This window comes from Rhipicephalus microplus, chromosome 10 (assembly GCF_043290135.1).
Source record: "Rhipicephalus microplus isolate Deutch F79 chromosome 10, USDA_Rmic, whole genome shotgun sequence".
Taxonomy (NCBI): Eukaryota; Metazoa; Arthropoda; class Arachnida; order Ixodida; family Ixodidae; genus Rhipicephalus; species Rhipicephalus microplus.
The window spans coordinates 41,726,243-41,870,421 of NC_134709.1; the positions used below are offsets into that span (position 1 = coordinate 41,726,243).

Consider the following 144,179-nt stretch of genomic DNA (forward strand, 5'->3'; position numbering starts at 1 on the left):
CTTGCTCGTGCACGAAAAAAAAAAAGTGTGCGCACGCTGAAATCCTGTGCGCTTTAGATAGCCACCTCATAAATTAATTTTCCTCAACTGATTACCTTTACGTGAGCATTACGTACCAGACCAGTCGATCGTCACCTCAGCGAGGCGAAGGTTGTTTAACTACTACTTGGGCAACATCGCTGCCATCGAAAATGTTCATTTCGACTTCCTGGCGTTTGTGTTGGAATCGTAGCTATCAGCCACGGAGAAAGGAAAAAGGTTTTCCTTCCTCCGAGCTATCAGCGGTGCTCCCATATGAATAGACCTCTACCAGGGTACGTCACAATGTGACGTCACCGGTGCACGTGCAAGGTGGTTTGGCAAAACCACTACGACCGGTGGCTGAGTGGGTTGCAGTGGCTCGGTGCTTTGGGCAAGTTTTTTTTTTTTTTTTTGAAAGCTTAATCATCTCATAGTGGCAAAACTAGCTGTGGTGTGTGTTAGGTGTGTGGTAAAGTGCGTGATGAAATATTTTTCTCGCTGGCTGGCTGTTTATCTCGGAGGAGTGAACACACGTGGTGGCCTGTCTGAGGAACAGCGGCATCGTCTTCGAAAATGTGCAGTGTTGGTTGTGGCGTGTAGTGTGCGTTGAAGGGCATCGACAATATTGGTTCACCTTTACGGACGGTGAAACTGGGAATATTGTGCGCGGTGTGTGCAGTGTGAATAACGCGGTGCGTCCTGTCTGCGAAAACACTGGTATTCGTTGTGGGCCAGTTAGAGTAACCGGTTGTCGATGGAATTTCACGATCTGACATTTTAGTCAAGGTAAAAATGCATTTGACGGGAGCATCTGCGAGTGGGTACATCTCAGCGTATGCTAGGCGTGCAGAAAAATAAAAGTGCATGATCTCCGGGTGATATATACGGAGGGTTGCACGTGACGTCATCCGCTTGAGGCGCTAGCGGCGTTTGCCTCTACCGCCATGTCAGCGGTCTGGGCGCGCCCTTTTTGAAGCGGCGAGCGGCAGTAAGAGGTTGTGTACGTGCCGCTACGTACTGAACCAACGTGGTGAAATTCGACTGCGTGCTGACGCGCGTGACTTCCGAAGTCCGGCGAAACTACGCTACGAACATAAGGTTCACATTTGCGGCGGGTATCGACCCGTTCGACTTCAGCAGCGATGAAGCTGTGTGTGATGAGAAGTTTTATTCGCGCATCGAGCTCACGGACATTAAGGACCACCTTGTTGGCGGCACAAGCTTCTCAACAAAGGACAAGCTTAAAGCCTGTAAATTGATGAACGCCCACAACTATGTGAATAGCGGATGAGTGCAACAGCACCGAGTGAGAGACCTCGGAGACGGCCGCCGCGTCATCGTCGGAAACGTGGCTGGTTCCACTTGCTCAGTGCTCGGACGAATAATTTTTTTTTCACCGCGGTGGTGCCGCTTCACGAATTCTTTGTGTGGAAAGGCTTCACCATTTGCAAAAGCATGTGAGGTGATACAATTGTCATAGTTCGTTCGTGGTTGAGCTTAAGCCGCTTGCGATCAAAAATGCTCTTTGCTGCAGGGTCCAACCACGCGCGTCGGGCAGTTGCGCACCCAGAAATCACATACAGTCTCGATTGTAACTGATCGACGTTAATGTGCTCGGCTCTTTAAAGCATGGGTAAACGAGAACGGACTGCGTCGCTGACTGTTTACTAACACACCGAAATCAGTAACACGCCACACCTACCTGAATTATACCGGTGATAAGCAGCGATCATGGTAGTAGTCCGCGCGCTCGTCTCTTGCTGCGTAAACAAAGCTTCATAGCGTACGTCGTGAAAACCTAAGTTTTTCACCACAAAATCGAGCCTCTATGATGTTGCATAGGTTCTGAACACTTACCGGAAATGAAATGTTTAACGCACACGTGGCATAGTGTGTGGCTGAGTAATCAAACCTTTTCGATTGGTTTACAATCATTTTAGGCATGAAAAAAAAAAAAGGCCGACATCAGACGCATTGTCATGACCAGCCTTCTTACTCGAGTGATTGTAGCAACCAAATAAGGCACAGTTCACCATTATGAGCACAGGAATCGTGCACAGGCACGCAGCCGTGAGTGTACCCCGTACTAGTGTACGTTCTGCGACAGCTTGCCCGCGGCGGCAGGGAGGGAGACCACAAAGATGGATGCGCTGCCTCTTCGACGCTGGCGCCATCTCGTGGGCCACGCCCCTGTGCAACCCTCCTATACGCATGAGCTAAAATCATGTAGCGTTGCCGAATCTGCATATACGCTTCACCACGGCTATAACTCGTATTATCGGATACCTGATATGTGTTCATGGAAACAGCGGAGATTTTCGTTTCTTATCTACTTCGTATTTTTACGCCTCGATTCTTATGAAGTGATAATGCGAATTAGAAGTTTGTGTATCAAGCCTAAAAGGTACGAAAACACGTGATAGGTGTCAAATGCAGCAAGGTAACTGTGCCATATAATTATATATTATTAAGTTGTCGGGTTTTACATCACATGATTTTTCACTGGGTTATTAAGAAACGCAGTGGCAGAATTACACTTTTCACTAGGATTTTCACTAGGATATGTTAACCTCTGCCCAACGCACGGCAAGAAGTGTTCCTTTTTTTTTTTTTTCATTCAGCTCTGACCAGACTTTTGTGCAATGAGTGAAAATCTTATCCGTGATGTCGCGCACAGCAGCTCAAAATGATGCTGCCGCTAATGCTGTACCTCGTTTAGAACTGCATTGCACATGCCACGATGGATTTGAATAAGTTTACATCCATGTCATGCAAATATTTCTCAAACTTTCAGTCACCGTGTACATTCAAAACGTTCGCATAAAAAAAAAAAGATAGGATTTTTTTATGGCTGCCATCTACGTGGATGAAGCCCACTGCATGCAGGTCGCGTCTCTCAGTAGTTTAAATAAAGTTTCTCCATCCATCCATCTGCGACGAGTAAACTTAAACACTATGAGCAGTGACCATTCTGTGACCCTCTTCTTTCAAAAGCTGTCACTTTAGAACATAGCAATCTAGAAATTTCTGTCGAAGGAATGCAGACACGCAGCTCTGCTATGCAGAAAAATGCCGCTGGCGAAACTTTCTTGCCAACCAGCATCTGTTCTGAGAGAGAGGGCATGGTGGGCGGGGGCGCCCGCAGTGACGTCACACTGTTTACAAACAGGGAGAGGTCTATTCAACATTACTGCTTGTGACGCGGTGGTAGGTCACCCCAGCATTTCACGCAAATCGGGGTATAAGACTACACAATCCCTGGTGACTGTTGAGAAGAAACATGTACTTGTGATCCGAGTAAACGGACATATCCTAAAATTTCCAAAATCTTTGTGCGTGGCAGTATAATATTGTTTATTTTCTGATTATGTGAAGTTTGTGCTTACGTATGACAGCCAGACTCATGTAAGGTCTCCCACTGGAGAAAGCTCAATGGCGAAAGCTATATTGGGCCAATCGAGAGCTCATTTCCTCATGATGTCACATAAACAGACATCTTGCGTCGACAGGTGCTTTTAAAGTATGTCGAGTAATTATAGCACACCACCGCCCTACCTTTCCTGGTCATTCGGCTGATAGGCGTTGATAGCAATGTTGCTAGTAAAATTACTCTTTATTGTTTCATTCAGCTTTTCGAAATGGACGGCGTGGCTTACTGGTACCCCTCAGCAAAATGATTCAACAACCTCTGGCACTGGCAAAAGGTCGATGCTAATGCAAGGCCTCGCTGAAAACGTTCCTTCGCGTTCAACTTTGACACTGCTGTGACCTCATAAGTGACGTTTCAGCTCAGCAGTGTGACTTTCCCACATCTGGCGTTGACCGGTAGTTCACTCGATTGACTTGGAATGCTCTGTTCTAACACAACATTAGAAGAATCAGCGAAGCTGGTTCAATGGGCTCGAGAGATGGCGAAGGCCTGCGGCTACCCCGAATAAGCAGGCTGCCCACCCTGGGCGCACAGTGCACTCACTCACAATAAAAGTTTATTCTCTCGCTTGAAAATATAACAGTTCGCCTTTTGTATTTCATTCTGGTCACCACGGCCGCAAAGGAGTATCAAAGGCGCACCTTTGTCGTAGCAACTGGATGTCAACCTTGTGCTGTTCTTACTCATTTACAACTTCAAGTGCACTGCTACCTATCTCGAAGCGCTGTTCTCTTCTAAGGTTGTTTTATGTTACTTTCGTTTTCTGCAGATTAATTATAAGACCTCCCTTTCTGCTCTTGTCTAGCTCAGTAAACATGAATTGCAATTCGTCCCCTGAGTTACTCAGCAACGCAATGTCATCGGCGAAGTGCAGGTTACTAAGGTACTCTCCATTAACTTGTATCCCTAACACTTCTCATTCTAGGCCTCTGAAAACCTCCTGTAAACATGTGGTAAATAGCATTGGAGAGATCGTGTCTTCCTGTTTTACACCCTTCTTTATTGGTATTATTCTGTCGCTTTCTTTATGGAGCACTATAGTGGCAGTTGATCCACTGAGTGGCTAGCGGGCGCTGGTTCGGCGGGCGCGGGACGCAGCAGCGGCTGTTGGAGCTCTGGACTGAGAGCCCCACCCAACATTTTTCTATGATTGAAATAAAAACTTTCTCTCCACTGTATAGATTTCTTCCAGGATGTTTATAGTATATGCTTCATCGACGCCCTCATTACGCAGTGTCTGCATGACTGCTTGTATCTCTACTGAATCAAATGCCTTCTCATATTCTATGAAGACTATGTATAGTGGTTGGCTGTATTCTGAGCATTTCTCTGTCACCTGATTGGTAGTATGAATGTGGTCAATTGTTGAGTAGCCTGTACAAAATCGTGCTTGATCTTTTGGTTGATTGAATTCTAATGTTGTCTTGATTCTGTTAGCAACTACCATTGCAAATAGTTTGTATACAACGGATAGCCAGCTAATCAGCCTGTTATTCTTCAAGTCCTCGTTGTCCCCTTTCTTATAGATTAACATCATGTTAGCATTTTTCCAAGATTCTGGTATCCTCCCCATCGGGAGACACTTTGTAAACAGCGTGGCCAGTTTTTCTAACACGATATGTCCTCCGTCTTTCAGCAGATCTAATGTTACCTGATCCTCAACAACATTCCTTCCAAGGCTTTACCGACTACTTCCATCATTACATGTAGGATGCCTTCTGGGGTACTGCTAGCTGTTACATTATGATAATATACTTTGAGCGGAATTATTAAACGGCAAAAGTCTATCAGCTGAAAAAGCTCCCGATGAAGTAATTCAGCCATGACTGGAACTTGTTCTTTTGACGAGATTCCTACTATTTTCTTTAGTTTTTATCTGCTATACAACACATACGTATAGTCCTTAGGTGATGTGATTAGTTTGAAAAATAATCGTGTTTGTTTTCATCTTAATTACTTTGATGAGAAATCGACAGGGCAGCTTTGACGAAGACAAGTACACTTCTCGAAAAGTTGGCTCCAGCAACGACCTATGTTCAGGTTTTTATTGTGATAGCAATTACATGAACAATCTCGGGTAACTTCTGCCTTCACCGCCATGTCCCAGGTATATATATAACCCGACCGGGGATTCAAACCAGCGACCCTTCACTCTGCAGCATGCGACATGTTAGACCATTCAACCCAGTGACATGCATGCCCCCACGGTTGTAATGGCGAGCTATTTACAAACACCATTTACTGCTGGCGGTACACAAACCTCGGAGGTGTTTAAGCGGGTTCGCTATCTTGTAACGATCCCGCATTTTCTTTCAATTTGAAAAATGCCCTTGAGACGTGCACAAAAAAAGGGCCCGTTTGTACGCCCACCCGTAGTACCGAATGAGAAATGAAAGACCGCACGCCTTGTGCCAGGGGCCTCCGTGTGGCAGGAGATGTAGAAGAGTTATTCCACAAGCTGCACTTTAACAAAAAAAGAACCAAGAGCGTCGGGTTCTGCGTTGCCAAAAATTGCAGCGCATTGCTTAATAACAAAGGCCTAACTACTTTGGCAGTTCATGCTTATCCTGTGTATACCAGTGCGCTCTTTTCAAGCGTCCACCTTTGTGCGCTAGCGGCACGTTGCAAGTATCGAGCTGCTTGTCGTTCTTCGTGTGATGTTTCAATTTCTTGCTTTCGCATTTATTGCTTCACCCTTGCGACAAAACTGTGACTTTTTTTTTTTTCATCACTCTAATTAAGCCTTCACGTCCCCCTCAACTTTCTTCTACTTCAAATTTTCCGTAGCCTTAAACGTCCCCCTTGCAGGTATTATCAGAGAGGCCGTGATGTGAAACACTCTTTTTCGGAGGCGAGTTTTCCCCACCATACAAATATCCTCTATACAGAGACGGTTCTGGGCAAGTGTGACGCTCAGCAAATGCTGATAAGACATTCCATTCAGATATTTGAATTTCTCGCGGCACACATACTGACATTGACACTAAGTTGACGTCAGGCTACAGTACTAATCCTGGTGACTTCATGCAGCAGTCCGGCTAGTTTTGATGACGTCAAGCACCAAGACACAAGAACCGGCAGCTGGCGCACCGCGTTCTCGATTGTCTGCTTGCGCCGGGCGGTCGTGCGGTCACTGTCATCTAGCGTACCTGTGAAACGAGCTAGCGGAGTCTTGGAGAGGTTACGTGCACGTTAATACAAGATAAACGCCTATCAGTGGGTAAAGAAGTTAACGAATGGTTTGATGTCGAATTTCACGTCATGGTGCCAATATTTTAGCTCGTGAAGTCTTGAACCAGTGAAGCAGGGGGCAATAGGTGGAAGTACCATCGATTCCCGTCCGATCTGGTGCTGAGACAAGCGTGCGTCGACTTGGTACGTCGCGGCTGGGGCGGAGACTGGTCGCGAACCAAGTGGAGTTTACTGTAATCGCCAGCATTTCACTCTGGACGCTCACACGCGCGACACGCAGTCGCTGACTGACTTCGAATTGTCGATGAAAAATGTTGCACCTCCCCTGCCACGATACCCAAGTAACCACGGATATCCATCGGCTGTCCGCTATGAATCCAAAGGTCGAAAAATTCGGATATCCAGAGCAGACACAGCACGGACATTCGCTGGACGTACAAGGAAGGTCCATTGACGGGACGTACTAGGTGGCTTTCTGGTGGATATCCGAACAGGATTTCAGTGGGACAGCCAGTTGCGAATGTCCACTGGCTATCCATCAAAGGGCCCCAAAGAACACATGGGAATTGAAATTAGTTTTGGAGTACTGCAGTGCATGAGCATATCCTATGCTCGCAGTCATCAGAAATTTTCTAAATCTTGTGATAATAGTGGGGCTTTAATTGTGTATGGTGATCCACAAGTGATCTGCTTTCAGATCTAGAGCTCATCTCTCCTTGTATAGCGGCCGGAGTAGTGGCGAATGTGTGTATCTGCGAGCAGACAGTTTCCGTGGATGGCATGAGCTGACTCGCATGCCGATGCCCTGGCCGCTGGGGAAAGCCCTTTAAGGATGAGGTATTGTTTTTTTAATTTTCACGGCATTCTGAACTGAATGCGACGGTTATTTGAAACGTAAAGGTCGCTGGATCAAACCCCGGCGGCGGCGACTGCATTTCCGATGGAGGCAGAAATGTCGGCCCGTGTGCTCAGATTTGGGTCACGTTAAAGAACCCCAGGCGGTAGAAATTTCCGGAACCCACCACTACGTAGACGTCTCTCATGATCATGTGGTGGTTTTGGGACGTTAAACCCCACATATCAATCCTATTTTGAAACGTAAAAAAATATAGCATCTAGTTCAGGGTTTTTTAAAGATATGTGCACTTTTTGTCAGGGTTAAAATTATATGTGCTCGTATAATTTATGTTGTATACTGTGCATTGCTTGTAGTATATCGTGCACTTATCTTACTAGTTTTTGTCAGTCGAAAGTGACCAACAGTTTTAAAAATAATTGTTCCATGAAATCAATTTAATTTTTTTATCCCGTTGACTACTATAGCAAAAGATATAAAATGAAACCATACACTCAATCTATCACTGAATAGACTAACTTTTTACTGCTGAACGTTTATTACAAATCACGTGTAAGAATACTTTAGGTAAATAAATGCCACGGAGCGAGCGCAACCAGAAAAATGTAATATTTACATGCGGTACACCACGGAGGAAGGTGATACACACGGTGCTAGCGATGACACTGCTGCCGCGTCGCAAATGTCTCTCTCAAAAACTGAAACAAGTCACAAAAATGGCGTTTCTAATTTAGGTTATTTGATAATAATTATCCTCAAAAACGGTTGTAATACACAGCCTAATTGTTAAATATTATAAAGCTACTTTAACGAGGTTGTTTATATTGACGGTGATCTATCCAAACAGCGGAGAAAAAAAAAGTTTCGTTTGGCGAGCCATCGCCCAGTCAAGCCAAGCCACTGGATTTGTTTTGTTAGTCCTGTGGATAATGGCGGCGTGCTTGTAGTGCCAGTGCAGATACGATTGTATTTTCTTGCCCAGCTACGGAGGTAAGACAGCTACATTTATTTATTTATTAAGAGTACAGTCAAAGTACTTTCGATTCTTCATCTCTGCCTAGGGACGCTCGTACTCTTCTCGCCACGCCTAGAGATACACAGCGTGCACCTGTTGTCAGTTCAATGGTACCGGGACATTACTGCCACTTTGGGCTACAGAAAAGCCTCGAGAATGCTTTGTCAAAGGCACGTTATGAAGGCAGTCATGTTTCTCTTGCCTTTAACATTGACGGGATGCCAATTTCCAAAAGCTCCACCATGCAGTTGTGGCCCATACAGTGCATGATCCGTGAAGATCGAAGAATACCACCCTTTGTAGTTGGAATTTTCGCAGGCCCAGGAAAGCCTGCTTCAGCCAATGAGTTTCTCAACAAACTTGTCAGTGACCTGCAACAGCTTCTTTCCCAAGGAATGATTTTTCATGGGCACCTAATTGATGTTTCTTTGAAGTGTTTTGTTTTGGATGCCCCATCACGATCATTTGTGTTTCAGATTAAAGGACATACAGGTTATTCTGGGTGTCCTAAGTGCACAGCTGAGGGTACATACAGAAACAGTCGACTCAGCTTCCCTACTACGTCATCCACTTTGCGTACAGATGATTCTTTCAGGCGTCAGATTGACTCTGACCATCACCGGGGCACATCAGTATTAACATCACTGCCCATAGACTGTGTGACCTCTGCACCACTGGACTATATGCACCCGTTGTGTTTGGGGATTACGAAAAAGCTGCTCAATGCTTGGCTAAGTGGTCCTTTAGACATAACGCCTTGAGCCTGCAAAGCGCAGACAATTCTCTCACCTTAATGTGTTGTTAGCACCATATGTGCCGAAAGAATTTGCTCGCAAGCCAAGAAGTTTATCTGAAGCTGACCGCTGGAAAGCTACAGAATTCAGGCTCCTCCTCCTGTATAGCGGGCCTCTAGTGCTCAGACCTGTTCTAGCTCCTTCTCTTTACAGGAGCTTCATGGCACTATATTGTGCAACTTATATTCTTTCAAATGCCAGTCTGTGCCAGCAGCATCTTGATTATGCAGAGTCCCTTCTACAGCACTTTGTAAAAGGTTTTGCAAAGTTGTATGGAAGTGACCAGGTTTCCTATAATATTCACTGCTTATTACATCTTGGAAATGATGTACGCAAGCACTGGACACTTTCAGTGCATTTCCATTCGAGAACATTATGCAGTTCCTCAAGCGGCTTCTGAAAAGCCACAAAACTCCACTTGCCCAACTATACAATCGCTTGAAGGAGCGAGATGGAGAGGTAGCTGATCTTCCATCTTTTGACAAAATTATATAAGTTTTCAAAAGAACATTCAGATGTACCCTTTCTACCCGCCTGTGAACCACCCTTGTACAAACAGGCTACATTTGATAGCTTCATGCTTAGTGTAGAGGTTCCTAACAACTGCTGCATGATAGATTCTTCTGTCATTATTGTAGAGAGTTTTGCAAGATTGAGAGGTATGCAGGTGCCCTGCATCATTGTCCGTGAATTCAAAGTAAAAGAAAACTTGTATGAGAAGCCATTTATTTCTGGCACCATTGATGTTTTTGTGGTTTCACAGCTTTCTGGTGTTAAATGTTGGCCATTAAGAAATGTACGCAAGGTTGCTAGGTTACCCTGGCACGGAAAATTTTTTACTATTCCACTGCTTCATCTGTCTTGAGGGCACTAAAAGAAGAATTGATTGCATTTAGGATAGATTACCCTTCAACAGTTTTTGACACACCGCTTTGCTATGAAGAGATGCTTTGTTTTCTTAAAGGGGAACTCCGGTGCATTTTCGACCATACTGAGATAATGCTGTTTTCGAATAGTATTGACAATCCTGCAAAGGCTAAGGTGGTTAATTTTGCCCAGACACTCGTCAGTAATTTTAATTAAGCAATAAGCGACAAGTCAAAACAAAGACCAAAACGGGAAGCTGCTCTGTCATCTATGGTGGGTATCAGATGACGTCTCGAGAATTCGTCGCTGATGACGTCACGAGATCAGCTACACCCCGCCACGGCTTGCCAGGGTGCACACATAGCTCACATTCCTCTTCTGATGCGCGAAAAGCAAGTTGGCGATATCGACGCAGAAGCAAGCTGTGCCAGAGCGTCTGAACTTACTAGTGACAAGTTCAGCAATGATTGCAGCTACTATCTCAGCGCAGAAGCATCGATTTTTGATTTCGAGCCGCCGGCGCGTGAAGCACCTGACATGCCCCGAATCGATTTCCTTGTTGCTCAATATTGTAAGACCGACATCAACGATGACGAACACGCTGTATACAGCTGACAAAACTGAACTGTGCTAGCGTTGTCACCTCGTAGAAGAAAGCGCACGTTGCATCTGTCTGCTGGGAAATTCAGCGTTTTCCAAAAAGAGTAGGCCCTTACGTCACATGCACAGGGTGGCCTGCGTTTACTAGTGCGATTGCAGAATCGGCTACTAATTTTAAAATTTGTTTTCCAAGAAACTGAATGACTTAGGGTGCATAATTTGGCACATATTATCATGGTACCAATGAAAACACATGTTTAAAGTTTTATTGAAATCAGTTAATATCGATAAAACATCGGAGTTCCCAGTTAAGTGGTTGTTACATGAAAGTTTTAATTTGTTGTTTTCTTGCGTTAAATGATATGTGGGGTTTAACATCCCGAAACCACCATATGATTATGAGAGACGCCGTAGTGAAGGGCTCCGGAAATTTCGATCACTTAGGATTCATTAACGTTCCCCCAAATCTGAGCACACGGGCGTACATTTCTGCTTCCATCGGAAATGCAGCAGCCACAGCCGGGATTTGATCCCGCAACCTGCGGGTCAGCAGCCGAGTACCTTAGACACTAGACCACCGTTGCGTTAAATGTTAAGCCAAACCCTGCTGATCCTAGAAAATAAGTGTAAGTGCTCCCTGAAAAAGTAATTACAACATGTTAATAAAAACTAGTCTTGGTTCCTACTGTACTCTCAAGTCGCGATATGAGCTCTTCACATGCTGGAGCAAGAAATTGTGACGTTCCCATGGCCAGGCGAGTATCCTGTATGAAGTCGCGAGAATTAGTACTGTAGCCTGACGTCAATCTAGTGTTGATGTCGCGAGGTGCACCTTGGGAAAATTGGCTTTACTAGTACTGAGGAAAAAATGGCACTAAATTGGGACGAAGAAAGAATGACCGCACAACACTGAGGAACAATGGAACTGAGGAACAACTGTGTGTGTGTTTATTACACGGGAAAATATAGAGCTGCAAAAACAAATAGGACTACAACACTTGCTCATAAAGATGAAAAGCAAGATGAATCTCTCACGAGTCAAAATATCCAAAGTTAACAGCTCAGAAACATGTTCTCTTTTTCGAAGAGGGCAAGTGGAGGCTCACTGACACACGTGTCCTTTCTTCCTAATATGGAAGGCTTCGTTGATTTCGCACTCGATCTTGTTAGGATATCGTGAAAGCATCTTTCAATTATGGAAGAGCTGGGTGCAGCTGCACGAGGAACAATGGGCTGCTAAGGTGCTGCTTGTTGAAGTCTTGAGATTGAACGGGTGCTCATTCAGGTGATCGTTCAAACATTGACTGGTCTGTCCAGCATAGGTGTAGCCACATGACAACGGAATGTCGTAATACATTGTTAATGCATTCCTCGTACTGTGTCCTGTGCTTCTTTATGCACGCATGCTCTTTGGGGTTACTTTACTTTTTCGCATAGGCTGCCGAGAAAGCCTTACGCTTGCTTTGCTAACGATCTTGAGTGCATGGCTCGCACTGCGTGCGTAAGGGATGGCGGAAATTTTTTGTCTTGTGCTGGGTGTTTCCTGGTGCTTTGCTCAGCACAGAAAGGACAATAAATTTTTGTCGTCTCTTAGGTACATAGTTTGAGTCATGCGCTCATGTAAATTGTGTATCAACTGGCCCTTCAAGACACCCTTCTGGCTTTAATTCCAAAATAATCTATGTCGGCATTTGCTGTACTTCACACTTGCTCCGAGCTATCTCTGTACACAGGAGATTTGTAGGGCAGAGTAAACTGTCCTTTAAAAAAAATGATGTCACTACCCCTTTAATATGACAGTTATTTGGTCACCATATTGTGCTAGCAGTGAAACGAAACAGCCACTATTGTGCAATAAACATTCACATTCTCCAAAGATAAAGAGGTGTATTGGTTGTGCTTGAATTAAAACTGATGTCTATGTGAGGACTGTTCATAGTGTTTAAGAGATATCCATGTCATAAGGGTATCTTAATTGTCCCATTGCATTGTTCTATGTAGAGCTCTAAAATGCTTCTGGGCGAATGACAGTTTTATGTATGATTAATGTTTATTGTACTTAATAAACAATAAAACAGTGTCATCCATTTTCAGCATGTGATGGAATTGAGCCCTGTGCTTTCCATGATGTGAATTTGTCTTATACATTTTTGGTATTTCCCATTTCATGTTTGTTTTTGTATTTTTGCAACAGTCATATTTGTCGCCTGTTCTGCAGTATTGTATTGGAATGGTGTTTTGCATCATACTGGATTTTGTAAGTTTTTAACTTAAACCTTTTTTTATTTCTTGCTAAATGTTCTTGACATTTTTTGTTTGTACCAAAGCTTGTGTCTTTTTGACCCTGTAAGTTTTAATTTTGATATTACAAAATGAAGTAATCACAGTTAACTTCTTTCATTGTATTACCTTCACTGCTAGAATTTCTTAAATGTGTGGAGCTGTGCTTCTATTCTCATCATTGTGTTCACACTTCAACTTGAACATCGTACTTGATTTAATTAGTGTTTGCTTAATTTATTTATTCATTATTACTAGAGTACATGATTTGACCTAATGATAATAAACGTTTTATTGCATCTGAGACCTTGTGTGAGCCCAATCTTCTTACGCTTTAGCACTTGTTCCTGGGCAAGTTGATGCCTAAGTTTGCCAAACATATGTTATTCTGTTTTATCGATGGTAAAAGCTTGAAAACAAGTAAGCTTTTAAGCATGCACAGTGGCATGAAAGTTCGCTGTACTCTTTCACGTCGCTGTGCATGATTGTACGTTTTTTTCTAGCTTATACCATCAATAAACAGTTGGTAATTGGCACTCCGGATCCCTAGTCGTCACCTTATTTGTGTCCATGAATCTTGTTCTAATTTAGCATTGCACCAGAAATAATTTTAGCACTTTGATATTTAATCTTCAGCAAAAGGGTTCTTGTGAAAGACGTTCAAGCATCAATTGCGAGAGTGCACAAAACCTGAAGGACCCTCGATATTACCACACACACACACATATATATATAGCTAGGTATTTATGCTCACTCAACATCAGCCTCGGACAGGCCGCATGGACATTCAAAGGACCATTAGGGGGTAGATTATTTATGCACAATGAATAAGAAATCAATATACATATGTATTATGAACATATATGTACCTGTGTATCTGTATAATATATCCCCTGATAATCCTTTTAATGTCCGTGTCGGCTGTCCAAGACGGATGACGAGCGAACGTACAAATTTGTTACCTTTGTACATTCACAGTATGTCCATTGGACGTACATTGTACGTCCGCGGATATCTGATGGATGTCCGGAATATCCGAGACGGACGTCCCGACGTATTCCTAACGGATATCCGTGGTTACTTGGGTAGTTATGTGCAGCAGACGAAGCAGACGATCGCAGAAGTGACGTGCGGACGAGAAACGTCACGAAAACTTGCGCTTGCACATACCTCGCTCTGTACCTCGCTCTGTACGGTATTTAACTGCTGATACCATGTCATGACGTCAGGGTGCACTAAACACCAAAATTAGCTTTCAAAAGCATACTATAATCAATTTTTCAGGACGCACTCATGCTTGCTGGTACATTTCCTAAGTTCTCAGGGGCTTGGCCTATTACTTGACACAAGAAAATGATAGGTGAAATATTCCATGTCAGTACCCCTAGAAGCCAAGAAAAATAAAGCAAGCAAGAGGCAGAGAGAGACCGAAGACACGAAGAAATATTTAAAAACATCCCTATACAGTTTATTAAATGCGAAAAAAATGCTGATTTCAGTCATCCCTCTCTAATGACCTCGAAGTAAATGCGATGTGAATGTTCAGTCTTCTGCTGTGTACAGCTGAAAAAGAAAGCAACCACGAGAAATCAAACAATCTGCATGTTAAATAACATCAATAACATCAGCTAGCCCTAACGTTGGCATCAAACCTGAGCCAGCAGCAACACATGATCAGACACATTATAGCATTGCCAATAGCATCAACAGTAACAGCAGTATTAGCATTACACGGTGCTTTCCTTCATCTTGTTTTAAAAAAGGCACTATTTTATATTTTTACCATGGAACCTCACCAACTTACCCAATTTGCCTGTCTTCTTCAGTATTAGCACAAGATCTATACAACCGTTCTACTTTTCGCACAGAAAATGTGGACTTTGAAAAAAGCTTAGAAGCTTCACACTCACTGCCGCTGCAGGAAAGATTGACTTGCTTGCGCTAGCTATAGCCGTTCCCCTTACAATACACATTTCTCCGTGAGATTTTGCGACCCTCGCGTACAGAATATATAAGATGGCATTAGCTTTTTGTGCTGCGAGACGATTTAAACCTCGCCATTATTGCCAGCTTGGCCACGCATCCACAGTGTTTTATGGGTCTTTGAATAGAACCTTTTGTTCAACCTGTTTTACCTAACCACTCGATTAGATTTTGAAAAAATCTACACTAGTTTAACATTAGCATCAAACTGGGCCAGCAGCAACGCATGATCAACAACATTAGAATTGCCAGTAACATTAACAGTAACTGCACTATCAGCATATAGCATCAGCAAGATCAATGCATGAACATACACATACTATACTCGGGTACACAAAGTGACCTTTAGAAGCCTACTGGCGCCATAGTTATCTTAAGTGATTAGGCTAATGTTTCTCTTTTGTTGGGCGCTAATGGCAATGAAGAGCCATCTCAGTGCTGTACGCATCAACAATATTTTTGGGCCATTTGGGGAGTTTCGGCGAGTCCCTACTTTGTCGAATATTGACTTGCACCTGGTGCAATGCGCTTGGGGCTGGGCCTTTTACTAACATGCGAGGAGACACAGTGACTGGCAGACTCGCAAATTGGTCGAGAGGTCTGACTCTCCAAACTGTACTTTGAAAGCCGATTGGCGACCTTTAATCAGGCCCGACAATTCGCAGTAGCCAGTGGGGCCTTCGACCAGAGCCCCGCCCACAGTAGCCAAGGGGATCTCTTTCTTTAGTTGTGTCTCTGTCACCAGTCCTTTTTTTTTTGTTTCTTCGCACCTACAGCAGTAGTAAGCATCATGTATTTTGTTTGAAGCACAATTGTACTTACTGCGAGCGGCACCTTGGGTTTCAGTGGCCTGCACGGCCTGCAAACGACTTGCGGTCGTACGTCCGAGCCGTGCGTGCACTCACAGCGCTCGCAGTAGTCTTCCGCACCTCCGTACTGCTTGGCGGGCTTCAGGGCTTTGGCGACTCGTCGCGCAAACACTGTCTTCCAGTTCTTGCCATCTGAGCGCAGCATAGCCGAGCTGAAGAAGCTGCCGTGAACCTCCTGGGCGAGTGCAATGCAGATGTCCTTGGCCACGGCCACTTGGGGCCTCAGATCAGGCTGTCCCAGGAGCATCTTCTGGCTCACGTCCTTGCTGCCGTAGACGGAGTCGGCGTCCACACCTGTCAGGCGACGGTGTCATTAGTATAGAAAGAGTGTTGCATGCAAGTAGTGTGAAAAAGGTGTAGAGGGTGTATAGGCGCAAAAGGTGTAGGGTACTGGCATAGGCCTCCGCAAGGTTCCCTGTTATAAAGGAGAGGGCAAACACTCGTCACATCACCTCCCGCTTTTCTTCCAGTCCCATTGATTTGTCCTAATGACTGGCTTCACATTGGATAAAAAACTTAAGACAAAACGACGATGACATGCTTCCACGCATTGTCCTCTCCCTTGGCTTTCCGAGGTAAAGGCGTAAACAGTTTTTGGAATTCAAGATGAGGGGTCTTCAGCTGCCATTATCATGCATAGCCATAATCCTGCTCTTTAAAGAATTATAGGACAGTTCCCCTGTGTATAAGTATAGTGAACTTTGTGCCCCACAAAGGTGATAAAGAGGGGGGACCCCCCTCTACCCGTGCACACGCCTATGGGTACAAGTTCCGACCATCTTTGAACTAAGCAATGACTTCAGGTCACATGCACACTCTTATGATCTCGCACTTACCGTAGATGCCCTTGCCCTTGATGATGCTCTTGCGCACTTCGATGCGCTTGTCGGAAACGAAGTGAAGGGTGATACCATGGTCAAGAAGTTGAGTCTGGATATCCGAGTACGACAGCTGAGAGGAAACAGAATGTGATTACTTGTTTGAATTTTCCGGGTCTCTATCTTTCTCATTTGCTTTATGCTAGAAATTAAGCATGTGCATTTACTGGTCATCTGCGAATGCACAAAAAAAAAAGGTTCCAGAGCTTTAAAGTTTATTAGTAGCCATAGAATACAAACCAAGAGCTATATCGTCATCATCATTTAGTTCTGTGCAGACAATGGTAAGTGAGTGGTCACTTTCAGCAATACTATCACTTTGGCGAGACTTCAAGAGACCAGTGTAGGGGACATTCGGTGCTATCGTGTGGGCTGCGTCAGGATTGCCAAAAAAAAAACTAGTTGCTGGGCGACTTGATGAATCTTAGAGGACGTCTTCATTTCGCCCTAAAAAAAGGTGAACACACGAGAGACGGCCGGTCCTGTTTTATTTCGTGGGTTCGCCTTTTTATTGCTAAATGAAGTTGTGTCGTCGTGTGCTTGGATAACATGCTGAAATCTTTGTGAAAGTGTCACAGAAAGTGATTGTCCAGGAGTGTTGCCTCAGAACGAAGGCCTCTATAATTTCTAATCACCTTTATGATCATATTTATTCCATCATGCAAGCCTCCCTTGTTTTAAGACTAATATGCCTTAGATGTGGCCTCCAATATTCGCCACGTGTATGTCCAATTTCGGAGGGCACACTTCACGTAACACGTCGGTTATGTAAAACTGTCCGTTATAAACCACTCGGGGTAGCATTTCTCACCTCGCTCTGTTCCTCTTTGCAGTCTGCGCAGGCGATGACGATGATGGCTTTGGCAACGTTGGCGCGGAACGGCAGCAGTGACGCGTAGCGGATGGCGTCAAACACGTCTTTGTTCACGGGTCGGCCATCAGAGTTTGCAGGTGCCTCGAGCCGCATCTTTTGCGTGGCCAGTGGCAGGTTGTGCGACTCAAAGAAGATGCTACCGCGGGCGGTGCGTACATGGGGCATGCTGTTGTGGCCGCTGCCATGGCCGAAGCCGATCAAGGCGAACCTGCGGAAGAGTAGAAAGGGACAGTGATGAGTGAGGTTATGGATAAACCCAAGTTGTACTTGCCATGACTGAATAGTCTAATAACTTTTAATGCAACTAGTGACTGTTAACCTTAAAGGGTATAGGATAGTTTGGCAAGTTGCTCGAATGATTCTACGTGAAGCTGGTAAACCAATTTGAAACTAACTTGGACACAATGCAGCACACCCAAAATGAAATGCTATAGTAAACATGCACAATGCAACGTACTTGTAGGAATGACACAGATGAAGAAAGTTTATGTATGCAATGATATAGTCAGACAATGCATGTTGATTTACACAGACGCATATCATCATTACTCGTTTTCAAAAGGAAAGCTGACTATCACTCGTGGTTAACGTTTCCTTTCATAATAAATAACCCTTCAACCTCCTTGTGGGCTTCTGCTGAACTCATTTGCAGTAGTCTATAATTGTGCAGCAACCAATTAGCACCATGGTGACCATCATTAATACTACATTAATATCTTGAACTGTTTCTGAGATACTGCATAATTAAAAAAAAGTAAATGCACACATTTTTTCATGGAGAAGCTGCACATGTCGCTTATGCAACTTATCATTCATAGACTATTGGCTGGTCTGCTCCTATTCCGGCCCTAAGTCACAGCTTCGCCGCAAAGGTGAAGCAATGAATGCGATAGCAACAAATTGGAAGGTCACGCACAGAATGGCAAGCAGATCAAAACATGGTACACGTTTCTCACACACAAATAACGCACAAAACATACTCACAGGTACAGATGAACGCGAATAAGCGTCTCAGTTGCTAGTTCGCTATGTCTGAAAAAGGCGCCCTTTTCGCAAACGGAGACTATGCTATGAGTGCAGTGAACATTGTGCGCCTGGTAACTATGACAGAATCGTTCCGGTGAAGGTTTAAGCGTACGATTGTCCACACCAGGAGTTAAGTGAGCGCTCGTGAGAGCGTCTTCTCTCCATGAGGCAAAGTACGCCTGACAGATAAGAGCGCATACCACTGTGTTGTGACAATCTGGCAACGTGTGCTTCTTGTGCCATCTCGCTAGTAATGCTGAAAACACGATAGTAGTTCTCCCCTAGATGCCCGTCATCAGCGGTAAGTGGTAGATATAAATAGCTTGCCGTTTGAGCATTGAAGGAGGTGCTGCTGCGTAGTTCAGTGGTTAACGCCTTGCACTCACAGCTTAGAGGTCCCAAGTTCCATTTCACGCGGCGGAGTTTTGTTCTGAATTATTTTTCTTTCTTGCGTTTAAACATATATAGATAGATATACATATACGGTGAGTTTCACCGATGCCAGCGGCAAAATCTAGCCAAGAGTATTCATATAATTGCTATCACAATAAGAGTATTTGATTCATCTTTATCTCCAGCAGCCATCAGATAAGACAAAGTTTATCCAATGAAGCTTAAGAAGAGATGATACCTTCCGCCTGATTTCTAATGAGGCCTTTCCCTTTAGTGCGAATGTCCCTGTCTACCAGTACTGGCCTAAGATGTTTATATGACAAAGTCGGCCTCAAAGTGGCCCACATGAAAGGTGTTTTTTTTTTTTTTTGTGAGAGATCACCTGTTGTTTGAGAATCCCGCGCTGAGCAGTTCCTTGTCGACAATCCTCATGGTGTTGTCCAGCTCGCGCACGACGTCCGCATGGCAGGCGTCCTCCTCGACGACCAGAACAATGTCCATGCTTGACGGACGACGCGGTGCGCTGTTGTCGCTGCCTAGGGTGAGGTAGTCGCCGAATTTCAGGGTCGCGCCTCCAGGTAGTGAACACGTGTCTGAGCGGATTCACGGAATGGAGAGAAAAACGGTGAGTGCGGTATGGTCTGTAACTGACATAAGTGGCAAGCCAGCGCCATTTTTCAAGCAGTACTGCACAGCAATTTACAGCCTTCCTATCCCCCACCACACCTGTACAACCCCCACCCTCTTTAGGTCTTTAGATTAACAATTGGCGCCCCTTTGATATCCACCCTTTCTATGTTCCTGTGTTGCCTTATGCCATTTTGGCAAGTGAAAGGGGAGAGGGACGAAGTTTCGGGGGACGATGCAGGATGATCGAGCCAGCCAGGTCAAAAGCCTCCAAGATCGATGAAAGGAAGGGCGTGTACACCGTGGCACCGTGAAGAAGGCGGTTGATAACTTCAACAGACACTTTTAATTGGGTGTAAGTAACAAGCCGACATACGTATCATGACTACGGGAGAGAAGTGCGCATGTGCAGGACGTAACGTACCTATTCCACGAATGCGTGCGTACGCCTGAAAAAAAAAAAAGAAAACCTGGCATATGCAAATGTAATAATACATAGTGCTAGCTACTTAACACCTGACGACACTCTCGCAAGATCTCGAATGAAAAATTGCGGATCCAATGATTCGGCTTGACTTGAATTCCTAAGGTCATTGTCACAGCCGCTACTACATGATGATGCCAAGAAGCCCTTGAAAGCTGTTTTATTTCCAATATGGCACGTCTAGTTGAACGAAACGTATCCCAGTATGGTCGACAAGGTAAATTAAATGTGTTGGCAAGTGCTTTGCTTGCAGCGTACGCAACGTATAGTGCTGCGGGTGTAGGATTGTTGCGTGTGCCCAACTAAAAGTGCCTAATGCTAGCACCTTCCAAGACATTGAGGCTCCCAGCTCTTGCGTAGTTTCATGTTCTCTCTCTGTGTGTCTATTCACCAGCTAAAGTAGAAAATAATGCAAAAGCTTGGGGCTCCAATAGTTAGGGGTCTTTAGCACCATTACTTACTCCGAGTTCCTCACATACGATCAGCTGATTTGCATCTATAGTGAGTGTGGTCGAAGTGCAACTACATCATACGTCACATGTGGACGCCTTTCAGCCCGAACACTTTCAACGTACAGAGTATGACGTTACAAAGGTACAGTGAAAGGGAGAGAGAGGTTTATTATGAGAGAAAAGCTGAGAGGTCAGCCTGAATCAATTTTCTGACTTGCTACTCAGTATTAGGTAAGGGAAGGGGCTGGTAAAGAAAGTAAATAAAAGGTGTTGATGATGAAGAGGATGAAGCCAATGATGGATCGAAAGGTACAGTAATATTTCAACGGAAGTCGAAGCAAACAAACAATGAAAAAGCGAATGAAGACAAATTGCATGGACATTGGTTTCAAAAGCAATGTTGCAGCAGATGCAACCAGATGTTCAAGCTGCTTAGCAAAATATTGAAGAATCCTTGAATAAGAAGATGTTGATAGACCCACTATTTCAACACAGCCTGTATTTTTCAACTAGCTCTCTTGATGAAAAAAACATCACTTGTTGAAATGCTCACTTCACCGATCCACCCCTGTCCAAGGCTTTTTTTTTGTCCCTTCAGATCTTCGTCTACTGCTGAACTTATACCTTGTTTAGCAAAATGTCATTGCCAAGGGCAGTGAAGAGCGTAATATATAGTCATCTGTCTACTTCATTTGCTTTATATTTCAACATGAAAGTTTTTTGTGCCGGGGCTCACCAAGACTTCAATGACGTATTCTCTTCACGGAAGTGACGTCAAAAAAATACGCACGGTCCGAAATGAAAGAAAAAAAATGTTTCGTCATAGGGAGTTGAACCCGTAAACTCTGGGTCCATGGCAACAAATGCCGAGCACGTTATCCCCTGTGCCATGGTCACATACTTATATGAGCCCTTAAAAAATACGCCTTTTATATCTACCACAGTCCTCTCAGCGTTCTTGGTAAAGTGCGGTAATGCATCATGATCATGGCATCCACCATTAGTTCCTTGAATGCATTATTGCTAGACATCTGTCTCATTCGGCGCGATTATGATAGGAATATGTGAAATTTTGTGAATGCCAAACACACCCCGCAGGTGGCGATCTTACCCCAAGCATAGGTGTCACCCATAGCATTCACCTACACCAAAAAACAGCTCTTCAGCGCATAAAGCAACGCGCCTGCTTCGTCTGGATGTCTAAACTCCGCGTTCGCCACTTACGCTTGCCGAAAAATCGTAGCCGGCCAACAGGCAAGACACGAGCATTGCGTTTCCATCTGGTCAAGCCGTGGTATTCAATAACTCTACTATGCCGCGAGTAGGTGACCCTAGCCCAAGTTCGGTGTCCAATTAGTCGCGTCTTTCTGGCTGTCATACCATTTTCTCTAGTTCCGCACCCACCAATGACTACAAGGGTTTGTTTAATAATTGTTGATGAATGGCAGTCATCGGGATGGACATGTATGACTAAGCGTTAACGTGGATGCATTCACATTAAATGATGTTATAGCTGTCAAACACCAATAGACATAGTGCAAGCTCTCTAATAGTAATGCGCAGTAAATAATAAACTACTTCTGTAAGACCACGTTTTACTTTCCTATTTTCCGATTTTATGATGAAGAGATCAAACATTTTTTTTTTGCATTAGTTTTCCTATGAAACTAAGATCCGTGTGTATAGCAACTCACAGCATTCGGAAGGAAGGTTTGCAGAAATGGAGTACTTCTCCAGCTGGAGCAGGTACGCCATTGAGATGTTGCAGATTGCGTGGCGCGGCTCGATTCCTGGCGTGGCCATGTGGCGGAGGCAAAGGTCGAAGTATGGCTCGGGAGACTCCTAGAGGGAAAGTGGGGGGAAAAAATGCGTCGAATTTTCGAAAAAGACATCACATGTAGTTTTGTAGTACTACTGCAACAAGTTTCCCTGAAGGAAACACTTGTCAGAAGAACTCTTTGCGAAACGTCAGCTTATAGGCCATAGCCACATGACGCCGATGTCGATGACTAAACCCTACAAAACTGAGATCCCAAGAGTGACAAGGCAACCTTTACAAAGATATGTTCACCTATCGAAACGATGGCCAGTTTGCCTGAAGCATTTTATCCCTGTTTGTACTACCTATGCAACGAATCACATCAGAGGTGAAGAAATTGATTGATTTGTGGGGTTTAACGTCCCAAAACCACCATATGATTATGAGAGACGCGGAGAGGTGAAGAAAAACCGCGATTGTTGTGGCTGCTTCAAATTACTCCGTTCAAATTACAGTGGTCCTTCGAGGTGGCGCCCCAGTTTCACCTGCCAGAATCCATCGGCGAGCGGAGAGTCGTCGTCCTTGAAGTATTTCTCGCACAGATTGTAGCCCTCGGAGTCGACGGCTACCTGTTCGCTTAGCACGCTCACGGGTCCCTTGCAGCCACGGCTGGTTTCCCATTTCTTCACAAACTGCGCCACGTTGCTGGTCACCTGCAGTAGCATGACAAGAAGCGCGAGGTTTATTTTTTTTGCGACAGCAATTACGATGCCTCTGTAATGGTTTTAACGGCAAAGCTATTTGAGCTGGCCGCAAATCGTGAGCCCGACAGGTGTGTGCTGTGGAGCCCAAGCGAGAATTGCCACCATCATAAATGGGTATGCAGCTAAGAAATTAGGTAGATTGCATTACTCATCACTGGTCTATTAAATATGAAGAAGCCAAGAATTAGGTCAAGAAATGGCTGCGACGGTGGCGAGCCGAAGACCCCGAGTGTGTAAAGTGAAAAAATGCAAGGAAACAAGGAAATCGGAAAGGCAACGGCAGCTGTGAAAGGCCCCAAAGCGATGGAAGGTCAGCGTAAACCACAATGTGCCATAAATCTACAAAAGGTGCGAGTTTTTGGTTTGAACACGTGGTTCTGTCCCTGGAGTTCGTGACATTAGTTTCATGTCTGTGACTGTCTGTGGTTTGATTCGACCTTCCTTCACAATAGGTTGGCAAAGTTGTGGAGCTCACTCAGACTCGCTCACAAAATATATTTCGAGCTTTGGGCTCACTTGGACTGAGTCTCGTGAAAATTTTCCTGAGCTTGACTCGCTCCTATTCACACTCACAGAAATTTTCTTTAACCAGACTTACTCCGACTCAATTTCATGAAAATATCACTCAACCGGAGTCACTTCGACTCCGACTCACGGCTCGATCTGAGTCGGAGTGAGTTCACCCACTTGCGCTCTGCACTAAGAACAACGTAGAAACAGCCTAGCTTCACCAAGCTAGAGCGTAGCAACGACCTAAAAGCGACCTAGACACAACCAAATTAATCTTCAGAATCGTCCATTTTCACCGTTTCAAGACTTGTGTGGTTTAATGCAAGCTTTGACAATTTCTCTTTTTGCCATCACTGTCATGTTCAGTAATAGGTACGGATTAATACTAACATCGTCCTGCACATCGCATGTTCTACACGCGAGTGAAAGTGCTCAAGCGAGGGGAACGAACGCTATTGAAGCAGAGGTTAAACGAACCGGCCAAAACCGTAGCACGATGGGTACATGCGATAACATAGCCCGACGTGTGAAGCCTGCAGTAGATAGCTCCTCAAGCACAGGAGAGACGCCCCGACCATTTTTCGTAGGGTGAAGGAGCGCCAGTAGAAAGTTGATGGGAGAGGTGGGTGGGTACATCGCTCAAGCAGCAATTGCAAACTTTGCTCATAACAGTAAGTTTATTGACAGCATAAAACCTCACTGCCCGCATTGCGATGAGAGACGATTCATGTTATCCCACATGCTCTGGCAATGCACTGCGCCGCTCGATGGCGAGCCTCTCAGCACAGAGGACGCCTCTAGGACGGCAATCACTAGCTCGCACCGGGAGGCCGCAATCTGGGCTGTCCAGAGGGCCCCCAGTATGGGGGTGGGGCATGTTCTTCCTTTTCTTGTTCCAATGTGGGTGCGGCCCACATTGGAACATCGAATGACTGACTGATAAGGGTGTAGTCGCACGCGCTACCTCGACACACATCAGCAGACTGCTCATGCACCCTACTGCCTTACTTCGTGTCGAGGAAATATGTACTCAGAAATCTGCCAGAATGCAGGAAAGACCTGCGACTGCACTAAATTCGCATGTTCATATCTTAATTCATTTCTGCCATACTCGAAACCACCAAATGACTTCGATAAATGAAGTGCGTTAAAACTTGAGAGAGAGCTGATTGATATGCATCAGACTAATGAAACATGCACGAGAGCTGCACTAACTAAAAGAAGTTCAATAAGTATAAGAAGTACAATACAAGTATATAAGTGCAATAAGAATATAAAAAGTTCAATGTAAGCACTACCAGCGGAAACACTCAAGTTCTGCGACGACGAGCATTTGATGACGCATTGAAGTATTGGTACTAGAGGAAAATAGCCCGTGGACTTGCCTGTCCCTTGGGCTTCATGAGGTCATCGCCGCGCTCGTTGTTGTAGGTGCCCAGCAGGCCCGCGGTGTTTCCGAAGTACCAGCCGTTGATCTTGACGGTGCACACATCATAGTAGAGGTGGCAGGAGACGCGCAGCGCCTTCTCGTCTTCGACGGTGATCACGTCGTCCACGCGGCGAGCGATCACCTCGCCTCCCTCGAGGATCAGGGGCAGTTCGACAGCCTGTCCATTCAGGAACATCTGCACACCGAAAGAAAGGGAAGAAATTCGTTCATTTGGTTCCCCGTCAGCCCACTTTCTGCAGCTTCCTTACAGTAAAATTTTCAGTACGAAGTCCAACAACTACACAAGCCTTTCCATATAGCAAGAAGAAACGCAAGGGCAACATCCAAATGAGGAGCCGGGTGTGCCATGGTGTAGGTTATAGTAAGAAACACAGTGAAATATCAGTCATTAGAAGACACAAAACAATGCGCATGTAGTAATCATTCATTCTCCCATACTAAGTGTAATTAGCAGTAAAATGTTATGCCAGTTAGCTTTTATTCCTGTTATCTTGTAGTTTATAGTTGTTTTAGTCTTGAAATAGTGTTAGTAACTTTTATTGTGCTTAGATGCTACAAACTTCTAAAGTTGTGGTTGTACGCCAATTTACCACGCTTCAGTGCGATGCGTTCCATTGCTAACACCTGTCGCAGGTTAGATTGAGTTCTGGCCATCTATGACAACCAATCTTCAAAAATATTTTCACAATCTGTGCGAGACATGGGTGTTGTTAGTTCACAGGTCAGTGTTGTCAGTTTACACGCAAGAAAATCATCTCCATACAGCACCACTTATTCATAGTCATGCTATTTGTTTTATACGTTCAATTGCATCCCACACAGCAGTAGCTCTAAGATAATCATCTAGGTCTGTACACTGTACTTCGCACGTAGTTCGCATGGCGCAACAGAATATGGGAAATGATTCTGATAGACATATAGACATACCTCCTCTAACTCGACGACATTACTGAATCGGTCGTACACAGCCTAAGCAAAGGGTAACTTATCAACTGTAAGGGGACAGCTAATCACCAGGTCCTCTTGCTCAGGTGCTGGCGTGTTTACCACGCTGCTGTCTCTTTTAACTATGCAGCAACAAGTTGAACTCGAACCACTAGTGAAGTTACTCACAGATCCATCGTCAGGGAAGATCTCGATGTAGCTTTGTCCGAGCTGCACGATGATGGACTTTGGCACGCGACCGTGGATGCGAGGGTTCTCTGGGTGGTACTTTAGGAGCACGGTGAAGTTGCCGTCGACGAAGTCCCTGGCCAGCAGGTACGTGCAGTCGCCGGTAGCCGAGTACATGGTGCCGTCAAAGGTCACAAAGTGCTGGTGTCCTATGATCATTGCCTGACCTGTGATTTGACAAAAGCGGAACGTACGTCACATGAATAATCTTGTTTCCATGAAGCATGCTCCAGCGTTCTCAGCAAAAGTTAAGTTTCTGAAGATTTTTTGCACGAGACAAATTAAAAGGACGTGAAAGAGGAAGACGATTGATTTTGTATCTGTAAATTACTCTTTCACGACTCTAGAAACACTACGCCTGCGGCGAGACGACCCTTCGCAAGCGAGAATACACACACAACAAAAAATGCAGGTGGCAATGCCACTTAGAAGTTCACGGACCAGTCACCATTAGTTCATCGATTTCGCCGGTGTCTGCTGGACTTGCGTAGTTCGTAGCCGGCAAAAACTGAATTATATTGTCTTCTGTGGAAGCTAGAGAGTTAACATATTACGTTTAAGGAAATGTATTCATAATTTGATCAAAATGCAAAGAAAAAAAAAACGTTGAAACTCGTGACAACAACATACATGGTTTCGTGGAGAAACTTAGACACTTATGGCATTGATTGTCTCATCTATTAAGATATGTTTAATAGTGAAATTAACAGCACTAGAAAATTCATAGAATAGTTTATCAATGTAAGCTCACTTATCGTTTCACTTCAGTGTCCGCTTTAGCAGCTGAGGGTTCAGACCGTACTGTGCAATGTTTAACTTCTATCTGAGGCACTGCTTCTTCATTTCTTTATGCAGCTTATGCGGCTGTGAGGAGACAACTAAGAAAATTCTATTCCACTGCTCATTCTACTACAAGGCTCAACAACGCATTCTAGAAGCCAGTATTGTGTTGTGCTCACGCTAGTGGTGCATTTCTTATTTTTCTGTCTCCTGTTTTTTCTTGTGTGTCCTATCTACTATTCCTCCTTTGCCCGGCCCCACGCTTAGGGCCGCCAACCGAGTCAAAGTTTGGTTAAACTCCCTGCCTTTTCTCTCATTTTCTTTCTCTATCTCTTTCTTTCTTCGCTTACTCTTTAGCAGTTCATCAGCAGCCAAAGTTGGAGTTCATTTACAGCTGCGATTAGCTTTAGCCGTGCGACCATTTCTGACTTGTGGACAAAAAACGACCCAAGGCGACCAATGTTCACACCTTAAATGCGATTTATACCCGTCCTGGCAGACAATTCACCGCTGCTCGCATTGCTATTGCCGCACAAAGTGAGCTCACGTCCTGTTCCTACGCACCTAATTGGTTGAGAGGTTTACAACTGCAGTCACGGGATTGACAAAAATCAAGCAGCAAGCGACTTAGCCAAAGTGGTCGAATTGTGACCAAAGCGGCCATTTGCAACCAGTCAGTTTACGACTAGGTCGCGCAACCTGTGCTAGTCGCAAGTGTAAATGAGCCCTTATACACAGGGTGTACCTCCCTTTCACTGATCAATCAAGTCCTCACATCATCTTGCCCTCACCGTCAAAGGGTGGCATCCACTTTCGCTGGAACATAGAGCTGATGTAGTCGATCATGTCGGGCGTCGATTCCGCGCTCTTCTTCGGCCGTCTCTCGGCAGCGTCGTCGTCCTCCTCGGCTAGCCATTCATGCCAGCTCTGGCGGATAGAGTCCAGGTCGGTAGGCAGGTTGAAGTCCACGATGTACTTGCCGTTCTTGTGGTCAGCCTCGCGCAGCACGGCCACGTCGCGAGCAGTGACCGACTCCCTCAGGTTCCTCTGAAGGTTCTGCCAGAATTCGGTGTTGGCTCCATATGTGCCCTGAGGTGTGCAATGGCGTGACATAGTTCATGAGATTCGGTACACAGACTGAACACTGTTATGTGGTTAAAAAGAAAGATTTGTAGCCGGTTCCACATGACGCATAGCAGTTGAACAAAGAAACTGTCATTTTTTTCGTGAGGCAATACATTTAGCATCCCCAGTTTCAGCACAGCTTTCATAAAAGATTAGTTCTTGAGGGTCAGATAGCCTTCCAGTGCTGTTATGGCCCATTCTACCTGTCCACTTCCTTAAACGTGTAGTACTATCTCGGCTGCACAATAACGCGAGCAGACAGCGAAACTGTAGGTACATCAGTCCATGTGATTGGCTTGTGAGGTCACATGCATCATAATCACCATAATTTCGCATAACCATTATCATCATACTTTTGTTTTATTTATTTTTTATTCACTCCTTGTACCCCAGGCCAAGTGGGGTACGGGAGTGAATAAGGCAACCTGCATGACGCCGGCTACTGCTACTACTGCTGCTGATACTGCTGCTACTACTATGATGACGACACGAGGTAGACTAAGGCAACTTCGCTGTAAAAGAAAATTGCTGCAGAACTCAAGTGCCGGTTGCCCTTGGGCCATTAGACACCACCATCATCATTATCTGCTAGCCGCGAAGCGCAAGAAAGAAACGAAAAAAGAAAGAGAGAAAGAAAGGGGCTCTCACTGGTTCGTAGAGCTCGCCAATGAGCGACTCCAGCGATCGATAGTCAGGGTTCTCCTTAATGGCTTCGACAGCATCCCAGACGGCCCGGCGTGCACGGTACAGCATCTCGGAGATCTTGTCTGTCACGTAATCAGCTGCATCCTCCACCTTGCGGGTGACCTGTCGCACGATAGGTGCATTGCGCACGTCGTCCACCATGCGGGACACGTAGTCACTCAGCTCGGTCCAACGCTGAGACACGTCGCGGCGACGCCTGCCGCGAACCCCGCTGAAGAAACCTGCAGTCGACTGCACGGTCCGGGAAAGCTCCTCGATGAACATCTTGATCTCTTCGCCGGCCATCTTGAAGAGGGATTCGACCCAGCGTTGGAAGTGAGCGATGAGCTCTCCGAACCTGCATGGGTGCATTGATAAGTGCGAGTCAGCTAGAGCCTGAAAGGGTGCCTTATAGCGATGTCAAGCGGTGGCTTTTGATCGTGATCAGAACCAATAGTGATTAACAATGTTCCATACTATACGATTCAAGCTAATCTGGATCGAAACAACTATACCCACACGCATTCGCACACATTAAAGTTCTTCATTAGATTTTTTAAGATGTTGGCCATAGTGGTCGATGAGGAGCTTTTCCGCAAATAAGGTTGAACAATAACATGGAATAGCAGGAGAACAAAGAAGGGAAATACGTCAACTGGAAAAGCATCCAGTTGGCTACTACACAAAAGCCGACGAGATGCTACACAAGAGTGTGCTAGGTAACATTTTTTTTTCTGTTGAATTACAGTCTGAACATTGACTTTTTATGTGTACGCCCCACCACGGTGGTCTAGTGGCTAAAGTACTTGACTGCTGACCCGCAGGTCGCGGGATTGAATCCCGGCTGCTGTGGCTATATTTCCGATGGAGGCGGAAATGTTGTAGGCCCGTGTGCTCAGATTTGGGTGCATGTTAAACAACCCCAGGTGGTCGAAATTTCCAGAGCCCTCCACTATGGCGTCCCTCATAATCATGTCGTGGTTTTGGGACGTTAAACTCCACAAACCATCATCACTTTTTAGGTGTAGTTAAAACCTCGGAGACACAGCCATGATCAATGAAGCTGTAAAGAGCTCTTGCAGGAATTTTACGGCATCAATGGCAGTCTTGGATCAATATTGACTGTTTGACTAGCAGAAGAACGAAGACCAAAGTTTTCATAGCCATGTATGTGTTTCTTTTTTAGCGCCACTGCCTTTCGTTCTGGGAAATATCAAATACCCGATACTTTATTCTGTTGCTTTCCGCTTCTATAACTCTCCCGTTTAAAGAACTTAGAGTCATACTTATCTAATTCGATTAAACTACTCTTCCTACTGAAGGCCTGTGGACCTGAGTGGCTGAAAACTAACGCGAACACTTACGGACTTTCGTAGAGAACGTCGCTGAGTGCAATCACCGCTTCACCCATAATCTCGCCGAATTCGTCCAACAGCAGGTTCGTCAGCGGAGAGAAGAAGTTCTTGTCCAAGTACTTGCCGGAGACGACAGCCATGTCGGACACGTCGCTGACAAAGTTGGAGATGTCGATCTCGGAAATATTTTCTCCTACCTCGTTCATTGCCGTCTGAGAAGCAAGGATGACGGATAAAGAAATGTCAGCCGGTAAATACGGTACTTTAGTTCAGGATTTTTGTTACGGAGTGCTAGGAAACATTAGAACTTTTGAGAGAAAAAAAAGTTATTGTGAACAGCTCAGTCAATAGATTCACACTGAACGAAGGCAGTGCAGAATGACGTCACTTCATGTTTCCGTCACGAAGTTTCGGCTCGTACCTGTCACTCACTGTCACTTCGAAGGGGTCACATTCCTACCGGGTGCACACTTTCGGTGTTGGTGACTTTGCGAGTTTTCCCTGTAGGCTTTAATAAGCACCCACGTTGACAGCTTCTGGTCGCAGTTCACATCTCCTACAACTGTACTTTGCCACCTTAATAAATAGTGCACTTATAGTTATAAACTAACCTATCTCTAGTCACAACAATTTGAATTCTGCCAGAAATTATCGTCACCATTACAGCCTGTCACATAAAGTGCATGGATGCATTTGGCCCTGAAATCCCTTTTGCTGTCCACTCCCTACAGAATGCTCTTTTAAGAGCAAAGCTGTTCACTAAATTGTTCCTTGCGAGTCGATTGCAGAAAACTATCATGGATATTACGGGCGTGTGCCACTGTGAGGCCTTCAAGAAAGTATCATCATCATAATCGAGTCTGTGCCACAGAAGTTAGGCAAATCCCAAAACTTCACCAGTGCTTCATTAAAATTGAAGAAAGCCACTGTTGGCCCAAGGCTGCGAAGCGACAGTGATGCTTCGAAAACCCCGAGTATGTACGACGAAAGAATACTAGAGAGGTGGAAAGGCAACGGCGACTGCGAGAAAACCCCATAGCAATGAAAGGCCTATGCCAATGACAACGTGCCCGTAGATCTATGAGAGATGCGAACGCTTGGTTTCGGTGCGAGTTTCTGTCTCTGTAGTTTAAGCAACCATGTCGTGTCTGTTTTTGTCCGTGGTTTCAGTCAAACCTCTCTACGCTGATAATCGACATGAAAGCAATCCACTCATTCTAAAAAGTCAGGGCATGCAGACACGAACACACGAAAGAAGTCAGTATAGGACAACATTAACGCCTACTAGCAACTGAAGGACATGCAGTCCTTCAGCTGTTAGTAGGCGTTAATGTTGTACTGACTTTCTTCATGCGCCTGCATCTGCGTGCCCTGTCTTTTTAGAGTGAATATGCACAAACTAACTCACCTTTTATTACTCGAAGCAATCTGAAATAATTTAGTGAAAACCTATCACCCTGGAAGCAACTTACAACCTGCAACACCTAGTTAGGGCTAGAAAGAACCTGAAAGCAAACAGATTTGTCTACAAAATCACCCACTTTTGCTGTTTCAAGCTTTGCACGGCTTAATGCAAGCTACGCCCTTTTTTTTACACGCTGTTCAAATCATCACAAATAGAAAATTCTTTTAGATATATATGTATATAAGCTGCAATTGTCGGGTGCTTTTGGGATCACAAGCGAGGCGCACTTCTCTTACCTGGATGGTTCTCATCTTCTCCGGTGGGAAGAACAGCTTGCTCCTGTAAGCCTTGTCCCCGCGCTTCTCGAAGGAGTAGCTGAAGTCGGTCATCTTGTTGTTGTCCTCGAAGTGGCTGAACTCAACCTTGAGCGCAGCGTTGCGGGTCGAGTTGGAAGCGGATATTTCCAGGCTCTTGGACGTCTTGCCTGAATTACACGGGGTAGAGGTGGCGATGGGGTTAAACATATATTTTGTAGTGAGTAAAGACCCACTTTCTATAGCACTAACATACGGGAGCGCTCGAACTCGTAACGCTCATATTAGTTCATTCAGGGTCTATAGAAAGTACTTTGAGGCATCGATATCAACATCATTCAATGTCTACATGCGGCCAGACATGACATTTTGTGACCTTAAAGCGTTTTATAACAACGCTATAAGGATTTTAGAGACCCTTAATTATGCGTATTACTTCATAGTAAACCTCGCACACAGTGACACTCACAGAAGAGCCGAAACCTATGGAATATCTCACTTTATAAGGTCCTTTCGTTGTAGAGGGTGCGGCGGCATATAGAATCAGTGCAGTAACAATGAATATCAGGTATAACCAATTCTTGTTGTCTATGTGTGTACCAGTGCATATAGAGCGTGACAAATTATGACACAGACTCTTTTCGCTAGCGAAAGTATTGTTCAATATTGCTGTTATAAGAGTGAATTGACAACACGTACCTTCATTCAGTAAAAGCAAGTCATGAGTAGCCAACTAAACCAGACTTTTCAGTCAGCATTCGCAGTCATTAGGCTAGCACGAAGCAGTGCTAGGCAGTGCTCATAGTATGTGAGTAAATGCGGTAGTCCAGGACACTACCTGGTCATCATTCATTTTTGTTCTCCTTTTGAAAATCAAGCAGAGGGGGATAGCCTAAGATATTCTTGTATATGATGGGCAAAGCCATTTACAATGCGCATGCCTGCAGTCTCACTCACCCTGTTCGTCGAATGTGAGGCCCTCGAATCGGTACCGTCTGAGGTTGTAGATGATGCGTCCGCGGAACTGCTCACGTTCCCCTTGGAACACGACGTCCACCGTCTCGTCCCCGTTGGGGGCCCTCTGGGACTGGCCGGTCGCCGTCCACTTTCCCAGAATGGAGTCGTACTACGTCACGAAAAGTGAGGAGAGAGAGGGGAAGTGAAAAAGATCAAGGAGCACGAAAGGTACAGAAGTTAACCAGAAGACAAGAGCCTCAAAAGCTACTCCATTTTTTTTTGTAAATGTCCCTGACAGCGACCTCTCACGGACAATGCCGTCGGTGCATGAAATTTCCACACTTCCACTGTGTGAAGATATAGACAATTTTCCACAGCGGCACCCACGTGCTGCCATGTTTGATCACGTGACCATAAACTGGCTTTCTCCTAGGTAGTTGCCCAGGCGAGCGCATCAGGCCAGAGAAGCGGCTGTGGTCGTAAGCGCTGGTAGCTCAGTTTAGAAGCCAACATGGCAGCACCTATGCAGACGCAACCATTTGCTTCGATCCAAACTCACTCTTGCTACTCACCCACTGTCGTCACAGCAATAAATAAGTGATGAAATCAGCTACTACTTCGTGTCATATCACACTGGGGACAAGACATCAGGTATGTACTGTCTTTATTAAGGAGCTTGGCTGTGCCTGCTAAGCCTTGTCTCCGAGAATTCGAGAATGAACCTAAAAAACACTGCAAAGTACTGAAGAATACTTTGCTCTCAAGGCTTCAGGACATAAATATAAAGCAAATAAGCACATGAGTTGAGAACTTGCGGGCCACACAGCCCAAGACGACATTATGAGATTGAGGCGGAAGGAAACTCCACCCATAGGTGCCACCATGTTGACTTTGCCTACCTAGCCATCTATTCGCCTTGGCCTTCTGAAGCACTGCTGAAAATCCGTGTCTTGTCACCTGCTCGACGTCCCCGTGGCATCTGCTTTGCTTTTACTCGCATGCACGCAGACGCTAAGAGGACGCAAAACAGTTGCTGAGCAGTGCTGCAGAAAGGGCACAGCAGAAATTCTGCCATGGTAAGAAACGTTCATGAGGTTGTGGTGCCATCTAGATTTGAGTGAGCAAACCAGCTTCGGAAAATTATCTATACATTATCATTTGGAGAAAGAAAGTGGAAATAACTAGTGGGTCAAAGGCAAAATCCCAAGATTCTGCTACTTTGCACTGAAAAAAAAGTCATAGTTAAAGTTTCCATTCTATATAAGGCCATTCCCATACAGATCTCCAGAATTACTGAAATCTGGGCATTGATTCCAAAATATAGAGCTTTTGTTCCTCGGTTATGTTTCAACACACAGTAACCATATGTGGTGCCTCAGAGAGAAAAATCGTTGAGAGCAGTCATGTTTTCAAAGCTGGCCCAAACAAGGCGTTATTAATAGCGATAGGCGAGAAAATAATGCGAGTACCATTTAGCAATGTTCAACGTTCATGAAAGCACTAATTAGTAAAATGTGTAACCAGGAAAGTCATGCGCATGCCATGACCCTAGCGTAATGTTCACGAGTCGTGAGTTTGAGACCCCTGACGTAGCAGACAGTTGCAGAGCAGAGGTTCACAAGATGGCGCTCACATTGAGTTCTGCAGCTCCGTTACGTCCAACGAAGAGGGTGGCATGTCCTCGCTTGGGCCCCTGCTTCTGAGTGTTCCACGACCAGTAGTAGCCGGCAAAGACGGGCCGCTCGGGTGTGATGGTGTGGTATACCGTCATGCTGGTGTCGAACAGACTGCGGTCTGCGCAGAGGAGGAAAAAAATCTAGTCGGCCTCATGCTGTCAAATCCTAATACTGCAAAGATGTTACCCTTTTATTTGGTCACTTCAAGTACCTTCTTTCATTTTGTACAATTACCTCGAAATAATTTCTTAGCTGTTTTTTTATTTAAGCTAAGTCATGTTTTTAGCTTCACTTGATGTTTCTGGTTGGCGTGTGTTCCCAGAGAATCTCTTCCTGCTAAGTTTATTTCCTGTCATATATATTGTCTGCCTCCTGCCATTTCAAGGGCAAGAGCTCCCCTCTCATTTCACTGTTTGCATTGCCCACCTTAACAATTAAAGATTCATCATGTGACCCCCTTTACCTCTTTTCCTCTCACCAGACCCACCTTCTTATCCTGGTCACATAACCTTTTTCAGCATGAACATATCGCATAGGCTTTGTTATAAGAGGAAATGGGCGCGAAATTTGGCATCGTAGTTTTTATTTCTCATAAGGACATTCATGTCGAACATAGATGAGTCTACAATAAACATACCACGCATCACATTGAACGTATGCATTAGGCCTGCATGTTCCCCCTACTTAAGTTACACTCAAAAGCGATTAGCTCTGCTTCGCCCACAAGAAATGTTCCCACACTTGTGCACACACTAACCTTCGTGATGGATGTGAATGTGAACCGATTTGTTGGTCGCCGTGATCTCATTCAGCTTCTCAACAAGGTTGAAGTACATCTTGTTCGAGGCATCTCCTGGCTGCAGTTGTGCGGACACAAGCAGAGGAGTGGATTCCGAGATGTCCTTCTGAATCTTCCCGTTGAAGGTAATGTCCTAAGGTAGAACCGACATCGTTACAAGTTTTAATTTCGCTCCGAATATCATTAAAAATGGGTTGCATAGCTACATCCCCAGCTGTAGGGAACGAAACGCACCTTGAATCTCCATGAACGACTAATCAAAAGGTGACAGCTGGACATCGAACTTTAAATGCTTGCTCTATCTCGTTATACTGCTGCAGGTATGTGAGGCTCTTAAAATAACAAACAAAGAATATTCTTGAATAGAATGTGTAACTGCAATCACACTTCAACAAGTGGCTTTGTTTTCTTCAAGGAAGTGTCTTGAGTGGCAGGCCTTGTTGCCCTATTCAAGAATATTCATCTCTCCAATCCTCCATGTTCCGCTGAACTCCTACCTTGTTCAGATTTTCGAAAGAAAAGGCTTATTACGCTTTATCTAGATGTCATTAATACCATGTCATTACTGAAAACATTATATAAAGGTGGTCTTTAAAATACAACACTTCTTATCAGAATGGTCACTCGGATTGTTGCCTGTTGCAATCTAAGTGCCAGCACTGCAACTTTTCTCTTGTGCTATTCAACAGTGAAAATAATTGCTGGGGCTTTACGAAAAAGAACAATGATATGATTGTAAGGTACTCTTGAACAATTGAACAATTTCTACCCCCTGGGGTTTTTGAACGTGCACCTAGGTCTGAGTATAGAAGTTTCAAGCATTTTGCCACAGTAAAAATGCGACTGCAGTTCCAGGGAGTTAATCCCCGTGCTCACGAGTCCAGAAGTGCGACACCTTACCAGCCAAGCTACCACGGCCATTCTTACCTATAGTGCTCTTCCGAGAGGACCGTCTTCCTGACTGTAAAGTTGCCGACCTTAATCCCACATCCCCACTACTACTCATGCTTCAGGTCCCACGTTTTGGGGCCTCTAAAAGAACAAAGCTAAATTAAAGGTGGCCCACGTGGTAGCGTATGAGTCAGATATATATATACAAGTTAGCAGAGACTAAACCCAGACCATTGAAGCGCAGTAGTTGATTACTACCACAACTAAAGAAATATAGTACCACTTATGTACCACTTATGCTTTCGGCAACCTTCTCTGAAGGCAGTGTCATTGGCCGTCTGGCTGATGACGTCAGTCAGAAGTGCATGCCCATTGGTGCAGCCTTGTGTGCATCCGTACTCAGCGAGAAAATGCCGCAGACATTTAAAGTTGTATCCGACAGGGATTATCACTTGACAGTAAGGAATGCACAGCGACAGCAGCATATCCAGCTTATTCCCCCCCCTCCGCCTCCCCGCCGCTCCCTCCTCTGATCATTTTAAACAAACCTCCACCACTCCACTTACATTGGAGAACGTTGGGTGCCTGATGACCGCCGTGGTCTCCCAGCCATTCTGGATCCTGTTGTGCCTGTAGGTCATCTCGAGAGCCCGGTCGGGCATCATGATGGCGTTGAGGAGAATCCTGGTGGAGAGCTCCATGGAGTCCGGCGTGCGAGCATAGTGGTTGTGCACGTCGATCTCGCGCCTTAGGTAGAGGATCTTGAGCAGCGAGTTGTACGCGTTGTCACCCTCAGCCTTGCTCTTGAGGTCATAGCCCAGCTTGAGGTCATCCAGAGTCCAGATGAATTTGCTCTTGAGGGAGCCCTTCGTGATGAGGTACAAGAAGTCAAATGTTGTCTTCAAGTTGGCCTTCGGCTCGACTGTGACCATCAGCATTTCGTGCTGGGGGTTCCAGTCGTTCTTCTCGATAGTCAAGGAGGCCCAGTCCTGAGGCTTGTCCCGCGGCTGATACTTGAACGTTGTGACGCGCACGTCGCCTCGTTTTGCGGTGTCTGCCAAGAGGACGACCTCGCTGTTCGCATCACCGACCTTCAAGGAGTACACCCGGTGTTCAGCTTCGGGAATCTTCCTCTCCACTTGGAGGTACGGCCGCCGTTCAAATAGCCAGCCAGAGAGGTCCAGTGTGCCGGTGAAATCGCGAGGCCTGTCGCTTAGTGTCAGAGTTGCGGTGATAGGATTGTTGGACTGGTCAATGATCTTCAGCTCGTAGACTCCATTGAGGAGTGCGCTCGAGCGACTCGACACCAGGATTTCGAAGTCTTCCACGGCTGGCGACCTGAGCGCGATCCTGCCATCGAAGTTGTTAGCAGACTGCGTGCGCACGTTGCCCGTGAGGTCGAGCTCGACACGATCGTTGTGCTCGACCAAGAGCTGACCTTCTGTGGTCTCGGGGCTGCGATTGAGCCTGAAAAAGAAAAATTTCCAAAATCAGTAAAGCACGGAAACTTTACTCACCCCACATACATGTCTCTGCATTGCCCCTGAGTACCAGATCTTTTACGAAGCCTCGCAATATTCCAACTAAATCAAGAGAGCCCAGTGCGTAGCCTATTGGAGCATTTTTGGCTTGCTGTAAAATGTCATTTGTGAATAGTTTCTTAAACGTGTGCACTACAGTGTCTTTCACTGTTTTGCTACAGTCTACAGTCCAATGTGCACTTCATCCCATCTTGCTGTTTTGATGTCTGTGTGATTCTTTTCTTTAGTGATGGCTTATTTCATAGGTGAGTGCAAGTTCCACCATTTTCAGCTGTTAACGATGCTAGTTTTGTATATGTAATAACTAAACAAACGGCCCTACAATACACTTATGCATACGGAGACAGCCGTACAGACAAATTCTGCATATGGACGAATTCTGCGTTTATTGACATTTTAAAATTATTTTCGCGAAATACAAGATTTTTGCAAATGATGCCCTCGAGTTGAGTTGTATGCTCTTAAGCCTCAAACTTAATTATTGCACTACAGCGTTGCACTCTACTGTCATTGTCTTACAGAAAATGGTGTGACGACGTACCTCAGAGAAACCTTTCCGTTGCGGAAGCTTCCTTTCGGGACCTCCATAGCAAGAGACGTCGCGAATGCGGTGTTGCCGGTGAGCTCGTAGTTAAAGGTGATCCGGAATTCCATCTCCGACTGAGTGTATGCCTCGAAGATGAGGTTCGTCCGAGCTGGAGAGTAGTCACCAGTAAGCGTGATCTCATTCGAAGCATAGCGCAGGTGAGGGCTGCGAATCTTCAAGTTTGTGTTGATGCGGTTGTTTCCCGAAGAGTCGGTCAGCTCGAGGCCATAGATCTCGTTCGCCGAGTGCTCGTACTGAATCTTGAAGTACCTGGGCCCACCCAGGTTGCGCACGATGTTCAAGCGCTTGCCATTCAGCTCGGGATGGACTGATGTGGCACTCACATCGAACTGCTGCACGGAGTTGGCTTCGTTGCGGTTGTACTCGATCCTCAACTGGTCGGCTCCGGCCCGGGTGTAGCCGAACATGACGTTTGCTGATGTCTCGCGGCGCGTGTAAGAAAGGGAGACAGTCCTTGGGGTAAGGTGGGTGCCACCCACACCGATTTCAATAGCGAAAGGACCTTGTGACAGGTCCACGCTGTAAGTGCCACTGGCGGTGATGCTCATGTCGTTGGCGTGCTGCAATGTGGCGCTGTAACGAAAAGCAGGGTGACCGTCGGTCGAGATCTTGACGTGGCTCGAGCTGAAGCGCACCTTCCTGTCGGGGTATCGGTCGGCGTCCCACAGGAGCTCGGCCTGCACTTCAGCGTTGTTCCTGGAGTTTCCCTTCACCTGCATGGTCGCTAAGAAAGCATTGATCATCGCGAACTTGGGCCTCAGCTCGGCCACGTAGATGGCACTCTGGCCCTTTGTGGCCTTGGAGAGCTTGGTTTGCAGGAGTGTACTCTCGAAGCGGAACTCCTTCAGCTTGAGTGTGTTCTGGACGGAGATGAGGATGTAGTTCTCGCCGTTCACCTCGGTCGAAGATGTGGCATCCAGCGTACCGCGGGTCGTCCTGATCTTGGTCCTGTGTACGGCAGGCATCCTCATGCCTGGGTAGCTAATCTTGTACTCGACGTCGTGAAGGCTATTGTCAGGCCCCTGGCGGCTCATGACGACATACTCGGTGGCGATGCTCTTGCCCTCACGTCCCCACTCAACGTTGGTGCGGCCCACGTACTGGTTGGGGTTACGCTCTTCCAGCTGATCTGAATACAGGAAGCGGAAGTGACGTGTCTCGACACGAGCGTTCAGGAAGAGTCGCAATGGGGAGCGTGACTCCAGGTTGTGGTTCATCTCGATCTGCATCACCCGCTCACCGTGGCTCTGGAACTCTCCATTGAAGGTGCCCTTGGAGACGTCCTGCAGTCGTCATGGTCGATGGGATCAGCCCGGAATGAAAAAGACATAGAAATTGAACCAGTAATGACTTTCGTTTTCTTTCACACATGCTTAGCATTCTGCCGCTAAGGGTTAATGCGCCAAAGGCAGTCAGCTGATAACTTGCAGTACAAGGGAAATCGCAGTACGTCTTATGTTGCATTATATGGGTGCAGATGATCCCAGCATTGCTGTTAACGTTAACTGATGGTAAAAAGAACTATGAGTGACCTCAAAGAATGACAAGTTCTCGCAAGTGAACTTTCTGCTCCACTTTTTTTTACACTTTACACCAATGTAAACAAATCGATGTGCCATTTCCGTACATTGTGCAAGTGTTCACGTATGTTCATGTATATTGTGTGCACGTATATAATTCACGAGGCATTATGAATGAGCATGCCATTGAAGACTATGCCACACCTTAAAATGTTGTCATGAGGATCACAAGCAGACAGTCAAGAAAGAGGCGAGTATATTGCAATGCATGTCTTATTTCAATGTATTTGGACTTCACCCGCAAAGATTGTTAACTATGCTGCGCGCAGACTGCACCAAAATATTCAAAAACTTCACAGTTTCAAACTTAAAGACTGCGTGCAAGATGCCAATAGTTTATTCGAGAACTTAGCGGCCACCAGCGATGACCCTGCTTTTTTGCTAACACATATATAAAAGCCAACGCACGGCAGATTGCCGACGGCCAGCGCTCTGTTCGCGCAGCATGAATTGCTTGTACCCTAACTTCCCGTTTCCTGGGAACAGGTTCACCCAAATAAAGGGCTTTGTATTTTTCAATCTTGTTGTGGCCCTCTTCACCGAAACAATCATGTCATGATATTACAATATTCACAAGGAGCTGTGCCACAGAATGACTGACAACAGATTGCGCGGTGTGCCACCTTTTCATTCTCTCTTCATTACTGGGCAGTCTTCAACGGCATGCTCACGTACAGCAATACCTCATATAACAATACATTCATCCTACCTTCACTTGCAAAAACATGATGTTATATGAGAAAGGCCGCAAGCCCCTTCACCTGTAGGTCGAGCATAGCGTTGAAGAAACCATTGAAATCGATGTCCCACACGGGCGCGAGGACGACGAGTCGGCCCTCGCTGCTTCCCTTGCTGCCCTGCCTGTACTCGCCATCCTGCTTGGAAATGGTCAGCACGTGGATGTGACGCTGGTCCTCGCCAAAGTCCTCACCCCACCAGAGCTTGATGTCGTGCTCCTTGTGCTGGGCTCCAGGAGCCTTCTGGAAATCAGTGATCAGCTGGAAGAGAAAGTGAAAAACAGACTTTAAGCACTGTGGTGTACACGCTATGCTCTATTAGACACCTTCTCTTCTTTTTTCTGGGCCACTGTTGGCCACTTAATAACAGCACCCGCTATGAAACCATGTCGAGGTTAGGTTTGAACTGGTGAGATTTAGATCAAGAGATAAGAGAAGCAGGGAGGTAAACAAGACTGGCTGGGTGGCAGATATTGATCATCCACCAATCGTAGATGTTTAAGATGAACTGAGGTGGTATACTGGGCAAGCTGGTATAGATTCAGCATGTGGAAAACAAGACAAACAGATAGTTAACTTCGTGAGGTATTTAGATAGTTAACTTCTTGTACATGGCATATCTCCCCACTTTCACAATTACCTACCACTTCACATCCCCACATCGTCCTCCCCTCCCATCCTACTATTGACCAGAGATCAAGGCTCAGAAGACTAGCTAGGCACCTACCTAAATTTCAATTATGTCATTACGTTGTGGTGGGCGTTAAATAAGCACCTAGTTGCCTAGCAACATTGTTTTGGTGATGATGTAGCTACAGGCGGAGAGCCTGCTTGGCACTGGCTTCACCTGAGCGATCTCCATTCTGTTTTTTGTTTGACAGCATTATAAAAATGAGAAATCTAGTCACATATCAAAGTTGAAGATGGGCCATCGTCCATTAGTCTATAGTCACATTAATACAAATTACGTCCATACGAAAGCACGTCAATAGAACGCTGATGACAGATGAGGCACAGTGAGCTCATCATATTTGACGTATTTATCATAATAAAGAAACTACAGGAGTAAACTAAGGCAAAGCGGAAAGGTCAACGAAACACGTGCCCGGATTGATACCCTACACTTGGAGGACGCTTGAGCATCGCGTTCAAGAGAAGAATGCGATAGGTTTGTCTTCTCGATGTACGACACTTCAACTGCGCCGAAAGGAAAGAAACGTTCGTGCAAAACTATACTACTACACATCAAAGTGTAAAGTAGGGCAAGTTGGTACGTATTCACGTGCAAATGAACGTGCTCCTCTGTTTTCAACATTACGGCCCAAAAATAAGTTGGCAGTGCCAGTACTGTGCAACTTCATCACAGTACAACACTGAAGTGGCCATATGATCTGGGTCTGCCAAATGAAACCAAAATAAGCCCCCATCCCCAACCCCACCAAACAGGACTGGGAGGTGACCCTGCTCAATAGCTCCGTACTAGAGGAACAGCAAACTCTGGTCCAGGGGGCTCGGTAGGTGGCTTCGACTAATGGCGCACCAGACTAGGAATGTCGACCAGCCCAGTGGAGATAAGGGCTGTCTGGCATTGCCGGTTTATACAAAGGTTTTTCCTCCTCCTCCATGTGCAAATGAAAAGCAGAAAAGACAAGGGACAGACTGAAAAGAGAAAAGTCACAGCTTTGCCGCAAAGGCGAAGCAATGAATGCAATAGCAACAAATTGGAAGCTCACCCGCCAAATGGCAAGCAGATCAAAACGTGCCCCGCCTTTCTCACGCAAAAACGACGCATGAAACGTACTCACAAGTACATATGAACGCGAATAAGCATCTCAGTTGTTACTTCGCTGTGTCTAAAACGCGCACCCTTTTCGCAAACGGAGACTGTGAAATGATTGCAGTGACCTTTGTGTGCCCGGTAACTACAACAGAATCGTTGCAGTGCAAGCCGAAGGCCAGCCAAAACGTACGATCCTCCCTACCGTGAGATAAGGGCACGCGAGCGAGCGTCCACCCTCCTCCTCTCCATGGAGCAAATACGCATGGAAAATGAGAGCGCATACCGCCGAGTCATGACGACGTGGCGACGCGTGCTCATTGCGCCAACTTGCTGGTGATGCTGAAAACACGATAGTTCCCCCCCCACCGAGATGCCCTACAGCAGTAGTAAGTGGTAGATATAAATAGCTCGCCATTTAAACCTTGAAGGAGGTGCTCTTCCGTGGTTCAGTGGTTAACACCTACCATTCACGATTCAGAGGTTGCACGTTCAATTCTGTGCGCCAGAGTCTTTTTCGCGATTATTTTTCTTTCTTGCGTTTACATATATATGGATACGTATACATATACGGTGAGTGACGGCAATGCCGACGTCGATGCCGGCGGCAGAATCCAGCAGAGAGTATCCATATAATTGCTATCACAATAAAAAAGGACAGGCACTGACTCGCACTTCAGTTTAATTTACTGTCGTGGTTGAGTGAACGTGTCTCCGAACGTTTGTTGTTTTCAATTTGCACCCTGTTTAACGTCACATATTGCTACAAGATGCAACTTTATCATACCTTCCAGTTGTACTCGGGAAACTCGCTGAACTGCATCTCGGCGTTGATAGCACTCTTGGCCATGTGCTCGGTGCTCAGGTTCTTGGTTTTGGCGTTCAGCTTGGCGGTGTGCTTCCTCAGTCCGCGCCACTGATACTCCAGCGTGGCGGCTGTCACGATCGTGCTCTCCTGGGGCTTGGTCGACAGCGAGTTGAAGTTGATCTCCAACATCGGGATCCTCGTGGACAGGTCCGCCTGGACTTTCTTATCATCGATGGAGACAGTAGCTGCATGGGCAAAGACAAAAAAGAAAGAAAAGAAACCTTCCCTAGAATATCCAGGAATGCCTGAAGACTTCGAGAACATGGCTTCTAAGAAAATCTATAGTAGTCAAGCCAACCACTTGTGTCACGATTACAAGAACTGTAACTACACTAGAACTGAAGTTGCAAAAACATTAGCTAACAAATTAGGTCTACAGAAATCCGCAAAGTATACCAAAGCCCATGAAACATTAAGGGTCATCTGTCTTTATGAAAAGTTCCTGAACATAGCCCCGCCGCGGTTGTCTAGTGGCTAAGGTACTCGGCTGCTGACCCGCAGGGCGCGGGTTCGAATCCCGGCTGCGGCGGCTGCATTTCCGATGGAGGCGGAAATGTTGTAGGCCCGTGTGCTCAGATTTGGGTGCACGTTAAAGAACCCCAGGAGGTCTAAATTTCCGGAGCCCTCCACTACGGCGTCTCTCATAATCATATAGTGGTTTTGGGACGTTAAAGCCCACATATCAATCAATCAATCAAAAGTTCCTGAACATAGGATGCCGGTGTAGCCGACGTTTCGGCAAGCGGACTTGTCATCTTCAAGATTGCAACTGCTTTCCTTGCAGTTTTGACTGTCCACAGAGAGTTTTGAGTGTAAAAGTAGGTTAACATAGCAAAAAATTAAAAGTAAAAGAAATAAACACGTACAATGCACTACAATAAAAAGCAGGCAGCCTTAAAAAAAAAGGTAAATTTTAACATGCAATGCATTCAAGATAGAAGGCGAAGTAAGGTTCCAAAGCCATATGACCACTATGGCACCGTTGATCTGCATGAGCAAGTTTTGAACGCAAGAGTGGGTTAACACAGCAGAAATATTAAGAACTAAAAATAAATAAATAAAATGCACAGAACCTGACCACCCGATAGACACAGAGTTCATGACCATTGGCTGATTTGAACATCATGAGCTGCCTAGTTACCATAGCTGCCACAGGATGGCACTACATGTCCAAACACATGCCTGTGATCGAACTGAAAGTAAGCAAAGCGAAGAAAAAGAATAAAATAAAGTGTTCAATATCTTCAATTGCGCTGACAAACAGACGTAACTTCCTGCACCCTTGCCGTCTCTTCCTCCCTGCATAGTTTTCAGTGCGCTTGCTAGGACGAAAGGAGAGAAAAACGCTTAAAGCATGCAACAGTTCCCTGTAACTCCGCTCGTACTTGACAATCTCTAAAAATTTTTGCGGTAGTCAATTCATGAAGCAATGAACTCCTTTAACCAGCTATTGGATGATTACTTTGAAAACACATCGCAGGGCCCCTTTAACAAGGATTCTTGTCTAATTTCTCTCGCTCACTGCTGCTGTATGACTTGCTGCGTACCTCTAAGGAAGACGGGCTTCTCTGCTGGCATGTTGGACTGCAGGTTCAAGGAGAGTTCCGAGGAGCTCCCATCGATCCTTCCCTGCAGCAGGAAGGGCTGCGTCGCGGGGCATCCCATCTCGAGCCTCGGCTCGAAGTACACCGCGTTCAAACTCTGTCCATAAGGCATGTCCAGCTTGACGAAGTAGCGCCGGTTGTCGTCCACTTTCGCCTCGAACATCACTTGTGCGGGGCTGCTGTGTGCCTTTAGCGCAGCTAGATAGCAGAGAGAGAGAAATTTGGTTTATCTATCTTTCATAAGAACCGGTCACAACACGAAGGTCAAATGTATCTCCATAGAAGTAGTTGCAGCTTTGCTGGACGTCGAAAAAAAAAAACTCACACGGTCCTTCATGTATTTGCCTACACTCGATCTTAATCAGCTCTCGCTTAAGGTGCTAGATATGGCAAGAAAACCAGGCATTTCTTTGCCTGATTTCCTGGATATAGCCGGCATTTAGCCAGGTTCGATTAAGAGTGGTCAATGACTCGAAGGCAAAATTCGTCATCTTCTTTTCAGTCGATTGTATTGATCATTCCTCTCCACCATCATGAAGAAGTACTGCCCCTCGCACAGTTCTGCGGGGCTGCCATGATCTGCCAACCTATGACCAAGCAACGATGTCGGGTGATGACATCAAATTGATGTCATATGGTGACTTGGCGAATTTGTACGATATGCGATGTGTCATTGCTAGGGCAAGGTCACGTAAGTATTTTGGCTGAACATTACGTGACGTTGCGAGTCCATTATGACGCTTCACAAGACCTCAAAACAGGGGTCTCAAATACACGGCCCGGCCTGCCATAATTATTTCCTTTGCATCAATTTTCAAAAATTTTCTTTGAAAATGTTTATGAGCTATCGGGTGCGACTGATCTTAAGCATCCTTTTTTTTCCTAGGCACTTTATCCGGCCTTCATTTATGAAAGGATAACCACCGAACAAAACGGCTGTGTTTCAGAATCGGTGTCCAGATTTCAGTCATCCTGGAAATCAATTTATATATGTTTATCAAAACCTGACGCAGAATTCCCTTCGTAAATCACCCATATACAGGATTTTGGAAAGGCTTTTATTTCAAATGGCATTGTTAGCTCACATTTTGCTCAAAGTGGGGTCCCACTCTACCCCTTGCACACTCTTTCTTTCTTTGCCTTCTCGTTCTATCGAGAGATCAAATTTTTTGACTGTGCCCCGCTAGCTGAAGTGTGTTCCAGACCCCTGTTTAAGGTATCTCGAAGTTTTGTGGGAATCTTGTGGATGGGAGTGCCAACTTTAGTATTTTGTCTTAACATTGCATTGACGTTTGCTCTGGCTCGATTTTCCAATTGGCCCACATAATGAACAGTGCCACGGAGGCAGCGTGATTGAATGCTGATTTCTCATGTAATCACTTGAGCCGAGTGCAAAAAACGAGACACGTGTTGTCACACTTACTTGACACTTCGATCTTCTTCATTGGGCAGTGGTACAGGAAGTGCATGGTGTTCTCTCCATCGGCTGGTTTGTTGATGGCCAACTCGATGATGTGCTTGCGCTGGATTGCGGATCCCGGAGTGTCAAAGATAAACTGGTAGAACAGGTTGGGGTTCTGCAAGAACATAATGATAGCAATAGTTAAATCAGCACTCTCTCCTTCTATCCAGCTATCGTGGAGACCAAGTGCCCTTATTTGCCTGCTTCATGAGACCGGCTGTATAGAGTGCCAATTGTTCAAAGCGGCCTCTTGTGCGACCTTCTCTAACCTTATGTCATTTAAATAATCCACCAATCTTCCTACGCATTTCAAGTAGAACAACTGCATTTAAGTCACCTGCTTTGCTGCGAGCTGTTATTCAGGGCAATAGCCTTCTGGAGTGCATTAACATCGATATATAGTCCAGTAGCACCTTCTTTTCTAATCACTAATGTGCTATTAACTATTCTATAAGCATGTTCATATTTTTACTATTCACCACCAAGAGTCAATAACCATTGTATAACTATGTTTTCATGTCTCTGATATTGACCCATCTCACACAATGCTCCGATGCAGAAGCCTGTAAGGTGATTTCTGCCGAATTTTGCCATGTATGTGGTCCAGAAAGACAGTGCAGGGACACAGACGCAAGAGCAAGAGATGTCGGTATCAGCCAGGTCGTGCATGGTCTACTCAGAGTTACGCTTGAACTTAGGTACTGAAAGTTTGTTTCGTGAAGCTACGCCAGTTGTGTAGCCTAAAGCATCGAGCACGAAATCAAAATAACTGTTCAAACTTCTCAAAAACACCGCAGGCACTATAAAGAAAACGAGTGAGTTGTGCGAGTAGAGATAGACAGGGAAATAGAAAAAGCAAAGGATGATAGTTTAATTTAACTTTATTCACTACCCTTGACGTGAAGAGGGAAACGGGATGGTGAGTGACAGAGAGATAGAGAAAATGAGATTAGATTATTTACAAAAAGCAAGCATAGTTCAGCGTAGCTACAGATAAACACTTAGGATAGTTGCCTTTAGGTATCGCAGGAGGGCCCATATAGCCTCCTGAGCTGAGGAACTCTGAGGCCAGGTTCCTAAATGTTTGTCTTCTGTATGACATCATTCAAGTTCAATGGCGGCCCACTGGAGAGTCTAGCGATATTTATCAAAACAAGAGCAATGGAACAAGAGATCGATAAAGCCTGAAACATATGCAGTGTTTTTACCAGCGTTTTCTCTGCCCCGCTTTCCCTGGCATCATCGCGTCAACGCCACCAGAGAGGGTGGCAAACCATATCAGGAGTGCCAGGGCCAGCATCAGCTCAGCATCGCAGTGTGTGTCAACGAGAATGAACCCAAGAACTTGCAATATAGTGTGCCGTGTCCTTCCATGCAGCAACAAGAAATAATCCTCAAAATCGGTTTCATGTCTTATTTGCAGTTCTGAGGTGAGAAAAACAAATAATTACCAAGGAAAAGTTTTTTTTTTTTCCTTCTAGCACCAGTTGTTGAGAATAAGAAGCACCAGAAACTTGATATATACGGCCCCTGAGCTTGGAAGTAGTTGAACATCTTTGAGGCCATGTATTCAGCCAATATACTCAGGCCTGCTAACCATACTGATGAACTTGAGTATGGCGCTCGAAAAGGGTTCGAAGAAATCCTGACCACTTCTTGTCGAAGCCTCTGAGGAACAAGCTAAGTCAAATACAAGCATCAGCTGAAAATTTTTGGATCACACAGAGCACGGCGATGACTTAAAAGATCCGAGGCAGGCAGCAGCCATTTTGGCAGCAGAAACGATACTGTTACGTAGCAGAAGTCACTGGCAGCCGTGCACTGATTGGTTCTCCATCAATCAACTTGAATACAGTGTCGGTGCCGACGCTGCAGATATCTAAATCATTCAGAAGTGGACGTTTCGGCCACCATCACCGGCAGCGTCGACACTGAGCGAAGCCGGCGTACGAAACACTGGGAACACTGAAAAAAAGCTGCATATGTTTTGGGCTTTAAAGAATGCGTCAGGATGGGAGGTCCGAGTGGCTCACCGAAATGTCCATCGGGTACTTCATCTTGATCTCGTATCCCTCCATGGTGAGGTCTTTCTTCTGAAGGATGATGCTGAAGTCGAAAGGAAGGTTGAGACCCTTGTAGTTGAAGAAGGGTTTGGGCACTTTGCCCCTCGCGCAAATGCTCAGTCCCAAGGCCTTGGACAGGGTCTGAGTGCAGCCGTTGAACTCCTTGACGGATGGCGCCATCAGGGGCGTCTCCGTCTCGGCTTCAACAGAGTAGATCTCGGTCCTGGAAGGAATGGATTCGATACAACTTTTCATGATGACCACACTTCCTTCGATTAAGCAATAGTCACTGCGTATTGTGTACGACTAATATTTTCTGTATCAAGATCACTCTCTGATGCACGAATAGAAACCAGCACAAAGAGTCACTCTAATACAGCAAATGGCTCTGCCCTATTGGCCAAACACCACAGCCCATCATCGCAGCTGAACTCTCATAGGGCGCATAGGGCTGCGTGAAGTTGGAGAACAGAGGATACATGCGGAATGACCTTGTTCCTGGTGTTGCAAAATCTTGTAACAGTAGGCCTGGCACATTGTCCCATTTAAGTGTAAAACAATAAATTATCTTGCTTTTGTTTGTTATTTATTTATTTAGTACCCACAGCGCCAAAGGCATTACAGTGGGGGAGGGGTTTACAGTCAGTCTGGACAGTTCAATATTTTGTCATATATAAAGCGTGGAAAACGGTAATAGCAACAACAACAGCTACAGCAGATCGACAACATAAGTTATTCACAGCAGTATGCAGTATATGTGAGAAACAAGAACACTACAAGGTTGAGTCACTTCAACAGGAAAAATAAGTGATTTGATATCGGAGTATAGCCACAATTCCCTTCTGCATACAGTGTGAGGACAAAAGAAAGAAGAACAAAAGATAAGAACAGTAATACATACAGTACGTCCTAAAAAGATCAAAGAAACTATCATTTCAGCAGGGCAAAAAACATCTCATTCGAAACTACGTTGACGATGTCAGCAGGTAACCTATTCCAGTCGTGGATTGTTTTTGGAAAGAAAGATTTCTTAAAAAGTTCCGTGCGGCATAGAACCTCTCTTACTTTTCGCTCATGGTCCACGCGTTGGGACCTATAGTTAGGCGGTATTATATATATGTCTCTCTGTATGTTAATCGTACCATAATAGCAATTAGTTGCAATAGCAATTAGTTGCAATAATGAGGCTGCTAATAAAAGGTCAAGTTCTTTCGGTCAACAAAACAGCGTTATATTGTGCGGAATGGTTTACCTCACTTTATTCTTTCAGAAGGCAGTCTTCCTCCCGTAGTCACTGTTTGACACTGATGATGCACTAAATTGCACACAGTCAGCATCTTATCTTATGCTCAACTACCACTCAATGTCCAGCAAGTGCCTCATAAGAAAGCTGTGCGTTTTATGCAGTGGCGAGCGAACGTGATACTTCAGCACGATATCTGGCACATCTTTTAGAGGCAGGTGAACAGGGCTAACCAAAAAAGGACATTGAAGGCAAAAAACTATAGAAACTCTCGTCTTAAATAACCCTTCAATGTCCCTTGTCATTAATGCTGTTGAAATTGCCTCTAATAAGGTGATTCTTTAACATACTTATTAGAGTTCAACCTCTTTATAAGAGGCATGCTCTGGGCAGCAATTTTTGTCTTTTATATGAGATGTCTCTTATAGGCAGGGTACCTCGTATGCATTTTCTAGTCAACCCGTATTCTACTGTAGGCACACCGGTGTCCTTTATACCCATTTGTCTCTTTTATCAGTGTCTCTTACAAAGGGGTATGGCTGTACTAATGCTCTGTGCACACTCGCCTACATACCTTTGTAGATGTAGCCTTGCCCCTAAGTACTGAAGGTTAAACCACATACCAGTGCTCCAATATCGCAAACACCCACGCAAACAACACGCTGTTGGAAGAGCCTCACTCACTTCATGTTCAGGATCTCCTGCTTGTCGTTGCGCATGTTGTACTTGAAGTTCATCTCGCCGGTGGGCTTGATCTCGATCTTGCCGTCTAGCGCTGTGGATGTGTGCATGGTCGACAGGATTCGAATTCCACGCTTGGCAACGCCGGCGTCGATGGACATCAGACCACTCATGTCGATTGAAGCACTGCGGAAGCAAACCCACAAGAACCAACGTTATAGCGTGGTGCATTTATTGACGCAGCGGCTTTGTATCAGTATTTAATCCCCTTGATCTAGACAACTAACATCTGGAACGTCAGTTGGTTGTGAGGGGGACTAATGGAAAACGGCTGTTGGAAGAGACAATGCCCTTGTGAATAATCTTGATTCGAGTGAAGCCCATAGGCATACATTTGAAGGGGGGGGGGGGGGTCGCTGCCTCTGATCATTTAAAATGGGGCGTAAATCCTGCCCATGCCTCTGGTAAAGCCTAATATTCATGTGGTGCTAACGCCACCACTTTCTGACTTGTACTAATACTATTACAGGGCCTAAACCTCAGCACTTCAGTTCTCTCATGTGTTAAATGTGCCCCATGAAGTAAAGGCCGGCCCAAGCCCGAAACTAAATTTCCAGTCCTAACTCGTGGCCCAAGCTTCTGGTAGCCAGCTTGCAGAGAACCCGTGAAGTGTCCCAAGTGCTGCGCTGCACATTGCTGACCCAATACTGGCCTCACCTATAGCACGACTTGCAAAAAAAGGCAAAAGGAAACTACTTCCAAAGCTAGGACATGTTTGTTTTAGATCTATTGATCACGTGGCGAGACCAGAAGCCACCACAGGCCGATCGCTGAAGAGATCTGCAATAGATTGCAAAACCACACGACGCGTTCAGCTAAAAGAGTTAATTCACCTGGGCTTGATGAAACCTTCGATGAGCATGTCGTTGGGAGCGTTGGCGAGGTTGATCTGGCCATCGGTCTTGAGACCGCCGGTCACTGTCGCCTTAAGGTCAACCCGGAATGGGAAGCCGGTGACTGTGGGCACCGTCACGGTGGTGTCAACAAGCATGGCGCTGCGGGCGATATCGTTCTGCTTCTTGCTCATAATCTGTGTCATAGAGGGACAAAATAAAATGCAAACAGTGTAATAGTCTGTGTAATAGTGTAGACAGTCACCCCTTGGAGGACCCGGAGCCTCATACTACTCTCAACAATAAGTTCAAATGGTTAATGTGTGCAAATAATTCAGACTCAGAGTCACTGGGCACAGACCTACTGGCTGTGCCCAGTGGGGCTGTCTATGGTACACTGTGTATCATTATGTAGCATTACGTACATGTAGCATTATGTACAGTAGCATTATGGTACAGTATGAGCTGTCTATGGTACATTGTGTACCATAGATGGAAATGAGGCCCGCCAGAACTTTTTTGTGCAGTTTTTGAAGTGCCCCTTTGTGCCCCTTGCGACAGGTCTTTTCGTGCAAGAAATATGGCGACATGATCACAGGTTGGAGCTCTCATGAGTCGGTGGGACGAGACCTGTGCAGCGTAATCACTCTTAGGACTATGGCGATGGCACGAACGGTATCAAACGGGGTAGTGTAGCGTGGCGGCACACAGGTCTGAACGTCTGATATGTCCACAGGTCTGATATGTCCCCCCCTTTTTTTTTGAGGGGGGGGGGAGGGGTAAACCATTGGTTTATACCTTGGAAAAAAAAATAACGTACTCTTTCTAAGCTCCTCATTTGAATATTCCGCAGGCATATTTTCTGTTATCATGAGAAAATACAGATGAACGCACAAAGGGTTAACTAACAGTTTTATAGCACAAGCGAGCCCTAGCCACATCATGAAGTGCTGGTATAGGCTATGCGAGTAGTATGATAGACTGCTCACAGACAGGCTTCAAACATACTAGTACACTTCCTTCTCTATATTATGCTCTTGCAATATTAACTTACTAAAGCGTTTTCCAAGTGTGCCGTAACTTGACAAAGTGCCAGCTGGGTATCGTCACTTGTAGAAGGAAACGTCTCGCTACTCTTATCCATGGTTACGGCAGCCCAGTTTGTCATAACAAGTAGTTCATTTACAGGGCAGGTAAAGGTCCCTAACCTGTCTAATGCAAGCAATACTTACCTTCTCGAGCCAGCTGTTCGTCTGTACGCCGTTCATGAAGTTTCCGATGTCTTCCATGGTGGGCAGTTCAAACCAGGACAGCTCGTTGCCGAACATGCGGAAGTAAAGTGATCCGCTAGGCTCGTTTGCCTTCCTGATGTTCACCTGGAAGAATTAAGTAAATTTTTTAAATTATGAGGGCGTAGAACAATTTTATTGCATTTTTTTGTCTTGGGAGTTACTTTTTCTCCCTGCGTACGCCAAAAAAAAAAAAGAAAAATAAACTGTAAAGAAGCTGTGTGCGTGTGTTCCGGTAGCCCAGTGGTTAGAGCGCCAAGCATGTATCATCGTGGCCCAAGAAGTTGTAGGTTCGATTCCCACATCGCAGAACATTTTTCGTAGCTTTTGTTTGGCATCCATTCGTGCTCATTTTGCTGACATTATTTCCGTCACGAAAATAACGTCAGTAAAATGGAGCCTTAGTGGTCCCCCGGCATAAAACACTTTCGTATTAATAAATAAATAATAAAGAAAGAACATAAGGCTGACAGCTCTGTAGAGTGTTTGCAAAAAAGCATACTTTAATCATAAGTATTTGTGCAACAGGTAGTTAACGTTAAACTAAGACGCTTCACACAATTTCGTCACAAACCCTAACTGAAAACCAAACAATATCAAACGTTATTGTAACCAGAAATAACGAGTTTTCAGCATCGTTGATGCTGAAAACTGTTCGAAAAAGAAGCGAACCTTGTCGTCGAAGATGTCGACCTTGGTGTTCTTCGCCGAGGCAGCCCGTCGAGATCGGCCAAGGCTGTTGCTGAAGCGGTTCCAGAACGAGTCGACTTCATTGGTCCTTTTCAGATGCGATTTGGGAGCGAGAAGACTCTCGAGCATGTGGTCGTATCCCTCGGCGCGACCGCCAATCTAAAGGACACGGAATGAGACGATAGAGTTAACACTTGTCTGACCTAAACTTACAGAAAAAGCTCGCATTGTAGCGAAAAGAAAAAAAAAAACCTACATGGACACTTTGCTGTCACATTCATTGATACAGAAGAGAGCCTAGAAACATCAGTGCATAGATTACGGCTGGGTGTCACTTGCACCTGCCAATACCTCCGCAACATCCGACAAGAACAAGACGTTACCTGTAGCGGGCGTCACCAAACCATGGGCTACACACCACATTCTCTGCGTGTTCCCTCAATATGTGATGGAGCGAACAACCCAAAGATGTAAGGCAGATTGCCTGGATTCTTGGCACGTCTTGGAAATGAAACCTTTTGGGCGCTAGAGAAGTGTTGAAATTTATCGTCGACTAGTTTGTACGGAATTCGTATGGATTTCCTCTATCGCGAAAGAAGGTAACAGAAATGAAAACAGGCAAACAAAAGAGAACCATACAAAAACCCAGGTGGTCACTGCTAGGCTCTATGAATGAACAAAACTTGGTCGTGTATGTTTAACATGTTTTACTTTACGATATCGTCAAGTTGTAGGAATGAATAAAAAAATAAAAATTTGTCAATTAAGTACATGTCAGGGTCTTGAGGTAATTAATTTCTTTTTTATGCAAGTTAATTGAAGGTTGATGTAGTTTTTTGCAACAGACGGCTGGCTGCCAACTTTGTTTCTAACAGAAGTTGAGCATATATCAAAAGTTGGTTCACTTCAGTATTTCAAGCGTTCATAACGTTATAAGCGTACCTCGAAGATGTTGATGGAATGCGAGAAGAGGTCCACGGTCAAGTTGAGATCGATGGAACGTGGGATGAATGACTTGGGACTGTAGACGACGTTGGCCTCGGCGGTACCTCCGACATTGTACTTCTCGGACAGCTCGGACCACTCAATGTTCTGCGAGGACTTGCGTGCGTCGCTGTCAAACTTGCCTGGCACGTAGATGCCGGAGACCAGGGAACGCACCGCCATCTTGGTGGGTGACTCCGTGTTCTGGAGATTCTTCAGGTGCGACCAGATGAAAGAGCCCACTGCAAAACGTGGAAACAATGTGGCGTCAGAGGATGTGCTAACTGCAAGCGTGCATTAGAGCGATAGACCAGGGTTGCATAGTGGGCTTATTAGTAAATTATTCAAACAGCTTTGCTTTTAGAATGAAGTATGGACACTAGGAGTGAAACGACGTACGGACACTAGGAGACACTTAAAGACGCCACAAAATGCTTTGTGGCGTCATTATGTGCTTTCTCCCGTGCGTGGGCCGTTTCGCGCTGCATCACAGCAGTTCAAGTGTGACTGTGTTATGATCTTACGTGCTCTCTCGTGTCTGCATGTCCAGCGCAAGAACCCATGACGAGCGGGTAAAAAAAGGAAACAAAATGGTGTCAGAGAAAACGCACACGACTAAGACCCTAGTCTACTGCTTGAGCACAAGAGGAAACTGGAAACAACATGGTGTCCAAAGACAGGCTAAAATTTTTTAAAAACAATACAGTTTAGGCAATGTGTATAATAGGCGTGCATCCCTTTTATTCTAATACTTTTGGTGATATGTGTACACCTGTCAAGGCATGATCAGAGTGTGAGTGCACTGTAGGCCGTCACTCTGAGCACAAGAATGAAGCAAGCTGACACCAAATTAAAAAATAAAAATTCGTTATGGCGACACGCTGAACAAATTATGTGACTTTTCGCTGAAAAAGTAATGGCCACTTATCAATGGAGAAGCTACATGGCCTATAGGTCTCTGTCACAGGTCTCTGACTCGGGCAAATAGTTGATGAATATCGATCAATTGATTCCCAATGAACTAACATATGCCTGTATGTTTTGAAACAACAGGTAGACGACAACATGTATACCCTTCTTAAGAAGTATATTAATGTAATAAAATAAAATTAGTCAACTGGCTCCTATTAATTGTGTAGTGATAATGAGGTTACGACAAACTCGGCAAGGTAAAAGACGCAACTTACCCTGATTGATCTCCTCCTTCTCGAGCATTTTCTTGATGTCCATTATATCTTGCATGGTGGGGCAGTTCATGACAGCGAGATAAGAGGCGATCCTAATTTCGACGTCCTCGCTCGGATTGCTCATCAGTTCCATGAGCTTGGGATGCATCTGCCATAAAGCGATAACCACCGATATATATTCGGGAAAAAAATTGCGCAAGTGAGTCGCAAATACAGCAAGGACGAATTGCCCATAATCAGCAGCAACACTACATCTTCTTCAATTCAATTTCTCCAATTATTGCCACGAGCGAATCTGGTTTGCTTCTTTCAGAACTGTGAAACTGCTAAATGCTATTGTTTCATTTGATCACAGTACACTTTAAAATAGGTTTCCTTTCTTTTGAAAAGAATTTTACAACATTCAAAGACAACAAATAATTTCTCCTGATGTTTTTTTTATGCTAATTTCAGCTCGCCTCAGCGCTAATCTATAGTTACGCCTTTGGAGCCATATTCATCATTTTTTTGTTGTATGTTATAGTGAAATCAGCTGCATCGCAGGAAACTAAACAAACAAGCAACAGGAAGCTGGCTAAAGCTACTGCTACTATATTACAGCTATAACAACAACAACAACAACTAATAATAATAATAATAATAATAATAATAATAATAATAATAATAATAATAATAATAATAACAACAACAACAACAACACTACCATCATCCATTCTATTATATTACTGCTGCTACTACTGCTACTACTGCTATTACTTCAAACTCGTTTCGTGAACTCTAACTATTTGCGCACCTCCGGAGCACAAGACCTCCTGGTTGCTTGGATGGCCGCAATTCGGACAGGCAGAGGACTGTTGCTGGAGATGGCGCATTCGATGATGGTGTTGATACCCTCGCCATAGTATCCAAGGTTACCGAAACCCTTCAGAGCCGTTATAACCTGGAAACAACAACAAAATGAATCGGCAATTTTATCGGACTGCACGCAATATTATTTCGTTTTCTTATGCACTTCATTTGGTATTATAATACTTTAAGTGACAGATGTCTTTACAAACGAACAGTGCTTTGTAAACATGGCATTGCAAGATTACATGAAACCATGCCTAAATTTTTCCATGATGTCTTTTGCACAATGAGTGAAAGTGTGAGTTCAGCGCTCAAGAGATTGAAAAAAAATTCAACCAGCTCCGCTTTGTGGACACCAATGAGACAGCGAAGCTGGTGCCCTTCCTTGCATCTGGCTAACACATCTTTATGGTTTGTAAGCCTTTCAGATGTGTTGTACAACTGCTCTTTATTGAACATTATTTATTGAACAAAGAGCAGCGGTTATCTCGCCTACGCGCTACGTGCCCTACCAATGTTCATTTCTTCTTCTTGATATCTTCTTCTCACAAGGTAGAGTCAGTTCTGAACAAATATTGCACAATTAAGCGTAATCAACAGCCACTACAAATTCTATCAATGCTCTGAATTCTTAATTATCTCTGTTCGTACCCTGTTCCTCGCAGTGGCATCATCGGCCCTGCACTTGAAGCCGAGCTGCTTGGTGAGGGCCGCCTGGACTTCACGGATGGCCGGCACGTCGTCGCAGTTGCCGTGGTAATCGCGGCAGAACACATGGGCCAGCGACGTCACAGCGAGGATGGCGCTGCGCGGTGCTCTCGCCTTCTTGATGAGAGGCTGCGAGAGGGAAAGAAGACAAACAGTTTGACAGCTCAATCACTGTAATGAGTTGAATGTAGTTTGCGATGCAACAGCAGATAGCTAACATTACTATAGCCATTGGTTGACGCTGGACAACAATTACTATCACTTAGCCAACACTGCCGTCGCTTCTATACACTAGCCAACACATGGCGATGGTTCACCAACACTAGGAATCATTGAGCGATCTTCAGCCAACATCGAACAATCGTTTAGCCAATGCCAGCCACCATTACATATCAATCAGCCAACGCTAGAAAAAGCTGTACATCCCTAATTTGTGCTGGTTCTTAACATTCCTTCATCGGGACACACAGCACACTGAAACGCTTTAGTGGACTTTATTGCTTTTCGAATCGGGTTGTACTTTTCATTAGAAAGTGTACACTGGTACTCATTATTGTTTGCAACACGGCGGCCACGGTTGAAGCGCCCCAAGCCGATAGTGTAACACTGGAAAACGTGAAATTCGCTCTGGAAATATATCAGTTGGCAAAACAGGGTTGACTAAACTGATTGCCTTCTAAGTTGGTGCAACCATGCAGTGTTGGCACTGCTTTGATGATGGGCAGTATGCTGAAACTCATACTGGATGCGATTGTGTTACCCGTTTACGAAATGCTGTTGGAACAAATTATATTAAAGAGCTTTTCTTTTTCTCTTTCAGCGTAAAAAAAAGTTATCAGCCATTTAGGACCAGGATGGCCGATTCAGCTCAAGGCAATGTATTAGACAACAGAAAATACTGTCATATTGTAAAATTTTGAAATTTTGCAATGGCAGCATTTCTAGCTGGTCGGAGGCCGTACCAGTCATCCACACCAAACAGAGCTGACAAGATGGCGAATTCGACCATAGGCATGATTCGCTGATCTTTCTAATAGTACTTTCGTTCTGGAGAAATCAAATCAGTGAAGTTCCAAGTACCCACCAGAAAGTAACGAAACTATTAGCATGCACTCATTTACTACCAGCTTAAGCTTACTGAAAGCTTCAGCTAGTGAGACACAAATATATGCACTACAGCCACTACATCATTCACTGTTCTTCATAAATCACTCACGTGATACGCTGAGAAAATGCTGTCGTATATTTACATATAAAAGATTTACACATAGACTTACGGCCAGAGTTGAGATCATTCCTTCGGTGGGGTAGCTGATGGAGCTGATTCCTGCGATCCATGCCGTCGAACGGTCTGCATGTTCAGCCTTGTTCATCAGTTCTACAGTCAGCTTGAGCGACGCTTCGGTTCCGACTAGAGGAAGTGCGTCCAAGAACAGATGCCTGCACAACACGTACGAAAAAAGAAGTTTTTTAAAAGTATAAGTTCACTGAATAACTTATGCTCCCGACAATTCGAATGAAATAGTGAAAGACTCACAGCCACTGAACTCATCAAGATAACGAACTCGATGGCATTGCAAAAAAACAAAAAAAAACGTTAACAAGAAGAAGGCAGTAGAGTATATGAAATCATTCCATCTGTCTTCTTTTTGAACAAGATGGCAGTGGATGATCCCAAGTAAAGGTAGTAGCAGGAAGGAAGGAAGAAAACAGAATGGAAGGAAGCAAGGAGCTTAACCGTAAAGATTCTGGTTGACTACTCTACACTGGAGTATTGATAAAGGGAAACAAAGAAGATGAGAGATAAAAAGAAAGAGAAAAAAAGAAGGAAGTATGAATTCACTGAAGCATGAGGGACTGCACCAAGATCATGAAAGTCGATTATGAAAAAGACAGCACAAAATGACAATAGAAAATAGCAGGAAATTGTGCGTTGACCAGGAGCATTCGGCGGATATCCTAGTCAAAGCTAGGCTTCGACCAGATGATGATACTAGGATATGGTAAAAGGGGATATCACAATGCGATAAGTCGACAGACGGAAGTAGTGCGGAGCTCACTCGATCTTTTTGTCGAAGCACAGTTCGCCGGTGGACACCTTGCTGTAGATCTGCCTCAACGCTTGAGGAGGAAGACCCCGGAGTGCAGCCACCAGGCGCGCGAAGATGCCGCTGGCTTCGGGCCGGATGTCCTCATGACTGCTGCGGCACAGGTCGCGCAGCAGGCCAATGACGTCCTTTGGCTCAGTCTTCTCAGTGCGGGTCACGCTGTGGTCGAACTTGAGCGTGGACCTGACGTTCACCGTTTCTGCGGAAAAGACATAGTACCCATGGTTCATAGCTACAGCAATGTTTCAAAGCAATGTAGGGGGGAAAAAAATAGACGTCCCTGAGTAGTGCATCGACTTTTGTGAACATGCAGTAAATATCTTTCTAAAACACTCCGCTCAAGTTTACTAGCCAAATGAAGCTGATGTGGAGGCCTTTCAGGCTTAATTTGTATGGAGAAATGATGCCTGCGTGACGCTTCATGCGACAATTCTCTTCCCACAGGGTTGAACAAATGACAGGTTTCTTTAACAGTTAGCACACTAGCTGTAATAGAAGGCCATACCATAAAATTCAGTGAAATGACATTAATCAAATGTGAAGGCTTTCACACCACAGCTGTTCTCTGCCTACTTTCACCACCAACACTGCCTGAAGATCCACGCAGTCTCTTATGCATGTGCTTAAGATGACTCAAAGGCATAAGCCGCCGCTTTCTTCTCAGCGTATTGTATCGATACAGAAGGCGATACAATAGGCTATCGAATAATATCGATACAATAGCCCCCCTCCCCACCTCTTAAAGCTATGTGCCCCCTACATGGTTTTGCACGGTGTTCAGGATCACAGACACTGCAAGTTTTCTGAATCTCGCAGCAGAGGCGTAGTGCAGGGGGTGGCACACAGAGCTCGTGCCTCCCCCTTACGAATTTTTTTCGCCATGGTATACATAGCGCAAAATGACCATTTGCCTGCCTGCCACCGGCCTGTTTTCAAATCAAAGAGATGACCCCTCTCCCCTCCACTGAAAAAATTTCTGCCTATGCCCGCACCTCGCAGGGTTTGGCAATGCCTCCACATTTTTGACCAAACGACTTTCTCACGTGATGACTTCATCTCGTTTTGGCGATATGTCATGTCTTGATTTCATACAGTGACTTCACCACATACTGTTGATCCTTTGCATCACTCGTGTTGACATCATGAACGCTGGCAGTCAATTTTCACATCAGATGAGGCATCTAACGCTCTGACTATAATAATGGGAAACATACTTTGCTGCTCAACAATGGAACGCTTCACAACCGAGCTGTGGCCAAATTTGAGTGAGTAGCTAACTCGCACCAGGAACGGGTTTGACCGACGGGAAGATCTGTTGCATGATGAGCACTCCCGTGGAAGTGACCGTGGTCTGTTCGCGTAGACCCCTGGCGGCGAGGTGGAGGTACTCCTGCTCCTTGCACTCGGCCTTGGTGATCCAGCGGTTGGCATCCACCGATTGCTGGCACACGAAGCTGCCGTTCGTCATTGGGATTGTCTGGAACGGCTGTGTGCGGACAAAAGAACCCGGATGTATAAAAGCACATTAATTTGCGTATCAACCACATACATCTCATTTACATGCACACGGAGCACCGAATCAATAGCTCTGCCTGCATGCACAGGGTCAAGCACATGTAACACCGAGCCCTCTTTAGTATTAGCCTGTGAAATGAGAAAGTACGTACTACTTCACAAGGGAAATATTATATGACACCTAATCATGGTTCAATAATCGTAACTATTTTAGAAATTACGTATTAAGCGTTAGTTTCTACGAGGTCTTGATCGCCGGTGAGATGTATATCTACTCGGGTCATTCAGTGTGCGCAATAACAGTGCTTATGATTGCCTCTCTTCTTGCACTCTTCTCCCCCTTTTTTTTAACACGAAAGTGTTTCATGCCGGGGTCCACCACGGCTCGGCTGACGTATTTCCGTCACAGATATGACGTTGTCAAATTTGTACTGAAATAGCGCAAATAAAAAAAAACACGAAGAAAATGTTCCGACGCGGGCCGTCAAACCAGCGAAATCTCGCTCCACAGGGTGCAGCGCAGACCACTAGGCTACGTAGCGTTTTGTTGTTGTTGTTGTTGTTTTATTGCAGGCCACGGGGCGTACGTTGTCAGGATATAAGGCGCCGAAGTTGTAGAGCTCTGAGGACCCCCCAAACTCGTTCCCTCTCGCGTTTCGATGAGCACCGGACTCCGTGGTCTCTCCTGCACGCGCGCTTATCAGGCTCGTGAATGGGGAGAGCACAAAGGTCACTTCGCTCAAGGCCTCGTTTAGGTAAGGAGCGCGCTGCTCCCACACGAAAGGCGTAATTATGACCGTTGTTCGCACTTGTCCTGTGTATTCTTGTTCATTCGTTTCTCTTTCTTTCTGTTTGAGAAGTGCGCTTTGTGTGTCCAGCTGTGACATTTGCTAGTCCACGCTCGTCCCGCGTATGCTCATTTCGTGCGTGCTTTCTGCTTGAGGTGCGCGCTGCAAGTTTCGAGCTGCTTGCCGTTCTTCGCGTGACTTTGGAATTTGTTGCTAAACGGGGAGCTCCGGTGCACTTTAGATTATACTGAGATAATGCGCGCTGTTTTCAAATAGTATTGACAGTCATGCAAAAGCTTAGGGTGGTTCATTTTGCCCAGGCACTCGTCAATAATTTTAATTAAGCAGAAACAGAAACGAGGAGCCGCTTCGTCATCCATGGTGGCTATCGAATGACGTCACGAGAATCCGTAGCCGATGACGTCACGAGATCAGCTGCACCCCGCCACGGCTGGCCAGGGTGTAAACATAGCTCAACGTGCCTCTTTAGACGCGCGAAAAGCAAGTTCCGACGAGGAATCAAGCTGTGCCAGCTTGTCAGCACTTACCAGTGACAAGTTCAGCGATGATTGCAGCTATCATGTGAGCGCGGAAGCATCTGACATGCCACGAATCGGAGAGAACGGGCGAGCAGCTTCACGTAGTCACATGCCCCCTCTCTCTGTAGGAAAATGGCGCGGCGCCGCGTCAGAAAGCACGCGCTGCAGCGGGGTGGGTGGTGGTAGTGGTTACAATGAAGAGGAAAAAGGCACCTAATTTCTGTCTGCCTTCAGGCGACACGGCGCATACATGTATTCAGGCCTTTCGCTGAGGCTTCTCCCCCTTACACTCTCTCAGCAATGACGTGATCCCGTCGCGAAACGAGATTCTGGAGACGCTCGATGAACCCACGAGCTGCCAGGTTGCAGGGCGATGAACCCACGTGGCGTGCTCCAACGAGAATTCGGGACGAGTAACAGAAACCGAAACTGCGGTGAATTCATGGTGTGCTCCATTTGCAAGGTCGCGTTAACTACGGGCAAAGCGCACGCGTGATGAACGGAACTTTGAAGTTCAACCATGCGCAGTTACGCACGCTACTCATGGTTCCCTTCAGTGACAGTGAGATATATATATTTTTTTTCGCGGTACTTGAATTCAATAACAACGCAAAATAATTAGGGAACCGAGAAAGTGAAGACACGAATAACAGTCCTGGTCCCTTCTTTCGCACTGCTGTTCAATTCAGCACCTTGGATTTCAAACGAACTCGCCTAGACTGCACCCAATTTCAGTTCTTTTCCATTGTTGTGGTCGACCTTTCAACGGGCCTTAAATAAAAACATAGCCGCATCTTCCGGAGTCACGAGCACATCTACCAAGCCAACTCGGCGAATCAAAACACTCCAGCGCAAAGAAGAAGAAGAATAACTTTATTTATGAAGTCCAGCGAAGTTGATTTGGGGCGGGCCTAGGCGTCGGCCACGAGCCCTTGGGCTCGGGCGGCTTCCTCGGCTCGCTGGACGGCCCACAGTTGTTGTTCGAATGAGGAGCTGAGCAGAGCCCCCTCCCAGCGTGTCCTGCGGTCCGAAACTGCCTCTTCGTGGTTTTCATCGTTGCTTTCATCTAAACTCGAGCATTCCCATAGTATATGTGAAAGTGTCGCCCTTTCATCGCAAACCTTGCATTTTTCTGTTAAATACAGATCAGGGTAACAGAGACTAAAGAGAACTGGATTCGGATAAGTATATGTTTGCAGTTGTCGCCACGCAACTGCCTGTTTTTTATTTAACCTGTTGTGTGGCGGAGGGTACTTTCGCCTTTCTAGCTTATAGTGCTGCGTTATTTCGTGGTAACTAGTCATGCGGTCCCCCCACTCCCACTCCCCCCCCGCGTGGAACTTCGTCCGAGGCGGCGTCGGCGTTCGCAACGGCTCGGTTCGTGAGTGCTCGAGCCGCCGCGTGCGCCGCCTCGTTGCCGGCCAGCGGGGTTTGTGTGTGTGCGGGGGTCCATATGACGAAAGTGTCATTTTTTTCCCGAATTTTGTCTTCGTTAGTCATTAGGATTCGCAGCGCCTCTCGGGAGACACGACCGTTCGCATAGTTGCGTATCGCTGCTTGCGAGTCACTAATTACTACTTCGGCCTCAGTGGTCGCCACCGCGAGTGCTATGGCCACCTCCTCGGCCGTCTCGGTCAGTGGCGTTTGCACCGTAACGCTCGTCATGCATGTCCCTTTACCGTCGACCACCGCGGCCACGTAACCACACCTTCGCGCGTATCTGGCCGCGTCCACGAATACCAGCGCAAAAAAAAAAAAAAAAAACCATAACGAACCTAGAACGAAACGTGTCACGAGGATCTCAATGACGGTTTCCATAGGAAAAACAAAACAAAAAATGAAGGTTCGTCTTTCCGCTCGCTTCCTTTGCCAAAAAAACGCACGCGTCGATAAGCGTAGCACGAGTGCCAGAGAATAAAACTGCCCCCACAAAGTCTTCGTGCAGCTCCTTTGCACAGTCAGTTGCGGCAGAAAAGGCAACCATTGCGTTATCGGCTTCGGGACGCTAGCGACAAGGTCGTTCAATGTCTACGACCGAGCACGTTGAGTGCGTTGCATTCTCAAAGGAAACGGGGAAGAAAAACACTCCAGCACGGGTGTGCGGGCACCGTGGACCACCAACACTTGTTGAACTTCGTTCACCGTCGTCTCGGCGGCGCTTTCTTCGACGAAGGCACGACGACTCCGCCACAGCCACTATTGTACGCGCCGGGGGCCAAACGCCGCTATCTAGAACTGAGAACATGCTCGGTACTCGTCTTAGGCGATGTTCTACGGTAAAATGCACGAGAAGCATACTCAGACCATAGCCCCCTATATATAGGAGGCTATGCTCAGACAATCATACGCCGCAGCAAACGTATTGCTGTTAACGGGGCACAATGTTGTCGGAGCGCAAACGTGAGCGGCGGGGCTGACGGCGCCATCTGATGGCACGAAGCTGAACCTGACAAACACGTACAGTAAAATTATATAAGGCTGATCGAGTTGCTTAAGGTTCATGTCTAAAGCTGCGCGAAAGACGAGAGCTCAAGACAAACAAGACCACGGCGCATTTCTGTGGTAATATTTGTCTTGTGCTCCCGTCTTTAGCACAGCTTTGGCTATGAACGTAGTTGTTCACGAATGGTTGCGTACGTAAGTACCATCGTGTCGCTAGCGGCTAGATGTGACGCCATAAGTACTTGAACACCAGTGAGTCATATTTCCAAGTTTACTGAAGTTGTTTCCCGTTGGCCTCCAGAGAGGCAATGCCATCTAACCACCTTACACATGGACGACACTGGTTTGCTGCTTAATTCAAAACTCTTGTTTAGATCGACATCTAAGATTTTGCTCCTCAAATAACTGCTTCTCCCTTTTTGTTGTTCGCAAGAACTGCAATACTGCATTGAGATCTAGAGAAAATCCGGCGTCGGTTGCTGTAGCGACGCCTCGCAGTAACCGAAGCAAGGTCCTTGTTCTATGGGAAAGTGACGCATGTTGGACAAGGGCCAATGTGACAAGGCACTAAAAAGTGATGTGTTCCAAGATCATATATGCGCTGTTCAGAAGGTCCGCGTATGGCGTAGCTGCGTCTACGTGGGACTTGCCCCATACGCCTAACTTTTAGCCAGGTGCCCTTGGGCCCCCTCTCAGGAAATAAAGTTTCACCACCACCACTGAAGCAAGGGCTCAGTATTCAATTCCAAGCAAGGGCCCAGTATTCCAGCTGGTATTCCATTGTAACAACTATGATTTCGTCGCAATAACGACAGAATGGATAGTGTAACAAAACTCACCGAAGCCTTGGACTCGTACGGGGTGTAGATGATTGGCAGGGAGCTGCCGAAGCGGCCAAAGCACGTGGCCAGGCTCTTGGACTTGGTCACGGTACCACCGGAGCGACCGATGTTTCCGGGTGTGTAACGGGTCTCGCAGGTTCCAAACACGTCAGTCTGGGCATGCGCGCGGAGAAGAGACGACCATTTAATTGGTGGACCACCCGGCATGCTATAGACCACATAATTTTAAATCTTGATTGATAAGTGGGATTTAACGTCCCAAAACCACCTTATGGTTATGAGAGACGCCGTAGTGAAGGGCTCCGGAAATTTCGAACACCTGGGTTCTTTAACGTGCACCCGAATCTGGGCACACGGGCCTACATCATTTTCGCCTCCATTGCAAATGCAGCCGCCCCAGCCGGGATTTGATCCCGCTACCTGCGGGTCAGCAGCCGAGTACCTTAGCCACTAGACCACCACGGCGGGGCTATCAAGCCGTCAAACCGGTCAGCAAATGGGCTGCCGGTTTTGTTACGTCGCAACTGATGTCGAACGAGCGCTTCCGGCAATATGAAATAAAGTTGTGCTTTCTTTTTTTCTTGAAGACATACCATGTGCAAACTACAAACTGCTCAATATAAAAAAAATGCATGCTTTAAAATAGTGCCGCTAGAGTTCATTCGGAAAGAATGTTGACGCTTTAAAAACGGCACAGCAATGCGGGGAAGTCTAGACGACAACAAAATTAACGAAGACTTGCGTAATTAAGATAGGCTGATGAGATAAATCTGCAGTTATACAGGGGATATATCGCACGAACACCTGGGTCATTTGTGATTCCCTTTATGGGCGAGAGCTAATGGGAGCGATAGCCAACACCTCCACCACGTATGACGACTTGGTCGTAACGGGGTTTATTCAGCCGCGAACTCAAGAGCCAACAAGCGCCACGATCCGGTGATAAAGCACACAGCCAAAACGATTATGATTATCAACCAAAAAGGTGATGGCGATCGATTGCTGTCCAGAATAGGTGCCTTACGGTGCCTTGGATAAAGCATATAATTTGTGTTTTGCTGCAGAGTTTACTAAACCGGCTGTATACTAAAGAAAAAAGCCGGCCAAGAGCCAACCCTGGTATCTCGGCCAGCTGATAGATAGATAGATAGATAGATAGATAGATAGATAGATAGATAGATAGATAGATAGATAGATAGATAGATAGATAGATAGATAGATAGATAGATAGATAGATAGATAGATAGATAGATAGATAGATAGTCACTTTAGCCACTTTAAAAAAAGCCGTATACCTCGGACACGATGCTGTTGGCGTCGAGAGCTGTGCGAGGTATCTGCATCATGGAGATAATGGCCCTCTTGACGTTCAATGCCCACGGCAGTTCTTCCGCATTGTGACGTATCTCGCCAACGATGCCATCCTCGATGTACACGGTCATCGGATGCCGTTCCAGGGCTTCCTTGAACGCGTACCGGTTGGCCACGCTGACCCCTTGCAGGTCTACGTCGGCCAACTGCAAACAGGAGTAAGAGATTAACAAACAAAGTAAGATCACCTCGGTGATAAAGAAATGCGTCTCTTGTAAGTTACCTCTTTCACGCACCTCACTGCACGCCTATCTTGGAACGAGTACGACATATAAGATTTTAGTAGGACAAGATAAGTGCTGCATGGTATGATTGAGCGAATAGAAGCGGATAATGAAGTGGATTAGCTGAAAAAATTGCCCCCACCTCCGCGAAGAGAATCGCGAGGACGAAGGCATTTTTTTGCGCCAAAAGTACACGGCGTAGTAAATTTAATGGCGTAAATTAATGACGAGACGATAATTTGTGCCGTAACCATTTATTTACACATTCGTCAGCCAGCGAATGGTCGAGAGTGAGGCGCTCGCTTCACTCCATTTGTATATACATACGAGCGAACGGACCAGAGAGTGGACGCAGGGAGGAGGAGAGTGTGCGAACGGCGAGAGAAGGAGCGGGAACCATTGCACCTACCCTTTCCTACACTCTCTCCACACACCGGCACTTCCGCCGAGCTCCAGCGTGTGTGGAGAGCACGTACCTCTTCTCCACTCACTCTCTGCTACTCCACCCGCACTACCTGCTCCGGTAGCGAGAGGCGAGAATAAGCGCGCCCACAGCTGTTGCTATGGGAGAGGTAGTGAGAGCGGAGAAATAACACCTGCCGGCGCGCGGACGCCACCGTACGCCTGACATAGCCTGACTAAGAAATGCATTCGCATAAAAAAAAAAAAAACTCTAACGGTCCCTTACGAGTTATCCGGAGGCGATTCTAAGGCAAAAGCCACCTGCCTCTGCTTCGTCTTCTTTCAACTCGACTGTATTGATCCACCTTACCCCTACCCAATTAGCTCACTGCGCCTAATTTGGTTTTGCAGCGCTTTCGAGAAGTGAGGCCAGTGCAAGCTTTGAGCGCCTCACACGCTTTCGCACTGCCGCTACGATTCGTCCAATTTCCACGACGTCGTCTGATTACGCATGACGTCACAAATTTTGGCGGTCTGTGATGTCATGTTGCAGTGATGTGATGGAACTTTCAACACGCCGTCGGGCCACGTTTATGCAAAACTCGAGTATCACGTGACTTTAGACCAACTTTTATTAGCTTCTTTTCATCATTCGTGTTGACGCTGCCGTCCCGCGACGTCTCGTGAAATCTCGCCAAATCTCGAAATTTCTCGATTCGATGAGACGAATAAGGCCTTTAGCCCCCTAATGTTAAAAAAAGGCAAAATGACTACTGGTCACCACTCTCTTCAAGGAAAGCGTCAATATAAATCATCATCGTCGTGATAGACGGTTTCATTGAATCACGTCGCATTACATGATATTTTGCACGTGCATTGCGTCACAGAAGAGGGAGAGACAGACAGAGACGCGTAAAAGTGACGTATACCTTGAAAGAAAAGATGCATGGCGAGACGACTCCGACTTCGACGTTGGCCTTCACTTGAACGTGATGCTGCGCGTCCTGGTTCTCGATGCGGTTCTCGCCCACGTACGTGTACAGTATCGTCTGTTGCGTCGTCATGGGGGCTGCGTAACAAACGCAAATGGAACCGGCTTACGACGGTTTGCACAATCGACACTTCCCTTTCAGGGTTCGTTCGCGCCGCATACCACCATTTGCGAAACGCGCCCCTGAAATGCGTGCGTGTCGCCTCTGTTGCTAGCTGAACTGTCTCTCGAACCCTGTCGCTCGTAAGCCTAACCTATGAAATTGCAAAAAAAAAAAAATCTACGTAGGCACGTTTTCTCGAAGCCTTGACTCTAGTTTTGTTCATTTCGCTTCAGAATGTGGCTCAAAAGTATCGCAACTTTCCAAGTGAAAAATTTGTAGCACAACACTCGAAGAAGCGAGGCAAACAAAGTACATAAGAACCGCCGCCGTGCCTTCGTGTTAGGTGTGCGCAAATAGCCCAACTTTCCGTCTTATTGAAAGTTAGTCTAGGCTAGAGTTACTGTATATGCTACCCGAGGTAGCACGTACAGTAAATTTAGTCTAGGCTAGTCTAAGTTAGCAGGGGAGGCATCGGGAGGGGGAGGGCATGGCGTTAAGACCCTGATTTCCTCTCCCCCCTCCCTCTTAGAAAAGCCAAAACACAACGCACAGGTTTACCGTCTGTACGCCGCCTCGTTTCTAGTCTGTACTGTAGAACAAATACGGAGTTGGACAAAATCCGGACAATACAAAAATGAGCGTGGGTGCGGTGTCAACATAGTTAATGAGTTCTGCGGAATCCCGGAAGATGGCATGAAGGTTATGAAAGAGATAACTGATAACCACACTGTGGCACGAAGCCCCAAGGAAAAATACATACAAATTTCTCAAAAAGGAACAAAAGTTCTCGGCAAAGAGAGAGAGAGAGAAAGAATCAAGAACAGACATGGAGGTTAACCAAACACACGTCTGATTTGCCACAATGCACTGAGGGAGAGGGATAAAGAGGCAGAAAGATAGAAGAAAAAAAACAGGGATGGACAAAATGATGAGCACAGTCGAGGAAGCACAACCAGTCCAAAGGAGGTCGCTAAGATTTGTTGACTTCGGGTACTTCAACCAGCAGCATTTCAATTGTCCTTCAGCACTCTAGAAGTATACATGCCGAAGGTCTCAGAATCTCGTAAACATAAAATGGCCTGGAATCCAGTTGGTTCAAAATCATCCGGAGCGGGCGTCGCTGGGCTTCGCAGCGTGGTTGTCAATCATCCCTTTGGCATCAATATTCAAATGAGCTCTTCTCACACATTCGATTACGTTGCGGTATCTCGCGTAACGTTCTAGCTAGCCGAACACAGCCTAGAACGCTTCTTTCAGAAGCCCAAGCCATCTGTTTGCGGACGATATCTGCGCCTTGGCCAAGCCATAAACATTTAACGCGACGTAAATTACCGAAATAAAACTCTGTAAACAAATACTCACATTTGCAATCCCTAGAGATGCCATCCTGAGGCAATGGCCCTGCGAATAAACAAGAGAACAGATGGTTTACGTCAAATTCAGGCGATATCATGACAGCAACGAAATCAACTTGCATTTCATGATCAATAGCCATCGTAAATAAAAGTATAGGCATTCAATAAAAAGAAAAAAAAAGCTTACAATAAGCACGGCGAAATATCGTTATACAATACTATCAATGAGTGTAACTAGACTATCTAGAAATGTTTTGTGGTGAGACATTGATGCAACCTCAGGAAGATCATTCCAGTGGGCTGCATAGAATCCCAAAGTTTCACGTTTAAATCTTCACTTTTAAGTATTCCCTGCAACGATCGTGGCAGTCAAGACTTAGAGCCCGGTGCTTGACCAATGAGTGCGTATAAGATTGACCAAATTCTGAACGAATTCATGCGTGTGAACAGAAGCATTCATATTATTGATGACGGCGCGGAGCTGTCTTGAGGCGCAATGGCCCAGTGTGGCCGAAGAAATCTATGTCGATATTCTTATTATTGACTAATGTTCTAGGATTCTTGTGAAACAACGTTTACTTTTACGATCAAAAACACGGACAAAAGCATGCCTAGTGCGCATTGCAACTCTATTTTCACCCGCCCCGTACCCCCCTCTCGTCTTTCCTCTTGCGCTTCAGCATGGCATTGTATGCAATACAGCTTGGAAAATGACCCAGACCATGTGCCAGGTTCTCTTTCAGGGGGGGGGGGGGAGGTGAGTCGCAGCACCCCTACCCCTGTTATGTTGGTGTATGGGGCTGAATTTGCGCCCCCCCCCCCCCTTTAGGTTAATAGGAGGGTAGCCGCTCCCTCTGCCCCACCCCCCTAAGCGCACGCCTTTGAGAAAGATTCTTCGATAAAGTGCAAGATTTACAATTCGACCGAAAGAAGAAAGTGGGCTTTAGAAGTTAAGTGCGGAAAGATTGTGGCATCGTGAGGAATAACTTGAGACTAATATAAGGAGTGTTAAAAAAAGGCAAGAAAGGGCCGTATAACACATACACTAAGTAAATAACGAATAGCTTCGCTAAAGGAGTTTCAGGAATCGACGACCGCAAATTTAATTTGGAATCTGTTGAGTACGAGCGGAGTTGGAGATTTGTCGCACGCTGTAATTGCTTCCTCTCTTTTCTAGTCCCGACGAGCGCGCTGGAAGCTGAGCAGGGAGGGATGGCACGGGAGAAATAAGTCGTACGTTAAGCGTGCCTCGTGACCTTGACCCATTTTTCTTTGTTTTTTTCTTCTTCCAACGAGAGGTTTACTTTCCTCGTGACCGCGAGCACGCGCGTGGGTAAGTGGCGGCCTCTCTCGCCGGCCGCGTTAGCTATGTAGCTCACGATGCTCAAATCAGTCAATGGGTTAGAATTCCAGTACACGGCGCGGTCGTTTTGGTATATGGCATCATTTGCAGAAAAAAAAAGGCGGACAATTTTTTGCCGACTTTGAGAATTCATTGTTAATTCCACGCCACGTGCTGCGCTGTAATGTCAGGCTCGCATGTTCTCAGGAGCCTCGACTACCCATGGGCAGCGTTTTATGGCCATTATGGATAAGTGTTGTCGGGCCCCAGGACTGGGCTCTTAAAAAGTGAAAGTTCATTCTGTTGTGGCCTTTAAACAATATCGATAGATTTGCAAAAAAAAAAATTGGGTAGATTCCGCGGGCGAGTGGCTTAATTTGCTGGAGAACTAGAAATATCGTATTCGTGATGAAAAATGTTTCTGATTTTGAATTGATTCCCCCCCCCCCCCCCAAAAAAAAAAGAAGGTACCCAACATGATGCCCAAGAGCAAGGAAATTTCCATGCTTTCCTGAGTTATTGTTTGGGAGAGTCAGCGCGAGGGCGACTTTCGCATCGTTACCGCCCATTTATACATGATGTGGTTTGACGGCCCTTTCAGGTGCCCGTTCAGTATTACACGAGCCAAACCGCGCCACCGTTTATCTAAATGTTCAGGGCCGGCTCTAGATTATCCACCGACAAAAACATGAGCTTTTAAGTCCTCGCAGAAGATTGGTAGGCTCGTTAGTTAGGTATATATTCATTATGATAACTTGGCAGCGAAGCGTTACCTTTTCCTGTTTGTTTGCGCTGCCAAGTTGTCATAATGATTTCAAGTACTTGCCTTAACCGGCAACCAGATCCAGCTTAACTGAAACTATGAACTCTCCTACAAGCTTCACGCTATTTTGAATTTGTAGAGCAGATAAGGCTTCAAAGCGACATGTCATTCTGTCTTCAGCTGCAGTCGAATTTTATGCAGTGTTTAGTTTGTATCACATCGTTTTTGTGTTTTTATGTTTGTACAGTATAAATTTCATTTTTGTTTTCTCTCTTCGTCTGGGTTAGCTGATCTTTATGAAGTTCATGTGTATTGACAACAATGTATGCCGCTATTTCTCCTTAGTTTTTCACTACCAATGTTCTTGAAATGTATGATTTATAAATTCTCTGTGTAAACCCCCCCCCACTGTAATGCCTAAATGGCACTGTGGGTACGAGTGTAAAAAAAAAGCAGTATGCACCGAGCTTTTAGTGCCAAATGGGGCCAAGTAAACTGTTCTTTCTTTAAGTAAGCAGCCTAAAATTTTGAGTCCGGATGCGGAGGCAAGATAAACTACAGGCCTTCAGACGCGCGCACAGCCATCGTGTAATAACTTTTGAACGACGCAAAAATAGCTTTCGTTAAACCTGGTGTATGTATACACGCACACACAACAGAGGCACACGCGTGCGGACGGATAAACTGCGCGTGTGTTCCCGCTCATATGTCTGTGACCGTAGACTGACTGGACAGTACTGCATATCTCCTCGACCCTATCCGTCACGAGCTGGGTCCGAGAAAACACGAAACATGAGATGGCGGAAAAAAAGCTCGGGACTCCCGGGTTTTCCAGAGAGATACGCGATTTCTCGAGAAGGCGGCTTCCCCTCCTCCTCCTCCTCCTCCTCCTCCTCCTCCTCCTCCTCCTCCTCCTCCGACACACACCGTTTCTGAACTCTCAGGAGAGAGAGAGAGATGAAGAGGAAAACAAAGAGAGACAGAGGATGGGAGCTCTGAATAATCATTCTTCCCAGCTCTCATTCTCATCCTCTGTCGTTTTGTAGTTTCCATGATGGATACTAGAGAACCTGAGATTATAGTGAGCACAAAAATACGAAAAGCAACAAGAAAATGAAGCGTGTACAAGAATACGATACGAAAAAAAGGGGGGAGGGGGGACACGTAAGATAATGAGTGTAGATCAAAGTGCCGGGTGAAAGGTGACAAGAATGTCAAGTGGGAGACGACTTGACAGCCGGCATGCCATGCGAGAGCAGGCCACACGGGAGGCCTCCGAGATGTGTCAGCGTCGGCACGGGAGCTGGACGAGATAGCGGTTATCTGCGCAGCCAGCTGTCTCCAGCCCGCGCGTCAGCCTCCCCTACTGACGCGAAGCGTCTATTGACGTGCGGTGTAGGCGAGGAAAGATGCGGGAAAAAGAGTTGAAATAAATAAATAAAACGAAACGATGAAGAAGGTACGTAGATAAAAAAGATAGAAAGAGGAGCCGCCAGAATGTGCAAGAAGAAAAGAAAAAAGAACTGACATACAGAGGGGGAGTCCGCTCTTCTTCAGAGCCCAACGCGAGCACTCGAAAATTATTCACGCTGACCGAACGTGATTCCACGGACGCTTTTTTTTTTCTGGCATAATCTTTCCAAGCGATAGGATGCGCAAACTGAAACCTCTTGCGAAATAAAAAAAATACAAAACGACAAGACGGGCAAAAGGAGTAAAGATATGCGAACGACACGAGATGCGAACGTGTTTTTCTAAAAAAAAAAAAAGTGGCTAACGACTTACCCCCGTATTCACAAACGCTCCTCGACTCAACTTTCACCCTTCACATGACAGAGTTGAGCAGTGCGCCGCCGCTCGGTTGAAAATGACGCTGCGCTACTCAAGAATCGCAGCAGATCATCGCTGATAATTAGTGACTTGCCGTTCTTAGAGATGGCGCTCCCATCGGCTTTCTCAAGTGAAGGTGGAGAGTTGAGTGAAGGGACGTTCTAGAATACGGGGGTCAGAGTACTTGGGACTCTATAGACTATGGGAGAGCATAAAGCCGTCCCATGGGCCTAACATGTGAAGGATATGAAGGTTCGTAGACGAACGGCCACTAAATGTTTAGAAAAAAAGTAATGTTGGAGAGGTCAATGACATTTGAACAGAACATTCTCTTGTTAGACGTAGATTAACGATGATGACAAAACAGACTTCATTTACATACACATGGATATGAGATGACGAGGAAAGAAAACATGTACATTCGATGTTCCACGCTAACACAGCCACGCAAGAATGTGTCACAAAAAGACAGATACATATATGTATATTGCAAGTTAAACAAGAGGTACAAATAGAACATGAATATGTATCCGAGGTTTCCATGCTAAAGCACGCACTTCCAAACGAACCTTATGCTTATCTCGTTTTTTTTATTTTATCACACGAGGAACGAGTGACACTCTAAATTCTCTTCCAAGCACTTCCGGTCGACCACTCGCTTCCGGTTTTTTCGAATATTCACAAAACTTTTTAACTTTTCAGATGCTTCGGACAGAATTATATACACCACTTACTTTATGAAGGAAAGAGCGACGTGCATTGACCTTTTGTTGAATGGAACATGTAAGGAACTTCACTTTGCAGCACACTATTGAACACTGTCACATTGCTGAAGGCACTACAATGTTCGACAAATAGTTCGACGCGCCGCTTCCGGCGGTCCAAGCCAAAAGTATAATCTTTTATTTTTCCTCAAAAAAATGAACATAACCGAAAACCGTATTTGCACTGTATTTCTAGCATGACATTTGAGTCTATTTATGCCATAAATAGCCTAGAATGGAAAGAGTTGGGGATAAAGTTAATGGAGAGTACCTTAGTAACCTGCGTTTCGCCGATGACACTGCCTTGCTGAGTAACTCAGGCGACGAATTGCAACTCATAAATACGGAGTTAGACAAGGAGAGCAGAAAAGTAGGTCTTAAATTTAATCTGCAGAAAACGAAAGTAACGTACAACAACCTTGGAAGAGAACAGCGCTTCGAGATAGGTAGTAGTGCACTTGAAGTTGTAAAAGACTATCCACCGTATTCTAGAACGTCCCTCCACTCTCCGTACAGCGTTACTCGCTGTACGGAGACTTGGCATGTACCTTGTTCTCGCACAAACTATGGATTTGAAACACTACGTTACCGCCTTCCAAGTGTGATGAACAAATGGAAACTAACAACTGATAATCTGCGTATATTGTCTAAAACTGAAATGTTAAATCGGATGTGCTGATTGTGTTGTAAATGAATGTTGGGTGATTTCTGTAATGGTTATTCAGTTTTTATTCTTTCATGCATTGCTTTGTTATGAATATTTTTGTATGTATTTTAGAGTTGTGATTCTATTATTTGCTGTCATGGGCCACACGCGTGTTTCCTTTGGTATTGTCGCTTTCCGCTGCCTGTAATGTTTGTAATTTTTTGTAAATTTGTAGTTTTGATTTTTTTTTTCTGGGTGAAGGGGCCAGTCAAGCTGTGAAATGCAGCTTTTTTCCCTTCGCACCAAACCACGTATACATTGTATTTTCGTGTACTTGTCACGTGGTTAAATAAACTCAAACTCAAAATAAACTCAAACTCAAAACTCAAACGCTCCACCTTCACTTGAGAAGGCCGATGGGAGCGCCATCTCTAGGCAGGGAAAATCACAGCATATCAGCGATAATCTGGTGCAATTCTTGAGTAGCGCAGCGTCATTTTCAGGCGAGCAGCGGCGCAATGCTCAACTCTGTCAAGTGAAGGGTGAAAGTCGAGTCGAGGAGCGTTTGTGAATGCGGGGGTAAGTCTACTTAGGACAGGAAATGACCGCGGAGCCGAACCACGAGATTGAAGTCACTAGAAGAATAAGAATGGAGTGAAGCACATTTGGCAAGCACTCTCAAATCATGACAGGTAGATTGTCACTATCCCTCAAGAGGAAGGTATATAACAGCTGCATCTTGCCGGTACTTAGCTATGGAGCAGAGACCTGGAAACTTACAAAGAGGGTTCAGCTCAAATTGAGGACGACGCAACGAGCAATGGAAAGGAAAATGGTAGGTGTAACCTTAAGAGACAAGAAGAGAGCAGAGTGGGTTAGGAAACAAACCGGGGTTAAGGATATCATGGTTGAAATCAAGAAGAGGAAATGGTCATGGGCCGGGCCTGTAGCGCGTAGACAGGATGACCGCTGGTCACTAAGGGTAACTAACTGGATCCCCAGAGAAGGCAAGAGGGTTAGGGGGAGACAGAAAGTTAGGTGGGCAGATGAGATTAAGAAGTTTGCGGGTATAAAATGGCAGCAGCAAGCACAGGACCGAGTTGACTGGCGGAACATGGGAGAGGCCTTTGTCCTGCAGTGGACGTAGACAGGATGATGATGATGCCATAACAAAGTATGAATGACTTCTCAGCTCAAAAAGGGAGCTAAGTGCAAACGGAGAGTAAAAAACGCAGACAAATGAAATATTGGTTCTTTAATACTGGCGTAGGAGAAGTTTGTATACCGCTCAGGCGTCTTCACATTGCACTTGAAAAGTTACGCATTGTGGTAAATAGGCAGGAATGCTGTCGAGCTGCTGATCACGAACCTGAGGATTCCGTACTCTTCTAGGGATTTCTAGCGGATACATTTTGCTTTTATGCATAGGTACTTCATTAACAGTAATTCATGTTGTACCAGTACTCGGAACGAAATCTGACCCATACCCGGTATACGTCGGTCTACACGGTACAGGGGTTGGGAATCATCGTCGCCCCGCCGCGGTGGTCTAGTGGCTAAGGTACTCGGCTGCTGACCCGCAGGGCGCGGGTTCGAATCCCGGCTGCGGCGGCTGCATTTCCGATGGAGGCGGAAATGTTGTAGGCCCGTGTGCTCAGATTTGGGTGCACGTTAAAGAACCCCAGGTGGTCTAAATTTCCGGAGCCCTCCACTACGGCGTCTCTCATAATCATATAGTGGTTTTGGGACGTTAAACCCCACATATCAATCAATCAATGGGAATCATCGTCACAGTTCCCTACAGTTCCTACTCACTCGATATAAGCCTTAATCTGCCATTGTTTCACAGTGCCACGGAGCATGCGCACTTCCCCTACCATTAAAGTCGCGAAACGTCTCTTAATCTGGCGATACCGCTTGCCCCAGCCCCTACCAAAAAGGCAGAGGGCGGCACAGGAAAAATGAAAGGCTGATTGAGCATCTTGGCTTCTTCCTTATGATTGGTTACCTCTTTTTATCAAACATCACGTGACCATTTGTTACGCTCTCTGCAGCTACTCGTGCCGTGATTTGATCTACACGGCAAGTGAATCGCGCATCCCGCCTGCATCCCGTAGAACGCCATAAGTGGCACCGTTCAACCCGGGCGAACCCCATTGAGGCGGTCTTGCTTTTCCCAGAAGGCCACGAGGCAAGAGAGAGAGAGAGAAAGGTGGAGAGAGAGAGTAACACAACCTTGAAGCTCGCGGACGTCTATTAACGCCCGTGGCGGAGTCCCGGCCCGATGTGTGTATCAATATGTCGCTCGCGCCCCGCACTCGTTGGCAAGGTCGGCTTCGCCAGCGGTGCGAACCGATCTCAAAGTCAAATGCTCCGTTGCATGTCAGGCCTTCTCTTGCCAGTGCGACGGCGCGCGCCGCGATTGCGGATAGGCTCTGTAGAGGTTCTTGAGAGGGAAAAGTGAAGAGAAAAGCGCGGAGCTGTTACTGCCTTTCAATACGAAGGCACCTATACGGCTCCACGCGGGGGATGGTAGTGAAAGAAAGAGGAGTGCTCGGCTGGGCGTCCAGAATGCGTGTATAACCAAGTGCGCGCCTCCTTTACCTTGCCAGCGTTTCGAAAGAAATTAATAATAAAAAAATTACAACTTCCGGACGAATATTGAGGGTGGGCGTGTATATATACGAAAGAGGGGGGGGGGATGCGTGCTCACGTAACAGCTCCACGACGAGTTGTGACAGCACCGCTGCAGGACATGAGACAGAATGACGGTCTGAATTCCGACGAAACGTTGTGATACGCGCCAATAACGTCCGACCAAAAAACATTCCGCTCACAACCCACGTGTTCGTTGACAGGGTGCTCAACGAGACATCTTGTTTTGTTGATTGCGATACTCTCCTCCTGACTGTTTCGGAAGGTGTAGCAAACATTGTTTTAAAGGTAGCATGCCGGAGATGATACAATAAAAGTTTAAAATAAAAAGAAGAAACTGTCCCAACTAATCGGCTGCCGAATCATCGAAAGTGACAAGAAAACAATTAACAAATGCCTGTTACATTAGTGCAGTTTTATTTTCTTGAGGAGAACGTGAATACTAGAAATATTTTGCGTAAGAGCAGTGCGAAAGCCACAATTTTTTTTTGTCATTTAAAACTTCATTCACAATGTGAACGCGTTTTGACAGACCTCGGCCGTTCTTGCTGCTTTGCGTCACATATTTGTGGCGCTTCGTATCAAGCCAACAGCCCCAGGATCATCCTAATGGACCAGATTGGAAGAAATACAGCCTAATTTACGAGCTTTCGATACCATTGAACGTTGCATATGGTTGCCAGGGCCAGAGAACACGCCCGCATTCTCTGATTTTACGAATTAACGAGTTAGTGTCAAACTAACGAGTCTTTATATAGTTTCTAAATAAGTGTGGACTTACGAACTATTTTTCCCAGAGTGTCGTTTCTAGTTTCACAATAAACGACGGTTACTTTAAGACAAAAAGCCCAATGTTTCGGAACATGAAGGTGCTGGGAACTAATTTCAGTTTCTGACCTCTTTAGAATGGGATACAGTCTGTTTGTTTTTAATTATCTAACTATATATTACCATAACTATTCTGGTAAAATATATGACGCCACTCCATACAAGTGAAGGAACTCCAACGCGAAGTTTGACCACCTCCCTCTAGGCCATTTGACGTCTCCCCGTCCACACTTTGCAATGAGGTGCAACGCCTGATTGATGGTTAAATATATAGCCCTGTCCCGAAGACCCTGAGCCCTCAAGAGGTCGGCTAACAAAGCTTGAACTACCAGCTTTGCTTGCACAGTATACCGGCCTCTGTTAGCACCACTTAATGTTGCGTGGTGTTTCCTAAATAAGCAATAGCCTTGGTTAGTGCAGGATAACGTTAGCTATACAGATGGCTAATTAAGTGTTGGCTATGACATGTTAACACACCACCATTGTCTGAATACAACCTGATTTCGGTTAGCTGTTGACAAGCTTTTTTATATGTTGCACAATATTAATTTACTAGTACGGCTCATCTCTTAGGTTGTGTGTGTGTGTATGTTTCATTTTAAAAAGCTATTACAACAGTATATATATATATATATATATATATATATATATATATATATATATATATATATATATATATATATATATATATATATATATATATATATATATATATATATATATATATATATATATATATATATATATATATATATACGAAGGTCGGTTTCAGCTTCGTATTGCAGCGGTGCTCTATGGTTTGGCTCATAGAGCCACGAGTTACAGCCCAGTGGTCTCAACGGACAAAGGCCCACAGTTTTCATGCAGTGTCATCTTTCAGGCCAGCAGCGCATGTCCGTAACAAGTGACTTAATAAAATGCTTTGGCACGTTAAAGAACCCCAGGTGGTCGAAATTTCCGGAGCCTTCCACTACGGCGTCTCTCATAATCATATAGTGGTTTTGGGACGTTAAACCCCACATATCAATCAATCAATCAATAAAATGCTTTGTTGGGCGTGTTCGTTCATTCTGGAATAGATTTGAGTTCAAACGGACAACACACGAAGTAAGAAGACGACGATTACACGTGTGGTAACAAGTGCTTGATTTTAGAAATGAAATGTAAATGCAAGAATGCAATCCAGGAAGTTGTAATCAAAATGTAAGATCGCGGCTGCGACAGTCCTGTTCGTCCGCATAACAGCGCCGAGCCCTAACGCGTAGCACGTGGCGTGTAACTCTAACAGGGTGAACCTCACGATTCGCTTGCCCCGCAGCGATTGCGCGGTTACAAATGCGGCTGCACGTTCTCTTAACAAGCCAAGACCGACGCACGATGACTTGCTGTATACACTGCGCGTGCGTAACAACCGACGCGCGTCAGCGCCCCGTCTGAGAGACAAAGCAAATGTAGATGCGGGTTTTCCCCCCGCCGATACAGTTATAAGATGAGCTCCGAGACGTTGCAAATTACGGGGTTTTACCGCGGGACCCGGGCGCCCTGAACTGCGTAACGCCTGCCCATTCAAACTCGTCGAACGATTTTTGCTATCGCAGCTGCATTACAGAGCCAGGGCAAGTTGAAAATACTTCAGAGAGGCTTTGATGTGTTCTGGTGTGTTTTGTATGAGCGCCCGGTAATATTGCATTGAAACTTGTCGAACGATTTCTCTATCGCAGTTGCATTACAAAGCCAGGGCAAGTTGAAAATACTTCAGAGAGGGTTTGATGAGTTCTGGTGTGTTTTGTATGCGCGCCCGGTAATATCGCATTGAAACTTGTCGAACGATTTCTCTATCGCAGTTGCATTACAGAGCCAGGGCAAGTTGGTTGAAAATACTTCAGAGAAAGTTTGATGTGTTCTGGTGTGTTTTGTATGAGCGCCCGGTAATATCGCATTGAAACTTGTCGAACGATTTCTCTATCGCAGTTGCATTACAGAGTCAGGGCAAGTTGAAATTACTTCAGAGAGGGTTTGATGTGTTCTGGTGTGTTTTGTATGAGCGCCAGATAATATCGGTCAGTGTCTGAAAACAACGTTGATATCGGTGTGCTCTGTTGCCAGTAGAGGCCTGGTGTGGTATCTTCTGCTGTGCACGGCAACCTGTGTGGTGTGTTCTGGTGTACGTGCGATAACACATCAGTGCAGGGTCCAGATGACCATCTAAACCCTGCTGGAGTGTAGGAAGGGGCGTGTGTACACTCAATAATAATAATAATAATAATAATAATAATAATAATAATAATAATAATAATAATAATAATAATAATAATAATAATAATAATAATAATAATAATAATAATAAATCATCTGGTTTCCCGTGCCGAAGCCGCACGATTATGAGACACGCTGTAGTGGAGAAATCCTGATTAATTTGAACGACTTGAGGTTTTTTTGAAACGTGCATCCACCTAAATCTAAGCGCACGGGCGTTATTTGCATTTGGCCCACACCATATATACCTTGCCCTCTAGCTTATCATCATGATACCTTACGTCCTAAATGCAAGCCAACGGGTTATAAGGTCGTATGGTTCCCCCGTATAACATCATGGCAGCTTCGTAAGAAGCCACGGTCGAAGCCTTACAGAGCGGTCTAGTTCTCACAAATGAAAAATCAGAATGTAATCGTTCGCCTGACAAAGTGCGGAGTGACAATGACGAACACTGGAATGGTTCGACAAGGATGTCTCGCCGGCGACAGCGCACGTTTCGACAAGGGCACCATTCTTTGGCTACGGCGTTGTTCTCTTTCGGACTTTTTATCGTCGCGTCAGGCCCTCTGGCTTCTCCAGAAAGCGAACAGCGACGTTCAAGAGGATACCAACCTCCGTTATATGTTTACGCTAACATTCGTTGTGATGCATGACTGGGTATTTAGAAAGGGTACTGTTAAGGAAACTACAATTTTATAGTTTGTATTCATCCCTTTTGTCATAATAAAACTCGTTTATTGATTGATTGATTGATTGATTGATTGACTGACTGACTGATTACGGGGATTTTTTTTCCAGTTCGGAAAGTCCCATACTGAAGCAAAGTGTCAGTGCGAGGCAGTTCGCGTTCCGTTTCAAAAGTTGAAAATCATGTCGGTATACGCGTGGTGCGCGATGGATCTGCTTAGCGCGCTCATCGACTTATTGCTGTCCAGACTTCTTTTTTTTTTGTCTCTTATGTTCCGAAGTTACGTTAAATAGCACACGCGTATACTTGCAATTAGGAATTAACGCTTATGAATCGTCTTGCATCGTATTCTCAGCGCACAGTCCTTAACAGCTTTCACCTGCAATCGGTCACTCTGTATAGAGAACATAAACTTTATTTGTCGAATCCAGACGATTCGAGTTCAGCGTTTTTTAGTGGGCCTGGGCACCCACCGCGGATGCGGTTCCGAGACCTTGTCTCGAAGCGGCTTCCTCGGCACGCTGGACGGCCCAGAGTTGTGCTGTCAGGTTCGAGCTGAGCAGTTCGGCCAACCAACGCGAGCGGAGGCTGGCGGTGGAAGAGTGAGACGAATCGGCACTGTTCGAATTGTTTATTAGGCCCTGACACTCCCACAGCATGTGACTAAGGGTGGCAACCTCGCCACATGACGTGCATCTGTTTGTAGTGTATATGTCTGGATACATGGCGTGCATGAGTCTAGGGTTTCTGTATGAATCTGTTTGTAATTGTCTGAAGTGTACCGCTTGCGTTCTGTTTAGCCTTTCGTGAGGAGATGGGTATATGCGTCTTTGTAACTGGTAATGTGTGGTGATGTCGTGAAACCTGGTCATACGATCCTCCCATGCCCAGATGTCTACAGTTCCCCGCGGGGGCTAGTCGTCCTCCGGCGATGCTCACTCTGTATAGATACCGTGCTTGCGTGGCCTCGTTCGCGCATGAACAGATGTTTAAACTGAACAGTCAAATCTACACGCGTCATCTGAGTGACGCGCAACACTGGTAAGCTCCAGGTTAGTGTAGGTCAGTTTGAGTTTTGTTAAAGTTTGGCAGTGTCAAAGTATACCAGCGTTATTGCATTGCCTCTTTACCACCTCCCTCTCCTCTACCCCTCTTCCATGGGAATGCGGCAGCTGAGGTTTTATGCGAGCACAATTCTTTGACTGTACATGTATAATATGAAAAGGTCAATCGCCATTATTGCAAGGATAACGGGTATTACGGGATGTATAGCATCATGCCAGGAGCAAGCGTTGCCGATACAAGAACAATTTCTTCATTTTTTTTTCAAGATTAAAGGAAAACCAAATATGTAAACAAAAACTAACGCGCTATGCGTCTCTATACAACCACCCCCATGGATTTCATGCATCTATACGCATGTTACAATATCATTTCCCGCATGTCTTTTTCAAGTAACTGCATTGCATGATAACATTGCTCGCGTTGAAGGCAAGTAAATGTGCACGTTTATTCCCGTCATCAAAAAAAAACGGAAATTCTCCATTAGCACACGTTAGCAGCGGTACGCGCATCTCTACAGACGTAAGACACTCAACATGACGCGTCATCATTTGCATGCGACGATCTGCTCAAGTGGGCAAGAGGCCAAGACTAGAATACGCAAGCAGTGTCACAGAGCGCGCGCAGTCGAGGACAGCCGATAAGGGCACGCGACCGATCCAATCGAAGCGGCTTTCTTCGCTTTTTCGCCGACGGCGCCGCCGTCAACGACGCGCCGATTTGCTTCGCACGAGCCGCCCCGACCCTCACGTCGGCTAAAATGACGAGTGGCAGCAGCAGCAGCAGCAGCCCGACAACCGTCGGCCACCCTTATCTCCATCAAACGGACGCCGGCTGGTCAAGCCACGCTGCTGCGACAGAGCTACGATGCGGCTGAGCGACGGCCCGTCTATGCAGATGACAAAAGGCTCTCAAGAGTTCGCACGAGTGTGGACGCTCACGGGTGCACGCGAACCGAAATGCGTGCAAGTGTAGGAGGTGGAAGCGCTAAAGATAAAAGGTACGATAGCTATAGGCTAGTTGGGACAAATTTGTGTTTAAAGTTTTTTAAGGGGTGGCCTGGAACACTTTTTTGAGTAACCATGGAAATAATTCACTAGAAAACCGTATTACCTCACAAAGCGAACGCCGCAAAAATTTTAAGAATCCGTCCAGTACTAGCGGTGTTACAAAGATTTGTCACACGCTGCAATCACATTCTTCTCCCGTCCCGACGAAAGCGCCGGAAGCTGAGCAGGGAGGGATGGGAGGGGCAAACAAAAAAACGTCACTCGCGCTTCGTGACCTTGGGCATTTTTTTCGTTTTTTTTGTGCATTCGAGCGCACACGCGTTAGAGTTACTGTATATGCTACTACCTAAAAATAGCATATACAGTAACTCTAACACGCGTGAAAAACTGACGGCCTCTCGCGGCGACGTCTGTAACAACCGAACGCGCCATATCAGCCAATGGCTGATCGATGGGCTTACTGGGCTTACTTTCCGTGATTTGTCGAGCGAAGAGAAAGCAATTTTTAGCTGAGTTTGATAATTTATTGTGAAGTCCAGGCCGCATGCTGCGCAATAATATTTGGCTCGCGTGTTGTCTGGAGCCCCTACTACCGATCGGCAGCGTCTTCAGACCATGCTCAAAAAATGTTGCGAAACGCCCCTTTTACGTAAAAAAAAAACAAACTTGCGGGGAACACGAGACAAGTGCCTACAGTTTTCCTTAGCTCCGAAATGAAATCACAGACATGTGGAACAGCGGATTTCACTGTATGGCCAATCAATGCTATATATGGAAGCTAGCAGAGTGAAAGAACGTTCACGACGGACGAAATATTGCACCCCGTATCTGCATATTTCGCAGCACTAAGAAGGATGGGTGCTCGGGGGTTCTTAGAAGGAAATCTCAAGTTAAGCAAAGTTCCTCGTAGTTTGGCATTTGAGCCTGAGACCAACGCATTCCAGGGGCACTCACTTTTCCTTTCGCAATAAAAGGGGTTTTTAGGAACATTGGAATTGAAACAGTGAGGCACTATTGGTTAGGCTTACAAATGAACGCGCGAAGTGAAAACTAACGGAAAAAAAGAGAGAAAAATTACGAACTATGTCCCCGAAGGGAACCTTGATGGGATGTGAATCAGCAGCGGTGCACACGGCGTTGACCTGGTTGAAACGGGCGTCGACGCGTGAGCTGGAAGAACGGTTTGAAGCGAAAATCGGTGTAGCGTTTACTCGAGTAAACGTTTTGTTTGCAACGCAAAGGCACGGAAAGCGGGCTGGGTTTCGTGTAAGTTTCATCGCAGATAAACGAGCCGAAATGGTGTTTCCACTCGACGTGTGTTTGAGCATTGCGGGCGGTGGAGAGGGTGAAGCAAGAAAGAGGCGTGTTGCGAATGGGTGGAGAAGCCGGCAGCTGCGGGTTAGGGAGAAAGTGACGTCAGCGCGCACCTGCGAGGGATGCGTGCAAGAGGTGCGTGACGTCAACGCGCTGCTGCATCTTGACCTACTCGGCACAGCTCCAACACTTGCGGCGAGGAGACGCGATGCGGCGCGTTCGTGTGGACGCACGTACGTACGGCGTTACACACGTGAGTCAAAGAGCTGCTTCGCATCTAAAAAGGCACGCCAGGGCGTTAGACTCTTTCGCGCTATGCACGATGCTGCCCGCGAACTCAAATTGTAAATTACCAATTATGGCTGCGTCTCTGCGGTTTTCAGTAAGCACTGCGTTCTCTATTCGATGTGCGTTATACGTAGACTGTGAATTATTTCCTAACGATCCGCCATGGCAGCCACATCAAGCGGATTTTCGTAACCTTGGTTGTGAAACTCTATTTCAAGTGTCGAACCTGAGTCCTTCAATGGTCGAACCTTTTTTCCTTCCGTATAAATTAACGCACATACTGAATAAACCAGACACTTACACCTGCGATACGCTGTAGACGAGTCCTCCTTTCAAAAACCAAAGAGAGTTATGGGGACTCCCTTTGCGTGGAAGTAACGGCTCCTCACAGGAGAACTCCCTTTATGGAGTTTATCGCGTTTCTCGTAAAATCGAGACTACTCCCTTTGTGTCGAGTCGGGCCGAATGCCCTCATAAACTGAGTTAAACCTAAAACTTCCATGGAGTGCAGCCCCGGACACCCCCCCGCCCACTTTTTTTTTCTGTGTAGAAATGTAAGAGTCAGGAGTTGTGCACCAGAGCTTAAGCTACTCTTGTCGCTGAGATGACGTCTTGTGACATATCCTACGTGATTAGCACTCAAAAAACAACAACAAAAGACGAAATAAAAAATTCCTAAGCTATAAGTATTCGTAGCAGACACGTCAACTATTATTATTTTTTTCTGTGCTACCCTCTACCGTTTTAACGGGACGACCGGTATTGCCAGAACAAAAGCCACGAAGATGAAGAAGCGTTTCCGCTAGGGGTAGGGCCCATGTACCGTGGCACCGTGGAAGGGGAAAAAAATGCAATTACAGCTTCGTTGCATGCTGGCCGTATTATTAGCGAAGGCTAATAATAACAGTGCTAATTATAGTGGTGCTAATTATAATATTGCTAATTATAATAGTGTTAATTACAAATAACAATATTGCTAATAATAATAGGGCTAATTGCGACTAGCCGCAATTAGCATTTACGAAATGAGAAGGTTCGATTCGCAATGCCCTTTCTTAAAGCTCCGTCGATTTTGACAGTCATGGAAATCGGCCTTGACGCTCTATTCCTTGTCCCTGCCACGCATAGCCCGTGGGTGGCGCTCGTGCTCAGAGTCCGCGAACTGAGCCGTTACGGGATGGGCTACCGGTCGACCCTTGCACCAGCACCCAATGAACGGGTTTTACTGTGATTGGCAAGATTTTTCGGAAATGATCACGTAAAATATTTAGCGAGAATACGAATTTAGAGGCCCGCGGAACTTTGTATATGGCGTTTTACACGAAGCAGATCAAACGTTAACACGCTCATGACATATCCATCAGTACACTGAAAAAAGAAGCGCTGAAGCTGACGAACATCAAAAGAAGAGCAGACACAGGACAGCGCCTGACCTGCGTCAGCTCTTCTTATTGTTTTACGGCTCACACCTACCGTTGGGAATTGGCCAAGAACTGATTGGTCTTATAAAATCTTACGGAGTTTTGGAGTGACGTGAGTTATAAAATAAAAACATGACAAATCTTGTGGATTTTTTGATGCTCACTCAAATGTAGCTCTTCTTTTTGTCCTAATTAGCATTGGCACTTTTTTCAGTGTTCATGAACAGACAATTAGCCCAGCAGTCGGTTCTGCTAAAACATATCCGTCTGCCACAACTAACATTAGACAGGCCCTATTTAAAAAAAATCGAGGAAGAAAATTCACAAAATGTACGATTGGGAGGCCTACGTAATGTTCTGTTGCCTTTCCTGTCTGCGGCAACCTCTTTTTTGTGCTAGTGCTGAGATAAAACATTTTATTTTTGAATCATAATAAGCAATAGTCAGGTTATCATTACCTGGGGCACAGTACATAATAAAAACCACAGAATCAATAAGATGTAGCATGCAGACGCGCGTGAATAAAGGGAAAAAATATCGAATATATAAAGCAAAATAATTTCACTATACGGCTAAGTTGAAGCTTCTGCGAGGTCTTGCTCACGTTTCTGGTAGATCTAGAGACCTTTAAAAAGGTGTGAGGACTATCTCACCGTTATATAAAGTATTTGTTCGTACGTTCTCAACGGTGTTCTCTCTTCTGCCATTTTTTCTCCGGTACCTCGAAAGCTTACGTCAGCATAAACTAGTGTAACGGTGCGACGTCGATGCTTTCAGGTGTCACACCTTGAAAATGTCAGATTCCTTCTTTTTTTGTTGTTGTTGAATGTGAGTAACATTTCTCCTCTACGTCTGCGTTCTTGCATACTCGATCAAGAAGTTGGCATTGCTTTTTCGTGTACCAACGTGCTCCCAAACCGGCAGAATAAGAGAGAGAGAAGGAAGACGAAGGATGTAAACAAGCATAAGTACTCGTGCGGTACCTCGATTCCCTGGAATGCTTAGGTGTATTATCGCAACTATTCAATTAAAGTAATAATTCGATCCGGAATTAATTAAATATTCAGTCAAACATTTAAAGCCTACTTTCAGTTCATTTTTAGTACCATCATCACTGCTCTTATACAGTGATGCGATAACGACAAAAAAAAATAGTTTTAATCTGCTGGATTTTTCGAAACACCTTTGCGAACCATTTCATCTAGCCATGGGTAGCCTCGCTGGCTCGGCCACGCCCAAACTGATTGGCGACCACTGCAGTGAATTCAACGGCAACTGCTATGCTATGGATGAATGGCATTTCAACATATGTCGACACGTCTTTCTAAGCCCATGTTGCAAACAGACTAAGTTGAATAGAACTCGCTTTCGCTTTGTTAACTTTCGACGTTTTCTAATTTTGGCTAATGTGTATAGGAAAAATTCAAACCACGAAAGCTAATGAGGTAACTGTGTATACTAGGTATGACCGCTACGTCTAAGTAATGTATAACGTAACTGAGCCAAAGTTTCGTCCATTTACGTCTGCGTGCAAATTAATACATTACGCCGCTTTCCATTAGACGCCTATGTGAGGTACGTTTTCGGATTATTTCTTTTGTCACGCTCTCCATTGTCCATTGCCTGTTGTCCTTCTAATCAAGGAAAATAAAGCTGAACTGAAAGTGAATTGAACATGGTACATCACTATACAGGTCACATATCTGAATTACATGCTTTTGGTCTTCCTATAAGAAACAGACACGACTCTCCAGCCAAGCCTAGTTTTTTAGTATTTTTTTTTCATGCTCCGATATTTCATAACTTTGTCCGGAATGCCACAATCGCAGTGATTTTAACCACATGCTCTGGAGGTGCCCCTCTTTACAAAGAAAAAAAAATGAAGATTTTTCCGAAAACTTCTTGCATTTGATGCTCACGAGTCCGGTTCTAATATCTCATACAACAACTCAAGGCTGTCCAGAAGGCCCATGATGCGGCGGTAAGGCTATGGGCCTCTCCGTCCCTTTACGTGGGAGCGGCCCACGATCCTACTCCTATAAAACAGGAGTGGAATCCTTCAGGACCCTAATAAACGTTTTTCAGCCATCCATCCATACCAAAGGCCAAGGCGAAAAGCCAGAGCGCTTTCGTCCTATCCGTACAATCGTATTCGGAAATAATTGGCCAAAGTGATGCCAAATAGTTATTGACGCCTCATTTTAAATATTACTGAAATAAATTAATTCAGCGAAAAGGAGAGTGAAAGTGTTCATTCGAACGATACGATTGAATTCAGTAATGCAAGTTTCTGTTGCGCTTCGCTCGTCTCTCAGGAGCTGCACTTGCATAAGGCAATGGTGTTTTTTTTTTTTTTTCAGACCTCTCAGTAAATAAAACATGAGCATATTTACTATCATTCTAACAGGAAAAGTTGAACTATCTAAATGAGGGTTCACAAGCTTCCTTTTTTTTTACTTTTTGACTACACGCACATGCTATATCACATGCGATGGGAAAAATAAAACTGTAATATTTCAAATGAGCTGCTTCGAACTATTTCTTTCTCTTAGTATTGCCTACAAGTGCTTAATCAGCCGCAAAATCACCATCCCTCTCTATCATCCAAAGTGAAAGCCCCACGCAGTGCCTTAAATAGTAATTGTAGAAATTACCTAAACATTTCATGAAACGAGTTCCATTCCGCTTTTTTTTTTCGATGACATCGGAAACAATTATTTTATCGAGGCGTCTGATCACAGAGTGCTGCAATTCGATCTTTACTGTTTAGTCGCAAATCTTCGTGAAAGGCAAACAAAATGTCAGTCACCAAAAGGAATACTGAAGCAATGATAAAAAGAATCTATTTTCTTTGAAAGCCAGCTTCGGAACTGACGGACTACATGCCCCATAGTCCAGGGGATCGAACGCAGGACCAAATCAATTGCGGGCGAGACTGTCCGCCATTTCCGCGGAGCTGCGTCCACGCACCCGAAACATTTTACGCTCAAACTGTGCACAAGTATAAATTTCAGCCAATCGAGATGCTGGACAAGGGATCAGCGAAGCCGGCTGTCCAATGGCAGAGAACTTGGGAATTGAAAGCTTTTATGGTTCGGCCCCTGATTTGTTGGGAACCTTGCAAGCCACATGAAGCGGCAAAATGCTTATGTAAAACTAAGGCCACGGTAAATTTCCGACTCCACTTAATTGCTTAATGATCGTATTTTCCAGGTGCTGCGCACCAAGTCTTCACGAGCAAGAACTGTCTCCGCACAGGGGTGCATCCGGGTACTCACCTGCGTAGCAGGTAGCCACTGCCCAGCAGGACAGTGCTAGGAGCCTGATCAGCATGGTGCTTCAAAGGTCCACTGAGCCCGAAGCAGCCGACCCGCAGCCACTTATCCCTTGCCGCTATCGCACTCCACCGAGCCCTCTCAGAGAAAGGGATGGGGGGAAGGGGGGGACCGCGATGCCGACCCGCGGGGCCGCTAGACGAGAAGACGGCGCTCGCGTCGGTTCCTGCGCTGTCGTCGTCGTCGACGGAGCTTGTGGGCTTGCGCAACGCCGCTTACTCGGGCATGTCCAAACAAGGATGCTCTCGATTCAATCACGGCCGTCGCGCAGCGCAGCCGACGGCCTTTAAAACGCGCCCAGGGTGACGGTCTAGGTACTTGCGTGGGCAGCCATTGGACAGCTGGACGATCACGTGGCTACGAGACCGCTCACCTTCATTGGTCAGTGGCGCCGACGGGAACCGTGACACTTTTCTTTTTCTTCTTGCCACTTGCTCAAGACGGTGCGATACCGCAGCCCCGATGGCCCGCGCTGGAGCCCTCGAGCTTACCCCACCCTTGTGCAGGAAGGAACTCGAGAGAGTTCAGTAACCCACAGTTTGCGCGCGGCCTGTTATCGCCAGTGGCCCTTCTCATCGCTTGGTCCTTGTTTTAGCCGTTACGTAGCTACAAGAAGCGGTCATCATAGTTGGAAAGAGGAATCTCCACCCAATCTTCGTGGAGATTCCTGTTCTTTGCTGGAGTGCGAATCCTCTTACAAAGTGAAACAATGTCTACAAGTGTTTGCAGGGGTGCTTGTCAAGTATGTCTATCTCGCTTACACCTAAAAGGTAAAGTTGCTTAGAGTTTGCAAGTAAAATATGCCTTCCGAACCAGAAATAAGTTCAGATAAAGATGGCATTTAAGTCCTGGAGCAAGGAGTGTGGCCGTTGCTAACGTTTCGACCACGTGGTTTCGACAAAAAGACGGTAGTAGACCTTTAATGAAGACAAGTCAACTTGTCGAAACCTTGACTCCAACGGCCTCCTTGGTCCTGATGAAGCGAATTCACGGAAAATGTACGGGGCTACGTATCTGGACGGGACGAGGTGAAATTCAATGCATGAACGATTGAAACGAAATCTGATTAATAAGTAAAGCGGTAACGCGAATAAAAACAGCAACACGCTGTTGACGGAAAAACTGCGGGACAACGACGCAAGACTTTATACATCGATAGTGTTAACGAATTAAACGATGATACGAGAACCATACCGTACTCGGCCCAACATCAGAATTCCATAACAAAGCAAGTAACAGCGATAAGTTAATACCACATATGTGAAATGGCGATGAACGATACGTATACTCTACTGTTGTGGAAATAATAAAAAAAATGTGAAACAATTCGAGAATTTAAACAATTGATAATGAACATGTTTCTTGCTCTGGGCGTGGTAGTGTTGTAAAATTTCGTTCTCCATCATAATGTTACAGAATAAGATTGTTACTAGTATAACTTAATTAATTTGTAAAGCTTTGTTATTTTTTGTATTTGTGCCTATGTTCCTATTGTGACTGCATAATTACGTTATGTTGATTACTTTCATTATGTTATTATTGTATTTGGTGACTATATGCTCACCGTACTAATGATTATGTCCTTTTTTATTCATTATGTTACAAAGATGATTTATTTGAAAATCATTTGCTTAGTGGGGCAGCAGATCACGCCCTAGTGAGAAGGTTTAAGTCCCCCTTTTAAGTCCTCCTTGCGGGCAAACCCTGTATACGTGTTATGCCCCCCCCCCCCCCCCCAAAAAAAAGTGTCAGTGATACAAAAAGAATGATGCCATGTCAATATATCCAATCCCCAACGCGCACTGAAGTTCAAAGATATGTTGAGATCTGATGGAACAACTACGTAATGTACATGGAGATTGAAGCGACGTTAATGGCTTTTCAAAGTTGACAGAATACCAAGGCTCGCATTCACAAATATGTTTTACTCTAAATATTTTCGTAAGAGAATATATCAACCAATCACGACATGGGGCATGCCGTTAGCGAAGCAATCTTACTAACAGGAAATATCGGTCGCGAAAGAAAAGCTTTACGAATTCAGCCCCAGTTTTATGTGGCTCATATAGGGTCCTGAACTGACTACGTATACACACCCAAGATCCATCAAATGACCCAACAGTTTCTTTTTATTTTCATAAAGTCTTTCCTCTCCGATCCACTAGGACACATACTTCAATTACTCAGGTTGCCCATTACAGTGTGTGCTTGTTAATCGCATTATGTATGAATGCGGCATTTGAATCATGTCATCTATCCGCTTGGTTGTGCGGCCACGCAAACACCACCTGCAAGCTATAACTGTGAGTTCAAGCGCACGAATGAACAGAAAGGAAGAGAGGACAAGCGCTTGTCCTCTCTTCTTTTCTGTTTATCCGTGCGCTTGAACTGACAGTTATACCATGCATATCCAACTAGCCCAACTTTCGATTCTGTTACCACCTGCAAGCACTGCATACTATCTCCATACTTTCATCAAGTCGAGAAACAATAATATGATGTGGGATGCGTGCGAACGCGAACGCTGGTTTCACCATATATTTTTCGTTCGCAGGACCAACGCTTTCGCTATATCTTAACTCCATCTCCCACTACTTAGATGTAAGAAAAAAAAAATGTTAGGCACTGCATGGCTCGAGGCTTACAGATAGATCAGTTGGTCTTGCCTGAGGGAATACTGACGAGCGGGAGTGGGAAAATATTGGGGAGTTTTTTTTTTTTTTTTTGAGGCCTTAAAGAAATAGCATCAAAGCCACTGCGCATGCGCAAAACCCAAACCAAGTTTGAGTTTAGGATTGGGAACGCTATTTCTCGTATTTAGCGGAAGCCCCAAAGCCTGCCCCACAATGTTTGGGTCAGACAAACATGACGGCACTAGAGACTATAGAGTGACATAGAATAGGGGGATTGTCCAAAGCGCCGCGAAAACTCATCGCTCCTGCTTGACCCAAAGCGTCCATACGCAAAGGGCTTTGGGGCCCCTCTATTCGAAAACTGCATAGTGTCACACGTGTTATTTTGATGAGCTCGGTTTAAATTCACAATGAATGTCAGCAATGCTCGGCGCAGATCGCGCCTAATGTGTTCGAGAAGCAACACGATTGTAGTAGATCGTTTCGTTACGACTGCGCGCAGGACGCGAATAGCCATGCTCATTCCAGAGATTACGCGACCACCAGTGATAAGGATGGAAAGTTCGATGCGCCATGTATAAACTACAGTGAGACCTAGCGACTAACAGATTATGGACGGCCGACGCTCTTACCGCCGGTATCAGCGTTCAGCACGCACTGCTTGCTGTAGTTTGATGGTATCTTCGACTGGGTGTCACTGTTCTCCGATCCAGAGGTGGATGGTGATGATGAAAAACATTTATTATAAAAGAGAGAGGTACGGGACCAAAGCATGACCCCGCTACATGGTCGGCGTCCTTAGTCCGGGACACCGCATGACGAGGCCCCTACTCGCGCCCGTCTCACCAGAGCCCGTTGAGACTCTAGTGATGAGCAGTTGAGGAGGGCAGTCTCACATGCCTGTCGGGAAGGGGTAGGGGAAGGGGGTAGGTGGGGATTTTTCGGACATGCCCATACTATGTGGAAGATATCACACGACTCCCCACAGTGTGGGCACCGCCCATCTGTGTTCGCATCGAAATGTTTTAGGATTGCAGGACAGAGTAGAGTACCTGTCTGCAGGCGCCTTAGAGTTCGCTCTTCCGCCTTACTCAGCCCTTTTGCAGAAGCCCGGTAAAGGCGGTGAGTGTCGCGATAATAGGTCAGAATTTCTTTGAACCGCAGCAGCGGTGTATTGGCCTCCGAGTCATAAGAGCCAAGGTGAGGAGCCCGGTGGGTAAGCGCTCGGGCGGCCGCGTCAGCGGCCTCATTACCTCGTAAGCCCTGATGGCCAGGAGCCCATACGATGCGTTTCGGGGCTGGATCAGCGAGAGCCCGTTTTAGAAAGGTGGACGAATTGCTCGCACTCTGAGTCAGAGTACAAACACGCGAGCCGAAGGTCAAACCCGTTGCCGGAGGAAAATCGGCACAGGAGGAACCACGTGCCTACAGCGAAGATCCGCTTCCCAAAGCCATGTTGAAGCCTAGCCGAAGCTCTCCACGCTCTCAAACAAAAATGGCTGACGCGCGGATGAAACAAGCCGTTGAACAAGAAAACGCTCAGCCAGGAGAATTCCTGGTAGCAGTCACCGCTTACGTCGTCATTGCTGTCGCAGCTTTCGCCGCTGGTCTCTGGTAAATTTACAAAGGGGATAACATCAGCTCAGCGCTTAAACAGGCGATATTTGACACGTTGACCGAATTGCGCAGATACCAGACGACGCGATAATTGCCGCCGCGACCACCGCACGTCTTCTGATCACCTGACCGGAAGCGCTCGCACTGTTCCGTCGAAAGAGCGCAGAACAGCTCAGAGCGCTCGACGAGCGAAGACCAGCCTAAAGCCACAACCAGCCGAATGCCATGCCACTCGCGAGATCACTCAGAGCGTTCAAAAACGACCAGTCTATGAGATGCCATCAGTTTCCACTTTCCCGGCCACAAGTTCAGCCAAATAAAGAAGTTAATTTTGGACGCGCTGCCTCTACCTTCGTCCGCGTCACGACCCAGTGACAATAGAAGGACACCATATATGTTGCAGAGGCGTATTATTCCCACCGCCACCACCGAAATTGAGCAAGAAACATGTAGGCTGCCGAACGAAGAAGTTACAAACCCTATCCTACCCGAGTCCAGCTATTACGCGCATAATACACCCAGACTTATACACGACAGACAAGTGCAGACATTGCCACTCTAGAGCCACCTTAGAAGACATACCAAGGGGATGTCCAGGCATAATAAACAACAACCGTTATGGAGCCTTAAACAGCGGACAGCCTCCACGCATGTGTGAGCTTGCGTTCCTCAGCTCGGACCTAAAGCAACAACTCTGGCCCGTCCTGCAAGCCGAGGAAGCCGCCAAGGGCCAGCAACCCTTGACCGAAGCCTAGGCGGCATTCAGGTCCATCCCACAAATGCGCAGGGCGCTGAATAAAGTTATTTGATCTCATCTGCCACGGTTTGGCTACGCTAAGCTACGTACAAAATCACGATCAAGAGTCTCAGCCAGTGCCAATTGCGACTAAAAATTGGAAACTCTTAGAACGTTACATTCGTCACGGGTGCGCTAATAAGTTTCAAATGTATCTTAGCGTATTCCGGCCGATTTGATCGTTTCTATCAACATATTTTTCATACTTGACCTTTTGGAACGTTAAACCCAACATATCAATCAATCTATGAACCTGACCGCCTACGTCTAGGTGCTCCCGTGATCGCCCACTTAACTTGGTGTAGACCAATATTAGTATGGGAGGGCAAGATGGTAGGGCGAATATGACTCGCTGGCCAGGACATAAATAACGTCACAATCCCGTTGTGTACGTCGTCAAACCCTTTTCAAACAGAATTACACCAGTCACCTTCCAGCTCCCCGGACGACGGCTCCTGGAGGCCTAGCCCGGGCCAGTGATTCCTCGTTGGATCCTTTATGGATCCAACGAGGACCTATACCTACCTATACCTATACTTATAGGTATACCTATACCTATACTTATGGACCTATACCTACCTACCTACCTACCTACCTACCTACCTACCTACCTACCCACCAACCTATTTACCCACCTACCTACCTACCTACCTACATACCTACCTACCTACCTACCTACCTACCTACCTACCTACCTACCTACCTACCTACCTACCTACCTACCGCGGCCCTCCGCCCGTTCGCAGGCCTCCTGGACTGGCGAGTATTGGACTGAGAGTTCACGGCTTTTGAGAGCCCTCTCCCAGTCTTGATCTGTTGTATTAACAGCAACAGCAGTAACATTTAATTTATCCTTATCGGCATCATAGGCATACACAGGGTTCTCCGTTATAGGGGGCAGGGCAAGTTACAACGCAGCGCAGCCCCCGCCCCCTATGTCAATATAAAGTGACCCCCCCCCCCCCCCGCCTCCCGGCTGACTAGGATTCTTCAACACGCGCACCTAAATCTAAACACACGGGTTTCCATCATTCTTCCTACATCGAAATGCGGCCTCCTCAGCCGAAATTGAAGCCCAGGACCTTCGGGTGAGCAGCCAATCAGCCTGTCGCATTACATCAAACGTAAGTCAAAACTAAAGAAAAAATGGCGAAGCTTGCAAAAAGCCACGAAGGGCATGAAACAGTAAAACTTGACAATTCTGACGACTAATCTGCTTGCTTCTTAGTTTTGTGTAGGCGTTAGCTAGGTGACGAGGGTTGTTTCTCAGAAATCCTGTTCTAGGCCGCCACACTGAAGCTAACCGCTGCTGAAGCTATAGGTGTAGCTAACCCCCGTACTCAGAAACGATCCTTGACTTGAACCTGACTTGAAAGCACCTTCGGTGCAGCGCGTTTGAATCACGTTTGTGCTGCCCTAGTATTGCCCTAGTTGAACCACAGTCAGTCACAGACACGACACGGATGCCCAAACTCCAGAGACGGAACCTCGCGCTGAAACCGTGCGCACCGCTCACCGTCGTTGGCGAATAGGCCTTCCACCACTTCGGGGTCTTCTCGCTGCCTTTATCGTTCCCTATAGTATTCTCTCGTTGTATGTACCCGGAGTCATCGGCTCGCCGCTGTCGCTTCGCACATTTCTTGGCCTGTCGCCTTACTCATTTGTAGCGTACCAGTGGCGAGTAGTGGTGTCCACCCAATACACACCCGTTTATTATAATGACAGTTTTCTGCTAGGCCACAGAGCAGCACGTGCCCTTTTGATGACGACAGTTTTCTTTTTTTGGCGCGAAGCTCCTCTTTGTCTAACTTTGTCATGCGTCTCGCGTAACCGAGAGAAGAAGAGACGAGAAGGAAAAGAAGACAGTGTCTGCCGAACAGTATAATAGACGGCGCTGTCTCATAGAAGTACAAACTGCAGTTTAGTGAGGATATTCTAGATGGCGCTGCACCACTGCTCTGCGACTGGCTGCTGCGCGGGCTGTGTATGGGTACGCGGAGAACGAGTACCTCTCTCAGTCTCCTGGATAGTCACCGTACGTGGCGGACCGTTGGTGGGGCATGAACGAAGCAGAGCGGCGGGCGCGTTGAAGACGCTTGCGCTCGGCTTCCTTGGCTCGCGTCTCGTCGGTGTTACCCGCGCGCCGTCTGCGTTCTCGAACGCGATCGGAGGCATAAACGCATGCACGGACGGACGGACACACGGACGGACGGGCGCTTCGCCAAAATCATCATCATTCACTCCGTGGATATGCTGTGATTTCTTTAGTATACCAGTGGTGGGCATAGGGAGATTTACCCAATTTCTTAGGAATATATACGCGTTTATTGTTATTCCAATTTTTTGATTAAGCCACTCGGCACATACCCGCAGGCCTCACGAATTGCGGATAACTTCAATAGCTTCGCTGCTCGAAGCGTAGCGGGAAAATGTTTACGCGTCCTGCGTATACGTTAAGAGACAAGTCGCGACAACATGCGCGCTCGGCAGCCGCCAGCGGCCTTGCCCGGTCGCGCCTCTTTTCTCCGATAATTTCGTCCGCACTGTTTCCGGGCGGCCGGCAAGCAGCGATTGCGCGCATCTCAACGAGACGGCCCTCCGGTAAACAAGACGCAAAGAAGGAAGAACGGTGTAAAATGTCCCTCGTCTCTGCTCCCTCAGTCGTCCTAAACGCCCTGATAACAAGAGCCTTCCTCAAGGTCTATTCAAATAGGTCGTGAACGTTCGGGGGAAAAGCGCTTGAAGCTATTGCCAGCGACATCAGCGTGAGTTAGGGGAGTTGCGATTGAAGCGGGACTATGTTTGGAGGGAACAAATATTAATCGTGAAAAACCAAGTTTGATTCAAAGTGGAAGGAATCGCTATGTTTTACGAATGACTCCCCCCCCCCAACAATGTTATGTAGGTGTAATTATGTAGATTATTCCGTCACTTCATGGTGTACGACGAGCAGTCGCGCGCTCATTTTCCGCATTTACACCCACACTACTAATTATTTTTGATAACTGGGATTTCACGTTCCAAAACCACGAAATGATTATGAGGGACGCCTTAGTGGAGGGCTCCCGAAACTTTCACCATCTGGTGTTCTTTAACGTGCACAACCATTGCACAGAACACAGGCCTCTACATTTTAGCCTACATCAAAATGCGACCGCATTGGCCAGGCTCCAGCCTTCGGCTCAGCAGCCGAACACCCTAGCCACTGACCCTCCGAGGCGAACCTCCTGTACTACTAGTATTGGATAGTAGGGTGTCTGGTAGTAGGGGCGCAGGCGTTTTTTTTTTTTTTCGTGGGTAGGGGAGTGGGAGGAGGGGAATCTCGAATCTGAAGTTGGGTCCGGGCAGGCAGATGTGGTCGAGTGTCGTTTTGGGCTCTGTATGCCATGAAAATAAAATTAGGGGAGGGGGGCGGGCACGGGCTACATTACTATTTGATTTACATCTACGGCAGTAACTTCAATTGGCTCCTCTAGAATGTCTCACTAGAATACTTAACTCTCCCCGCAATTTTTCTTCTACACATAGAAGGAAGCACAAAGTTTTTTTTTTTTTCCATGAGCTGACGAATGTGGCTGTCTCGTGGTGGGGCGTCATCATCAGTGCAATACGCCATGGTCCCTCATTGCACCCTGTCCACCAATCAAAACGTGGCGCTCGGAGTAAGGGCTGGTAAACACTCCTCCCCGCTGCCCCGAACTTCAGAAACTACTTTATTTTTAAATGCGAAGCATTTCTTAGCGAACTTCGGCGACATTGAGCGTATCTATCTATCTATCTATCTATCTATCTATCTATCTATCTATCTATCTATCTATCTATCTATCTATCTATCTATCTATCTATCTATCTATCTATCTATCTATCTCTCTATCTCTCTATCTCTCTATCTCTCTATCTATCTATCTATCTATCTATCTATCTAGCCGCCTACGACTTTCAGCTCTCCTGGCCGTTTGGATAATGGTATCAATACCAAACTTGGTAGGATATAACATTACTGTATGACAAACAAAACTCACTTGTCATAACATGAAAGTAATGACATGTATGTCATGAATGTCATGATTTACATTTTATGGTCCTGCAGCTCTTCCGGTGGTTTCGTTCACATGGCATGTTGCAAAATTAGTATGGTTGGCATGATTGCATGACAAACACAAGCGACAGACCTTAACATGAAAATCGTCACATACGTGTCATGTAACAACAAGACTACATGCCACGCTCATGATGCGCTCGCGGCCGTTTCGGTAGCGTCACATTTACCGAATTTGGTATTACGGGACATGAATGGATGATAAAAGTATGATACTTGTGCAAACATAATGAACATGAGATGCATGTCATGTAAGAACATGACTACAAGCTACGCTCATGATGCACTCGCGGCCATTTTGCTAGCTTCACATGTACCAAACTCGGTATTACGCGATGCGAACGGACGACATAGGTAAATGAGACATCCAAACACGATAATCACGACATACGTGTCATGTAACAACATGACTACATGCCACACTGATGATGCGCTCGCGGTCATTTCGCTAGCTTCACATATGCCAAATTTGGTATTACGTTACGACAATGGATGACGAAGGTATGTGACTGGTGCAAACATGATAATCATGAGATGCGTGTCATGTGAGAACATGAGTATACATGCCACAGTCAATGCACTAATACATTTCTATGTGACACGTTGCGCGTGCTCGCCGGCGTTCATTTTGTCGCGTCACGCCGGCGTTGCCACGCCAGGCGCCGGTCCTGCCATATACTCGCAGACGCACGCTGCGTTGCTTTGACGCATGCGCGTTTCAGTGCGTCTGGCGTCCCTCCGTCACAAAAAGAGGGAGACGCAGTGTTGTCCGGGTAACACATCGGCGCGAAATTCAGCATGTCGCATTTCGCACCGGTTGTCGTCGGGCCGCGCCGACGGACGCTGGTCGCGCCTGGCGACAGACTATAGAGTGTTCGCGTTTTGCTAGCGTAGAGTAGCTGTGCCCAGTGTGCGCGCATCAACGCTACATTAGAGTATATTGGGCCCTTCATGATGCGCTCGCGGCCGTTTTGCTATCTCCACATATAGCAAATTTGGTGTTACGTGACGTCAATGGATGACGAAATATATGACTGGTGCGAAAATGATAATCCTGGCACGCGTGTCATGTAAGAACATGACAACATACCATGCTCATAGCGTGCTCGCGGCCGTTTTGCTAGCCCCACGTATACTACATTTGGTATCACGTGACGTGAATAGATGACGAAGGTAAACGACATATCCAAACATTATAATCATGTCCCGGAAGTCATGTACGGCATCATTTACCTCCACCTCGTAAGGTAAGCTAATTTTAAAGTGATATATCAACGTTTCTCCTTCGCGCTTCGCATATCATCGATTCCCACTGTACGTGGGATCTGCCAATATTTTTCTTAATTTTTATTGCTGTAAATAGGACAGGGAATACAACAGGAACGCACATATAACGTCCATTTCTAGAAAAAAAAAACGAAACGAACGCCAGTGGGAGTACCATCTCACGAGTCTAACCCCCGCATTCAGAAATCGCTCCTTGACCTAACTTGCCACTGCCTTCGATGCAGGGAAAGCGCCTTTCGAACGCGCTGTCTTTAGGCGGTGCCAATGCAGCACAAACGCGTTTAAAACGCGCTACTTTGCGGTGATGGCAAGTCGAGTTCAAGCTTAGGAAGCGTTTCTGAATATCCATGTTACACGGGTAAGATCCGTACTTATGACCGATCACAGAATATGTTGATGCGTTGCTTTTCAATAGCGGAGCTGTTTAAGCCGGGCGTAGTGTGTCCACTGAATCTGAGAACTGCCATCATCACGAACCGACTTGCTCTGTCTCTTTCGCAGCGCGGAAACGTTCCAGATACAGGCAAGCCAGAGACGGAGCGCTAGCCAATGCGAGCCAGAGTAAAAGCTGTGGGTGTACTTTAGTAAACATGGATGGACGCTAGGATGAATCCTTACATAAAGGGTGAACGAAGGGTGGACGGAAACCGCTTCATTGAAAGTCCGTCATGTTTAACAACCCGGCACCAGGTCTTCCATGAGGGGACTTCTAGGCTTTGCCAACGTTGGGCTTTGCCTCATCGCCGCCTCTCGGGCCCACTGGAATGCCCCAGCTTGTGTCTTGAAGTTGTGTCAGAGAGGCGGCTCACTTCGACGCAAGAGCATCTGGAGCTGGCATTTTAGCTGCTGTAACAGGGCACTCCCACAACATTTGCGAGGGCGTCGCTCGAGTTGACTGACACAATTTGCAAGTAGCACTCGCGTATTTTTCGCGGGGAAGATGTGCCGCAATCGGACCGAAAATGTGTCGCAATCGAAGTTGTCGCCAGACGACTGCCTGTCGTCGTTTCAGCTTGGGATGAGCTGGGGACTACGTACGCTTGCCTAACTGTATCGTCTTGCTTTACACGGTGTAACCATTGTAATATCAGCGTTAGAGCTTCATTAGACTTGCCAAACTTTGCGAAACTTCATATAGCATAACCAAGCAAAACCATCAAGTAACAAAAAAAAATGCAGCTCCGCGTTCATGCGACGGTGGAGTGCGCCGCAAATGCATTCCCTCCCCTTCCAGTCATCCTGCGCCCCATACGCAATGAAGAGCTGCTGGACAACCTCTGCGACGGGCCTTCCGAGGTCCGCCAGCGGGCCCATGCCGTCGCCGAAGTCATCCAAGGCGATAGTTATAGCGCGAAAACAAAACGACGACACAGAGACAAGAAGAACACAAAAGACACTCTGTGTCGTCGTTTTGTTTTCGCGCTATAACTATCGTCATGCCATACCAACTAGCACAAGCTGCCACTCATCACAAGGACGCTGCCCTACGGTTCCACCCCCCGCATGCTTGGTTTATCCATTTTTAATAATATGTTTTCTGTCTCCTCTGTACCTTTAGCCATGCAACAGAAACACCATGCAACACAGGCAACACGACGTTACCTTTTTTGTTAGTAATTCTGTCATGAGCGTGTAGTGTCGTTACAGATTCTATATCCCTCTTTCATTCTTTCGTGTCCCCCTTTTTCCTTCTCAAGTACAGGGTAGCCAAACGGTTTTCCCCTGGTTAACCTCCTACTCCTTCCTCCACCTTTATCTCCATTTCTCCGATGATGGCCTGGTAAACAGCTAGTGGCCGTCAAGGCGAGTCCACAGCTTCCTGCACTAGGATGGCCAACCACCACACCGGCATCAAGCTTTGGGTCTCTAATATTTTAAAGCATATTCACTCACTCACTCGTACGTCATTAACCATCCCACCAAAACTGCCGTCGGACTTTCCGGCAGACAAAAGCAAAGTGGTATCATCATCAGCATCAGCAGCAACCTGACTACGTCCACTGCAGAGCAAAGGCATCTCCCCGCTGGTCCAGCGCTTGCTACTGCACCGTCATACCCGCAAATTTCGAACCACTGCACTGCATTCTTGAAGAAATAAACGTAGTAGTCATTGTAAAAGTGGACGTAACACGTAAGTCTAATTACAGTGCGGGAAACCTTGTGACTTTCCCCTTTGCAGTGGCGCGAGACGATGCGAACGGGCGCAGGACGTCGGCTTCTGCAAAGCGCAGAAAAGTGACCTTGGCTCTAGTTCAGCCACCTCACAAGGAGAGTGCAGGACCCTGCGCGGCTGCTTCTAATACTCGCGTCAAGAGCACTGCTGTCAAGAACATACGCGAAGAGAGGGAAGGGAATGACTTCATATCGGAGACTCCTTAACACAGGCAGTGACGCTTGGAGCACCGTCGCTGCCCTCCGACCGTGGAGCCGACAAAGAGACGGAGGAGGGAGGGGGGATGGAAGCTCCCAGAGGACTCGGAGACTGCGCTCGTTCCTAGGCATCCGCGACAAAAGATGGCATGCCTCGAAGATGTTCCCCTCTCTTTCTCTCTAGGGGAGCACAGCGAAGCGGTGACCGCTTGTCGGCGAGTTGCCCTTTTTGGGAGGGATAAGATAGAGGGCTCCGACTTCTTCAAGACGGTCGGCCGGATCTCGGTACGCGGCTCAAGTGGACGATCTGCCTGCCTACCCCCCCCCCCCCCCCTCCTCAATCTGCTCAACACCAGCGTCAAAAGACACGCGTACAATCAGCCGTACACACGCGCGCGGGCAAACATACGCTCACAAGTGCAGCAGCCATTTCCAGTACGCCGTCAACAGGAAAGGTTCGGCAGTCTGGCTCAAACACAATATACGACCCCTCTGCATAGTTTGTATGTCTGTCACTGTACTGTCGTAAATGCGTTTGCATGTGCGTATGCGTGTGTGCGTGCACGTTTGTCGGTGGGTGTGAGACAGAGAAAGAGAAGGAGAGAGGAGGGGGATATCTGCATGTACAGTCGCGCTCAATATCAGTTGCAACACGCTGTCTGTACTCAAGGTAGCGCCAACACTGTACAATGGCACCGACTTAGAAAAGCATTGGCGAGATAAACTTTCTCAATTAGCGCTACTTTTTGAAACAACTCAACATTTGTTAGTGCCCCTGTTCACTCTTGGGGTCACTTCAACCACGGCCAGCGTGTTGCAACTCTTATTGGGCGCGGCTGTACGTATATGCATGACGCAACACGCGAGTAAAATAACACGAAAGGTTGGCAAGATAAAGACGGCGAGAGCAGGACGAAATAAACAAATTACGCGGTTTTCGTGTCGCATCGCACGGCTTTCGCGACAGCCAGCAGAGGTGTACACCTTTCGCGCAAAGCGTTCGGAGTTGTCGCCAAGCTGACTGGGCCCGATTCACCTCGAATGCCGAGGGTGTTATCTGTGTGCACACGAGGGGGGGACACCTCATCTTGGGGATCACTTTCTCTCTCTCTCTCTCTCTTTTGCCTTAGTAATATAGCGCACGCACCAACGGCGCTTTATGGTGAGCGCTTTCGACACACAACTGATTTCACTATTTGATAGGAATCAGATGGTGTCAAGCGAATTTTAGACCGAAAGATCAAACTGATGTAGTTACCATACTACCGTGTGCAAAATGGCGCGAAAGGCAATGTATTTTTTTTTTTATTTTACCATTAAGGAACTACGTATCACCTATTAGACACTTTCAAAATCTGTGGCCCCACGGCGTTTGGTGCGGCAATTTCAAGGTGACGTCCCCACGTGCAAGTTCACTTTCCGAGCGTTTTGCCGCTTACTAAGCGGTTTTTTTTTTTAAAGAGCGAAGCTCCTTAGGCCATGGGTCGTTCCCTCCTCCGTATGTAGTATGTGGCCACCTCTAGTTTATGACTTGCTCAATAGATGGCGTCGTGTGTATATGACCCTGAGAGTGATAGATACATGGGTAAATGAGAGTGATAGATACATGGAGGTACAGGAAAAAAAGCCTCGGCAGCAAAAGGAAAGAGGAATGCGGCAATAATGAAGCACAGAGCGTTGTGGGGATACAATAGGTATGAGGTGCTTCGAGGTCTGTGGAAGGGTGTAATGGTTCCAGGGCTTACTTTTGGGAACTCAGTGGTGTGCATGAGGGCAGAGGTGCAAGCGGGAATGGATGTAAATCAAAGGACTGTGGGACGCCTCGCGTTGGGTGCTCACGGGAAGACGACAAACGAGGCTGTAAAGGGCGATATGGGGTGGGCAGGTTTTGAGGCGAGGGAAGCGCAGAGCAAAATAAGGTTCGAAGAAAGGCTAAGAAATATGAAGGAGAGTAGATGGGCAGAGAAGGTGTTCCGTTATTTGTATAGGAAGAGCGTGGACACACAGTGGAGAAAAAGAACTAGAAGACTCACTAGTAAGTATACGGCTGGTATTGTAAGCCGTATGTCAACAAAGAGCGTTAAGGGAAAAGTCAGGGAGGCGGAGAGGATTTACTGGATGGCAGCTATGGAGAAAAAACCGGCTTTGAGTAACTACCGAAAGGGCAAAAATGAAATAAGGCGGGAGGCATTTTACGATAATTCAAGGGGAAGCGCTTTACTGTTTGAAGCGAGATCGGGTTGCCTTAGAACGCGTAGTTATAAAGCAAGATTCAGTAAAGAAGAAGAACAATGCACATGCTGCGGGAAAGATAAGGAAACGGCGGAGCATGTTCTGATTGAATGTGGAGATATCCACCCAGGTGTACGTTTGGGCACGAGCCTACAGGAAGCCTTGGGTTTTAGGGACAACAATGGAAAGCTGAACACACCCGCGATTGAAATAAGTAAGAGACGGTTAGAGTATTGGTGGCAGAAAATTAGAGAGAAAGGACAAAAATAAATATTGGAAAAATAAAATATGGACAGTGTGCCGTAAATGGCAGAGAACTTAAGCTGAAAATTTACCTTTTTTTCCATTAAGATAGAATTTATCGAAGTAGAGGCATTAGGCCAACATAAAAAGAAAAAAAGGTTTTTTTTTTTTTTGTCGAGCCTGGTGGCATACTTGTCACCACCCCGTTATAAAGGGGACGCTCATAGCATCCATCCATCCATCCATCCTGAGATTATTATAACTAAATGGCGCTAGTGGTTTTCACAGCATATCCACTCAGTGAATGGTGATGAGTGGGGCGAAGCGTTCGCCCGTGCATCCGTGTGTCCATGCGTTCGTCCGTCCGTCCAACCATTCGTGCTTCCGTCCGTCCACCCGTGCGTCCCTCTGTCTGCCTGTTCGTGCATGCTTCCGTCCGCCCATGCTTCCGTCCATTCGTCCGTGCTTCTGTCCATCCGTCTGTCTGTCCACCCGTGCTTTGTCCGTTCGTCTGTGCGTCCGTTCATCCATGCGTCCTTACATCCGTCCTTGGTTCCATCCAAGAGTCCATACGTCCGTACTTCTGTCCGCCCGTCTGTGCTTCCGTCGTTTATTTTTGCATCCATCCATGCGTCCATCCATGCGTCCGTCTGTCCGTAACTCTATCCATCCGTCCATCCTGACGCACGGACAGATAGACACAACCTGCCCTGCCCGTCCCGCCTGCTTGTCACGACACGCCATACCACGCCATGCCACGCCATGCCACGCCATGCCGTATTATGCTATGCTATGGTATGGTAAGCTATGCTGGCATGTTAGCGCGACGCTGCGGTTGCTTTCCGCAAGTGGCACAAAGCCAGCTGTTAGAGGCCTGAATCCTCAAAGAAAGCTTTAATATTTACTCGCTGTCTTCACACTTACTTTTCTTCTGCTGCGGCAGACATCTTAAGATGACTAGAATTGTCGATTATGACAGTCATCAAAAGAAAATAATTAGTTAAGTTTTAATTAGTAAACGACCAGGACGACGTTGCTGTCGCCAACAATGATTGCTGCGGCGTATCTTCTTGTGCATTCGTCAAAACACGTGCATTATAATTGCTATAATTCCAAGCAAACACCCACACACACGAAGTGAAGTCGGTCGATCGCTAATGTAACGACGCTCGCTCATTGTGGGCATCTGGGAATGATACGGGAGCCCACACTTTTCGATTTTACGTGTTTAATAATAACAATATCTGGGCTTTCACGACCCAAAACCACCATACGATTATGAGTGTGGAGGGCTCGAGAAATTTTGAGGTGGAGGGCTCCACTGAGGTGGAGGTGGAGGTGGAGGTGGAGGTATGAAGTGGAATTTCTGGAGCCCTCCACCGTAGTGGAGGGCTCCAGAAATTTTGACCATGTGGTGTTCTTTCACGTGCACTGACATCGCACAGTACGTGGGCCTCAACCTTTTCGGCTCCACCGAAATGCGACCGCCGCCACCGGGATCGAACCCGCAACCTTTGGTTCAGCAGCCGAGCACCGTAGCCACTGTTCCACGGAGGCGGACGATTTCCTGCGTTGCCCTGTGCCGTTTGCCACTATCCCTCAAGAGGAAGGTACATAATAGATGCATCTTGCCGGTGCTTACGTACGTAGCAGAAACCTGGAGGATTATAAAGAGGGTTCAACTTAAGTTGAGGTCGACGCAGTGAGCAATGGAAAAGAAAATGATGGATGTAACCCTAAGGGTCAAGAAGAGAGCAGAGTGGGTCAGGGAACAAACGGGCGTTAAGGACATCGCAGTAGATATCAACAGGAAGAAATGGCCATGGCAGGTCACGTGGCGTGCAGGCAGGATAACCGCTGGTCATTGAGGGTCACTGCCTGGATTCCAAGAAAAGGCAAGCGGGTCAAGAGGAGACAAAAAGTTACGTGGGCAGATGAGATTAGGAAGTTTGCGGGTATAAAGTGGCAGCAGCAAGCACAGGTCCGAGTTGACCGGCGGAGCATGGGAGAGGCCTTTGTTCTTCAGTGGGCGTAGTCAGGCTGATGATGACGATGGTCGGGAAAGAAGAGGGAGAGGGGGGGAGCTCACTTGGTGATTTGTACGTGACAACCAGGCTAGCCAGAACAAAAGCCTACGAGAACGAAAGACTCCCAACTATGGTGACATAACGCAAACAAAGCGTTCGAAGACTTTTCCCGCTAGGGGAACTTGCGCATGCGCCGTGCCATCCTGAGAAACGTGGGTCGCGCTCTTCCACGTTACGGTCTCGCCGGCGAAATCGCTCAGTTTTCGTCAGACTGTTGAAATTACCGGTGGCCGCCTTTTACAAATTTCGAAGTGGCAATCGATTAACCACAGAAAGGGCTCTTATTCTACCACGCGTCCTTAACGCCTGCCTCCACAAATGAAAAAAAGAAAGTTAATTAGTATTATTTATTTACCCACTGTCGTAACTGATGCCTCTGGCCATTCTAATACGTCTACTGTTACAAAAAAAGTAATCATGAAGGCTGCGAGCCAATATTACGTTTTACATATTTTTAACTATATTCGCACACATTTCCCGAAAGGCCCTGAATAGTTTGGGCTTTAATTGGCTATAATAGCATGTTCGCTATCGTTTGGCTGGTGCTAACAAAGGCTAATGTTAGCTACTGTCAGCTATCAGCTGTTACAACAGCAGCGTTAGCTCCTGTTGTACTGCTGTAGCGGAGCATCAGAAAACGCGAACGGGAAAGGCCAAAACGTCCGGCACAATGGCTGTCCCGTACGTTTTGCGTTTCCGTTCGCTTCTACCAGTTTAGCCACTTTGATAAGTAATATTGCATTCATTCAATTTCAACCTATAGTGCACCCTTCTTCATGTGAGGCCATTATTTCTCATCTCGGTCAGCATAGCCCCAGACGTTCGCATTGCTTGAGACGTCTGACGGATCCACTCGCACTCTTCACCTTCGGGCATTCGCGAACAAACGACTTTGTCAAGAGGGTGCGAACGCGCCGAAGCTGCGCCTTTACGGCTTGTCGTATACTTACGCAATATGGCACACGGCCCATTTTTAAAGGGGGGGGGGGGGGTGCCTCCTAAGAAAAGCCCTCTCGTGTCTGGCCGCCGTTCGAAGCCATTCTCTCCGTACGCGAGCTAGCCAGAGACAGACAGCGAAAGGCTGTTCCGTTCCAACGCCGCCGCTGCCGGCGAGCAGACACACGCACCCACAAAAGAGGGGACGACGATTCCAGCGTATTCATATCTGCCGTCATTTGAGCGTGCGCGTCGGTCGCGATACAAGCCCTGAAGAGGGGCTAAGTAGGAAGCTCGAGAGACGAAGCGTCGAGGACGGTGGGGAGGACTGGCTTTCCCAACGGACAGCAACACCCCCCCCCCCCCCCCAACTCTCTCGCGACCGAGTCATAACTGCAAGGCTGGTGGCGCCTGCGCGCTGGCCGCCGGCGCACGGGGCGAGCCCCCGGTATTTTGTGTGGGCAAATGCGCGAAGTCGTGGACAAGTCAGCAGTTAGCCGAAACCATGCCACCCCGACCAGGCTAGAAGATAACGGGTGCCGCGCGCATGAGGAATGGCTGCGCGACGAATAGGCGTCCGCCAGCAGTTTATGTAGATCGGAGCGTCAGAATTGAACGACGTTAGAAGACACCGCTATAAAAGATCGAGAACACACGAGGGAGCGGAAGATGGGAAACAGCTCGTTAAGCTTGCGACTCGGAGTTAGAACAAAGGAGTGCGTACTATACACATCTGTGTATCGAATCATGTGGTTAAAATTAAACTCCGGTGTTTCTCGCGTCGAAATCCCGACGTGATTATGAAACACACGGTAGTTTGGGACTCCGGGTTCATTTTGAATACCTGGGGGTTCTTTGGCGCGTACCTAAGTCTATAAGCATACGAGTATTCATCAGGCACAAACGAGAAATGAAGTGACAATTTTCAGTTCTGGCGGTTCCGTGCGGCCAGTTTATCCCAGGTGTGGGTGTCCTGCCCTCCCAAGCTTTATTCTGCCGAGCACCTGACTGTAAGCATACGTGTACGTATTTAACCGGTAGGCATAGGCAGTGACAATTTCACCGCAGCGCTTGCCTCCTCTTCCTTTTTTTTTCTTAATTATTCCCATCAGAAGTCCACACAGTTAGAACAAAGTGCAATGACGTAGAATCAGGAAACGGGGGGGGGGGGGAGCTTTCGCTCACTAATAATAACAAGACATGATTATGGGAGACGCCACAGTGGAGGGCTCCGGAAATCACGACCGTATGGTGCTCTTTAAAGTGCACTGACATCAAGCAGTACATGGGGCCTTTGGCGTTTCGCCTCCATCGCAATGTGACCACGACGACCGGGTTCGAACTCGCGACCTTCCGGTCAGTAGGCAAGCAACGTAACCCCTGCTCCACCGAGGCGATGTGGTATACATATAGTAGCGCAGACTTGTAAAACACAGATCAGAGAAAAAAAGTAAGAGGGAACAGAAAGGTCGGGCGCTAAACTTCAACTGTTTATTCGAAAAAAAAAAAAAAAAACAGGCCTCCATATCGGAACTCTCTGCGCATGCGTGCATCGAAATCGGTAAACAATGGTCACACTCGCGTGTCAAGAAGCTGCAGCTCATTCTGGCAAAGTGAAACAGACGTATCACTAATACGGCCCGTGCCTCTCTTCCCAATGTGAAGCGCCTCCAACAACTCTCGCGCTAATGCGCCGTTGCTTCGGCCTATCGGTTAGCTAACTCGCACACTTCTACATGCACGGTACGGTACGAAGCACTTTATTTAAGGATCCCAACAAGGGCCGCCCTTGGGGCACCACGGGCCGCTCTCACGTGGGGACAGTTTAGACCTATAGCCCATATAACCACCGCACCGCCGGCTCGAAATATGCATCCGCAGCAGCGCAATGCGGGAAGGTGTATACAGCAAGAGCGATTGCGATCCTGAAGAAGATCAAGAATGATCCGCAATCAGGCTGCTTCGTAGATGCGGCACAATGTGGACGCTCATCTCACTATGCCGTGGTTCGAACAGATAACAGAGGTCAAATCATCTCGTCGGCCTCCTTGTCTGGGACCACCTCTTCTACAAAGTGGAGCAGGTTGCTACTGCTTTAGTCCTCTTGGATGACGAGAGAATGCACACCCAGGTCAAAACTCGCACTTTTGTAGATATTTATTGATTGATTTGTGGGGTTTAACGTTCCAAAACCACTATTTGATTATGAGAGACGCCGTAGTGGAGGGCTCCGGAAATTTTGACCACCTGGGGTTCTTTAACGTGCACACAAATCTGAGTACACGGGCCTACAACATTTCCGCCTCCATCGGAAATGCAGCCGCCGAAGCCGGAATTTGATCCCGCGACCTGCGGGTCAGCAGCCGAGTACCTTAGCCACTAGACCACCGTGGCGGGGCCTTTTGTAGATATTTAAAAGAAATGTGGGATTGATTTCTTTTGTTATCTATAATAAAAGAGCTTTCCTTTTTTATTCGTTTTATCAAGCACAAACACTATATATAATTTCTACTGTTTCTATTATGTAACCCCCTTATTTTACAGTTCTGTAGTATTTTACATATAAAACCACTCAATTATTATTAGCCAACACGCGAAGGCGAACAAAAAAAAGAGCAAGCAGAATGCTCGAGAGTGGCAAAGTTAGTCGCTGTGAAAAAAAAAACGAAAAACATAAAGTGAGCTTTATCATCGGCTTATGCCGTCGAGTCATCTTGCACGCGGAATACTTGGTTCCATGTCCAGGTCGTTTCCGATCATCTCGTCGAAGAAATTTCCCTATTACACTTGCTTACATGTTCGCGCCGTTCAAGCTCTCGAGGGGCCGATAAACGCCCGAGATCGTTGTTGGTCGCTTGTCGCCGCCTTGTTTGCCATGCCTACTTGTCCTCGATGTGTTTGTCGTGTTCCTTCTTTATCGAGTGTGCCGTCCAAAGGGTGGCTTGTCCATGCTTATATCAACGTTATCGTCTTGCGGATTTCCGCCCGCGTGCTCCATATATCGGGGCTACTTTTGGGAAGACACATACACACAGAGAGAAAGAAAGATGCAAAGAAAGGCAGGGAGGTTAACCAGACGCACGTCCGGTTTGCTACCCTGCACTGGGGAAGGGATGAAGGGGAGAAAAGAGGTTGGAGAGAGAGAGAGAAGAAAGGTACACATAATCACGAGCACACTCGGGGGAGCACACGCAGTCTACAGGCGTTCGCTCAGGTTTGTTGCCTTCAAGTAGTGTAGGAGCACTTTAGTAGCTTTCTGCGCAATCGAGGCAGACGCCCAAGGTCCCAGAACCTTCTGCCCACAGAATGGTCTGGAGTCCAAATGACGCAAAGAAAAGGTGGAGTAAGGGGTGGTGGTGCGGAGGGGTGCATGTAGACGAATTTCGAAATCATAGGCTCAGACAGCGAAGTGCGTAGTCCCGATATTTTGCTTCGAGCTGTAATGTCGTTCCTTAATGAGAAAATGAGCGATACGATGCGACGTTTTGTGCATACCAGGCAGGGACACGGATGCTAGACAAACTTGTCTAGCCTTCACGCCGCACTTGTGCACTCGTCACAAACACACGTGTGTCCCAGGGCCGACCGGCACAGACGTTGTCACAGGTAGGAGAGAGCGAAAGCAGTGCGCTGTTGTTCGGCGAGTTGGCTAACTCAGTGGGTGGTGGTGGTAGTGGTTCGTAAGGAAGAAGAAAAAGGCACCTAATTTTTGTCTGCCTATTATATAGAAACGTTTTGGCAGCACATTATAAGGACAGCGGACAAATTTATGCTGCGAAGTAGGCTTGAATCAATGATAGCCACGTAAAAAGTGGCCGCACTTAAGGCAAACACCATAACCCCCGTATTCTAGAACCACCCTTCACTCAACGCTTCCCCTTCACTTGAGAAAGCTGATGGGAGCGTCATCTCTAGGTACGCAAGTCACTGCATATCAGCAATAGCCTGCTGCGATTCTTGAGTAGCGCGGCGTCATTTTTATCCGAGTGGTGGCGCAGTGCTCAGATCTGTTGAGTGAAGGGTGAAAGTCCAGCCGAGCGGTGGCGCAGTGCTAAACTCTGCCAAGTGAAGGGTGAAAGTCGAGTCGAGGAGCGTTTGTGAATACGGGGCTAACTTACGGTTGGTGGGTACGGCGAGGCTTCATCTGCCTGGGTCTTCCAAGCCGCGGAGATGCTCGTGAGAACCGCATCACATGCGTAATACGTTATGGCGTATATCGTAAATCCAACGCCTTATAAAAGTATGTAATAGAAAGGGGAAACCACATGCACACGTACATTTGGATATATAAGATACATTCGAGGGTGGAACCCTCGAAGTGCGGGCGATTCAAGGTGGCGTCACCATCTGTATTACTCTTTCTTTTAAAAGAAAGGATATAGTCTTTCTTGGGATACTTGAATGCAGAAATTATGGTCCGTCCGTCCGTTCGTCCGTCTATCCATCCATCCATCCATCCATCCATCCATCCATCCATCCATCCATCCATCCATCCATCCATCCATCCATCCATCCGTCCGTCCGTCCGTCCGTCCGCCCGTCCGTCCGTCCGCGCCTGCTGAGCGAGTCATAAAACTAGTCGGTCACGTACCAAGAGAGACATGTATGCATGTACAGACTCACGGCTTAAGGAGCATCGCCATTCAAAGCATTTTACATTACAGTCTAAGTCTAAGTGCGGAGCACTCTAGGCGGGGGGGGGGGGGAGGGGGGGAGGCTGTCACATGCTGTCACTACCACTTGGCGTAACGCAGGCAATAACGGCATGGCCATCTGTAGCGCGCGCTCGCGCCTAAAAGACCTCTTAGCGTAGCTTATTTCGTGAAAAAAAAAAACGAGATAAGGACAAACGCAACCTCCAGATACGTGGACGATTACAAGATTACAAGTTTTTTTGTTGTTGTTGAGGACTGTCGGTGTGTATTCACTAGGACAATGTGTTGAAGGTTTTCAAAAAGTTGGGGTCGGGATGGAGTTTACCTGTGAGGTTTTCGACAAGGGTTGCATGCAGTTCTTAGATCTGAGCACATCTTTTGGTGGAAGCCACGTATGTTGGATGTACGCCCCTCGTGGTTTCAAACCTATCATTGACTTCCGTTCAGGTATTTCTAAAATAGTAAAGAACGGTGTAGCGATGACCTGTCTGGGAGCGTCACTCAAGAAGACGCGTGCCTACACCACATGCAATTAGAGTTTTGCATGGCAGATTGAGAGACTTCGGCAGTCTAGGTTCCGATAACGCCAATTAGCGGTCCTAAGCGAAAGGGACTTGCAAAGCTTGAAGTTGGAAGCGCGGGGTAAAAGCCGAGTAAACGAAAGAAAGGGGCTCTTTTTGTAAGCATTCCGTATGTTCACGGGGTTTCCCTTAAGCTAAAGAAAGTTGGGGACAGGTTCAGACGTAGTACGGCTTTTTTCTGCTGCAGACAAGATTGGTCGGATTTTTGCGGTTGTAGGTAAGAAGTTATCTAGACAGAGCGAGCGGGTCCACGGGTGCTACATCAAGCACCGTGATAAATTGGTCGAGTGTGCCAAAAAAGGTAGTTCATGATACACCGTTATCTTGCGGAAAATGCTATGTCGGGGAGAGGAGACGGTGCTTAAACAATACATTGTTAGACCATAACGCGTCTTTGAGGGGGACATCTTGTTCTAACCTTTCGTTACACTGCAGGGAGTGCAGCTGTGCAATCTTGCTATCAGAGACCAGGGTGCTAGCAAGAATGAAAGGAAAATTTGCACGAAAAATGGAGGAGGCATATTTTATTAATAGATTAGGCGACACATGCGTGGCGAAGCCCTCAATCACGTCGCATGCCACTGAGATAGATTACTTGAGTGGTTACCACTAAAAGCACTGTTTGATCGATGTATGCACAGATTATTTCGCATGTACTGCTGTGTGTTTTTGTACAGTAATGGTCCGTTATATTTTCTAACGTCGCTTGTTAACTGTGCATTTATGATGTCGTATAATTTGATCATGTATACTGGAACTATTTCGCTTATGTACGCTTATGTCTTCTTGTGTGTGGTATCTTATGTACGGTTTCTTATGTAGTATGATTTGTTTCTTTTTTATGTACGCTTGTGTTTTTTTTTCTTATGTAATATGGATGCTTATTTTTTCTCTTCTCAAGTCCCACGATGTTGGCCATGCAAATGTCCCGCTTTGACCCACCCTGTAACGGCCGACAGGCCAACAGTATGAGTAAATAAAAAATAAATAAATAAGGATTTTTTTCTGCTAATATGACTTGTGAGTTTGTTGACCTGTATATAAATGTGTGCGCTTTTTCGAATAAATGTCGTTGATAGTTTGTGCTTGTCCTTCTCTGGTGTTTTTTTTTTTTTCGCGCCATAAGCTACGTTAAGAATGAACCAACTCGTCCAACAAGTCGCTCTGCTAAAAAACCTCCTTTCCATCATCGTCTTCAAGAGCCTCGATGTTTTAACACAGGCACAGCATACTGAGCGTGGGATTATGAAACAGAGAAGAAGACTTCTTCTTGTTCTTCGAACCCCTTGATGATAAGCGTGCGCAGGGAACGTTTTCGGGGGGTGGGGGGAAGGGGGGTCGTCGCAGCACCCCCACCCCCCCCATATCCCTATCCCTATCCTGTCAATGCATGAAGCTGACATTGCGTCCCCCTGCCCCCCCCCCCCCGTTCGTGCACGCCTGCTTGATGATTATATTAACGCACGCCAAACCACATATATACAATCAATCAATCAATCAATCAATCATTTTATTTCCTTTATATAAGGTGGAGTACAGGACTAAAAGCTCAAGAGCTTGACGAGGTCCTGACCCCGTTCACAAGCTGACAAAGCAGCAGGAATGGCAGTCAATCATGCACAACAAATATGAAATAAGCATAGAAATATGAAATACAGAATAGCCATCTGTAGTATACCGAGCACGCGCTCGCGCCAAAGAGAAGTCTTCGTCTTGTTCGTCAAGTTCCTTGACGATGACAGTAAGTGCGGAAACCATATATATAAAAATTGAAAAAAAAGGGGGGGGGGAAACAGGTGATCAACTAAAAGAGAAAGAAAGGGGAAAACTGCAAGAAAAATAGAAGCAATTTAAAACAAGAAAAAAAGGGTAGAAAATTGTAAAATACAGAAAGAAACATAAAGACGAGGAAAGAAAGAGGCATTCGAAGAGAAAACAAAGAAGGCTGCCCAGCTCTACAGTTCTTTCACGCTTGAAACCAATAGCGCGAAGCTGCTTCAATCGTATAATATGTCGCCAATATTCACTACCCAAAAAAAAAAAAAGAGTTGACGCTAGTTCAATTCCCCAAGATAGGGTCTAACCTCAGATATCGTAGTCGATCTCGCTGCATAGACGGGTTCTGCGATATTGCTACAGCAAAGCCTTTGGCAAGATGAATAATTTTATTCAAGCCACTAAACGGTGGATAAGAGGTTGCGGTCTGGGGGCGTAGCCATACATTTTTTTTTCGGTAGGGAGGGGGGAGGGAAGTTCAACCACACCTTCTGTATGTTCGTGCGTCCGTTTGCATGTGTGCTTTATACACACGCAAACAAAATTTCAAAGGAAAATTATAGTGGTTGCGCCACCTATTTATTAGGTGTTCTGTGCGACGTCAACGCATGTTACAGAACACCAGATGGTCGAAATTTGCGGTGCCCTCCGCTATGGCGTCCCTGCAAATTCTGTATCTCTTCCACAGCAGACTTGAACCACATCATGTGGCGCTGCCCTAAGCACCTTCTTCTCCATTAAGTAAAACGCCTTAATTTCTAGCGAGGAGCAGTGGGAGGCTGCCTTGAGAAGTTCGAGGACCGACTTTCAGGAGGCCATCCTGGAGTGGGCTGAGAGGGTACAGGAAAACTATACTTCAAGTAGTTCTTCCCCACCACAGTCTGTCCTATTTCTCCTTTTTCTTTAACAGGGGATAAATAATGTTGTTCATTCATTCATAATTATGTCGTGCTTTTGAGACGTAAAACCGCAGATATTATTGCATAAATGTCTATAGGCCGTCATAGCCGAGCTCGGGTTTCCCTCTCAGGGAGAGAAAGGGGTAAGGGTTCATTGCGGCACCCCCTTCCTTGTAAAATCAATGTATGGTGCAGACTTTGCCCCCCCCCCCTTCTCTGTAAAATCAATGTATGGTGCAGACATTGCCCCCCCCTTCCCTGTAAAATCAATGTATGGTGCAGACTTTGCCCCCCCCTTCCCTGTAAAATCAATGTATAGTGCTGACTTTGCCCCCCCCTTCTCTGTAAAATCAATGTATGGTGCAGACATTGCCCCCTTCCCTGTAAAATCAATGTATGGTGCAGACTTTGCCCCCCTTCCCTGTAAAATCAATGTATAGTGCTGACTTTACCCCCCCCCCCCCCCGGTGCGCACGCCTACGTGAGCCGCCCTCGAGGACCAATCGGACACGCAAGCGTGAGTTGCGAACAAAAAGTGGTAGCTTTCGGGTGTCGCTACGCCACAATTTTGGATTTCGATGGTTTGCAAAATACTTACCTCAATACTACGAAATTATTTGGGACGTTAAACCCCACATATCCATCAATACTACGAAATTCCTGATCAAACGAACTCATTCGCCCCGCCGCGGTGGTCTAGTGGTTAAGGTACTCGGCTGCTGATCCGCAGGTCGCGGGATCGAATCCCGGCTGCGGCGGCTGCATTTCCGATGGAGGCGGAAATGTTGTAGGCCCGTGTGCTCAGATTTGGGTGCACGTTAAAGAACCCCAGGTGGTCAAAATTTCCGGAGCCCTCCACTACGGTGTCTCTCATAATCATATGTTGGTTTTGGGACATTATTTATTTATTCATTTATTCATTTTACCTGCAGCGCCAACAAGGCATTACAGCAGGGGGGTATATGCAAATACATGAATACGATTAATCACATGGGGGAAAAAAGGAAAAAGAGAACTGACATGAGAATAAGTGGTACAAATCTGCACAATAGCGCGTCAAATTGTACAAGCAGTGTCACAATGAAAAATTTACATGTGCGACAAAAACGTGTGAAACAGAGCATCAGATGTACAATTAACAATATTACCTGGTAGTTTATTCCAGGCCCCAATGGAATGGGGAAAAAGGAACCCTTGTACACATCAGTACGGCAATTAATTTCACGACATTAAACTCCACATATCTATCAATCAAACGAAATCATTCGAGCGCCGTCGTTATACCTCGCTAGGTCGAGTTTCAACATACGTTAGCGCTGAAGCACTCGGCACTCAATTGACAGCGGCGTGGTACACGGTACACATTCATCGTTATCGATGAATCGTCGACTATACCCGTGAGTCGCTCGTCGGATAAGACGTGCAAAGCACTCGATACGATGGCCCAGCGGCGTACAACGGGTTGTCGGCGTAAGGCCACAAGAAAACACCGCGATTAGGCCCGCGCACACGTTCTCAGCATCGCTGAAGGCCGGCCGATCTGGTAGCCACTCGATGTGGTGTAAGTGCCTGTTTTGATTTCATTCCGCCGCTATCGCTCGATGCGATAACTCGTTCATGTGTGTGTCGTGGAGTGCCGAGAATTGCAACATGTACTCCGCGCTGGCTAGACGGCTTGGCGGCTGGTGATGGCCACATGTCTGAAGTCACCGAGACAATGAAAAATATTTCTCGGCCGCCTGCCTCACCCGAATAAACGGGCCGCGGTTTGAAATAGATACCGCGTATGGTAGTGTCACGATGGTGAGAAGGGCCCATGGCGGAGAGGGGCGGTTGGCACGATGTTATGATTTCACTCCCCCCCCCCCTCCCTTTCGAGTGTCATGTCGTGCTCTGTATGCTATGGCAAAAAAAAAGAATTTTAAAGTCGCAATATATCTTCCAATGAAGGTGGTGCACCCCTACCCCCTCCTCCTCGGAAAAAAAAATTATCGGCTCAGCCAGTTCATCGTCACCAATCAGCTCAGTTGAACAGACCATACATGAATAAAGCCCGAGTCACATGCGAGCGACTAAGCGGCGGCGATTACGGCAACTGGACGCGACTTCGTTTCACATGAGCCGCTTGTGTGCGACGCCCACCGCTGTAAAGGGCAGTGATGCCCGTGTCCCATGCTGCCGAGTCGGAGCGAATTCCTCCGGTTCATCCCGGCGTTCGACGAGCGGGTGACGAGCGGACTGGCACCGAAGCTTCTGCCAGAGACGGGCCTAACCATGAGGGAACGAGCAACCCTGCATGCTGAGACTACGGGTCAGCTGCGTGTGGACCACGGCCCACCGCCAAGCCAAGGGTCTCTGCGCCTACCTGGCCTGCGGCGACTCCTAGACCTTCAAAGAGACACCTCTCCTCTGTGCCTGCCCTGCCTTGGCACAGGAATGTTCGAGACTCACCACAGCCTACCAGAGACAGGGCCTTCCTGCCTCCACACGGGAGCTCTTCATCTTCCCGCCCCCATCTGCCAGCACTGCGTAGCCTGGTGGTGTTCCTCGACGAGACGGGAATCGCAGCCTGCCGCTGAGACCGGGATCCGTGCCCTTCGCTGCCGTCAGTGCTGATGTTCGCCTGGACACTACACCTATAACACTTACCAACGCCTCCTAGAAAAAATGTATGCCTGGAACGCGGCTCTCTCTTCAATTGAGAGCTTGCTGCCAGCACAAAATCTTGGAGGCCCTGCCTCCTACCGCGTGTTGCGACCGTCCGCCACGAGGGACCGCTCGCCTCCGTACCGTGCTGTCACGTGACATTACCGTACCGCTCTGTCACGTGACATCACAGCTGCTCGGAGGTATCGGAGGCAACTGTGAGAGCATTGCTGTGTTCGCAGGAGGCGACCGCCACAGGCGTTCGCCTCCGTACCGGAGGGGGAGGGTAAATTCTGAGGGTAGGGCGGCACGTTCGCGTCTCACGTTCCAGACACAATTTTTCTAGGAGGCATCGCACTTACACTGCTATCCACTTTTACTGAGATAGCAATTACATGGACACTCTCAGCTGGATTTTGCCGCCAGCCTCAGCGCTGACGTCGGCATATATATGAAAATGCAAGAAATGGGTGGATGGATGAAAAACTTTTATTGGGGTCCTGAAGGATTCCACCCCCGTTTTATAGGGGTAGGATCGCGGGCCGTTCCCACGTTGGGACGGGGAGGCCCAGCCTCACCGCCGCATCGTGGGCTTTCTGGACAGCCTTGAGTTGTTGTATGAGAACCGGACTCATGAGCATTAAATGAAAGGAGTTCTCAGAAAATTCTTCATTTTTTCTTTGTAAAGAGGGGCACCTCCAGAGCATGTGGTTAAAATCACTGCGATTCTGGCAGTCCGGACAAAGTTCTGAAATATCGGAGTAATGGCTATAGGTTACGAGGCTAGGGTATGTTCCCGTCTGAAGCATGCGAAGAGAGATTGCCTGTGGCCTAGACAACTTTTCGTGTGGCAATGGAAAAGACCTACGGTCTAATTAATAATGCTTCGTGATCTCGTTGAAGGTAGTCAAAATGTCCCTAAAATGAAGGCTGGTGGCTGACTCCTCTGTCTGAGAAGCACAAGTCCCGGCGCGGTAAGTGAAGCCTCGCGCCTTGGAATGGGCTAGCTCGTTGACATTGGGAAGGCCTCCGACCCTCAAGCCAAGGTGAGCAGGGAACCAAATAATTGTGTGGTGGGTGAGTTCCTTGTGAGCGAGAATTCTCAAAACTTCCTTGCACACGGAACCAGAGGCGAAGGCCCTAGCAGTGGATTTAGAGTCCGTATAAATATCAGTCCTTTGTGGATCAAGCAGTGCAAGTGCAATGGCCATCTGTTCTGCTTTGTAAGAAGAAGGGGTTCGAACCAACGCCGAGGATAAAATCTGAGCCTTAGTATCTACGGATACTACCGCAAAGCGAGCGGAAACGCCATACTGGGCGGCATCAACAAAGCATGAAACAGACGAGTGTTTGTAAGCTTGAGCTAAAAGAGAGGAGGCTCGAACGACACGCCTGCCCGTGTTGTGCTGTGGATGCATATTTCGTGGAAGGGGGCATACTTTGATGCGAGAAAGTATATAATCATCGAGTGGCGTATTTTGCACTTCGAGCGTCAGGGGGTTGACTCCAGTGTCAACCAGAATCTTTCTCCCCGCTGGTGTGATCGAAAGCTTGGCAACCTGTGCCGTTTGTTGAGCCTCTATTACTTCTTCAAGCGTGTTGTGGACTCCAAGTTTCATAAAATTCTCAGTGCTTGTGCGCATAGGAATGCCAAGAACTTTCTTGATGCTTTTCCTTATGAGGATGTTCAATTTATTTCTTTCATGGAGTTGCCACCTGCGCATAGATGCGACATAGCTTATGTGGCTCATCAAGAATGCATGGAATAGTCTGAGGAGGTTGTGCTCTCGAAGACCACCCCGACTGGTGGAAATGCGTGAGATTAGTCGGATGACCCCTTCCGCCTTAGAAGTCAGACGGTCGATCGTGCGGCCGTTCTGTCAATTAGCCTCGATAATCATGCCCAGAACGCGTATGAAGTCCACCCTTGAAATACGCTGCCCCGATGCCGTGTGCAGCCTAATGTCGATGTCAGCCAGTGGTTGCCAGTTTTTGGGTTTGGGTCCCCGTCTCGTGGGTCGATATAAGAGAAGTTCGGACTTTGCTGGCGAGAGATTGAGGCCCATTTCATTTATGTAGAATTCAACACAGTCTACGGCCTCTTGAAGAGAGCTCTCCACAGAGCCCTCCGAGCCACCGACACTCCATATGGTGATGTCGTCCGCGTAGATGGCGAACCTGATGCTTTCTTGGTTTGAGAGGTTTGCAGCAAGGCCGCACATTGCAATATTAAAAAGCAGTAGGGAGACGACTGAGCCCTGCGGGGTGCCGAAGGAACCGAGACCGTAGGGCTCAGACTTGAGATCCCCAAGCTGTATAGTGGTTTTTCTATTCCCGAGGAACGAGCTGGTGAACTTGTGAAAGTTGGCTCCTAAGTTGAGAGAAGAGATGGAGGCAAGTATGTGGGAGTGCGAGACATTGTCAAAGGCCTTTTCAAGATCCAGACCGAGAATAGCTCTAACGTCTTTTGTCTCCTGATCTATGATGTGATGCTTCAGCATTTTCATGACGTCCTGAGTAGATAGGTGTGGTCGAAAACCTACTATGTTGTACGGAAACAGGTTAGTCTTATCTATGTGCTTTGATATCCGATCGTTGATGACATGCTCGGCGACCTTGCCTATACAGGACGTCAGTGAAATGGGTCGTAAGTTGCTAAAACTGGGACTCTGGCCAGGTTTAGGTATGAGAATAACCGACGCCCTTTTACATTGCTCAGGGAAAGTCCCCGTCTCCCAAATCCGATTGATTTCTTTGGTGAGGTAGGTGACAGAGTCATCGTCTAAATTGCGTAGTGTCTTGTTTGTAATGCCATCCGGGCCCGGGCTGGAGTTCCCATTAAGATTGTTTAAGATGGTGCGGACCTCTGCTTCCTGGAAGGGCTTGTCCAATTCGAAGGCTGTTGATCCCGTGTATTGCGCGTAGCCAGAAGGAGGCCGGGTTGTATCCAAAGGGAGGTATCTCTGTGCCAGACACTTCGTTATTTCCGTGTCCGATTTAACCTTCCTTTCTGAGTGCAGTATTCGGTCTACCAAGCGCGTCTGCTTAGATTCATCTGACTTTCATCTGACCATCCACCTTGTTGCAAATCTCGTCCCAGTGCTGTTTTTCCAGCGTCTGACAGTAAGTCGTTATTTCTTGGTTAAGACTTACGATGCGTTTTCGCAGTATTCGATTCATACGGTGTGCTTTCCACCTGGCTAGGAGTGCGCTTTTAGCCTCAAGAAGATAAGCAAGCCTACTATCCATTTTATTGATAGGAAGATCAGTCTCTATCGTTTTGGTGGCCGACTTGACGTCTTCGACCAGTTGAGACAGCCACCTGTCGAAATTCGGTGAGTCATTAATCTCTTCTGCGCTTTTCGCTCTGATCTTACGGAAGAGGTCCCAATCTGTAAATTTGAAAGCTTTAGGGGGCTTTGCTTGAATTTGTAATGTCGTACTCAAAATACAATGGTCACTCCCCAAGTTTTCTCCTAAGTTTAACCATGATACCTCCCCCGTGGTTGTGACAAAGGTGAGGTCTGGGGTAGTATCCCTAGAGCAAGAATTTCCAGTGCGGGTAGGAAACGTGGGGTCAGTGACCAAAGTAAGATTCAGATCCGATACCGCTTGCCAGAGCTCGGCTCCCTTGGCAGTGGTGCGAGGGTAGCCCCAAGCTTGATGGGGTGCGTTGAAATCTCCCGCTATAACTATGGGTGCGTCCACTTTCCTAGCGATCGTAATAGCTTTTGATAACAATGAGGTGAAGCGATGGTGCCTGCCTTTTGGAGAGCTATATATGTGGAGTATGAAAATGCTATTTTTAAGGTTGCTGCCAGGTATAATTTCTAAAAGAGAGTGTTCAATTTTGCTATTTGCCATGTGCAAATTGTGCTCAATGTAAGTGTACTTCTTGGACACAAACGTGCAGATACCGCGGCCATCTGGAGGTTTCGTGATGTGATGGGCGTAGCCTGGCTGGCTCATTGTTTCCGTAAGCGTCTCCTGTAGCATAATAACATGTGGTCGAAATGGCTGGGATTTATTATACTGCTGGAGAGCTGCCTTCTTTGATTAGAAGCCTCAGCAGTTCCACTGCCAAATTACAAAATTGTTAAGGTGTCCCGCTATTGTTGGGACCCTCAAAAGCTCTCTCCTGAGAGACGCTACGGATTGCCACCTTCTGTACGATCCTGACCTTAGGTATTACTTGGGCCGGAGTAGCCTCGGCTGATTGTAAAGCTTTAACTTGGTCAGCCTCGATCTTTGTGACTCTGCTGTCCAATACCGCTACCGACTCGACCACCGCCCTGAGAGCACTTTGATATCATTCAAGGTTTCCTTGACCTCTGTTTTGAAATCTCTGTCCTTGTTATTGGCCGGTTGTGCGAGCGCTCTCCTTTTTGTTGGTTTTGTCCCTGGATGGACGTCCATGGGTACCTCATCGTGACTCGCATCCGATGTGGCCTCTGTACAGGGAACTGTGTTTGAAGGAGACGGAAACGAAACCTGCTGTGATTTCCTTAAATCGGCTATTTCAGCCCTGACGTTTGCTCGACAATGGCCCTGAGGTTCATTTTCCCTTTTGCATCTGCGCATATATATCTGAGTGTTGCTCTGGATTGGTACCCCCCTTTACCTGTGGTTGGGAGCCCTTGATCTTGGATGCCCAGGTCCAGTGCTGATTTCCTTGCTGCACACCATTGCGGACGGTAGGCACCCGTGAGTTAGAACGGCCCTTGGATCTCGAACGACCCCTTGTTCTGCCTCTGGAACGGGATCGCCCTCGCGGTGGTTGTAGCTGTTGGCTGACGTCACGCGGGCGCCAGCTGCTGCTCGGGCGCTCAGTCGTAGCGCGGCCGCCTGCAGCGGCTGGTAGCGATAGGAAGTTTCCTCCACTATCTGTGAAGTTCATGTCGTCGGCGTTTTGTTCCGCAAATTCTATCGTATATTGCATCCATCGCTCTCGTCTTCGTCGACGGACTATGTAGGGCACTTGAAAACGATGCTTACACGTCTTGTCTGCCGTAAGATGTGGACCCCCACACAACTTGCATTCTGGAGTGCAGACGTGATCCTCCGAAGATGACGACATACCACACCCTCTACAGACTGCCTCCTCTGGATGGGGACAAACATCGGCTCGATGACCTAGCTTTCCACAGACATAACAGACATCCGTCTGTCGACGATACAGGGTGCAGCGAACCAAACTATTTCCACCTATGACGTAATTTGGCACTTTTAGTCCGTCAAAGAGGATGATCACCGTGGTGTAATTCTTGATTCTTTTCACTTGGAGTACAGTCGGGTTCCTTGTGTGTACAATAAGTGAATAAAGTTGTTCTTGACCGATGTCCGCGTCAACACCTCTGATGATACCTTTGCAGGTGTCATCGGGGGCAGCTCGGTAGGCACTAACATCAAAACTGGCGGTACCGAGAGTAATGGCGGTGATCTTGGAATACGCTCTGGCGTTCCTCTCCGCTGGAGTGCTTATAACTGCAATGTTGTGCATCATATTCGGGCATACCACGTCTTCCGTGTCTTCTTCCTCACTGAGCGCTGCAGCCACTGCGAGTGCCTTCGCGAACTTAATTTGACTCACAGTTCCCATGTCCAGGCCATTTCTAGGTCTCACGATGACTCGATGGTGATCTCTTGGAAGGTAAGGAAGTCTAGAAGCAGCGATAAGACGCTTCTTCACCGCAGCCCGGGAGCGCTGAGGCGACCACGCGTCGCCGTGCATGGAGACGCTTGCTTGCGTCTCGGTCCTGGGGGTATGCGTCCCACGAAGTTTACGTTTAGTGGTAGCCACAGACCATCCAGAATCTTGAAGATCATCGGGAGTGATATCTTCCCCATCGACAGAGACTTGCATAAACATTCCGTGCGTAGAGTGCTGAAACACCCTTCCGAGAAGGGCCGGCGGCCGCTCCGCCGTAGCCTCAGCCTAGCACGCTCAGCTGAGCAGATGGGCAAACAGCAGAAGAGTCTCGAAAAAGAGTCAAAAAGCTCACCCACAGTGAAATACTTGGTATCGATGTAGTCCGTGTGGTTTTATGCGTCGACTGGCACCAAAAGACGCTCACAAATGCACGAAAAACTGTCCAAAACATTTTTGAACGCGGAGCCGATGTTTACACATCCACACGAGACGGCGTCCCTTGCAAGAAATAAAAAAAACAACAGAAACTCCGACGCACGGAACCGAATTTGGGACCTCTGCTCGCGAAAGCGAGGCTTTGACCACTAAGCAACACCGGAGCACGTCATTTAGCGCTTAAGCGGCAAGCTATGTATATCTACCGCTTACCACTGCTCACAAGCATCTCGGGGGGGGGGGGGGGTGATTGTGTTTTCAGCATTACCAGCAAGAAGGCGCAATGAGCGCGCGGCGGCACCCGCTCTAATCCCATACGCGTACTTTGTCCGGCTTAGAGAAGGGGAGCGACGCTCCCTCGCGCACCCACATCTCGTGGTGGCGAGGAGGGGAGGATAGTCCCTCTTCGCTGGCCTCGGGTTTTACCTGGAACGATTCTGCTGTAGTTACCGGGTGCACAAAGGTCACTGCAATCATTCCAGTCTCCGTTTGCGAAAAGCGCGCGCTTCTCAGACACAGCGAAGTAACAAATCAGACGCTTAATCACGTACATCCATACCTGTGAGTACGTTTAGTGCGTCATTTGTGCGTGAGAAACGCGGGGCACGTTTCAATCTGCTTGCTATTCTGCACGTGACCTTCCAATTTGTTGCTATAGCGTTCATTGCTTCGCCTTTGCAGTAAAGCTGTGAATTTTCTCCCACTTCCCTCTCCCCAAGACGCTGCGCCGTGCTCCCTAATGAGCTTCGGAAATTATGCGTCTCATTCTTCCTCGAACCACCAACAACGTTACTGCTCCTAAATTGGTCAGATTCTGTCACGACATTTTTTTTTTTCAATTTCGGCATGTTGATCGTCGCGTTTAGAAGACACTAAAAACTTGTTTTGGACACGTGCGAATGTGAACAAGCGGGCGTTTTCACTGAGCGAGCGGGGCGTCGAACCACCATGGCTTCTGCGATTTCGTTCACGCGTTTCTTGTTGCTCTTTCAGATCGGTGGCACGTCATGCATAGCCACACATAGAAGATTACATCCTGATGCAAGCTGCGTAAAGGAAGATGATGCAGTGATCGACATAGCAACGTTGCTACAGCGTACGAAATGAATGAACGTGCACGTCTCGGCCAGTTTCAACAGATGTGCAGTGCCCAACTGCGAACATTAAACCGTACGTCACCAATCGGCTCAGTTCAACGACTACGCAAGGCAAGCGTGTTCACTGTGTCAGCGGGGAATGGAACCGCCATGGCTTCTGCCATGTCGTCCAGGCATTTCTTGCTGCTCTTGCAGGTCAGTGGTGAAGTTCTTGATCAAAGCTCCGGGGCATTTATTTTGCCGGCATTACGCCAAGTGCATTATTTGGTTGAGCTGTGTCCCACCGAAACAACACGGTTCGGTCAAGGCGTCCCTTTTGCCTCGTAACTGTGTCTTTAGTTTTACTGTCTACTCCTTTTTTTTATGTGGTGATGAAGAATCATGGCAAGATGGCGGGCGCCGCGCACCCGCCATCTCGGAGGCCACGGTAGAACTAAACACGGGGCCAGCAACAGACGCAAAATTGCAACAGCTTCTAGATGGTCAATGTGCTATTAAAGAGAAGCTTTATGCGGTCGAGGTCGAACAAGCGGGAAACCGAGTAGCAAGAGGCGAACTATAGTTAAAGTATCCCTTCGTTAGAAACAAAATTTACGAACATTCATCATCTGAACGGTGCACGCAGTATTAGACTGCTTTAGAAATCAGGAAGACAAAAAAAAACAATAGAACCACTAACAAGAAAAGTGGATGAATTGGAGAACCGCAGACAACGCCATTACTTAGTTTTTCAAGGTGTTACAGAAACCGACGCTAAAGAAACAAGAATCGGAGAAGCACATTGCTAAGATGTGTAGCTCTAAGTTGGGTATCCGTTCTTTAACCACAGAAAGCGCGCGCGTCGACTCGGTAAGTTCCAAGTTGGCAGAAATAGACCGTCAATATCCAAGTTTCTGCATTTATAGGAAAACCGGACGTTCTTCATAACGCTAGTAGACTGAAAGCCTCGGCTATTACTATCTCAGAAGATATTTCTGAGTAGGCACGTCGGAAAAGAACAACAGCAAGTAATAATGACGAAAACACTTGGACAATCTCCCCGAAGGGAACCCTGATAGCATGCGAAGCAGCAGCATTACGCACGGTTGGCGTCACGTTAACGCGGGTGCTGCGGTGAGCACTGGAAGATTCGCTAGAAGCGATAGCTGGCGTAGATCTTGTAGGTGACACGTGCAGACATGTTTCAACACGTACGTTAGTAACGCATCAGGTTTAAGGCGCGTGAACAGACGAGTCGGCGGTGTAAGGAGCGGTAGTCGCGGCAGGCGAGGGGATCGTGACGTCAACGCGCAGCAGCGCCGTGACCTACTTGGCACGGCACCAACACCTGCGGCGCATTCGTACGGAAGGACAGCGTTACACAGGCTAGTCAAAGAGCTGCTTCGCATCTAAAATATTGCGGTATTATGCAAAAGCACTTGAAAGGAGGTTGAAGGTTATTCTAAAATATAACACATTGATCCTTAATGGTAAAAAAAAATATGGTTATGACACGGAGAAACTGCGAGTTCTAGCAATGCAACCTTTCCTTTCTGGTAATTAGCTTCAGAAGCATTAAAAAAGTCTATGAATCTAGCGCTCAGATGTGAGGGCCATTCGTGGTGCTTGAAATTGAATTTTGGTTAAGTGACGAAATACGCGATGATAAGGTGTTTCCGTTAGACTACACGTGCTACCGTAACGATAGAAACGCTCACGCTGGTGATGCACCTATTCATTTTATTGAAAAGTGACAGTGTATTTCAAACTTGACGTTGCCGTCAGAACATGTGAACCTGTGTGGTGCTAACTCGAACTGGCAAATATGAAACTATTAACTGCAGTGTGCAGCTATTATTGTGCCCCCGATTCTACGACAGACGCGATGTGCACAGCACAGATTGCAAGTGACTGATAAAGTGCATTCGGACTTGATGATTATTGGAGGAGATATTAATTTACGAAACCTTCATTGGCATAAGCACTCAATTCCGCCATCGCCATCTGGGGCTTCTGCTCAAGAGATGACTAATTTCGCTGGTCTGCATGCACTGAACTAGATGGTACTAAAGCCCACACGTATCCTTGATTTATTTTTCACAAACCAGCCTAGCTTCATAACTGCTACTTTTGTCCTGCCCGGGATTAGCAATCACGATGCCATGCTGTGTTAAATGGCTATCATCATCAGCAGCAGCCTGACTACGCCAACTGCAGGACAAAGGCCTCTCTCATGCTCCGCCAGTCGTCTCGGTCGTGTGCTTGCTGCTGCCACTCTATGCCCGCAAGCTTCCTAATCTCATCTGCCCACCAAACTTACCGTCTCCCCTTCACCCGCTTGCATTCTCTTGGAATCCAGTATTTGATCATCAATGACCAGCGTTTTTCTCGTCTTCGCGCTGCATGCCCTGCCCATGACCATTTCTTTTTCTTGATTTCTACTACGATGTCCTTAACACCCGTTTGTTCCCTGATACACTGTTCTTTTCTTGTCCCTTAAGGTTATACCTACCATTTTTGAAAGAAATATACTTTATTAGTGCGCAGGGAATGTTTTCAGAAGGAACATAGAGCCGAGAGATAGGACAGAGCGCACAGATAGAGACGAGAGATAGGACAGCTAGAGCACACAGTGCACTCCGTCCTATCTCTCGGCTCTATCTTCCTTCTCAAAACGTTCCCTGCGCACTAAGAAAGTATATTTCTTTCAAAAATGCAAAAGCAACCTGCCCAAGTAGCCACTCTTTTGCACCTATCATTTATTGCTGCGTCGTCCTCGACTTACGTTGAACTTTCTTTGTAATCCTCCCGGTTTCTGCTCCGCAGGCAAGTACCAGTAAGACGCAGCTGTTATATACCTGCCTTTTGAGGGATATAGTGGCAATTTACCATTCATGTTTCGAGAATGCTTGCCGAATGTGCTTCGCCCCATCCTTATTCTAGTTACTTCAATCTCGTGGATGAATGCGACGTCCATCTTCTATATGTCGTTGCCCTCGATTTGCCTCCACGCATTGGGAGAATTGAACGATCGGCGACACTCTGTACAGATGCTGCCAGAGCACTGCCCTCGGCCTTCATGGGCTCAAAAGGCAGTCAATGCCGTCTTGCGATTTTTTAGGTCTACAAGCCTATGCGAACGCCTTTAACTTTTGTGTAGACGTGCTCTTTTACAACTTCAAGTACGCTGTAACCTATATGGAAGCGCTGTTCTCTTCCGAGGTTGTTGTACATTACTTTAGTTTTCTACAGATAAGTTTTAAGACCTACCTTTCTGCTCTCCTTGACTTATTCAGTAGTCACGAATTGCAATTCGTTCTCTGAATTACTTAGCAATGCAATGACATCGGCGAAGCGCAGGTTACTCAAGTTCTCTCCATTAACTCAATTAAATAGATATGCATTACGTTAAAACAGCGTGCAACCAATGACGAATGTACAATTATAATAAAGCTAACGTTTAAAAAATTAATGAATCTCTGGATCATAACTTTGTTGTGTTTGAGAACTTTGCGGAACAGCAAAGTATCAATGAATTGTGGATTCTTTTGAAAAACAAACTGATTGACTTACGAGATGCGTTCCTTGCAACTGGGGCCGCTTGCTTCATATTTAACTGGTTATGGCCGTCAACCAGGACCAACTGCTTCCAATTCAACTTGTCATTGTTCCCGTTGGTGGCCAGTTAAGATATAACTGGGACCAGCTGCTAAACCAGTTGGTTCTGAGCTGGGACCAGCTGATTCTAGTTATTACCAGTTGAATTCCCAGTTACACATTTCCACTTGGGATGGTGCCGCTTAATGGCTAGGAAAGCGAAAAGTCAGCCGTTGTTCACGAAAGAACTGCTCAGACTTACGTAAAAACGGTCAATACATAACCGTGCTTTGTGTGATAACCCAATCGATATCAATACGACACGACTGAAAAATGCCCCACTTGAAGTTAAGGCATGCCCCCTTCAAGCGAAAAATGGTTGCACTGAATTTTCGCAATCCCGCCTCAAAGATTAACCAAAAGAGTTCTGGAAACACCTGATAAAAACTACCGGCAAAGACAGTGTGTCGACACTAACACCTATTTCTAGCGATGACGCCTTCTGCGATGACATTGGAAAAGCTGAATGCCTTAACCTTTATATCAGTTACTGTTTTTACTCGATCTACTGATAGCACCTGGAGAAGGTGTCCACTAGTTAAAACAAATAAGAACCGATGGCGCGGAGAATATTATCAGCACGTGCGAAATTCAAATGTTGTTACAAAGATTAAATGTCGCAAAAATATGGGGTCCACGTGGTATGGCTTTGTACGCCAATGCCATCACAGTTCTTGAAGGTAACATTTGACAAATCGTTTTTTGATGCAAGCCTTCCCTAAAATTTGAAGGGAAAAAAATCAATTATTGTCCCAAAACACAAGTCAGGCCCACGGAGCAACGTCTCTAATTACTAGAGACCGGATTAGAGGCAAATGCCTATTTTGTTTCTCGCATTCCTATCGTGCCATTTTGATATACGAGCACGAATTAGAGGTTAAGAAGGGCTTTCATGGTGTTTTTATAGTGCCTATAAATGCCTATTTTGGGTGTTCGTGCCTAAATTCCTATATGTGCCTATGAATGCTCATTATCCAAATGAGCGCCTATACGAGCGCTATTCAAGCCCAAATTTTGTTTTCGAGCGTGGTGTGAAACCGTTATTCATGTAAAAAAGGCAACATTGATATCTCCGAACACTATAAGGTTCAACGAAGACCAAGCTGACATGCTGCGAGCGATTGGAGAAGGAGCATAAGGAGTGCAAAAGACGCTATTTCTCCAGCCCTACGTGGAAGCACGTCTCAGCTTCTGCAGGGAAGGAGGAGAGAGAATTAAAGATGGGGTAAGAAAATAAAAGTCACATCTAGGGTCGAGAATGCGGCGACCGCCTTCTACAGACAGCTGTCCAGTGCCCTGAAGGAACTGAAGTACCGTCCTGAAAACCTGGGTGTTGGGGTGGGAAAGGAAGAGCAGTGTTTTTTTTCTGGGCAGCTGCAGATAGCTGGAGAACGAATGAAAAACCATGGAGGGCCACTCATGGAGTGCTCTTGTTGATTCAGAGGTGGCAAAGGTCACCAAATCGTTATACTTTGTACAGAGAAGCCTGAGACAGGCGCTGGGATGTTTACAGTCAACGGTGTATTTAGCATACATTCACCCTATGCCTGAATACGGTTGTGCCGTACGAGATCCCTTGGCATATGCTTTAAGTGAAAAACATGAAAAATACAGAACAGGGCTTCAAGGTTTGTCCTAAGCCATTACTCAAAAGTGACAGCTCCAACAATATGAAAAATGAACTGGGATGTGAATTAATATCATCGCGTCGAGTTATACTGCCGTTAAAGCTCATATGTCAATCATTCCATGGTAAAACTCGTATTAAAAAATGAATGTACCTAAACAGCCCTCTTTGTGCAATGGTAATTAAGATTTTAGAATATCGTACGAGACATATTTTCCTATTAATTTATTTTTTGTTAGTTTCATGACAGATTGAAATGACTTATAAAGAGAACAATGCGTGTTGTGTCAATTAAAGAGTGTTTTCTTCAATATTGTAACCCAATTTCTGCGGGGCCTTCAGGTAAAAAATTTGACGTGCACGCAGCTTTTGTTTTGTTTGTAATTTACTCTTTCAGCGTCCCTCTCTAGGTGACATATTAAGTTGTAGTTAGACACTAGAAGTTCTTGCGTGCCCAATGAAAAGCGTTTTACCACGGTGATTTTTCAGATTGGTTCACTACGAGCCACCAAATCACGATGCGAAGAAACAAGCTTGAATCCCTTGCCTCTCGTCCCATCTATAGCCATCGCGAGCCTCATTCCTTCCCTATTCTCTTCGTTATCGGGGCTGGAGAATCACACGACACATACACACCAAGCACAACATGCGTAAGTAAGGTCACGCGCGCATGACGTGCCCCAGCCTACTCGTGCACGTACGCTAGCGATGTTGTGTCGTTTCGGCGTTCCCTGTTGTGTATTACCATTTTCTGTGGGATGAATCAGTCAGTGCGTGTACTTCAGGAGAGTATGGCAAGGAACATGTATTGTGACTGGGATACACAACGTTGCTCCACTGAAACTGCAGTCAGAGACGACGCACGAAACACAAGCTAAGCCTTGTCAGGGTTGGCGGAGGCACGATGCAGGAACGACGAGAAGACAAACGCAAGCGAAATGGGGTAGTAGTAGTAGTAGTAGTAGTAGTAGTAGTAGTAGTAGTAGTAGTAGTAGTAGTAGTAGTAGTAGTAGTAGTAGTAGTAGTAGTAGTAGTAGTAGTAGCATGCCTGGTTTCACGTAAAAAAACACGATATGATAATGCAGGATGCTGTAGTGGAGATCTCCACAAACTTTGACCATCTGGTGTCCTTTAATGTGCGCTGACATCGCGCAGCACACGGACACCTACTTTTTCGCCTCCATATAGATGTGACCGCCGTGGCCACAATCGAACCCGCGGTATTCAGGCCAGCAGCGAAGCACCCTATAGCGGCTGGTTCACCGAGGCGGACACGAAACGAGGGCCGATTTGTGAATGGCATCTCGACGCTATTCAAAACAAAAATAAAAAGCTGAGATTCAATTTGTCTGTTTTATTTTTTTTCTCAGCTCTCATTCATTATACTGATTTCGAAAGGGCAGTGCAAAAACACAGGGAAAAGAAAGACATAGAGAGAAAGAGCGCTGTTTTTGTTTTCCCTTTGTCTTTGCGCTTCCCTTTCAAAATTATATGAAGCAGCCAGCCCAAACCAAAGTACTCCTCATTAATGCTACACAACAGAACACATAAATCCCACATGTTAAGTAATGTCACGTGCAATGCTCTTAATGAGGTACCATTTAAAATACAGGATATAATCAGGAGACGGTACAATTTTTGTCTGTTTTTTTAGATATAGCTAGCATTTAACGAAGTTTTGATGAAGAGCGTGCAGAATGTGATGTAAGCCCACCAATGTCAATGTAAAGGAGCTACATAAAAACAGGACCAATCCTTGCTGTACATCACTCTCTAGATCTTTGGGCGCACGCGCGAGAAGGGCAAGTGGCATTTATTAGAAATTGAGCGTTTTTCCACGACCCACAATTTTGCAAAACTTAACAGGAATGATCCGGAGGGCCCAGTGCACCATTATGCTTGTCAGCTCAAAATGCCCAAACGTAGTGAGGGGTCCTTTAAGGTGTTCACCGATAGGGGATAAATTGGTTCTACATTATCAGACCTATCATCCCTCTATTCTGGGGTGTCAGTGGTCTGGTATTTGCTCCTGCGCTGCTCTTCCCAGCCACAAGGAAACAAGAGACCCAGGAGAGTGTAATTGAATGGTGGACACTTGACGCACTATGCTAGACATTAAAACGAAAAACCACATACTGCGAATCACGTGGAAAATGCATGCCTATGTTCAATCGTTGGTACCTTTCTGCTACCTTAAACAATATCTTTTCATTTTTGCTTCCTGCCGTAGATACAAGTCACCGACGTCGATGTATTTGGATATTTCATTTTTTGTAGAAATTCATTGTGCTTATAAATATGATTTTGAGGGCATAAAATGGTGTTTCACTTCCCTGTTTTTGTTGCCCGAAACACTTTTTTTAGTGCCTGAAAATTCAGCCTCTATTAATTAGCAACCGATATCGCTAACTAGCGTAGCATGTAAAACTTCTCGAACACATATATACCTTTATTGCTGAGCACACAAATAAGTATTCACTATTTATGCTGCAGTAACACGAGTTTTGAATGGGTTTTTCATCAACTTACCGAACTTGCACATGACATAGCATACAGGTCAAAAGAAAAACAGTTGACTGTATTTCCTAGGGCTTCAATAAGGCCTTTGATACTGCCCCACACCATTCCCTTCTTTATTTGATTGATTGATATAAGCTGTTTAACGTCTCGAAACCACAATATTATTGAGAGACGCCGTAGTGGAGGGCTCCGGAAATTTCAACCACCTGGTAAAGTCCATCCAAATCTGAGCACGCGGGCCTACAGAATTTTCGTTTCCATCGAAAACGCAGCTGCCACAGCCAGGATTCGATCCCGCAACCTGCGGGTCAGTAGCCAGTACCACCATCCCTACTGTACTATGTACAACATTAAAAGTGTTGCTTGTGTAATTGTGCCACCTTTTTATTTTCTTGTTTTTTGTATTTAGTAAAATCTCCCTTATGTAATGCCCCTAAGGAGCCCTTAAGGGTCAAATAATGATGATGATGAGATTATCTTGTGTGTCAAATGATTATTTTCATTACGCCAGCAGTGCCTGCGTCGGTGTTGGCATCATTGATTGTGAGCGAAAAATTATCTTGTCCGTGATTGAAAAATCAAGAGAGATTCAAGTAAATAAATGTAATAAAAATTTAGTCCTGAACACAGGCCGTTTGCATGGCAAGCAGGTGTTCTACCACAGAGCTTGAAAACGCATTGGGGGGGGGGGGAAGGGGGGGGGGGACTACTACATATGCATGTGAAGTGGTGAAAAGAGTCTAACGCACGTAATATGGCATGGAAGAATACTAGTATAGCACCAGGCATCTAAAGAAGTGAATTGCACGACGAGTGGGTGTTTTCAAGCTGTCCATTCACTACAAAGCGTGCAGCTCCGTCAGTGAACTTGGCCACTCACGGACCGGACGAGTCCCTGGTGCTTCGCCATTTGGCAAAAGGAATAACTATGGTGTAGTGGGCACTAAACTGCTGTACATCCGGTAGAAATTCTAGGTCAGTGCGAAACAGCCAATGTTACGTAAAGAAACGTTCCTTTCCTACCAGCGTGGTTGAACGCACTGCGCACGGAGCCCCGTACTCAAAGGACACGGTGCAGCGCGCGCTGTACCATGTACCTTTTGCCTAGTCTATGTCTGTGTGTTTTGCGCTGTAACCAACGATGGCCCGATTTTGCAACCGTGTTCTACTCTTGAAGGTGATGTTCAAGCGCCCTCAAAGTTGTTTTAAAGATGATAGTCTTTCTATGAATACTTCAACGCAAAAATTTTGGTCTGTCGGTCTCAGTGTCTGTTGCACGTTTCAGCAACTCGGCGAAAGTCTAAGCACTTCCTCAACGCCTAACCATCTCGCTATCTGCGTTCTTACTTGTGAACATTGTCAATCAAAGAGCAAGTATTACGCATAATTAAGGTAAACGTCACATGTAACAGGTAGTGTGTTTATTTCTAATATGCATAAATGCATTATTCTAAAGACAGCAGTGCTTATTAGGTTGTGCTGACAATGGGACGGTGTAAACGAAAAAGCGGGCGTTTCCTATGTTTCGCTAAACGACGCGGTGCTGCCACCTACCAGTGGCTCTGCATTCTAAAAAAAATTGTGTTTCTTGAAATTACTGCTAGATGGCGTCCATATCTCACGCAGATTAGGGAGCCTACATGAACGGCCGTTTTTAGGGTGGAGACATCTTAATAAGTGCCTTCAAGAAACTCAGCCAAAACCAGCGGGCAACGGGGCACGCTGTTGCCAGCTTCCACCAAATTCAGCATAGTTTTCTGTGCGCCGCCATTTTGGAGCCAGCTGCCGCTCCCTCCAGCTACGCGAAGTACGGCGCAACAAAAAGGAGCCTGGGCTTTTATTTTGACAGCGGCGGTTCTCAGGGTCGTGTAAGCGACCCAGTTCTCAAAGCGAGTGCACGAAGAAATTCGCAGCCCATGCACAAACACTTGCGACATAATACCGAGGTTACGCTGACACGAACGCAAGCGTGGCAACAGCTCAGACTAGCGAGCGCGTCTCCGTACGAACGCGCGGACGCGTTCCGTTTGTGGGCTTCCTACTCGCAATGCGTGGACGCAGCAACGACAACTTCGGTTATCTACTCATTCGCGAACACCGCGAAACACATATACGTGTGCCGCAGGAAAAAACAGTGAACGAAATACGCAGTACTCACAGAGCAAATACGCGACGCACTGGTGGGCTCCCAGCCGTCTCGCTTCACTTGAGCCAGCCATAGTTGTCGTCGGCCAGGGCTCGCTGGGAAGCGCAACATTCGCACCCCCTTTCTGTTGTGGTTAGTGCAGAGCCTTACGCAGCATCCAGGTATTCTGAGGCATCACCGGCAGCGTTTAACACGCTACCGCAACGTTCGACGCCGTATTATTGAGAACTAAACGCAACCGGGCGTAGACGCAGCGCGGGCACCAAGATGGGGCGACAGCGCGGCGTTGCTGTCTGGCAACATTGTGTTTTGGCGGGCCGCGGTGTGTTGGCGGCATGTAGTGGGTCAAAGGCTGACGTCACCCTAAAAACGGCCGTTCATGTAGACCCCCAAACGCAGATATGTGGGAAGTGGGAAGAGATAGAACAGCTAAGGGAAGAGAGGCCGATGGTATACGGTTTTGTAGAAACACATCTCAGGAACATGGAACAACCTCCGAACAATCCGGACTGCGCGTGGGAATATTGTAATAGAACAGAAGGCAGCAGAAAGGGGGGTGGTATTGGGGCATTCCTTCATAAAAGTACAGAGTGACAAAGGGTCAAGCAGGAGTGAAGGAACATTTATGGCTAAAAGGGAAAGTGGCAGGTCAAATGACACTCCTTGGTTTCGTGTACTTGTGGACGGGAGCAAAGGCCAGAGAGGAAAACCAGGCAATGGTAGAGTGTATATCAAAGGACATTCAGGAGTTAGGAAGAGAGTGCGAGATAATTATACTAGGAAACATGAATGCGCACATAGAAGATATAGATGGGTATACCGACCCGACAGGCAAAGTGATCATGGATATGTGTGAAAGGCTTGATTTGATCATTTGCAACAGTACCGAGAAGTGTGAAGGGCAAATAGCATGGGAGGTAGGAAGGCTGCAGTGACGATAGATTATGCACTGATGTCACATAGTATGTATGATAAGCTCAGGGGAATGCACATAGATGAAGGTGGCTCCAGAAGTCTGGGTAGTGATCACAAACGTATCAAGCTAAGTTTTGGAAGAGCAGTGAAAGTGGGAAGGAGACAAGATGAGCAACTACAGGAAAATTTTTATTCAGAAAGGCAAATTGAAATAGCCACTAAACAAATTGAGAAAGTAATCACAGAGGATAATAAGACAGTGTGGACATACATGAATCTAATTAGACTCTTTGAGCTAGAGCTTGCTAAGACGCGTAACAAGTCACCCCGGAAAAGAAGACACAAACCCAAAAGTTGGTGGGATGATGAAGTTAAGAGAGCCATAGCAAAACGTCAGGAAGCCTCTAGGGAACACAGACATGCTAAGCAGCCGGGTGAACCGACAGATGATGTTGAAAGAAAATGGGAAACCTTTCTAAGCTGTAGAAGGGCTGCATCCCTTCTGATCAATGAAAAGATTAGAAGAAAGGGAGCTCAGTGGCTGGCAGAAGTACATAAAAAAGATAGGAAGGCAGCTGCGAAATTTTGGAACCATCTAAACTCCCTAAGAAATGAGACGAGCCTAGAGCAAAGTTTTATAACTACAGCCCAAGGTGCCAGGCTAGAAGGGGACGAATCTATTGAATATATAAGAGCAAGGGTGACAGAAAAATTTCAACAAAAAAGTATGTTATGCACCACAATAGACAAGGACGAATCAAGTGGTGCAATGGCTCCATTTTCACAACGAGAGTGGGAAAGGGCTGAGAAAAGGGTTCCTAGTAGTACATCAACAGGCCCAGATGGCATTCCAATTAGGCTGATAAAGACATTAGATCCGAAGTCTAAGCAGGCTTTGAGAGAGGCAGTGAGCAAAATAATAATCGATGGTGAAGTTCCCGATGGATGGAAACTTAGCAGGATGAGCATGATCTATAAAGGAAAGGGGGACAAAGCTGACATAAACAACTACCGTCCTACAACAGCGACATCAGTGGTCTACAGGCTGGCGATGCAGATTATAAAGGAAAGACTGCAGGCATGGATAGAAGATGAGGGGGTGCTTGGGGAACTGCAGAATGGGTTTCGGAAACACAGGAGGTTGGAAGACAATCTGTTCTCACTGACGCAGTGCATCGAAATAGCAGAAAAGGAACACAGGCCCCGGTGGCTAGCATTCTTGAATATCAAGGGAGCGTACGATAGCGTGGTTCAAGAGGAATTGTGGGGAATACTGGACACACTAGGCGTGGAACATGTAGTCACTAATCTTTTAAAGGGTATCTATGAAGGTAACAATGTAGTTATAAAGTGGGAAAAACAGGTATCCAAGCCTGCAGAGGTAAAACGGGGGCTTAGGCAGGGGTGCCCCCTGTCACCCTTATTATTCATGATGTACCTACAAGGATTAGAGGCAAAATTAGAGGGAAGTGGGCTGGGCTTCAATCTCTCTTTAGTCAAACAAGGAAAACTTATTGATCAGGCACTACCAGCATTAATGTACGCAGATGATATAGTGCTAATGGCCAACAACAAGGAAGATTTGCAGAGATTGATGGACATCTGCAGTAATGAGGGAGATAGGTTAGATTTTAGATTCAGTAAGGAAAAATCAGCAGTCATGATTTTCAATGACAACGAAGGTAGTAAGTTTAGGATACAGGACGTCACGCTAGAGATAACAGATAATACAAATATCTGGGCGTATGGATAAGCAATGGGACCGAGTACCTGAGGGAACACGAAATATACGTGACGACTAAAGGTAACAGGAATGCAGCAGTCATGAAAAATAGGGCACTGTGGAATTACAATAGGTATGATGTTGTGAGAGGAATATGGAAAGGGGTCATGGTTCCTGGGCTGACGTTCGGCAATGCGGTCTTGTGCATGAGATCAGAAGTTCAAGCAAGATTGGTAATTAAGCAAAGTGGAATAGGTAGACTTGCTTTAGAAGCTCACGGGAATACACCAAATCAGGGAGTACAAGGTGATATGGGATGGACATCATTTGAGGGCAGGGAAGCTAGCAGCAAGATAAAATTTGAGAAGCGATTGAGAGAAATGAAGGAGGAGCGTTGGGCTAGGAAGGTTTTCAGCTACTTGTACATGAAGAATGTCGATACAAAATGGAGGAAGCGAACCAGGAAGTTGACTGGTAAATACTTAGAAAACAGCAGGTGGCCAAAGCAAAAAGAACTATCGGTTAAGAAGAAAGTGAAGGAAACGGAGACTGACATGTGGAAAATGGGCATGATTAAGAAGTCCGCACTAGAGATCTATCGAACTTTTAAGCAGGAAATTGCCAAGGAAAGGATCTATGATAATACTCGGGGTAGTTCTCTACTGTTTGAGGCCAGGACGGGAGTACTGCGAACCAAGACATATCGGGCCAAATACGAAGGGGTAGACACAGTATGCAGTGCGTGTGGAGAGAAAGAAGAAACTGCCAAACACTTGATAATGTTTTGTAAAGGGCTTCACCCTATAGTTCAGGATGATGGCGCAAAGTTTTTCAAAGCACTGGGGTTTAGGGACCGGGAGGGCAAAATAGACTTTAAGCAAGTAGACTTAACTAGAAGGAGGTTATCTGATTGGTGGCTAAAGTCAAGGCACGAGTGAAAATTAAACTCTTCACTGCAAAGTACGAATCCTCAAACTCACTTTGTAAGGAAAAAATAAATAAATATAGTTTTGAGTTCATTAAGTATTACGGCTTGGTGGCGCTAGCCACCACCCGATCTAAATGGTACAGCCATATCCATCCATCCATCCATTCATCCAGCTTAGAATTACTGTATATGCTCTGCTACCTTTAGGTAGCAGAGTTGCGCCAAGATACGCCATCTTGGGTTCAAATGTCTTGCGGGAAAGCCACTCACCACCTGCGTAGGAACAACGCTCGCGCTTCAGAGTGCTACATAGTCTCTTAATATTAAGGGATTATGGTACTAGCGTTGCTTCATTTATTTTTTCGCTTTCTTTAAATTTTTTAAAGTATGAGAGAAACTCGGTTGCTCCGGTCACACCTAGGAGCCTTGATTTGATGCTTACGTTCTTGGTATGTAATAATGAAACAAAGTGCGTAGCTCGTTGAACCAGGGAGATACATATTTATGGCTGGTTACACTAGCTTAGCCTTTTTCGCTGTTTTCCCATTTACAAATGTGAAATTATTTTTGCACTTTTGAATGCAATCGAACCAGTTAGGGAAGAAATTTTTTCATCATGTCAGACTCATTCGTTAACTGTATGAGGGAGCCAGGTGTAGTTGTATCGCCTTCAACTGGATCAAGCTGAACAGCGATCGAGAGTGCCCAAGTGACGCCCATATTACGTACGGCTCTCTATTGCGCTCGTATTAGAATCGCGGCTCACGACAGCTGCTGTGAAATAACAGCCGATGTCAACCACTCTTGATCTGCCCGGAATCATCGTAGCATTGGCTTCTCCGCAGTGCATTTGAACCATTTATGACCACGTGATGGCGCTCGGCGAATAGGGGCGCTGGAGTCCTGTAGGCGGAGCGAGCAGCGCCCAGAAAACAGTGGCGCAATTCTGCTACCTAAAGGTAGCATATACAGTAACTAACGCAGCTTAGAGTTACTGTAGATCCTAGCATATACTATGATAAACATCAAGTGAATTTTGCTTACGTTAATCCTGGTCAACCGTTTTACCCGAGCGATTAACCCAGAGCGATTAAACCTAGAGCGATTAAAATATGGACGCTTTCCACGGGTATTAGGTGAATATCCTCGCACTCCATCACAATGCATTCAGTACTTTCCGGACTTCCGTTGCAGCAGACTTGTTCTTCTCTTTGTTACGTACACCACTCTTGCTTTGGAAATTTGCTGGTAAACAAAACAAGGCTGTAAAGAAAGAGGCAACGTCACCTGGAAGGTCTCACACCATGTTCCCGTGATGTCACGGATTTTGATGGCCTCTGCTATGTTGTAGTTATTCGTTAACCTGTAAAAATGGACCGTTTTAAGACTTTGTGGGCCTTTGTGCACCCTCAATATCTAGTACAGCACAGGCAACATCATCAATAGATGAGACAGTTTTTTTACTATTACATATTTATTGCATTGACCAAACATCTTTCTCTTCGTTTGTTGACCAATACTTAATTATACACAGTTAACAAAATCAACTCTTCTTTTCTTCATTCCACTAGCTACAAGCAAGCACAGTATTCCACACAGACAACAGCCCCTTAAATCACAATCCAAACAGGCAAAACAGTTTACACACAGTCTGCACAAAACAACCAACGTGATGATGTAATGCTTCCCTTTTTTTTTCTATTGTGAAGGGATGGTGGTTCTATCAATTTAAAGCACTCATGAATTTATTGCAACAGAAAAACAGCCTTTCGCATCCGTAAATACACCTAATAGGAAGGGGCTTCTAAAATTTGTCGTCTACCACCTGGACAATACTAAAATAAAGATCTACATTCACGTCATCAAAAAATAGTCAAAATAGTTTACGCTATATATTATCCTACACTTTTTAAATTTGTAACTGGAGGCAGCGTGTTTCCAGTGCCTACTATACCAGGGAAAGGGCAAAGTTAGAGCAACGCTATGCAACACATGCCGTTTTACAAGCTCAATCACTATCTTGGCACTTCATTCTTTACTAGATTAAGTTATCATTCTTTCATAGATATATCTGACAATGTGAGCATCTAATTAATGGCTGTGAGAATTATCATTACACAGTACCACACTTTAAACATGCCATTGAAGTCACCAGTACAGCTTGTTAGAGCAATGAAGTGGGCACATTAAACTTTTTGTATAACATAGCAAGACATTTTAAATCTCTAAAATAATTCAACTGATTTAGACAGACTTCTAAACTGGACACACTTTGACGACATTTTGCAGTGTCTACACACGTAATGAAAATTACCATTACGTCATGCGACAACAGCCGCTTCCTGACAATAACGCACACCGACTGCTCTATCAGACTTAAAACAGAAGACCTTTGAAACAGCACAGGTGTGTGTTAAGTTCAGATCTAAATGTATGCCCCACCAACGTCACATGGTATTATTGGGAACCGTGCCTTCATGCCCCTGCAAAGCAGATACTTGGAAACACGCGTACAGGGACCAACACGCCACCACCTTACACAGCACTATGGGGTATGGGTGGGGGGTGCTTTTGACTTTGAAATGTTCACTTGAGTATAGTTCACATTTAGCTATTTCTTATAGGCATAAAATAACATTTTTCTCTGACCCTCCTATAGGCTTCACTTCCATCCTTTGTTGCGTGGTGGAAGGTATTTTGCATATGGTCTTTCTGGAATATATTACACCTTTGTACAATAATGGTTTGCACACGTACAAACAACACACACGCACATGCACACATTTAAAACTGAAATGACTCGTGAAGTAAAATAAAAAATACACCGCTCGTTTCACGGCTTGCACCTCTTTGCCAAACTTAGGAACAAATAGACGAGTTTGGGCAGACAAGGGCTTTCAAAAGAGGGATTCCAAGTGGGCTGCATGCATGAGCGCAATGCATCAAAACTGACATAGCAATGCCACCTCAGTGAAACAGCATGCACAAAATGTGCAGGGAAGAGCATTGAAGAGATTTTGAAGAGAAAAATTGAAGAGGACACTCAATCTTAAATAGTGGAATATGCTTCAAGAATATAAAACATTTCAGACTTTCTGCAAATGACATCTCACAAAGTCAAAACAATGCACAAACAATTTTGTATTCGTACCAGCTTGAAGTTCAGACACCATATTCATAAGCGTGGAATCCAGCAGTGCTGGCTCAGAATGAAGTGAATATCAATAAAGATTTAGACCATACTAAAGATGCTGATAGCTTAGCAGGCACAAATGTTGAATAATAGTGAGTATGCCTTTTATATGAAGGCATAGGTGGCTTGGGCCCAATACTCAATGAAGGGCAAGAGATGCTTCTGTTCTAGGAAACAAGTATAAGAAAACCACTAAAATCAGAGTTTAGGAGCCTAAACTGATCAAATGTACAATACAGCTGCTGGTACTCCATTATAAGCGCTCAATATTTGAAGAACAGCAACACATTTTCATGCGACAGTTACACCATGCTGCACAGTTTTCACGCAATCAAACGAAACAACAAAATCGTCAGGCACAACTGGCAAGCGCAAGTGAAAGATAATCGCCTCACGTCCTGGGGGATGTCAGCTGATAGGGGAAGTCATGGGGGTGTCGACCGTTATGCAAATGTATGAGCCAACATTATGCTGATCCAACACAAACCAAGAAAGAAGGAAACCTAAGTGCGTGCATTACTTATCGCTAAATTGATGCATTCCATTCTGCAGGTGCCATACACCTAATGTGGCTGGCCTAACATGTGTAAAGCTGTTGGCCGACGTGACAGAAGCAAGAGAAGAGTAGAGGCCGCGTGCTGAAATTCTCTAAATGCCCCGTTAACTGGTATATTTGCACCAATGTAATAATAGGGCACAGTAAGCTGCTTCAAGTAGTAATTTAACTGCAGTCGTTATCAAAGGAAAAAAAAAACGCTTCATGTGCTACCAAACACAGTTTAGAGTGAGACACAGCGACGACCGATGCAACTAACACTTGATACGAGCAGCTCTTCTGCCGCACTTCATGCACCAAATGGGCATCGCGCTATTAGCCAAAAATTAACGTGACGTAGGAACAGCCTGACGTAGGAATCGGTTGATGTAGGAACAGCCTGGGCACTGCTAGTGTCACCGACAACGAGACACAAAAAACTTCTCAAAGAAGCTGCAACTTTCATCAGACACAAGACCTGCTACAGTGAACAGAGCAGTTGTTTCACGCAAGTCATTTGCTGCTCATGAACATTATTTCCTCCAACTGCAGATGCTATGGCAGTGCATTTGCTCTAACTTGCAGACACAATGCAACATGCTTTTCTCCACACTTTGTACCTCATTAAAGAAAAACATGGACTAAACACACATTATCCGGTATTTAAAGTATCACTCGTGGCCTTACTTTCAGCTATAAGTGTAGCATGCAAAAAAAGCTGTTATTGAAGCTAAATTCCTTGCACAATGGGCACAATGACTGCAGTAAGTTAATTTCCCTGTTCACCTCGTCAGTTGTTTCCCGGACTTCACAAGATGAGCATTTTTAAGGAAAAGACGAATGTTATACTATTCTATACACATATACAACTGGAATCTTAAGTTTCTAAAAGAAAGCTTTCTTCACAGAAAAAAAAAAAAAAAACAGGAGGCCCCCACCCTCCAGTGTAAGCGACTTGGTCACAAGTCATGCCGCAGACTGCAAGCTT

At 46.2% G+C, this 144,179-nt stretch overlaps 1 protein-coding gene across 1 annotated transcript; it reads right to left on the reverse strand.

Annotated features, from left to right (window-relative positions):
* Positions 1-14,499: 14,499 nt before the first annotated feature.
* LOC119181228 (apolipophorins-like) lies at positions 14,500-90,178 on the reverse strand. The gene is made up of 39 exons (XM_075875546.1): positions 89,873-90,178; positions 69,734-69,772; positions 68,207-68,346; positions 66,576-66,797; positions 65,278-65,433; positions 60,439-60,640; positions 59,107-59,353; positions 58,324-58,486; positions 56,990-57,175; positions 56,283-56,429; positions 55,490-55,637; positions 54,261-54,544; positions 53,301-53,477; positions 52,572-52,715; positions 51,340-51,536; positions 50,450-50,632; positions 48,493-48,745; positions 46,421-46,574; positions 44,941-45,195; positions 43,313-43,578; positions 40,773-41,009; positions 38,366-39,714; positions 36,850-37,750; positions 35,351-35,525; positions 34,551-34,711; positions 32,918-33,086; positions 31,943-32,130; positions 30,251-30,453; positions 28,851-29,244; positions 27,869-28,166; positions 26,238-26,464; positions 25,060-25,299; positions 22,946-23,113; positions 22,336-22,483; positions 19,461-19,671; positions 17,597-17,867; positions 16,744-16,858; positions 15,861-16,201; positions 14,500-14,618 (listed from the first exon to the last, which is right to left on the reverse strand). Exons 1-39 carry the CDS (start codon positions 89,925-89,927, stop codon positions 14,598-14,600), a joined length of 9,435 nt encoding a protein of 3,144 aa, XP_075731661.1. The 5' UTR covers positions 89,928-90,178; the 3' UTR covers positions 14,500-14,597.
* Positions 90,179-144,179: the final 54,001 nt, after the last annotated feature.

Coding starts and splice junctions, on each gene's coding strand:
- LOC119181228 (XM_075875546.1), bottom strand. CDS start 89,927: ATGCTGATCAGGCTCCTAGCACTGTCCTGCTGGGCAGTGGCTACCTGC. Junction 51,537..52,571: donor CGAACAGCTGGCTCGAGAAG/GTAAGTATTGCT, acceptor TCTATGACACAG/ATTATGAGCAAGAAGCAGAA. Junction 23,114..25,059: donor TCATGAAGCCCAAGGGACAG/GCAAGTCCACGG, acceptor ATGCTACTGCAG/GTGACCAGCAACGTGGCGCA.